Source organism: Boleophthalmus pectinirostris, unplaced genomic scaffold, assembly GCF_026225935.1.
Source record: "Boleophthalmus pectinirostris isolate CB_2022bp ecotype Guang Dong unplaced genomic scaffold, ASM2622593v1 HiC_scaffold_1, whole genome shotgun sequence".
NCBI lineage: Eukaryota > Metazoa > Chordata > Actinopteri > Gobiiformes > Gobiidae > Boleophthalmus > Boleophthalmus pectinirostris.
This window is the reverse complement of record NW_026570970.1, coordinates 18787991-18928185: the sequence shown is the minus strand read 5'-3', so window position 1 is coordinate 18928185 and position 140195 is coordinate 18787991. Positions and strand designations below refer to the sequence as shown.

Below are 140195 nucleotides of genomic sequence, written 5' to 3'. Positions count from 1 at the left end.
TTATAAGGACAGTTACATTCGTCCTTAAGATTAGTTGCGCCATAATTTCATTATTTATTTTTTTACAGTTTTATGAATATCTATAATCTATAATTCAAAGAGATCTTTGGTTTAAATTATAATGTCAGTTAACATTTTCTACATTTTCAGTGTGTAAATTATTTATATTTAATGAAAATGTCAGTGGTGAAAATCTAAATCATGGTACACAAACACAAGCTTCAAAAAAATCGAATCAATCTAACAGCAATAGCAGAAGAAAAAGAAAGAAAAGTGATATTTACCTGTTGGGAGAAAGAATTAAGCAAGGCCAAAATCACTGATATAAAATATAGAGTTCCATGAAGCCAAATGTCTGTATTTTTGATATAGGCCACTTGTAGGCTATAGACAGACACAAATTGAGAGCATGTTGTGGGCTACATTCTTGGCATGTTCCTCTTTAAAATGAATCTTCTCTATTGTTTCTTCACAGACAATGGCAGCCTCAGCAGCAGCAGCAAAGGGGAAGAAGATTCACACTTTAGTGACAGGCACAGACACGAGCCCCCATCATTTCCTGAGGTGTTTCCACGGTGACCTCTGCTTCCTGCTCTTTGTTTCCAAGAATCCACATATCAGCCAATAACATCAAGAAAAAACAGTCTACCAGTCTACATTCCTGCCCTCATCTATGTTCATGAGCTTTGGGTAATAACCGAAAGGACAAAACTGAGGATGCTAGCGGCCTAAATGAATTTCCTCCGCAGGGTGGCTGGGCACTCCTTTAGAGATAAAGTAAGGAGGTCAGCCACACGGGAGGTGCTTGGAGTAGAGCTGCTGCTCCTCCACCTTGAGGAGTCAGCTGAGGCTAGGGCATCTATTCTGGACCAGGACAGGCTGTGGACTATGTCACTTGGCTGGATTGGAAACGCCTTGGAGTTCCCCCTAGAGAAGCTGTGAGAAGTCCGGACCCAGGGTGAAGGAAGTTTAGGAGTCCCTGCTCAACTTGGCCCCAGATAAGCAGAAGAACATGAATGGATGGCATTTTGTTACTGCACCTATGTAAAAAAAAAACAAAAAAAAAAGCCGGGAGAACATAATGCCAACACTGAATGTATTTGATGGAGGATTTCTGTGGTACAGGTGTTAGACTAACAAATTTCACATGAAGACACTAGGCGTGTCACCTTACTCTATTTATAGACATTGTTGATAGAATGATTTAATCCTTTCACCGGAAATGTTATCATTCAAAACTGCAATTACCCGCCCATAAAACTAAGGTAAAGGACAGCTAAATAATAGGTGTTAACTCATAACTCAAATGCAATCAAACACTACATCATCAAAAATGTTTCTGTCATTAGACCAATTGCAATGATTACTGCAACTACAAGCAGTCTTTCTGCAATTGTAATGACGGCAGTTAATTATATTGTTACACTAACCTTTTATGAAGTCTGGATAAAGTGTTGTAAACCGTAAACAGATGTGGACAGGCGGATGTAGCTCTGACAGGTATAGCTCTGACGGTTGCTGCTGCTCACCGACCTGGATTAAAAATAAACAAACAAATGGCACCATGCAGCCACTTCTATGTCGCACAAGTACATCAGCTTAAGCCATTTCACCCATGATAAAGTGCAACTAGAATGAGCATTTTCAGAATAATAACCCTCCTCTTTTGTATGCATGAGAGAAGTTTTCAGCAGTCTATCGGGAGACTGTGGTCGCACTATCCCCTGTCACTTGCAGCTGTACTCATTTGTGCCTCTTTCTCTGAGCACTATAAGACCCCAGGAGGTTTGTTTGCGATTTCCCAGCTCTAAATGTGTCACTGCTTGGGCTATGGCAGTGCTATGCTTTTCTCACAGTCCACCATCATCTCCTTTCAGTTGCCTGGATTGTTTTTCTTGCTATTTCCTGCTCAGTCTTTGCACTTTTCAGAACTAGTAATTAGTCTCCCCTCTGCTTGTTTGACAGTGTCAGAGCCCATTTTCACCCAAGACACACAAGTAAAAATTAGAGTCAGCTGTTGTTGCTTCCAACTTGAGTCCCCAGCATCAAAAGCAGACCAAAGAAAACATGGCATAATAGGTACTCAGTTGGCTGCGATCCAGACTTACGTGATTCATATTGTACGCAACTTTCTTTCCTACCTGTATGCCTGTCAGGATAATAACTATATCTACTTATCATTCAGTAGCTTGAACTATATATTTTTGTGGTCAGTGCTTATCGTGTGTACATTTTCTTAGTATCACTGGGAAATTTTGGATTATTTTTAGCTACATGATAAGATCTGAGCTGTAAATGGTTATATGAATCACTCAGTAGAAATGCAAACTAAAAACTAACCCAGCTCATGTTTTTTTAACAATACTGCAGATTTAGAATATTTTTTTGTGGTTTAAATCTTCTTAAATTGGCATAAATTTGTTTCAGTGTTATTGTTTATCGTTTATATTTACTTCAGCAATATATCTCACTTGAAAAAGTATTATCATGACAGCCCTACTTGCCAATATTTTTTATTTTTTATTAGTCTCACTAGTTCTAATAGTTGTAGTTGCAGAATGTTTTGTTTGTTGTGTTTTGTTTCATCTACACATGTTTCAATAATCCTTTATTATCAGTCTGTCTACATTTCTAAAGCTCAAAATGCTCTGATCCACCTTGTTATGTCATGAAGCAGTGGTTTTAAAGTTAACAGCTACCTTTTACCTTTTGTTGGATAGAGATGGGCAATTCCAGGGCTGAAATCATCCAAATGATTCTAATGAAGTTGCATGGAGTATTAAAACACAATGGAGCACCGCATGATGTCACAAAATGGAACAGGGTGTTTTCTGTTTGAGAAAAGAACCTAAATATGCAGGATTTGTGTGTTAAACATGTGTGAATGAAACAAAACACAACTCCAGGGATGTTTGTGACACAGAAACAACATAACAACATAGATCAGAAAGTAGCTTATGAACCCTTTAATGAAACTGATCAGATATATGTTGGCCTCAAACCAACAAACATAAGCATTAAATGGATAAGTAATAATAATCAAACGTTATTTTGTAAAACTTGTACCAGTTTTCTGAACACTAGCTGGACACTGTGCTCTTTAGAAACTGCTGGCACAAAATTGTCATGTTCCATTCTAACAATCGTCATTCTAACGTTGCCAGATAGGGTCGGTGCCTTGGCAGACGTCTCTCACTGCTTGGTAATCCTTTCTTTATCAAGGTCATGCAGACTTTTTGGAATGACATCGCTCATCACCAGCTTTTCTTATCCAAAAATCTCTGACACCTGGGTTTGTCCTGATCTGAGCATGTCTAGAGATGGCTAATGTTTAGTCAGACCTCTATAGTGTTAGTAATACAGCCTATGAAAACACAACACATCTGTAATTTCGTAAGAGATTCTATCAATCACAATTTTGCCCTTTTAACACCTTTTCATTTGAAGCTCTAAGAAAGTATCCTCTGTCTGCCTCCTCTTTTGATCCTGCTTTTTAACTTTCTGCTCAGTCTTCTCTTTGTAATCTCTCAGTATCTGACTGATGTAAGCCGGATGTAATACCTTTAATCATTACGTTCACGTCGATAAGATAAGCCCTCTCTTCCAGCATCGCCTGAGAATCATTGTTCTAAGTATTGTTGTGAGACTGTGGGAACTAATATTTGCTTCAATTAACTCTCAAAGCACACAGGCAGTTTGCTCTATCTTCTTTTTTACTTAACAGTGCATTGTGTAACTTTTCTGGTGGATGGGGCTGTCAAATGTTTTTCTCTATGGAAATGTTAATAGTTTCTCTGGAAGGTTGCACGGTATGGTATTAGATCAGATCTATGGAGAGGCAATCCAGCACAATGTCACAATGCCTGTTGTTCTAGGTGTTTTTGAGCGATAAATCTGCCTTTAATTTAATAAATGTAAAGTACAGCTGTTTAACATTCCAAACAGGCCAAAACAAGCAAGGACAGACCCAAACAAAAAAAGTTACATAGTGCACCTTTAAAATGAGCAGTTCATCTGAGACGCTAGAACAGACATACGTACATATATAGACTAGTATAAATACACCTCTAAGCGGGCATCCTCTGTGTCTGCTTGTCCATTATATCACATAGCATCTGCCTTGGAACTGGGTTGTTTCCATGGCGACTGTGTATTTGACGGACAGATCTGTGTGTGATGACCGGAGTCTCTGGCGCCTGCTGTCATGCTCGGAAACAAGCAGCTAATCATCGTGGAGTGTGTCTATGTACATCTATGCTCTTTTGTCCATGTACAGACTGAAATGCAAGTGGGAAGGTCTTATTCCAGACGCACAGAAACAACCAGTCTTCGCACCCCACATTGGAGAGGACTACTTTTAGACGCACACCTACATCACAATGTTACAGCCAAATTCTGCCCACCCACAGCACACACAGGCACAACACTGGAAATGGAACTCGCATGAGCAACCTGGCATGCCTCGGGAGATAGAAAACAAACAAACAAAATCAAATAAATGGCAGAAAGATGACAGTCCGAATGCAGCACAAGCAAGATTTTTGTTATTTTCCACATTATAGCTACAGGACAGCTGTACTGACCTTGGAGTTACTCAGTGTCAAAAGTACATTTTGCTAGAAAGCCATGGTCTGAGTCAACAAAAATTCTAACATCTTCTATATCAGTACTGCTGTACTGAGGATAGAGCATTTTAAAATGCAGTCTTATTTTCTATTCTAACTCAAAAGAGATGCATTAATATATAAAGTGTTCTCTAAATAACACTGTGCTAGAGTCACTTTGTTTTCTTTAAATTGCAGCTGATATAAAGGAGTTGTTTGTTTATCCATAGCCGAAATACATGAGTTAAGGCATTCAATAGAATATATAATGCATAAAAACAAATATGCACATTGGTCACAAATAAAAGATTTAAGAAAGGGTGATCTTTGCATAGACAAATGAGCCTCCAAGATGTTTTGATTGTCAAGCATCAAGTGCTGATTCAAAGGACGCAAAAGGCAAATGACCTGTATCGTCCTGCATTTACTGTAAACACAAGTGTCAGTAAACAAGAGCAGCTTCACCATAGGGCAACTGTTGGCAGGATTGTGGTTTCAGACCATGCTGTGTAATTTTACTTGAGCTTGCTTGGGCTTTGAACGCCTCTTTCCCAAACTGGCCAGACTCCACATCAGATATAATGAGGGAACATGGAAGCCAAACTAAAGGTTTGAAATGGTAATGAGAAAGGCTCCCTGCGACTCAGACAGAAGGACTGATTTAGCACAGAGCAATTAAACATTGGACGACAGTCCACGTTTGGAGATGTCTTATATTTAGCTCTAGTGCCCAGCAGAAAGAATGAGGCGCATGCGATACAGCTTTAGTCATTATTTCCACATAATATGTAGAACTGCTGTGTATAAAATGGTGTTCACTTGAAAGTGACTACTGCTCTGGATTACTGTATGAAAATGGCCTTTTACTTCTTATGTAGAACAATGGAGGTTCATTATGCATCTGATCACAAATTCAACTCAGAAATGTGGAAAAATGGGGCCATCCACATGAATGTAAAGGATGCATTTTTCCTTCTCACTGATCAAAATGCTTATTGTGCTGCCATTTTGTCACATATATTTCTTACTTTGTGGAACACACAGTGTTTCTGTCCTTCAGCAAACTCTTGAGCTGTGAAGTCTCGTCTCTAAGCAAAGTCCTGTGGATCAATACCCATCAGGGCCAGGCCTCCCTTTAACACCAGTCCAAGAATCCTTCACTAACTCCAAAAGGGTCATTCACACCATTCACTCTCAACTGTGAACCATTCATTTCAAAGCTTTTCTAATTGAGATTCTCAGAACTAATGGAGCACATTAAAGTGGAAATCCTGCACAGATGATTAGCACACACACTATTATTGCTCATAAGTATTGATGCATTGTCTTAGCCAAGTGACTCATTGTCTGACTGTGGAGACTGGGGGCAAATCAGTTCAGCAAGTAAACTTTTTTTGTATATTTCATCCACTTTTGTTTATTTATTTATTTTTTTATTATTATTTATTTGTTTTTGCCTGGGATGTTCCATGCATGATATGGTATTAAACCTATCAATCTCCATGGAGACAAGCAAGTGACCAAGTTACAGGCCAGATCTATAGAGAGGCAATCTCACTCACAGTTTGGTTTTCTATTATTTTTAATTGCATAGCCACCTGTACTGACTATTTGACATAGATTTAAATATTTTTTTTTAAAGTTAAATTTACCGTTTACCATAGTGCACCTTTAAAAACTGGTGAAAAGGTAGCAAATGCTAAACATGAAAGAAGTTAGAAGTAGCTTGTCCTGTCCTGTTTTTCCCCATATGACCTCTTGTATATAGCTAAGATATATTTGTATTTCTCTATTTCTCTATTTTACTTTTACCTGTACATATTATATAATTATATAATTATATAATTATGCCTTATTTGACACCAGTCTTTTGCAATTTTTGCTACATATTTCGAAAGTATTACCTTTTATATTTTTGCTTGTTGTTATTATAATATATCATGATATGTGAGCCACTGTGTCCAAATAATTTCCCTTGTAGATCAATAAAGTTTATCTACGTCTTAGAAAGGAGCAAGAGAGGCAATAGAATCATAGCACAATTACTTTTGGTCCTGAACAACACTGAAATGCATTAATCCTCCTCCTAATTAATCCTATGTCTTTTGGATGCTGTCTTGAAAGATAAAAAAAAATATATACAAGCATAAAACAATTTGTACTTGCCATATGGTTTTGCATTATTCAACCCCCTTTAGCTGCAGTCTAGAGCCTTAAAATATTAATCCTTTTGCATTCCTGACTAAAGAAGTGGCTCCACACTTTTTCAACTTCAGATCCTCGGGCAAATCTACTTCATCCTGATTTAATTTCAGTCTTTGGTGTAAAAAAGTACTGACATTTGAAGATACTCCCCCCCAAACCCCAAAAAGCTGTGAATCGGCATGACTGAGCTGTTTATTCCCGACATCCCTTGGGCTTCCCGTGGTTGGCCCCGAGGGTACCATTAGAGACAGTAAATAAGGAAGTCTTTCTGCGTACTCATCCAACTGTGACAACTAGTTAGAGTAGAGGGGGGTGCACTGGTCATCACAGCCCATTCACTGCTTTGTACATTTGGTGTAGACTTGGCACAAAGCTTCTAAAAGGTCACCACAACGCTAGATAACATTTATACAGCTATCTCATGCTCGGCTGGACCACTTTAGCTCCACAGAGAAGATCGCGGTCATAAATTAGATCTGGTCTGAAAAGAGCCAGCAGGGAAAGACAAAAGCAATGGACACGAGGAAGCTTTAAACTGCCAGATGTTGTTTCTCACTGTTTGTTTTGAACTTTTGTGGATCATTTAGGATCTTTAGTAGATTAGTTTTACTGTTAATGTTAATAAGATGTTTGTTTTAGATTAGGTATAATTAAGCACTAACCTTTTCAAACTGATTTTATGTATGATTTTCAAAGGTCCTGTTTGGCAGTGGCACAAGCTCTTTCTATTTACTTTCTCATAGCATCTACAAAGAAATAATTTGAACTAGGCTAACATCCTGCTTACTTCTGGGTATCTCTGCTGTCAAATAGCCCAAACAAACATAAAAGTCTACCCAACATAAACAAAGAAATTAATTTACCTCCTCCATGAAGTACAGAAACTAAAGAAACATCACGTTGCATTTGTAGGTTATCTGGAGTCAGGCTGGTGAGTCAGATAAGAGATAGACATGTTTTATGCCACACAGTGCAGCAGCTCAGACAATCCATCCAAGGTGATGTGTCTACCACCAGGCCAATTCTGAGTCAGGTCTGTGGATGTTAGAAGGGGCATAAAGTGGTCACTACCACCCTAGTACCTGACATTGTTATATTCTTAGTAGTGTAAATGATTCATGCTCTGTGTTTTTGGAGGGGACATAAGGACGGAGGTTAGACTTAAATGGGCAGCAGAGTGGTCTGTGTGTGAGCTGAAGAAAGAGCAGTGAGGGGGCTCTAACATGACCGCCTTTTAAACGTAAACAGACTCAAAAGCCCAGGACATAAGAGCAGGAGCTACACTAGTTCAGAAAAGCATTATTGTGTAAAAGCCATTTGCAATATAACTACACTGTAAAATTGAAAATGTTTCTGATCTCATCGTTTTTCGATGCATGTTTTCTGTGTTTTTTGCAGTGGCGGAATAAATACAAAATTTTGTCAGTTAAGTAAAAGCACATATACCAGAGCAAAAATATTTATGTAACAGTAAAGTAAAGTAAAAGTATTAAAGAATCCTTTTAAAAAATGTACTTTAAAGTAAAAAGTAAAAATATTTCAGGCAGATTTTAAGATCTAAACTTCAAATATAGTGTTTGAAGTGACTGAAATGATCCAAATTATTCTAGAGAAGGTGTACTGAGTTTAAAAACACAGTGGAGCAATTTATGGCAAGCCGTTTTAACATTTAAACGCTAAGTCTGACTATCAGCAATTAAGGTTCTAGATATCAACAACAAAATTATGCCTAGTCGGAAGACTAGGCATATTTTGACTAGATGAAAGGATTTGACTAGGCAAAATGGAATTACAGATATCTGCAATTACGTCATTGGAAATGATATTCAACTTGTCACACATCATAAGTATAGATATCTGACTAGGCAGATTGAAAGTTAAACATATCTCATATGTCATTATGACATCGTGACACAGAAAGCACCATGTTGTCTCAAGTTATTAGCAGTGCACAATACATCCAAAAAGCCATTTGTCTCTAAAGCTTAACAAGTGTTAAAATTAGTTTTTGTTGTTCATATAATTTTCAACAAACGTTTCAGTAGAGTCCATTAACAAAAATACCCTAAGATGCATTTTGGCGATCTTACTGATAAATTAACTTTCCGTTAACAGCTACAGGTGCCATGTGGAAATGCTCAGCTTCCACCTAAAGTGGGATCATTTGCATACAGATATCTGCAATGTCATTTCACCTAGTCAAAACTCCAATTCAGGATGTCTGTAATTATGTTTTAACTAGGCACAATCAAATTTACGGATATCTCCAATTTCAGATATCTCTAATCAAAATTCATTACAATATATCTAAAACTTGATAAGAGATATCTACAACTAAATTATGACTAGTTGTAATTCTAGTTAGAGATATCTACAATGTCATTTTGCAGAGTCAAAACTTAATTTAAGCTATCTGAAATGGAGCATGTAGATATCTTCAACTGAAGTGAAATAAAGATATCTTGAACTTCAGTTATTTCTAGTCAAAATCAAATTGTAGATATCTCAGACTGGAACTGTAGATATCTCTAATTCAGTTGCAGATATCTGTAACTTACAATGTGGATATTCATAACTGAATTGTGGATAGCCGTAATTATGAAACCCATACAAATGAACGGCAAAGGTGACATCATTTACCCTGGGAAGAATGTCATTGTGGAAATCTAAAATGGCAATTACAGATAGAAAGAATGACTTTGCTGATATCCCAAACTTTCTTTTTGTCTCGGCAAAACTAAGTTAGAGATATCTGCAATACATATCCAATTTAGTGTTTAAATATTAAAACAGCTTGCCATAAGCACTTCCTGTATTACCACATGACATCACAAGGTGGAATAGAGTGTTTTCTGTATGAGAGAAAAACTGCATAAATATACAGGATTTATGCAATACCTCCAAGGACCCGAACTCTTGCATGGCATGTTTTATTGATTTCTCTTTGTCATTTTGGCTGAGATGGACCTGACAAGGGCAAAAACAAATAATTATATTTTTATATGATGTAGTTTCTCAAAAAAAAAAAAAGTCCACATATGATATATAAAACTGCAATTTTATGTTTTAATCATTTTGATGGAACACAATAAAATCATAATTAAATAATGATCTGCAAAAACTATTTATCAAGTGCCTGAACAACCCAAAATGTGTTGGACGTGTATGTACACATATGTGAACACCAGGTCTTAGGATGTGTGTGAATGAAACAAAACACAACTCCAGGTATGTTTGTGATGAGTGAAAAATCATTATAACATAGACATAGCTTAATATGGGCCCTTTAAGATGCCAGTGTTATGTCAGTCCCTCAGTTGACCAGGAAGGGTGCATTGACAGAATTAAACCTTTTGCAATGGGACCTATAAATAATTGCTCATGAAGTTGAACTGCTCAGAGAATAGTTGAGGTGTTTGCAGAATCATTAGAACAAAGACATTTGCTGGCACTTTGATCTCACTCTCTCCTCATATCACAGGAGGCACGAACTGTAAAGGTGGAGCTGTGTAAATGAGGAGCTCCAGGCTTTGGTTAAATGCTGTTCAGAGGCGTCCCTTAACATTTCAGTATAGCTCCTCCAGTTTAGCACGCTAGCATCGATCAGACGCACAGCTCAAAGGATCCCCAGGGCTTCCTCTGAGGTTGATGTATGCTGGGTAGAGACAGACACATGAGACTAGAATACTGCACTGTGCTAGCTTCCTTTGCGTTAACCTAATAAAAACAGTGAGAGTCGTGGGATTCGGCAGAGTTCAGACACTTGAAAGAGAAAGTGGATGAAATGAGCGTTCCCCCAAGACTCTTCCCCTCCCTGCCCCTGCTTCTCATGCTCCTGCAGTCAGTGGCAGCACAGAAAATCTCTGGGTAAGCATTATACAGGATTGGAAAACAAGACCTTACGGACAGAGTATCGGCTTTACTGACCCCAGTGAGACGGACAAGTCAATCCAGGGCTGATTTGCATGTCTGTAAAGAAATCATCTGAGCTGGAGAAGAATATTGCGTGACACATTAGGTAATATTAAACTGGCCTCTCATAGATGCAATCGACCCAGTAGGTTTCATAAGAAGAGATAGGAAGCTTCCTGTAGAAAGGATGCAAATCAGCAGAAACTTTGCTTAGTTTTCAAATGCAGAGGAAAGTATCACAAGAACTCACTAAAGTACTAGCATTACACGACTAACATAAACAAATACACTTAAAATTAGGTCACCTTTATACAACAGTCAATAGGCTAATAATAAATACAGACAGGGCAGCTAAAATGTATATAATTAAAGAGGCAAATTTTTGTTGTAATACAGTGAGTTCTTGGGTCTAGTCACTAATAGAAATGATCAGGTTCAGTATTTGTGAAATTACCTTTTAGATCTGGGAGTCTGACATTATTACATTTTAAAGGGACAGTCTGGAATTTTGGACATAAAACCTCATTTCCTAGTGAGCCAGAGTGTTGGAGACGTGTGGAGACACTTTTTTAAATATTCCATCCAGTCCTTGTATTTGCAGAGGTCACTGTTGCTAGGTTAGTGCATGTCAATCAAGCCCTGGGGTTTCAAAATGGCAGCCCATTCAAGTCAATGGGCCGAGCTAAGTGGCACATGAGAAAAAGTTTATGATCTAAAAATCGCCACAAAATCTTTGTGGCATTTTTGAAAGTCATAGGTCCCTGTCAGCCGAACACGAGCTGTTTGTGACTACATTGTGCTCTATGAGAAAAATTCTTTTTCAGCCCAGGGGATTTTTTCTACTGAAGTTCCAGTGAGTGGTCATTATGTCAACTGGAGGGAGCTACAGGCAGCGATAACCTATTAAGTTATTTTAATAGATCCATGATGTCAATGGCCATAGTTATCCTTCCACTAAAAACAGTATTATCCACTCCACAAAGCACCCAAGGCAAATCTATTATTACACCAGACTGTTGATGTAAATGTCTGTGTCGATAGAATAATGTTTGAAGTTTGAAATAAAACTAACCTTACATTGCATAAATTGTCGCATGTTGAAGGACTATTTTCTCAGCAGAAGGGGAATTTTACTTTGCAGGTGCTAGGTGATATCAGTCCACCGCTGCCAAGCTTTCTATCAGAAAATACAACTCGCTGCTGCTGCTCAGACATAAATCCTACAAAATGCAAGGTTGGTTTTACTTCAAATTATTTCATCAACACAGACATTTACATCTACAGTCTGACTTGCTAGATTTGCTTCTGGTGCTTTGTGGAGTGGGTAAGACTGTTTTTAGTGGCAGGATAACTATGGCCATTGACATGCACTAGTCTAGAACCAGCGACCTCTGCAAATACAAGGACTGGATGAAATATTTTAAAAAGTGTCTCCACACATCTCCAACACTCTGGCTAACTAGGAAATGAGGTCCTATGTCCAAAAAAACATGAATACTGATAGGTAAGCCTAAGCGTGTCCCATGCATGGACACAATGGTTATATGTTACTTTGGGTAACATGAAACAGCTTTTATCTTTGGTCACACAAAAGCTTTTCATTGTTACATTTAATAAGTGGTATGGATTTAGTAAGCAGGTAATCTTGCTCTTATATAATTTTTTGCACCATGTACTTTTACTAATTCTTTAATTTTTATTTTGTTCTTATCTCAATAAATAAGTGAGTATATTAGCTGTACTTCTACTGCTGATGTGGTAAAAAAGTGACAAGAATATTCAATGTTGTATTTACATTTTTCAGGCTTATGTGACACTTCTTGGATTTTCCATTTGAAACAACTGCACAGTCTCTTCCTCTGTGACTTCCTGTCTCAAGAGGAACACTGGTATGCTACTTCTATTTTATTTTTCTTTTTTTTCTTTTCAGGCCCCGGAGGTGGTTCAGGGGGCAGATGTGGGAAGTAGAAAGTGGCAAATGTCCAGCGGAGAGAGAGCTGTGATGTATGGGATGATGGGACCAGAGCATGGGGACAAAACAACAGTGATATGAGCAGAGGGGAGGAGGTGACAGACTGAGAGACAGAAGAGGGATGGTGCCATGTGGGGCCCATGTGAAAATGAGAAGTCTGAGTGTGGAAAACAAGTGGTTCTTTTATTGCTTTTACATGTGGTAATACAGTCCCATCATGCATTACCACACATTTGTTAGAGAAGATGTGTTCACTGTCCAGTCAGTTTGAGGCATTGGTGGCGTATACTGCAAATACTACAAATACTGCAAGAAAGAATATTAACGAGCCTATATTGCTGTATTTCCTGAGCTGTTCTGTAATGTTTCCTCATCACAAACAGACCTGGAGTTGTGTTTTGTTTCATTCACACATGTTTAACACACAAACCCTGTTCCTTGTGATGTTCTATGGTAATACAGGAAGTGCTCCACTGTGTTTTTAAACTCCATACACCTTCACAAGAATCATCTGGATGATTTGCGCTCTGGAATTGCCAATCTCGACTGGACTAAAGGTAAAAGGAAGCTGTTAACTTGAAAACTAGCACTACATGACGTCACAAGGTGGAACTGATAATTTTGAGCTTTGGAGATGTAGACAGACTAATAATAAAGATTTACTCAAACATGTGCATGAGACAAAACATAAGACCGGGTCTGTTTTTGAGGAAGTAACATTATAACATGGCTTAAAGATCAGGCTCTACCAACTCAGCTATATTCTCAAATGTCCCATACTCATGAGTTATTGATTCTTTTACAATAGCAACAATACAAAACTAAATATTAGATCCTTTGAATGGTGAAATGTCCTCAAAATGTCACAGATCAACGATGACATAAACTTGTGTGTTTGTGATATACAAACACACTCTGTACTAACCAGTAATATAACCACATGACGGTGCTCTGAAAATCACATGACTTTTTATCAACACTTGCACCAATGAGTTAAAAAATAAATAAATAATAATAATAATAACAAAGCAAATGAATTACAAAGTGATTTGTTCTATAAATGACCAAACTAAAATATAATAGTATGATACTTTACAGCTGGGGATGTGATGCTAACTGTAAGCACTACTCCGTCAGATGTTGTGTTACTCAGGCTGGACTGAATCTGAAAAAGCTGTTTCAGTGGGAACTAAAACAGGTGAGCTCATTTGTGTTGCTCAAAACATTAACTTACAATTACAGTCACAAGCTCAGACTGTCTTAAAAAGTTTTGTGAGTGTTTGCGGATGTGTACATTGTATCACCATGGTAACTGATAAACATTCCATCAATAGAGATAAATGTAGAACACCCTCACTTTTTTGGGTTTTCTCTGTACTAGAGTAAGATTTGGGCTGTTGAAGGTTGAATTCATAACTTAGATGAAAGAGAGAGATACCTTTTTTTTTTGTATTTGTATTGTATATTAATTGTATATTTTTGTATTTGTATTGTATATTGTTTATTGTGAATATGTTTTGGGATGATCCTGCTTTGAGATCATTGTGGCATATTGTCTCAATATTATTAACTTAAAAATTTGTAATTTGTCATGATAGACTTATTTCTGTATTAATCTGAAATGTGCACTGTGGAACTTTTCGCTGTAGAGTTCGTCACCTTCTTGTTTCCATGGATATTTCATTGCTGTGCTTCAAATGTTCCACAGCATGACATTAAACAGATCTACCTTACATTTATTGAATTATGAGTTGGTTTTACAGCACAAAAATATTTACAAAAACAGGCATTCTGAATGGTGCTGGGTCGCCTCTCCACAGATCTGACCAGTAAATTAACCTGGTTCGGTCCCCATAATGATAGAAAAGTTTAATACATATTGTGAAACATCTCAGACAAAACAATAACATCTCCATGGAGAACAGCAGGTGGCAGACCCCCACTAGAAAAGTTACACAATGCACCTTTAATGTGACCTTTGTGATAAAATGAATAAACCAACAGCAACGCCCTTGTTAAAAGCATACACCTAAAAGCAGACTTGTGAGCCCGCTGAGGTTATAATATGGAGGTGTAAAAACGCCTGGGCGAGGCCTGGCAGGAGGCAGTGGCAGTTACATGTGGCAGGTGACAGTGAGTGATGGAGCCAGTCGTGTAGATATGACAGATGAAAAAAGGAGAAGAAGGGGAACGTTTGATAACTTATGACCATCTGCAACCAAGGCGTGATAAATGTCTCCCATTTACAGCGGGAGAGAGAGACTTCCTTCACAAGGGCCTCCCCATGGGCCTGAACCGCCAACGCCATCTTTTGTGTCCTTCTCTCACCTCTGCCTGTCACTGTATCAATCCTAAATCCAACACATTTCACTTTAAGGGCACTTTCATAGCTTTATTGTCCAGGCTCAAATACTGCATAAACTGCCAAACTGACACTTTCATGCAGCTTGGAGGAAGAGCATTCATCAAGTTTTTCTGTAACTCATTCACGGGGGCATCAGTTTTCATATAAAGAACATGTATGGACCGACCAAGATGATTTGTATTCAGGGCCCAAAATTTTGTACCACACCCTTTGTCAATGTGCTTTGTGTTTACAGTATTGTGGACAGGTTTTAGTGGAAAATCAGAGATAGGGGTTGGTATTAGCACGATCCTTTCTTGTATATTCAAACATGTTATGTGCGGGTGGATGTGTGGGTGTGGGTGTGTGTCTGTGTAGTGGTATGATTGTGTGTTAGTTGTTATGGCATTCAGTGAGAAGAAAAACAAAAAGGATTCAAACAAATTGAAAGAAAAACTTATAAAACAACTCACGAGTTACCCTCCTTTGAGAGAAAAATAATAATAGCTGCCTTAGCTTATGTATCACGGCCAAAAAGTTACACTTTCCAGAGTTCAAAAGTTGTTTCTCAGAGTTGCAGATTTTCTTTTCAATCATGGCATAATAAATCCAAGTGATCGCATTTCGTAATCACAGATATAAAAAGCAGTGATCAAGTAAATAAAAGTACTAATAGACTCTAAATTTAGCTGAGAAGTGAGCGTAGCGAAGCGTTGTCTTGAGAATGAGCTGACAATAATAAAAGATGACTTTATAAAGCAGCATACATACACACATTATTAACAGATTGTAATCTTACGGTATCATCTGTGCTTGTCACTGCCTGATCTCGTCATCGTCAAAATAACAGGGCTGGGCCTGGTTAGTACTTGGATGGAAGACTACTCCTGCTCTCTCACCTGTGCTCATGTAACCTGGTTTACCAGAATGAAAAGTGCAGCACTCTTAATCCAGTTGTACACATCAGACTAGAACGACTCTTGCTGAAGGTGATTGGGAAAACACAGAACATTATGACTAATATTTTAATTTGATTGATAATTTGAAGTAGTCAGGCTGGCACCACCTAGTGCCTCCCCTCAATTTCATTTCTCTCCAGCGACTAGGTCAGGAATCAGAATACACTTGACGGTTTGCAAGAACCCCAGAAGTGCGAGTCCGGGCACCAGCCAATCAGCAAAGAGCCATATATTCTGTGATTCCCGAGATCAAGGATTTAAAGCCGCATCAAAAAGAATATTTGATTAATTTTATCAAGGTGAAAGATGTTATTTTCCCCTACAGGATTTGAGAAAAGCTTAATATACCAGTTAGCCCCGTTAGCAGTGCAATACATATGTCACGACCAAATAGCAGCGATTGGTTAAATAAAAAAAGTACCCGCCTACCATCGATCGAACAAATCCTAATGCTCCGAGGTCAGACAGTTTCCATGAAATGAAACCAGCTGATGAATCAGGCTAAATTTGAAGTGGACAAGCCGAAAAATGTAACTTTAGTCAAATCCAGTTGAGAGAAAAAACATAGATATGTCCACAATGCTTCTGCACATTTTTCATAAACAAACTGTCCTTATTTTTGTTTAAAGAGGTTTAAGTACATCTGTTGGCCATGTTTGTTTTGATTAGCTTGGGAGCTTCACATTTGGCTTCCACACAAACCTCAGTGCTGCTCTATGATTGGTTGACCTGCTGCTGGGTGAATTTCAACCTTACAGCAGAAGTATCTCTAAGATGGATTCATTTAAGGGTGCTTGAAACTCACAGAAAATTCTAATTCTTCAAGCTCTCAAATGTGATGTCTTCAAGTGTTCATGAGACACACATGAACACTTGAAAATGCTGAACTAAGCCTAGACGAGCAGAGACAGAATGATGAACTCACTGAAGCCAAAATCCCTTTGAATGAGCTTGGAGTAGAGCCACTGCTCCTGTGCACTGAAAGGATCTAGGAAGTGTGGATGCAAAAGGAGGTTTGGGTATTAGACATTTAGCCCTGTGACTCAGCCTTGGATAGCGCGGCAGAGGATGGATGGACTAAAGTGTTCAACTGTGTGAAACACAAAACAGCTTCTTAAAGTTCTATTTTTCAGAAAGCAGTTTTGCGAACTGCTCACAAAAATCAATACGCAGAGAAAAAGTAGCATCTTTGTTCTTACATCTAATCCAAAAAGCTTTCCTCCACACGAACTGGCAGCTCATTGTCTTGCGTTGTGCTTGTATAATATATTTCCTTGTACATTATTAGTGGCTGCTGTTTGAATAAAATACAACATCAGATAACGTCAAGCGTGCAGTGACTCATCCCGGTGGTTTTTCTGGATGAACGGGTGGCAAGATCTGACAATATATTCCACCGGGCACACATTAATTTTCTCCTCACATGGCCGCCCACTGTAATACAGGTTTGTCGATGTAATACACAGGCCCCATATTGTCCTTGCTGAGATGGATTTGTGCTGAGAATCATAAGTTTGAGTGCAATTGGTGAGAGAGGCAGTAGAGAGGCAGCAGTGGTCCCAAATCAGCTGGATACGCTCCGTGACACTGCCAAATACTTTGTTCAAGGACTACCCACACATTCTCCTCACATGTGTATTATTATGAGGCTATTCATGATCAGTGCTGGAATGTAATGAAGTAAAAGTAGTGATGTACTGTACTACTGTGAAAAATGAAATAGTATCTGTACTTTACTTAAAGGTGCACTGTGAAACATTTATGGTAGAGGGTCCATTACCTGCTGGTCTCCATGTTGTTTTTTTCCTGAATGTTCTACTGTACAGCAGGGGTGTAAAACTCCAATTTATAGAGGGTCAAAATTAAAAACTGGGACTAAATTGTGGGCCAAACGAAATATTTATTGACAAATTTTAACAACACCTACATGTTTACTCTTTTTCGAGATATGCAATGTTAAACCTTTTCTTATTAACATAAATGTTTAATAATAGTTTTCTAAAACACTGAGTCCAGAACAAGCATAATATAAAATAATAACAAAATATTAAATAAATAATGTCTCTGTAGCCTATCTGTAGCCGGCAGGCCAGCTCTAATACATATTTGATATGATCTTGCAGGCCAAATATAATTGTATCAAGGGCCAAATTTGGTCCCGAGCCGGAGTCTGATATGTCTGTTCCACAGTATGGCATTTCATTTAACTAATCTCTATGGAGACAAGCCGGCCAAGTTACAGGTCAGATCTGTGGAACAGTGGGCCCACTCAAAGTAAGAATTCATGTTTTGCAGCAGTTTTGAGAAATAGAAACACTTGTAAATGAATAAAAAGAAAATATATATTTGTTTAAGGCCATACTGTAAAATAAAGTTTGCTCATCAAAAACATACTTGGAGTTGTGTTTTGTTTAACACACAAACCCTGCATACTTAGGCTGAGTTGTTCTCTCAAACAGATAACATTCTGTTCCACTTTGTGATGTCATGTGGTAATACATTAAGTGCTCTACTGCATTTTTAAACCCCATACACCTTCCCTAGAATCATTTGGATAGCTTCAGATCTGCAATTGTCATCTCTACTGAACTAAGGATAAAAATAAAAGTAAATTGAAATCTACCGCTTCATGACATCTCAAGGTGGAACAGAGCATTTTGAGCTTTGGAGATGTAGGCAGCTTTGTAACTGAATATGGAAAGTAGTAACATATTCAGAGTTATTTAACATTTTTGGAGTATGCTGCTATCTACAATGTGTAAAGCAGGAAACAAATAAAATGAAAATGTGTGTCCAAGGCTTTGACTAACAGTATGCAAACAAGACAGGTGCTTTACTTGATTTTCATAGTCTTTCCTGGTGCATTCCGAGTGTAATTATTCACAAGAGTGATTTTAAAAGCACTATTCACATCTTTCAGAGACCAGGGTCGAGTTTGATGGTTAAACTAACAACAGCTAGCATGATAATATAAACTTTCTAATTATTGGACAATAAAATGCCTTCTAATTAGATAGTAGTAAGAACACATGTTTTGCAGTAGTTTTGAGAAACAGAAACACCTGTAAAAGAATAAAAACAAGATATATTTGTTTAATGCCGTACTGTGGAACATCCCAGGCAAAGCAATAAGATCACCACGAAACAAGAAGAGGGCAAGAACAGTTACAGAGTGCATGCACAAGTACAAAAGTGAGTACTTTTTACTTCACTACATTTGAGAATAGGTATCTGTAAGCTGAGTGATTAGATTTTAACATGTTCATAGTTTGAGCAAACAAAACTATAAGCAATAAATAACAATACTTTTACTTTTTACTTTTTAAGCTGTACTTTAATACTTTTACTTGAGTAGATTTTTTCATGTGATATTTTTACTTGTGTGTTTTTTGCTACGGTATCTGCACTTTTACTTCAGTAACACTACAATAAGATAATTAATACAGACAAACAATTTTCAACTTTGAAGTACTTTTGAAGTTGAAGGGTAGACGGTCAAATTTACTAATCGTACTTGTGTAAAGTTTCTTTTGTTCAAAAACAAATCATTTAAAACCAGAGTGTTAATGGCCACTCTAAAAGGCTGTCTCATTAAGAAACGTTTGCCTTGTTTTTCATGAGGGATTACAAAGGAAACTATAGAAATTTAACTGTAGATTTATAACTGTAGGTTTATACTACAGTAACAAAGGCTTATATCATAGTTAATCAGTAACAAGGTCTTAGCGCTTATTTATATTGCACTAAAAAAGCAGGTTACTTTTTTTTTTTTTTTGTGGTAGAATTTCCTGGTGATGGCCACACTTTTATTCACAGTAAATACAATTAGTCTATTTTCTGATGTTATAATGTTGTTCCTTCATCAAAAACATACCTGGAGTTGTGTTTTGTTTCATTCACACATGAACACACAAAACTATTGCTTCACGGAGCATTTTGAACTTGGAGATGTAGACAAACTAATAATGCAGGAGTTTTCAAACATGTGTAGATGAAACAAAACACAACTCCAGGTATGTTTTTGAGGAGGTAACAGCATTATAACATGTCTAAAAGCTCATTAGAGTCAATTCTGTGTAAGATAGGACCTTTAAATACAGAGTTTTTCCCCACCCTGAGGACATCTCTGTTTTTCTCACACACTGATAAGACTTTGTTGGATTTGTGTCTCTCCTCAACTCCCTCTCTCTGCCAAGGTCACAGCAGCTGATGGGGAGGGAGACAACAGCACTCACAGAGACAAGAGGCTGTAATCAGGGAGACACTGAAGCTATAATCAAACGCACCTCCGGCTGGAAACCCAACAAGCAAGAGGAGCGAGCGAACTAGACACATGGAACAGGCTAATGAAAGGCATGATCAGGGCCTTTTTAACAAGCTCTGTTTTCTCACGTGGAGGAGGAAGAGGATGTGAAGTTATGTGTTTACATGTTACATATTTGTTAGATGTTATACATGTGCAAAATAAATAAATGCATAAACAAAAAGTACAAGATAGCAAGTTAAAGCTCCTATATCCTCCTGGGACCCGAAGAAAAAAGTGTATTGCAATATTTATATTTTTTGTGATTTTCTCTCTATTTGGAGGTAAATGAACATCTTAGCATTTAGATTTTGTTCATTTTATTTTTATTTATAATTTATAACATATTAATAACATGTTCTCTGTAAACATGTTGGTGTTAAATCTGTGTGAAGTTAACCAACACAAACTTTTTTTTTTTTTTTTGATGACCAACATCTCTGACAAGCTTCCACAGTCACCTCAAAAATCTTTTAGACTCCCTTTTTTTTTTTTTTTATCATATTGCAGCCTCAAACTATCTCCTTTTGACTTCATTTTTTATCCTGAACATGATATTACCCCACAATCCCCCAGCCCTATTTAAGCAGAAGAAATGAGTCCTCGAAAAAACACTTTGTTCCACTGTTATGATGTCATGTGGTAATACAGGAAGTGCTCCACTGTGTTTTTAAACTTCATACACCTTCAATAAAATGATTTCAGACCTGGATTTGCCAACCTCTACTGAACAAAATGTAAAAGGCAACTTAAAAACTACCACTTCTTGACATCACAAGGTGGAACAGAGCATTTTGAGCTTTGAAGATGTAGAAAAACTAATAATAAAGGATGTGTGAATGAAACAAAACACAACTTGGGGTATATTTGAGAAGAGGTAACATTACACATGAGCATTCTAATTGCATATGGAAAGTAGTAACATATTTAGAGGTATTTAACATTTTTGGAGTATGCTGCTATCTACAATGTGTAAACCCCGAAACATAGACAAACAAATAAATGAAAATGTGCGTCCAAGGTTTTGACTGATACTATGCAAACAAGGCGCTGTACCTCATTTTCAGTATTCCAAGTGTAATTAGTCACAAGAATGATTTTAAAAGCACTATTCACATCTTTCAGAGACCAGGGTGGAGTTTGATGGCAAAATTAACAGCAAGCATGATAATATAACCTTTCTAATTATTGGACAATAAAATGCCTTCTAATTAGACAGCAATTTTAATCAAGCACGGGGAAAATCCGGTATAGGACCTTTAACAGCTTTAACTGAAGATTTTTACTGCTGTGGCTACTACAACTGCTACAATTGCCTACTAGATATTTTCCATATTAAGCATTACTTTAACGAGGGTTCATGTTTTCTTTAATTACTGGATTTCAGATGGCATCACAGCACTCTATAGACCAATATAATCTAATACAGATGGGGAGAGTTAAAATAAATATTGTTAAATGCACAGTGAGATCTCAGTCAGTAACAGAAATGATCAATTCCTACATTTTTACATTTACAAGTTGGATATTTTGTGGCAAAGTGCAATGTAATCAATATGAAAAACTATCTTTTGCAGCTCATCTGGGAGTACGACATAATCACTTTAGAAAAACAGCAATCATAAAATCTGTTCCCTCACATTTCTTGGAGCATTTGCACTGTCACACCTGCATCTCTCTTCTTCCTCACCTAATAATCCGCGTGAATGTGACTTTTGTAAACCACTTTAATTAGTCTCTGCAGATTATAGACGACAGTCATTATAATCCACTCAGTCGGCCATTTTAATTCACCACTCGACTGAAAATGTATCCAAAGGGCTGCAGAGTCCACAGTCCTCGTCACAGTGTTGAAATGACAGAGCTGTTTCCCAAAGCAGGACAAATCGTACGTTTGTGACGGAATTGTTTTCCATGTTCCTGATAAATATTCATTTTGCTGATGCAGTGTGAACAAGCCGAGCTGGAGGAGATGGAGGAAAGAGTGAGAGGATGCTCAGATCTGAGTGCAATCACAGCCTCATCAGGACTCGTATAGACTCAGGACTAACAGAGAATTGCAAATGTCCTTGAATGTTTGATGCAGTGTACTTTAAACAAAAGAAAGCCGCTGTTTGGTGACAATAGTATGAGTGGGTTATACTCAAAAATAAAAAAAACTGTATTTGTCTTCTTTAAAGGGCCTATATTATGTTTTTTATCTGGTGTTATAATGTTGTTTTCTCATTTCAAACCTGCCTGGAGTTGTGTTTTGTTGCATCCACGCATGTTTAACACACAATCCCTGCATATTCACAGTGTATACCACCTTTAAAAACACAGTGGGGCACTTACTGTATTACGACATGACATCACAAGGTGGAACAGAGTGTTTTCTGTTTGAGAGAAGAACTCAGCCTAAACATGCAGGGTTTGTGTGTTATGTTTGTATGTTTTTAATGAGGGAACAACATTATAACAGATCAGAAAATAGCGGAATATGGACCATTAAAGCATGTGGGCTTATTTCATCACCGTCAAATGTTTTCTCCTTACACTGACCAATCGCAGGGCATTAGTTACACTGAAAAATAAAAAGTCATGAGTAGAAATAGAAGGTATAGGCAGCTCTGAGGTTTATTAGCAACACCACTCATTTTGGGCTGTAAATGAGGTCAACTGAAAAGCTCATTTGAAAAGGTGCCTTAAGCCAACTAAATGGTGATGTGTAATACAGTAAGTGCCCACTTCCTCTCAAACGATGACTGCACCAACTGAACTCAGGAGGGAGCAGCTCTGTGAACCGTCAAATGTGTCCTGGGGGCTGCATGGTGGACGTTATTATCCACATAATCATGACAGGAATTCAATAAGAAGCTTTAGTCCTGTGAAATCTCTCTCTCTCCAGAAAGATGCTTGTGTTACAGCTTCCCTTTTCCTCGTCCTGCCTCCTTGCCTGGTTCCTCTGGGGAAACCAGTTAAAAGCATAATACTGGGAGCACTCGAGAGCCAGGCTGCCCTCCTGAATGTTAAACAGTCTTATCAAATAGCACGCTGCAGCAGAGATGGGCACTGAGAGGAGGAGAGGACGTATGCTTCCAAACTTTCAGTATAAGTCTGTAGTTTTGGACCTAGAATGAGATTTATATATAACAGTTATATGGGTTACTTTACTGTGTGTCTTAATTGCATTTGGATTGTAGAAATAATGGTTAGACATTAATATAAATAACATAAAATGCAGGGGAGGAATTGCACCATCAAATGTTGACAAATTTTTTGATTTTTTATCATGTTGGAATAATGTTCTTACTTCAAAACATCTCAAACTCAGCATTTTCATCAAATCAAAACAGAAAATAGTCTGTCATTGAGAACATTGTTGATTCAGATAAAAAAATGCAAGTGTAGAGATTTCTAACCTCCACCAGCTTTAAAAAAAATATATAATTCTTCAGTTCTTCATACAGGAGAAAGCTCAAGGTTCTATGTCGATGAAAACAAAGATACATTTAAAAGAAATCAAGAGTCTTTCAATTTGTTGAGGTCACACAAGTTGTTTTGTACCTGCAAACTACTACAAATTAGAGAACCACATTATTTAATCAGTGGATTTTTAGAGTAACTCTTGCATTTCAAAGATAAAACATAATGGATTTTAACATACTTACTGCTTAATACTTATAATAAATATTGTATTTATTACTCACAGATGTAATATGACATTTCAGTAATCGGGTAACTGATCAGATTTTTGTTGTGCAAATAAATTGTGTTTGTGGAGCATGTCCATTATCACATGAACTGGTTCTCTCTGTGAGCTAAAATCATAAAATCATAAAACCATAAAACCATAAAATCCACAATATGTTAATGATTAAATGTCTGAACGCAAATTACCTCAGCATTGACCTTGTGTAACTGCGATCCACTGTTTGAACACACACAGTTATAGGATGTTTCCAGTGCATCTGGCAGCTGACATCACTTCAGACAAACATCGTCCGTGTGGTTTTCCTTCATTCATTTTGCTGCCACACCAATCCAAAACACACACCACAGGTACAATTCTCCAGCTAAGATACACCTGACTAAGAATGAGTTAAATGCAGAAGACAAATTTCCTACGGGAACAATAAAATGTAACCTTAAAGGTGCATTATGTAACTTTTTGGTTTGGAGTCCATTGTATGCTTCTTTCTATGGATATGTCATTGCTCTGCACGGAATGTTCCACAGTATGACATTAAATGGCCCCGCTTTACATTTATTAAATTACAGGTGGTTTATTGCTCAAAAATACTATACCTACAAAAACATACATTCTGACTCTCTACACAGAGAGAAATTAAATTAAGTGGAGGCACTAAGTGGTGTCAGCTTGGCTAACACAATGCACCTTTAAGTCTAAATCTTGACTTGACTTGAGTACTAGATTTTTTTTCCGCTGTTCAACCTGGACCGTCAGCATTGTACATGAACTTTGGTATAAAGATTTAATGAGCCTGTAGGGGACATCGTCTGCTGGGTTGTAAATGATTTAAATGTTGCTATTTCGACGCATCAGGAAAAGAGAGCTTCCGGTGGTAATTCCTGTTTGTGGTCTCCCATTTGCTCCCACTGCCACAGCCATCTCCCCAAAGGCAAATAAGAACATCAGCATGTGCATGATGTAAGCTGTGCCTAACCCGAAAGCTGATCGCAGGATTACAGGGGCTGGAACTGTGCTGTTGGAGGAGCTGCAAAGAGGAAACCAAGCTAACACACAAAATGGACAAATAATGACAGAAAATTGTGATGATGGATAGTGTGATTTTCTTCAGAGCAGTAATCACAGTCATATTGATGCTCCCCAGTGACAGGATATTTTATCCTGGGCAAGACTTTGGTAATAATCTAGTACTGGGCTGTATCAAAGCCACATAGGAGGGCATTATGTTTCATTACAGGAGTTGTCAATCCTCTGAAGAGTTTAGATTTGGATTAAACTTAAACAATGAAATTCTTTATTGTTTGGTTCAATCAGTGAAGTATCTATGCTTTGTGCACTAAACAGCTTCATTAGAACAACCCAGAACCTAAAGGGACAGTAACATTTTCATTCTGTGTTTTTACTGATAACAATTGTAACTCTGATTTATTCGTCGTTACAAAAACATTGGATATGATGGATAAGTTGTTGTTGTTTGATGTTTTAGTTCTCAAGATTAACCAGTCTGAAAGCAGAATGAGCTCGAGGCATCATTCTCCCTTTTGGGTTGCCAGTTTCAGTGCTGAAATACAATTTTTTTAAACCTAAAATGCCTCTCTCTGATCTGAATCTTACCTAAACTCCAGCACCAGCCAGTCATTAATCAGTGAGCGAATTCTGAAGGTTCTGAGTTTTCACAGGAGACATGGTCTTTCGGTATTTATGGAGAATGAGGAAAACCTATGTGTCCTCTACATGCAGGTCAGTGTCCACAGAAGTACAGTACCCTTTTTAAACTATAAAAGCACATGCTAAAAACTCTTTAAGTGAGCTGAGATATCCCTGGTTTAATTTGAGCTCTGACTGTATCTTTCCCATTGCAAGAGATGTGATCAGTGCGTTCTGTTTAAACATACATTTCCCTATTTTTGACTTCCTTAAATCTTTTTTTGCTCTTTTTTGACACAGTGCATCATGGGTAAAGCTCCAGAAACAGGAACTAGATGTCTTGAAGTTAACCCTGGCTGGAGGATTCATTTTGCGTTGAATAGAAACGCAGTACACTGACACAAATTTAGTTTGACAGCCATCGCCCACTTCTCCACCAGCCCCTCCTCCTCCTCTCACTGTTGTATTTTCACAATCCTTGCCTTGTCACTAACTGACACACTTTTAACAAAATGTGATGAAACATTCACACGAGTAGCAGGGTGAGCATCTATTAAGGAAGACTCTTAAGAAAAGACAGAGAAATAAAAAAAAACGCTTTAGATCTGAAAATTAGGTTGTCACTTGTCCATTTGCAGTGACAGATGGAGGAGATGTTCATTTGACAGTTAAAGGTGCTATATTACACCAAACTGACTCTTGTGAGCTTTAAGCCATGTTAAAATATTGTTGCCTCCTCAAAAACATACCTAGATTTGTATTTTGTTTCATTCACACATGCTTGAGTATCCCTTTATTATTAGTTTGTCTACATCTCCAAAACTCATAATGCTCTGGTCCACCTTGTGATGTCATGTAGTGGTAGTTTTCAAGTGAACAGCTACCTTTTACCTTTGGTTTAGTAGAGATTGGCAACTCCAGAGCTGACATTATCCATACGATTCTTGTGAAGGTGTGTGGAGTTTAAAAACACAGTGGAGCACTTCCTGTATTATCACATATCATCACAAGGTGGAGCAGAGTGTTTTGAGAGAAGAGCTCAGCCTAATTTGCAGGATTTGTGTGTTAAACATATGTGAATGAAACAAAACAACTCTGAGTACAGAGATATATCTTAATAGGGGCTCTATAAGTCTAAATGCCAGTTCCAAACTACAGCACAGTGAAGTCTGTAGAGGTGGATACTGCACTATACATTATTCATATCTTCACACAGTAATAACTTCCTATTTGCAGTGGAGGCAAAGACATCCATCCAAGATAAGAGCTCATAAATCAGTGAGCAAGGACGTCTGATCATTTCACATCAGATTTGGACTCTTAGATTTTAGAGGCAGATCAAGAAATATGCTGCAGCAAAGCAAACAAAAACAAAGCTGACAAAAGCCGATGCACAGTAGTCTCTCTCATACACTTCACGTCTTTGGTATCATTTGGGTGGATGTTAAAAATGACTATTAAAACAGTGATCTACTATAGGGCTAATTTATTTATCTCACAGCTGAATACAAGAAAACACTAAAACTATTTGCTCATGGTGGAGTTTTATCTAAATATTTTACATTAGACAGTGGATATTACACTGTTTAGAAATAAGCTTTAATGTGGATCTATTAAAAATCAGATATGTTCATAAATTATGATTGTGTGTAAGAATTATACCTTATCTAATGCTATAGGTCCCTTACAAAGAGTTTATACAAAACTAACAAACATCTCTTTGTGAGAAAAGAGCAGGAAATGTACAAGTTAAAACAGTATAACTTACGGCCATCACAACAGGCAGAATGGGGACAAAAGGCACTAACAATAGCGTTACTGTTCAGACAAATAATAGAGAAATCTGCAGCAATCTGTGTTTTATGGACAGGGAAATAACCTGTGATGACACGCCATCTAGTGGTAGACATTGGCTGTTTCAGAAAAAAACTGTGTGTGTGTTTGTGCGCGCTTGTGTTTGTTCATGTGTGTTTACTCGTGTGTGTGTGTGTGCTTTGCCACAATTGAGTATTTTATTTTATTACCAAACTATACTCATTAGGATTAAAATTCTGCCTCCTATTAATATTTGCCTATATGAATAAAATAAATCATATTATTTATGGTTACTGGGAATGTATTCATATAAATTCATGGCAAACTGAAAGTGCAAGTTGATATAATTTGTATTAATTTGTTTACGCTGGGAAACAAATTTTAAAAATTTATGTAAAGTATGTAGAGCTGTTTAAATCTAACTCTCACAAACCTTTCGGTACAACACTAGCATTCTTATGCAAAGATAATTTAGCCAGCTTTAGAACAGCTTTTTCATACAGACAGGTGAGGCAGGGGGAGACCACCAGCTCTCATCCCAAAGAGAGAGCCATCTCAGTCCCAAAGTGTCATATAGTGACTCATGGCCTTTTCTCAAGTTTGCACTAAAACATTTTATATTAACAGATGAAGACAGCATCTCCTTATCTAATCTTGGTCTCAAAGTTTTGCTTTTATGATATACTTTTGGGGGGAAACAGACTCATAAGACTATAAATACTAAAGCAAAAGTATATCCTTTTATTAAAGTTTTGGCTCAGCAACATTCAGTGTGCAGACACCTGTTCATTTTGATTCAAATTTACATAATCCAAGATTGTTGTGTCCAAAACAAAGCAAGAGCAAGAGTGTAAAAATATATAAAATGTTAACAGCATACCATAAAATGTCTTATCCACTGTTAGGTGGAGACTACTAACTGTCCTAACTTGAAATGACCTTTTACAGATACATGATAATAATAAAAAGTTTGTTCTTCATAGCTAAAGAATGGAATAAGAATGTAAAAAATCCTAATTATAAAATCAGAATGTTCCAATAGTAAGGGCAGTAACAGCTGATGGTCTGAAGAGAACAGTAAAGAGCTTAAAAACACCACAATCAAGTATAAGGAAATAACTGGAAAATAGATATATACAGACACTTAACAAAGCAGTAGAGTCAACACATACAGTATAAGCACTCATACATTGTAAAATACAGTTTAAAAGTCTTCCTTTCCAATCCAGCAGTCCACTCTTATGAGACATAGTTTCAGTGCGGCGCTCACAAAGTGTTCATCTGACATCCAGTGGTTGTTTTTCAAATCATAAAAGACTGAGTTGGCTTGTACGTCTTCAGCTGTGAGGGGAGGAAAGAAAACTCTATGAACTACTTCCTGCAATTACCAACTGGAGTTATCAAGGGCTTATCAACACAAGCTAATGGTGAGACAGTTTCATAGCAGCAATCATAACAAGGTCAACATGATAAGAGTGGCTTTGATCACTCACGTTACGGCTGGGAGGAGGAGGGGGGCTGTACGGAGATGGGCTGAAAGACAAAATCTGTTCAGATGGAGCATAAAAATAAAGCAATAAACAATATGACACTCACCTTTTTGGTTTCTTGTTTTCTGTGGGGGAGAGGAACAGACAAAAAAACAGGAAAAACATTAAAACAGTAATAAAGTTAAGACAATTAACAAATACTTAAACAGATGCAAAGACTTATAACGCAATAACATTTTGGATTGTCTTATCATATTTCATCTTTGCACCTTTACGACCTCTTGTACATAGCTGAGATATATTTGTATTACTATATTTCTATATTTTTTATTTTTATATATGAATGCCTTATTTGACACAAGTCTGTTGATATTTTTGCTACTTGCTTAGAATTTATTACTAACATTTGTTAAGTTCTGTGATCAATGTACAGAAGCAACCACATAAATTTTGAAACTATGTCATGAATAGGGGTGGGTTCATGTAAGTTTTTCTTTTTGCCATTCCTTTTCGAGAAATGTGCTTTTCTGTTGTTTACAATGTATATGTAGTATACATGATTATTGTTTCTCTCTTGGCATAAACTCGAAATAAAACGAATCAAACAATCAATCAAACATTTATATTTTTGCTCTTTGTTATTATAATATACTGTGATGTATGAGCTGCTGTGTCCAAATAAATTCCCTTCTGGATCAATAAAGTTTGTCTAAGTCAAAGTCTGTTATGTAAAATATTGATACTGACTGTTGAATGTAATAGAAATGCTGGAATTATAATTAAATATGTTACCTTGTAGGTTCTTAAAAATACATGACTATTAGTTTGAGTCGGTGCAGTAATAACTCACTTCCACAGCATCCTTTGCGTCGACACAGGCACACACAGACACAGCAGAAGAGGAGGAACGCCACGAGGCCGGCAGCCCCTGCGATCAGGATGGTCAGGTTCAGCGGATCTGCACAGAAACATAAAGGAACGCGTGAGGTTAAAGGTGACAGCGTCAGAATGCACCCAGGCCTAAAGACTTACAGTCAATAATTTTGAGTTGTTGAGCCACACAGCTCTTAGGCGCCCCCGCATTGTTGGAGGACTCGCAGCGATACATCCCAGCGTCAAGTTTGGAGACACTCTTAAACTTCTGCTCCAAACAAAAAAATAGGTCAGTGGGTACAAAACTAAAGAAGTGTATGTGTTAGTGTTTCACTGACCAGTGTGCCTTTGCTGGGGTCTATGTTGTAAGGTGTGTCCTGTGTAGCTGTCAGGCCCTTGTTGTCCTTGTACCAACGGTAAGTGGCAGGAGGCACACTCAGCTTGTCTTTACAGAGGAGCTCCAGGCTGGAGCCCACAAACACTGGACTTGGCACTTCACAGGATGGGATATGAGGAGGCACTGTTAACAGAGCCACAAAGATTAAGGGTGAATGTGCACAATGTGTGATTTGAGGCAGTTGAATACAGTTGAATACACTGGAAAGAAATGCCAGTAATAATGCACATACACAATATCAATTTATGTAAAATGACTATACCTAAAACATTGAGGTTGACTGTAGCCTCCCCGAGGTTAACATGGTCCTCACTGGCAGTCACCTCACAGCGGTAGTCCCCTGAGTCCTTCTGAGTCACAGAGTGGATGGTGAGAGTGGCGCCCTCGATCTTAGCCCGTGATGTGTAAGAGCCTTAAGGAGAAAGTTAAAATAAATCTGACATTATTTCAAATTTCTGCACTGATAAAATCATACAAAATGTCTTACTTGTAAATTTATTGTTGAAGTACACAAATGTCACTCCCTTTCCTTTTTTCTTCCACTCAATCCGAGGGTTTTGGTCCTTCTCTGTTCTGAACTCACAGGACAACACAGCATCTATAAAGCAGCGATTTCAGCTTTGAGTGTTACATTTAGAGCAGTGTGTGAGCTGTATCAGCGGCTGTATCTCACCAGTGTGCTCATGCACCTCAACATGAGGTTTACTGCTGCTGACCGTCACTGACAAACAAGCAGGACCTGAAGGAAAGACAAAAATACAACATTAAAATGTCTTGACCAGCCGCTAATGATGAGAAAAAGGACAGTTCTTCTCCCTTCTTTTACAGTAACATGGAGCCTACAACATGGACCCTGGTGGTGCCAAGCACAGGGAGGAATGTGGGGAAGACGGATGACGCTCTGACAAGGAGTTCAACTCCGACCAGATAACCTCCTACAAGGGTCTGTCCATCGCTCAGTCACAGACACACAACAGAACAATGCCAAGTCGTAAAGCACAGAATGCTGTATTTTTATCAAAGTTACAAGATCCAAAATATACAATAATACACATGTACTTTTTAAAAATACCAATTTTTTGTGTCAGTTCTTTGCAGATGTAGTCTGTGTGACTGTAGTAACCTTATCCTTCTCAGTTGGCACCACTGTCAATGGTGATGAACACACTAAAGCATACAATAAATGAATTCAACAAATATAATTCTTCAAACTAAAGACCTCCATCTGTGGGATCCACAGTTCAGATGTTCTGAGTCAAAACCAAGACAGCATGAATTAATTAGCCTATGTTGTTGGAAAACATATATATATATATATATATATATATATATATATATATATATATATATATATATATATATATATATATATATATATATATATAGCATTAGCTGTATCAATAAAATGTGGTACAATATCATGGTTAGAAAAAAATATTGATACTGACTGTGCCCTGGGTGTACTACTGGGGCAGTGTCACTACAAATTAATGACAAAACCTAAGTTTTCTTCAAGAAATAGTAATGAAGGAATATTTCCTTAGTGTTATATGCAGTAATAATATTATACAATGTTCCATCCGAAAAGACTGAACTATCACAATAATTTCCACGTATTTGCTGTAATATAAGACAATCAAGGCTGTAGATAGAGATAACACAGTGGTTCTCTGCAGACGTGCAAACGGAACAAATATCAAAACATTAGGATGCAGTGACGGAACTACACAAGTTTGTTTGGAAAATAAACTTATCATCAAATGCGTGTTGCAGAGATAAAAAGTGGCCTTTAAATCTGCGTCTAATTACCACAGGGGTCAGCAGGGGGCTATCTACAAAATGAAACGCTGGATCTCGCAGAATCTGCGGTGGTCCCGCTCTATCTCCGGTTCAAACGCGCTCAGAGCGGCCTCAATATAAACACCGCATTTGCCACGCCAATCAATTACAAACCTGCCCAAACCTGGTGCAGCCATCACCTCACACGGAATAGGATAAAGCGATCAAATCATTTGTCAATATTATAAAGTCTTCTATTTACAACACGTGCTTCGGCAAAATCAAGTCAGGCCACTTCTGCAGCTTTTACTAGCCTACATAAGCCGAACATAAGCCGAACATTGCTTTAACTCTATTCTAACAGAAAATAACCCAAACAGCTAAAATCAATTATAATAGCACATGATTTTGAAGTCTGGAACATACACCAAGTTTGATGAAAAAATAAATAAATACCCCAACTACACGTTATTATTTTAATAAGTTAAGTAGCTACAGTATTTCTACTAATTACATTTAGGCCAATTAGGCAAAAGAGAAGATAAGTCTTACAAAACAGCAGGGTGACGAAAAAAGGCAGTGGCAGCATTTCCATAGTGGACAGATTTGAGTCCCGGGACAGCGGTGCACTTCGCTCTGAGGAGTTCGTAAAGTCTGGATGAAGGAGTTCTCCAAACTTTGCAGGGTCTTCACGTTACATCTGCCGCGGGGACGCGCGCGCGCGTGCACTGGATACAGCGCTGAGAAGGAGCTTTGGCAGAAAAACTGACAGCAAAATTGACAACACTTAAAAATCATAACCGATGGGCTAAAGTATATTTGTTATCTCTGTGCATTATTCTATACTTGCACCAACACATTTAAGCCATGCGTCTTAAGATAAACACACACACACATTGCATGTTACATTACATGAAATAAAAAGCACAATAACTACTAGCCTAAACCAGAATTCAGTTTGTTTCGAGACAAAAATTTTGCAAACATGGTTATTTTTTAAATACAAAACGGAGCTGGGTTAAAGTTCACGGTGGACAGTTGTAATCAGAGGTGCAGAGATGGGACAGCTGCGGCCCCGCTACTGTGTCCTTGGATATTGGGTTTCTGGGCACCAGAGCAGCACACAACAGCACATTGTCAGTGCGTGGTCCTGTGCACACGTGCTCACAGTTGGTGCACAGAAAGAGCTGCAGACGGGCTCTTCTCTCGGACACGTGCACGAGAGCACACACAGGCTCTGTAACCCTCTGCACCACCTGTTCCCCATCCACTACCTCAGCTGCTGCGCTCGTGTGGGCCTAATGTCATCTAACATACACTTTATACGTCAGTCACAGCGCAACTGGGCCACAATACAAACGACACACACAACACTATAACCCCAACAGTCAAGGAGCTGTTTGACTGTTTTGGAGTTCAAATCACTCAATGGATAAGTTTAAATTAAGGTCCAGGGTGCGTATATTTTGTGCCCACACATACACTGAAAAAAGCACACAAAAAAAAAAGGACTTAAATTAAGAACATTTGACTTTATTTGAATAGATTCAACTTGACGAGTAAAATTGTTTTCCATTTGAATAAGTGTGTTTTTCTTTAATTCAGGCAACATTAGATTTCATCTCTTATTTAAAGTGCAAAGAGTTGTTTTTCTTATCTTAAGTGTAGCAAGATGTGTTTTCATATTTTAACGACAACAAGTTCCACTGGTAGATAATTTTACTTGTCAAGTGAAGTTTGCTCACATCATGATAAAACTTTCTGAATTCAAGTCATCTTAACTTGGCTGGATTTTAGTTTTTGCAGTATAGAGATTTGTCCTCTTAATTTAATCTCCTTCAATGCCGACCTGGAGCACTGAAGGATCCAGGTCAGGAGAAAGACTGCGGAAAATGTCTTGACTGTGGAAAACATGTTTTGAACTGCTCCTATCAGTGCTAACGGGAAGGAGGAAATATGTTTCACTGGTAGATCTGATAAACATTAACTAATAAGGAATTAAACCAGCCCCCGGACTGAGATAGTAAAGATAAGTCAAATGAACACCAACACATAAAACTGTGGCACATGCAACATTGTGTTAAATGTGACTTTAGTGACCGGTGCAATACAAACCACAGCTCTTGTGTTTTTCATAGAAGCCAAAATGAGGACACTTGCTTTGCTTTCTATAGTTCTGGCAGGTAAGACATATTCATTATTGATTATTGATTACTATAGAATTCTACTGAAATTATATTACACACCATCTGAAAAGAGTCAATATATTAGTTACATGTGTATATTATTGTATTATTGACATTATTGACTCTTCATAATTTAGACTTGAATTCAGGCCTCAGTGGTGTGTTTTGTAAAAAGTATGGGATATGCTTATACATTACAATTCTGTAGGCCTAATTGGTTTGGATTAACCTTCATTTAATATAAAAAAGATTCAGGCAGTTAAATGACTACTTAAACATTGCTGACTGTCACTTTCTCTTTGCAGTTGTTTTGGGATTGCCATTTGAGAAAAAAGAGGCACAGGAACCTCTTCCAAAAGCAAACCAGCGCCCTCTGGTGGGTGATCATGTGCCAGTGCAGGGCCATGTGGTGGTGGAAAACCCTGCCCCACAGCTTCCACCAAGCAAAGTACTCCAAGTGTCTGACTCACATCCAGAGAAAAAGGGACAAGACCAGAACGAGTATGCAGAAGTCCAGATTGAATCTGTCGAGAAACCACTAATTAAAACAGATTTAATTGGAGACAACAGCGAAACAGAACCAGAGAAAAATGATACACCAGTTGAAGAAGTCAGTTTAGAGTCTGGTTTTAGTGGATCTTCAGATAAGGAGAGTGTGAGGGACAGTCTGGAAGGAGAGATTGTTGAGACTGTGGTCGAACAAGATGAAGATAAACCCAACCAAGAGTTGAATGAAGAGGCAAAATATGACTTTGAGCAGCCAATTATGGAGCTGGAGCCGATGAGTGATGAGGAAATGCAAGAGGACGAGCTATTACAACCTTATAATATGGACAATGGTGTGTATGAAGAACCGTCAATGTTCTTGGAGCCTGAAGACACTGGTGATCAGTTTATGGAAGAGCAAAATGTACCACAAGCTGTAGCCATGGAAGACGAAGGCCCAATGTTGAATGCACTGGGAGAGCCTTTCTCCAATGAAGAGGAAATTATGAGTCTGGAGAACGTGGAAGAGTCAGAAATGCTGCCCCCTGTGGACCAAGATGTGAATGGTAATATCATCAAACTCAAATCTTCATGAATGAGTCTTACAATAAAGAATAGGCACCTGAGTCCTACTTTGTTTTTGTTATGTTTTTTTAACCTTGGTACCAATTAAAAATCTTATGGGGCAAGCAGGTGATGGACTCTTTTGCCTCTTCAGGGGTTAATAGTGTAACCTCACCTTTTCTCCACAGAGCGGTGCTATTGCTCTGGTGTTGTGCTTGAAGGGAAGTGTTACCAGTTTTTCACAAGTCCTAGAAAAGCAGCAGACGCAGAGGTAATATTATTAGGATTTATAGACTCAGATTTAAAGTACCTACGACAGATTAGAGTACAGATTTTGTCTTAAAATGTTACTTCCTTCCATAACTGTTATTTAACAAAACTCCTCTAATGTTCACAGAAATTCTTATCTGTATCTATATCTATAATCTATAAATACAAATATATGAAAGCACCTTTTTTTTTAGTTTAATTAATATTTAAAGTATCAGAAAAAAGATGTTTCTTAGATCTGAATTTACTTTAATTTGAATTTATTTGTTTGGAGGATAAGCCCCTTGAGATGTGTCACCATCTCGTTTTCAAGGAGGTCATCTACTTCTTCCTGTCATTTTCAACACATTTTTCTTTTTTTCACAAATTGCTTCTTGTTCAGTGTTAAATTACACTTACATTATCCCACCAAATTAAGTCAAAATTAGAGAATCATAAAAATCTGTTATACACACACTTACAAAACACACACTTTATTCATTTTCACTGTATTTTCACAGTATTTTTGTCAAGACAATTTCTCTGGTGGCCACTTAGCTGCTATCACAAACTCAAATATCCACAATGAGATGATGAACCTGATGAGGCAAAATGGAGGCACTCGGAGGACCTGGGTTGGAGGGATTCGCTTCCTGGATGTAAGTCAGACTCTCAATAACAAGCACAGACTGTATATTAATTTAAAGATCCTATATTACACAAAATTGACTCTTGTGAGGTTTAAGCCATGTTATAATATCGTTACCTCCTCAGACACAGACCTGGACTTGTGTTTTGCTTTATTCACACATGTTTGAATAACACTTTATTATTAGTCTGTCTACATCTCCAAAGCTCAAAATGCTCTGTTCCACTGTGTGATGTCATGTAGTGGTAGTTTTCAAGTTAACAGTTGCCTTTTGTTCAGTAAAGATTGGCAATTCCACTGTTTAAATAATCCAAATGAGACAAGTAAAACCACTGTGGAGCACTTCCTGCAATACCACATGACATCACAAAGTGTTTTCTGTTTGAGAGAGGAACTCATCTGAAATATGGAGAATTTGTGTGTTAAATATGTGTAAAAAGAAACAAAACACAACACCATGTTTGTGATGAGGAAACAACATTATAAGTAGTGTAATATGGGTCCTTTACACATACAAATTTAAAACAATAGTAAAGAAAACATGAATATACTTGAGACACCCCTTCCTAATTCTGTATTCTGAGTCAGACTGGGCGTTTTGTGTGGTTGGATGGGTCTCGCTGGGTCTTTGCTGATTGGCTGTCGGGTGAGCCAAACAATACAGCTGATTTAGAGGACTGCATTGAAGTGCTGGCATCAGGTAGGTCTCATCAAACATTATTATTATTACAAACACTGAAATATGGAAATCTGTTGTTTACGTTTTGTGTTTTTCAGGAGAGTTCAATGATTTCACATGTTGGGAACCCCAGGCCTTTATCTGCTCTTTCCCTGTACACTGCTAAATGTGTATAGGCTGCCATAAATATATTTGTAGATTAGTCCACAGTTGTTTGCAGTGGTGGAAGAAGTACTTAACTAAAAGTATTAAAGTGTCTGTTTAAAAATGTACATAATGAGTAAAAATTCAAAGTATTTCATGCAGTTTTTTTTAGATCTATAAAGTTTAAAATGTTGTGATTTTAATAAAGATTTGTGCCGAAATTTGTTCTACAGAATTCATTGTTTTTTTCCTTGCCGTTTTTAGTTGTATATTTTGGTTTACTCAAACTACAAAAGTATTAAACGTAAACACCTCGGCCTATTCAGTCGGTCTCAAACAATAATAAAAATACTTTTACTTTTCAGTCCTGTTCAAAAATGTAGTGGAGTAGAAAGTACAGATAAGTAAAAGTAAAATGTATCAATTTTAAAATGTATACTACGGATACCTAAAATATATACTTAAGGACAGTACTCAGGGCAGTTGACAGGGGGTGGGACAAAGGGGTCTGTTGTTCCGGGCCCCTAAGACCCAGAATTGTAACCTCTGCCTATTAATTAAGATTAGAGGAGGGCCTGTATGAGTCTTCTTGTTCCGGGCCCCCAAATTTCTGTTGACTGGCCTGATAGTAGTTCAATACATTTATTTCATGTTCTACCATTTTTGTCATATTTATTGATGACAACAGGTAAATTTATTACAAGCTAATTAAAATACATGCTTTAATTCTAATAAGTTTGATGTGTTATTTTTTGCTTTTGGTTTACACATCTGTTTTATAGGCCCTTTATTGTCCCTGTAAATTTTTTGTTTGTTTGTTTGTTTTAATCTCTGTGGTTCTTTTACCTCATGAAGAAGATCAATGCACAGACCCGCATGGAGCTGTGCTTCTAGTAGTAGTTCATATCAGTCTCTCTTTTGTGGCACAAATTTATAGTATCACCCAGAGGTCCATTCACAGTATATCCTAACCTCCACTTCATTATGGGAACATTTGATTGATATCTTTTGGTCTTGTAGCAGCTGGGCCCATTGTATACCAGTTTACACCTTGCAAACTAATAGCAGGGGCTTAACACTTAATAATGGCTCCAGTGACACACTGGTACTACACATGCCACTACTGTAAATCCTTATGGGACTCATGTTGGAGGGAATTACATTTTCCACTGGCACACACAGCCTTTCCATGACCTCTGGACTTGGAGGTGAGGATTATCAACTCAGTAGTGACAACTAGTAGCTCTTTATCCCCCTATTATCATTTCTGTTGTTCCATATACACAGAACACCACACATGCAAATTCAATTCAGCCACAACAAACACACAGTCACAGCATGTAACCAGTGAGCTCGTGCTTTTAAAACATACCCTGGGCTTGTGTGAGCCTATAAGACTGACTATTGTTCTTTTACCCGGAAAGGTGACTTCAACTGGATTTAGGAGGTCAGGCTCCAATGTGCATTTGCAGTCTATTTATAATATAGTTCCAAATGCTTTGGAGTAACAGTAGAGGTAACAAATGTTATATTTAGACCTTAAATCAGATTGAAGAATTTTTAAGATATGCTGTGTTTAGTGACAGGAGATATTGAAAATGTTATCATCACATGTTTATGTTCCCAAACAAACCAGTTTAAATTACATTATTCTAGTGAAGGGAGCATGAATATCTAAGGAACTTGAAATGACTGAAATCCCATTCTGTTTTGCCACTTTAGTACAATGTTTACTGGCATGATTTCACAGCACCCATCTGTCCTCAGTCATTACATATTATTTGCTGTTTCCATTTGTAGATCTGAATTCTCCAGGCCCAGCTCTGGAGGCATGTCTGTATAATCCTAGGACCATCATGCCTCTGTCTCCATGGCCTGCCATAAAACGTTTGCATTGCACATGGCCTGCTGGGCAAAACAGAATTTCACATATGTCTACTATCCTTTTATAGGACACACAAATGTAGCAGTGCTAATCTTTGTACTCTTTGTTATGTCACTAAAACGTGATAGTTCTGTCAAGACCAAAAATTGTTAAATGAGACTGAATTCAGCAAAGAAAAAAATGTCCAGATGGTAAAGATATTCAGTTATTATTCTCCAAAAACCAAAGCCTTGAATTACTATTAGATCCAGGAGTGTAGTACAAAATTCTGGGCCTTGAGACCAATATACTGTCATACGGATACCATATGGATATGGAAGAGACCTGATGATAAGAAACAAAATAAGATGTATATCTGCCAGACAATAGACAACAACAAATAGAAAACAAATCAAGATTAAAAAAAAAAAAAAATAAAAAAAAAGCAAAGTCGAAAAGTACAGTAGTCCAAGAACACCACTCTGTCCCATACCAACAGTGTTATATTATTAGATGAATTCTATACATTACTGCACACAGTGACATGCATAGGCCTAATTGAGTTAGGGTATTTCTGTTTGGACATGGGGCCCCAAGGGGTGTGTCATGATCAACACAGCATCTATAAACATGACCACATACCAGTGAATGGCACATACAAGAGGAAAGCAAGCAAAACTTAACAATATTACAGGTATGTAACTATTTATGTTTCTTAAATACATCCGTTGTTTGGTAGAACTGACTGTGCTCCTGTACTCTAGGTTTACATTTAGTAATGAACAAACCAACCCCAGTTGTAAGGCTGCTTGCTATAGAATAAACACTCTCAAAGTTGTACTAATCTTGAGCTCAGTATTTTTAATCAAGTTATAACAATCTGTGTTTTATAATTACATCCTTAATATTGTTAATAGATGATGGAGACACTATCAAAAAAACAGACCTCACAGGACAGAAAGCATCAAGTGGAGCAGAAGATGACTGATGAGGGTATGCAGTCTCAGTTTGTAGTATTTCTTTTAATGGACATATAGTATTGTAAGAGGTCATGTGTGTTGATCAGACCAAAAGCTCATGGCTGTAGAGGCTCTGGACCGCAGGAACAACTGGGAGCCCAGTGTGTTCTACTCACTGGGGAAAGAGTCCTTCTGCTTTGTGGGACACGACATCAGTATCAGAGAATCTATAGATACATATGGTGCCCTGATATGGCCTGGGGTAAGTGTAAGTGTGGATAGTAATAGTGACAAGTAAAACAGTTGCTCCTTTGTTGGTATTTTAACTGGAATTTGTGTACAGTGTGTTGCGTTGTGCCATTTTTTGGTGAATAACCAACAACAAATCAACTTTATGGATAAAGCAGTGCTGGAGATTGGTGCAGGGACGGGGTTGCTTTCCATTGTGGCCAGTCTGTTAGGTAAGCTATGTATTATCATTTTACTGTATATGCATGATTTAGGCAGTGGCCTAAACATTTTAGCTAGGTATTATGTTAATAGACAAAAGATAAAATAACTTGCATTAAGCTGTTTTATTACTTTAGGTGCCTGGGTGACTGCAACTGACAAGCCCGACATTTTGTCCAATCTCACCTTTAACCTTCTACGAAACACAAAGGGACGCTCGCGCTACACTCCTCAGGTGGCTCCTCTGACCTGGGGTCTTGACCTGGACAGAGACTTTCCCCATCCACCCTTCCACTACGACTATGTGCTGGCTGCAGATGTGGTTTATCACCATGAATGCTTGGAGGAACTGTTGAAAACCATGCACCATTTCTGCAGACCAGGCAGCACCACCACTCTACTTTGGGCCAATAAGATCCGTTTTCAGTCTGACCTGAAGTTCACCGAGCGCTTCAAGGGGAATTTTCACACCACACTGCTGTCCGAGCTCCCACAGCAGGAAATCAGGATATATATGGCCACAGCAAAGTGACATTTGGTGTAGTGACATAATTTATCTGCGGTTTAAACTGCTAACATGTTTAAAATAAGTAGTAATAATTAGTAATTAGAAACATTAAGGCAGTCGCAATTTGTATTATTCTTTATTATTCTGACATTCCAAAAGTGTTTGATAATATGGTATGATAGTGTACTTTGTACATCTTTCTCTAACTTTTGTTTATCCTCAACAAATAAAATGAATAATGTGTTTTCTATAAACTGTATTGACAAGTACATTGAAAGGTAATGCTGGGAAAGGTTTTGAGTATGTATAAGAGGACGAGTTTCCAAACAAATTAAAGACTGCAGTAAACCAACAACAAAATGTTTAAAAAATGAATTGAAGAACAAAGCTTAAAGGTGCACAATGTAACTTTTCTGAAAGGGGCTTCATCACCTAGTTATTTATTTCCAAAGAGCTGCTTTGCATGGAATGTCCAACAGCATTAAACCTATCCATCTTTCACTTATTCAATTACAGGAGTTTTTACTGCTAGAAAAAAATACATTCTCATCTGCTTGAAAAAGAGTTAAATGCTAAATTGTGGAACATTCCAGGCAAAGCAATAACTCAATGCAATGGAGACAGGCAGGTGGTGTTCTTGTCACCAGAGGTGTTACTTAATGCACCTTTAACACTAAATAATAAAGAAGGCTTATAAAATAAGTCACAGGGACCCATGACTCAGTATCTTTATATTGTGTAACTTTTTGTGTGTCAAAATTAGTTTAGGACACACAGCATGTGGAGGACTTTGGCTGCTCTAAAATGGACTCTCTGCGGAGGTCATTAGGGACTGTTCCATCTGGACCCCAAACATTCAGCTCTCCGTAAATACCCATTTCAATCATCTCTTCCTGCCATGGAATTGATATGTTGCCTGTTGAAAATTCATCAAAAAAGGTCTTGTCAAGGTCTTCCAGAGCAACTCCTTTCACAGAGGAAAAGGCCCCGACGTCATCCAGACTTTTGGCATACACCACTCTGGGGTCCGGTACAAAAGGAGGAGGCAGGATACCTGAAGAGGAAGAGTAAATGTTTTAATAAAGCACCACCACACAAATAATTATGTATTGCCTTTTTAACTGTGCAGTAAGCTACCTGCATTCAGCTTCCTCCAATTAATATTTTTAAAAAATGGATGTGCCCGGAGTTCATCACAGTTTCCATTTTTGAAGCCCATTCTCTTACTAGCTTCTTTTGCCAACAAACCATCACAGAGAGCTTTAGCATCATCACTGAATATGTCACAGTAGGTAACTTCCAATGTTAGCATACGCTCCTTCATCTCCTCTTTTTCAACCTAAACAAACAAGTTTGTTTTTTTTTACTTAGCAGGTGCATTTTGGCAGAAAGCTGTGGAAATACTGACCTTCTCACCCCTGTTTCTAAATGGGTTTTTAGCAGCAATAAACTCGTACAGAGTTACACCCAGAGAAAAGTAGTCACAAGAGTTGTCATACTTCTCTCCTTTCAGCATTTCTGGAGGCATATACCCTGTACAAACACAAAAATCATATGAGATGTGTGCAAATAATTGAACTACATCTCAATGTAAAACCTACCTGGTGTGCCAGCATAACCCTTTGTCAAGGTCTTCCCCTCTTTCAGTTCTACTGCTAGACCTAAATCAGATATACGCACATTTCCTGAAATAAAATAGTTTAAGTTAAAATACAAACATTTTCAGACAGAAATTCTTGAAAATGACAGTTACCATCATTGTCTAAGAGCACATTTTCGGGTTTGAGATCTCTGTATATGATTTGTTTCTGGTGTAAATGCTCTAAACCCTGGATTATCTGAGCAGTGTAAAAACAGGCTCTAGGTTCATCAAACCCTGGGTTGTTCTCATCCACCAGGTAGATATGGTACCTTTAAATTCAAACACATAGTAATTGATGAGTAAAAAGTACAATAAAATACAATTCAATTCAATGTAATAAATACAATGTAATTATTGCAAATTGTTGGTCTTAAGTTAAGACACAGGCCTGCATAAAGCAATAGGTTAAAAGAAAAATGTGAACTGCGAAAGTACTGAGAGTAGCACAATAAATGTAGTATTTCCATGCAAGAAAGAAGGTCAAGTTACTTTAGATCTCCACCATTCATGATCGTCATCACCAGACAAAGTTCCTCTTTAGTCTGAAAGGCATATGCCAGTGACACAATAAAGCGACTGTGAACCCTCTCAAGAATGCGCTTCTCCACCATCGCCCCCTGTTGGACATAAAAAAATACAAGGGCATTACAAAATTAGGTGCAATTTCAGCTATGTCAGTTGCATGAATGGCCAAAAATAGTTGTAATCAAATTTGGAGGGGGTAATGTTGAGTTACTATACTCAAGATTACAGCAATACTTTCTCCATATTGTGTTCTTCTGTGTGTTTGTTGTTGGTTGGGGTCCCTCACCTGCTTTTTTCTGTGGATATGTGATTGCTCTGCCTTGAATGTTCCACAGTATGACATTAACCAGCTCTACCTAATATTTATTGAATTACATGTGGTTTTATAACTCAAAAATACCTTGAAAACATGCACTCTGACTGTGAGCAGGGCAGCTTCTCCACAGATCTGACCTTTAACTGGGTCTGGATTAGTCTTCATGAAGATTTTAATACCATATTGTGAAACATAGACAGAGCAACAGCATCAACACATTTGATGGACCCTCCACCAGAAAAGTTACATAATGTTCCTTTAACTATATGGAACATTGTGCATCTCAGTGAAGCAAGTGTTGCTCACCTCATATCCTTTCCTCTTCTTCAGTCTCTTCTTGTTCAATTTTTTACAGGCATACAGTTTCCCTGTAGCTTTCATTTGACATGCTGATACCTCCCCAAACCCTCCTTTGCCCAGCACTCTGAAATCTAGGAACCAGTCTGCATCCATGGGCTGCATTTCAAGCCACTTCCACTGCAGAAAGCGCTTCAAGTACATACTCTCTAAAAAGAAGGTATAGGGAGCCTCCCGCAGATAGTCCAGTGTTGAAGCCAGTGCAGCAGCAAACAGATCATCACCTGCAGTCTCTTGAGATTCTTTCACTTTGGCTATGATCTCCTCAGAAAGAAATGGGCAGTAATGCTTGGCAGAAGAATCCATGTACCGTTGGACTATCTTTGAGGCTTTTTTGACTCTTTCAGAGTCTTCTGCCATATCATAGTCCTCAAGATCTTTCCAAAACCGACAAGCTCCATGATATTCCTGTTTGGAATCAAGAAATTCTCTAAACAGCCGCTTTCCAATGGGCTGTTCTACACACACAGAATCAAAAGCCAAATCCAGGGTGTCTCTAAGGTCTTCACACACTGTGATGTGGGGTAGTTTGAGGCGGCCATGGTACTTCTTATCCCGCGCTGCTGCTGCATTAGACCCATCAATACTTCCTCGAGCATTAATGTAAGCTGAATTTGCCACCACAGTTGTTAGGCCACCAATATCCATGATTTATGACCAATGGACATCTGGCAAAGAAAGTAGATGAACCCCTTAAAACTAGTGTGTAGACTTTGGAGAAGTTGCAGATCCCTGTAGACACTACGGTCTGAACTAGTCACAAGGTCTGTACCAGGAGGATCCCCACACACACCTGAGTCAACATCTTTCAATAATCCACTAACACCCTAATGCCCCAGACAAAAGACTTCAAGCTCTTATAGGAACAGAACATCACAGAGGTCAAATAGATTTGACCATGTGAACAGTCACTGGAGCTTATATGTAGATTCACTGTACAATTTATTTTCTTGATTATATAATTTGATGTAGATCGTCTCATCTATAAGCCTACCGGTCTAACAGTAGGCCAAGTGCTGTAGAGACATACTGGTCACTGTTAACAGGATACACAAAATTCATACCTATGGAATAATTATAGAAACAAAATTAAAACAATCTATATTTAATTTGCAAACTTATATTAGATTACACAAAAAGTATTTGGAAGAGTCAGTACATGTTGCTCAGTTTAAAAGGGATTGTTTGTTACAACAGTTTTGGTAGGTCTATTTTACCACTGGCCTCTACAGGATACTCTACACTACAATTGTCATAGGATTCTTACACGTAATAAACAAAGCTTATTTACCTATCAAAAACCTGTGTTATGAGGGGTTTACCTTGCTGGTGCCATTATTTTGTAAACACTACCAAGGCATTGCAGGACAATGTAGGAAAATTCCTTGACTTAATACAACAAAACATACTTAGCAAACATGAAAGCAGCTGCCTACAGAACAGAAGGAAGCCGGCCCAACACAATCAGGGTTAAGAAATCATTTCTACGTTTTGCAGGAACACAAACAAAAATGTATCAACAAAATGGTGTAGCCACATCCTTGGATGGTACGACAGCTGCAGGCTAACCAGAGTCCTTGGCGTGGCATCATCAGAATGTTAAAGCAGAACATTTGGCCATCCCACAGTTTTGATCAGATCAGCCACATGTTCACTCGCAACACTGAGAAATTCCACGACATACATTATACATTCTCCAACAGCAGTACATTTTACAGGTGGTTCTAGTGGGATGGCTTATAAAGACACAGACTGGACATACAGTTTGTTGAGCAACAGTTCCCTTCTACAACATCTCAACTGGATGGTGCAGGTGCTTGTGATTCAAACGCAGAAGTAAAGGCGCATTACACACCCATTTCTTTTTTTCTTTCTACTGAACCTCACCCCTGAGGAAACCAGAAATGCAGGCATTGAAAACTGGGAAAAGGCGACAAAATTCCCATAGTGAAGGTGATTTTAAGGACTGTGCTTGTTGGAGTTGAGAGGTGTAGATAGGTTAGTCTTCATCGTCATTCTCGTCATACTCATCCTCGTCGTCATCATCCCCCATGTAAGACACTGGAGTCTCCACACGAGAGCCGCTGTAGTGAGAGTCATTGGAACTGGAAGCCATGGTGCCGTCAGTACAGCCATCACTGTTAAAACATTGTATATGACATTACAATGGCATATTTAGATACTGGGAAAAGTAAAGGAAGTGTAAAGGGTTCAAACCTGCTAGCAGGATATCTGGCTCCATTTGCAGAAGATCCACCAGTCATGTAAACATTACTAATAGGACCCTTTGCCATCTCTAAGAAAACACAGTCGAGTAGATTTTAGAGTCACAGAAATTCACTTCAGCACAAACTCAGCATATAACTAATCACTGTAATTCATAAAATCCTTTCAGATAAGACACACACTCCAGACAGTCACATACACATCACTCAAATTATTCCACTGGGTTTGATGTCAAATTTAAGTTGTTTGGCACCATTTATTTTTTGTTAATAATAAGCAGACGTGTGGGGAGTTGTCTGTGCTACCAAATTCAGACATGTAAATAATTTCCAACAGAAATGTACTATGGGTAATTGAGAGGGTAATTAAGGCATATACGCTCTTTTAGTTTTTACAATTGTAATATGTATTTGAAGGAAATGCAATTCAAATCATTTTTCAGAACAGCAGTTGGCATGTGTATGATACTCACCAATAACATAAGGCTCCAGGGCTTTTGGCACCAAGCTGCGTGCAACCTTTAAGTCCTCTGGTGAACATTTTCCCACTTCCAAGCCACAAGCCATACCCATACGTTTTAACACCTCAATATCATCATGGATCTCAAACATGCTATCAAAATTGAACAAATACTCAAACCTGCAAAAAGAAAAGATCAGTTAAATGGTGTTCAGTGATTTGGTAGATCTGCATAACATTGAACATAGCAAATACTTGTCATTGGAAATGCTACAATCAATCACGGTCTTCTTGCTGGTGTTGACAATAATGAATGGAAGATGTATTATTGAATTTGGAGGTGGAGGTCTATTTGCCTGTTGTTCAGTCTGTCTGTTCCGTTGCACCAAGTTTTTGAAAGCTATTTGCTGTACAAAAAGAAATGTTTGTGATTACATCTTCCCTGAGGTAGAAATACATTCTCTTCTGTGATACAAATTCACACCTGTAGAATGAGCTCCTGAAGCTGTGACTGTTTTTGTTTAATCCTTTCCAGCCGCCTTTGTCGTTCCACCTAAATATTTAACATAATATTTTTATAACATCCCTAAAAAAGAAAACACAATTCTGAAAACTATGTCACAATATTAAGTATTCTTACCTCAAGGTTTTGGCACTCCTGAGCTGAGTTAGTGGGCAACCCAATCCACTTGATTTCTTTCTTCTCTTTAGAGATGATGTTCATGGCCATCAGCACATTGAGTGCATCATACACACGCCGCCGAATGTTTTTCTGGTCATACACATGCTACAATACAAGATTGAAATTCCAAGATGTTACTGATGGGCTCTAGTCCAGGTTAAAGTGTAAAAATACACAGAACTTACTGCATCATTGGGTGACATGTGGTTGTCTGCAGCAGAGCTGAATTCTGCAACAAGTTCATCAGCCACTTCATTGTAGGTTGTGACTCCTTTTTTCTGAACTTTTTCACAGACTTTCATAGAGAAGTGCCTCAGGCCTTTGCCATTCTTCTCTCCTTTTTTGCCACGTTTACTAAAGACAAACTTGTTTGTTATTATTTTTACAGCAAGAGGTTTTGCAAGAATTTGGCACAGCAGACACTTACCCAGATGACCAAGGAGAGGCATCTGGTGGTTGGCTCTGTGTAAGAAACTGAGAACTGGGAGTATGTGGACTGTTTACCAATATTGTGTTGGATACAGTTGGCCTCTGTGGTGTTCCAATTACCTAAAATACACAAATAAAAACAAATGTTATAAACATAATGTAGTAACTAAATTTACTGTAAACTGCCGATATATAAAAATCTGTTATGTATACTGTCTATACACATAATCAGATGATGGATATAATCCTGCTGACTGTAGAATTGATAAGCTTAGGATCAAGTGTCTTTATCTTTCCTGTGTCCGGTCATTGCACATGCAAGGTCTATCAACGAGCAATCACAGTGACCTGTAAGAACTCTGATACAGATGTGTGGAACTTACCATGTGTGGAATATGTTGCATATGTGCAGCAATGTTTACATTTGACGGCCCAAGTGTTTTAGGAAGTAATTGCTTGGCCACAGGGGTAGCTGTGGGCTGAACAGTAACCAAGGACAGGACACCTATTTCAGGGAAAAAATAAAGTTTAGTAGTGGAATATCAATTACAATGTATGATTATCATTTTCATTATATGACACACATTTCAGTGTATTGTTCCATTTTATCAGAAGCATAATGTACTTTACCTTTACTAGGACTCAGATTCTGATCAATAAAAACCTTTAGCTCTCCATTTGTTTCAATAAGACCAGCCTAACAAATCAGAAATATGAATGAAAACCAAACAACACACATCTGAGGCAAAGGATGAGTCATTATCATTACTTACATCTTTAGCCATGATCCCAAAGGACCGAGGGAGTTAAGCTTTTGTACAACTGTAAGTTCCTGTTTGTCACTTTTCAAGCCCTTGAAATACACAGTATAAACTGATTATTAGGAAATGCACTTTTCATTTTAGGTGATAAATTTATGCCCTGCAATCAATTAGTTTCATTTTTCCAAATTGCAGTCTTCCAAATAAGCCTATCTAAAAACAAGTAACGTAACCAAATTTGATTGCCAACTTTTGGCAACATCCAAAAACACTAACATTTCAACTTTTTTAATGATTTAAGTGCACTAGGGCCTGTACTAGATATCGATCTCGTCTGGAACTTTTGCTTCATGTCCTGAAGCATGCTTTAAAGAGTCGACATTTAGTGTGGACATAATCAGTGCTACGGAAAATACTGGAGAAAGGTTGAATACCATGCTATCCAAATGGACCTTTACACATATCTAAACATACAATATAGTGTGTTCAATACACAAGGCTAACTGTTCTGCTAGCTGTTAGCTGAGCAAGCTAGCGCATGTTTTGCACGGACTGAAATAATTGCTCGAATTTGACGTTTGGTGCATGGATTAATGTAACTCTACTATTCCACATATTAATTTGCAAAAGACAGAATATTACGTGTTGCAACAAATTAGTATAGCTGTTCTATGCACTTACGAGTGCACTCTTCTGCTTCTTCGACGGCTGTTTTTGTTGGCATTGAGTTTGGAGGAAGAGGAGGTCTAAATCCTCACAGAAACAGGAAACTACAGTAATAGGCTTTAAATGAGTTTGTTAATGCTTTTAGTACAGGGTAACTGTTTTTAATTGTTTACAAAGTCATTTCAACAAATCATTTTTATTGACGTTACAGAAATAAATAAAATGGCACAAGTTATAATACTATTTGGCAGGGACAAGATACTTCTATAAAAATGCAGATATTAGGTCAGAAACATCATACTATTAACTAAAATCCAACCCGGTACATGACAGACTTCATGGGCTTTTAGAGCAGTTTCTGTGTAATTCGCATTCATAGTAATGACGCACATATTACAATAATTGTATTGGTTTATTAATCAATTGTGTGTCGATGTGCAATGTCTTTTGCACCTAATGAAAGTTGAGTGTGTAGTCTGCTAAACCAACACACCGTAATCATTTGTTGTCCGCCTCCGTGTTTTCATGTTTTGATATAATATCGGTATATAACACGCAATTTTTAATTAAACTTTACTTCCGCTTTCCGATCAAAGTTAATGCACTGGTTACCTAATAACCACACAAATAACCATTTGTGGTAAAGTTCATAGACATATTATATAATACAGATCTTCCCGACCGTCAACATTGAGTATCGCAGATGCTCTGGAGTCACGGTCTGTGCGGTTTCTGCTCTACAGCCTGCGCTTTGTTCGCCTCGCGGTGATAATGGGCTAGGAGCAGGCTGGAAGCTAACACAAGCCAGCTGTCACCATTTTGCAGTAAATACAGCGTTGTATGGGCCACGATTAACACAGCCGATTATAACCGCTCTTTAAAAAAAAAAGTGCATAACGATGATTAGCCGGGCTGCATTTTGTGTAAATTAAACTTGACCTGAGGCCATATAAATATATCTTACCGGGGTAGTCAACACACAAGCTAGCGGCTAGTTAGCTTCACTATCCACTCGAGGCTAAGCTACTACAACAGTGCGTCTCTCAATCGGATCTTGGCGGTGCCTCACTGTAGCTTCGTTTGATTGGACAGCGTCAATGAGACGAAAGCAACTGTCTTTTTTTTTTTTTTTTTTTTTTTTTTAAACCAGTGGCTCCTTGAACTGTAGGACAGTGCCCTCTTTCGTTCAGTAGAAAAAGCGTATAAATTGTATAAAAATACAAAAACTTCATTGGGAGATCTGGTAGAAGAAGATACTTCTTTCTGAGGGAGTAAAAAATATAAATTCAATCATTAACTGATTATGTAGAGCAACATGACCGAACGTGTAATCCAATACGTCATTATGGTTATTTTAGGCTTGATTTAATAACAACAACAAACAATGATGACTAAAACTAAAGTAGATTTACAAAAGTAGACTAAAGTAGATTTTGTTTTGTTTTGTTGAGTTAAATTAAACAAAATTAGGAAGAGCTGCATCATCTGGGCTGGCACCTTGGCTTTCCTCCGCTGCTGCAGGAAGTACATTCTCTTTTCATTAGGCTGTAATTTACACTGTAGATCTTCACTGAAGACATTAGAAACTAAACTAACTACTAACTAACTAAAACTAACTAACTAACTAATTAAAAATATCTCAAAACTGTTTTTTAGATGTTAGCTATTTAAAATAGCTTTTATCACTGCTTTTGACCTAGACAAGGTGAAGGCCAAGAGTTAGTAATGCTGTAAAAAAAAAAAAAAAAAAAAAAAAAGATGGCTATTTTAAGGATATTAATATAAAATATGTTATTTCTTATTCCCCCCTTTGCTAGATTCCATATCGTATGTTTCGTGTTTCCAAACTTTTGACTGGTAGTGTAATTATGATATTATACTACCTAATTATTATACTAATTATTATAAATGTATTCACATATTGCCTCTTTAAATGGAAGTTGATTTTCTTTTCTTTTTCTTTTGTTACAGGAATAAGTCAACACATATTTCTAGCCATAATGATAATAATGATATAATTTATTTATTTTATGATGAGGAAAAACACGTTTTATCTAAAGGAAAACTGCGTTATAGTGTGAAATGGCGTAGCCTTCTTGGAATTAAGGAAGTGACTTATTCCATACCCTAAGCAAAATATTGTTTTTCTTGACTTGACCGGTTATTTTAGTATATGTGTTAATGTGAAATAATATGCTGGAGAGTTGGGGACCGAAGCCTGAGAAATAAAGGCATCTCCTCTAATGCCATGGCTGTTCTGGATGAGCACTTCCGCGCATGCGTACCATGAACAATACTTGGGCTCTCAAACTGGTCAAACAGCGGTGCGAAAATGGTAGGTAACCAAAATAAACATTAAGCCAATCGCAGGACTTGGCTCCCTTCCATTTACATATCCAGTGTGGAGATGATACCCAAAATCCACAATGTCTTCCATTTCTTAAGCTTGCCGTGGACAGTTCTTTGGTACACTGCTGTTATAGGGAAGGTCAGTGATATTTTGAGAGCAGCCAAGCTAGCTCCTCGTCCCGTTTTAGTCAATCTAGTAACTTCGTTTATGGCAAGTGTTAAGCATTTATACACTATAGGTTCCGTCACAGTATCCAATATTGCAGAATCATACTGTCAGTTTGTGTCTGTTATTAAGTTATCATACATTTTGCCTGCACGTTCTGGCTAATTTTGCTAACGCTAGCTAGTCAGTTACTAGCACTAGGTGCATGCAGAGGGGTCGCTTAACAACAGTGCCAGTCTAATAAGTGCATTATTACCGACACATCGAGCCATTAAAACTCTGTAAATGAAAGAGAACTACTCAAAGGCAATATAAAAGGCTCTCCAAACAACGAGTTCTACATTGATGCCTATCTCCGATTTCAGGAAACGCAATCCTCAGTTAAGAGTCCTGACAACTCTGATAACACTTAAGTATGGCGTTTCTTTTAATCACATAGTGTGTTTAATGGAGGACAGATCAGTGTGTTTTCTTAAATGTTCGTGGCAGAGATTTGTAGCACTTCACATTCATGATGGCATCTAATTCCCCTACTCATGTTACGTCTAGCTTTAGTGGGAGGGGGTACAGCATGTGCCTTGAGAATCCACAACATATCTTTGGAAATGCCCATGCTGTCTCTGAGTTGGATATAAGCAGTGACACTATATGAGCTGTGAACGTTAGAGGTCATAGAGTGATCTATAGAAGTATGATTTTGAGAGTTGTTTACACAACGTTTTCCTGAATGTACATAGATCTATGTACCTTGTTGTGTGTTTCGTTTTTTGCATTGCTATGTATTTTTCTGCTGCTGGCTCTGATTTCAACCCCGGTGCCTGACAACCCTTGTCCTGTGCTTCTACAGCATAAGCTGAAGTCTTCGCAAAGGGACAAGGTACGGCAGTTCATGTCCTTTACACAGGCTGGGGAGAAGACAGCCGTGTACTGCCTAACACAGAATGACTGGAAACTAGAGGTTGCTACAGACAACTATTTTCAAAATCCAGACCTCTACTGCAAGGAATCTATGAAAACATCAGTAGACCGCAAAAAGCTGGAGCAGCTTTACAATCGCTACAAAGGTACGGTTTGGGGCAGTAATTGACATTAGTCAACAGTTCTGATTTACATCTCTTTTTTTTTTTTTTTTATAGATCCCCAGGATGAAAATAAGATTGGTATAGATGGAATTCAACAGTTTTGCGACGACTTGTCGTTGGATCCCACGAGCATCACTGTACTTGTTGTTGCCTGGAAATTTCGTGCTGCCACTCAGTGTGAATTCACCAAAAAGGAGTTTATAGATGGCATGACTGAGCTGGGGTGAGTGTTACCATTACTAGTTTCTGATATGGCTGCCATCTCATGGACGTAAACAGTGCTCAGGGTATCTTTGGAAGTTCTTTTTAGTGACTGCCTTGGAGGGAGGGCTTCTATTTATAGTTTCACTAAACTGTGGCTGTAATGCTTGGAGTGTTTCAAACGAGGAATTGCAATAGCTGTTGTACATTTGGACATCTCGTTTGTTGATGTATCATGTTTGCTATTTTGCATTGACACATTTGTGGGGCAAATAACAACAACAAACAACTGAGCCTGTTTTATTTTTTGTTAAATCTTTTCCTAGATGTGACAGTCCAGAAAAGTTGAAGGCACTTTTGCCAAGATTAGAGCAAGAACTTAAAGATAGTGGGAAATTTAAGGACTTTTATCAGTTCACCTTTAACTTTGCAAAGAATCCTGGACAAAAAGGCCTAGGTAAGGACTATAACATGGGTGTGATTTCGCCTCTAGAGATATTTCCAATCAACCCAACTTTTTTCTTTTTGCAGATCTGGAGATGGCTGTAGCTTACTGGAAGCTTGTTCTTTCAGAACGATTTAAGTTCCTTGACCTTTGGAATAAATTTCTATTGGTGATTCACAATAAATATTTCCAAAGTCCATGATGTATCTTGATGTTATTTACCGCTTGCACCTAATTGTCTTTTTGACTTTCTCATATTCATTTTAGGAACACCATAAAAGATCCATCCCTAAAGACACATGGAATCTATTGTTGGACTTTGGAAACATGATTGCAGATGACATGTCCAACTATGACGAGGAAGGTGAGTGTCTTTAAAATGCAAATCTCCTTTAAGTAATGTGAAAGTTAATTTTCTGTTACTTCTCTTTTAGGAGCATGGCCTGTCCTTATAGATGATTTTGTGGAATTTGCACGACCTATCGTTACAGGATCAAAACGCAAAACTCTCTAATTTATATACCAACTCTGGGCGCCCAGGTTGTTTTCTTTTACAGTGACTTCATAGTTTTTTAAGACTTGTACAAAAAACAAAACTTGTAAACTTCACCATAAAAACAGAAGCACTTGAAGCTGTCAGGAATCCACCTCAAAGAGAGCTGAAAAAAACTGGCTACATACTTGTCCTTTCAGTCGGAGGTGTGGGTTGGACATCGCCAGTGACACCTTTTTTCTATGGTGGAAGCTCATTATCCTGGAGTACCTTTGCCTCGCCTCTGGATGAGAGTAACATGCCTGCCAGGACTCCGCACGTTAGCTGTGATGACAGCAGCTCTGAAAGGAGGTTACTGGGTCTGCCTGAAAGAAACCAAGGCGAGAAATTGTGTGTTTTAAGATTCTTCTAAGTCAACTTTGTTATGTTTGTAAAGCTCTGGGTGACTGTGCAAAGCTCTGATGTCTTATTGTTGGGACATAGTGCTCACTACACCAGCACAAGGACTGTTGCAGTTTTTACTGTACATACTGTATCTATTGGGACAGTTTACAGAGAGCTATATGAAGAATAATATAATTGTCAATTTATAAATACACAATTCTTTTATGTACAGTAAATGCTGAAATCTCATACAGGATGCCTCAATATTTGTGGATGATGCTGTTATTGTTAGATGGATTTGTCATGTCAAGGAGTTGTGAGCCTCTAAATGAAAGCATGTTTAAATCATTTACATAATTTGGGCAGTTTTCAATAATAGATTTTCACACAAGAAAGTGCTTTAATTTGAATTGTTGGTTTGTGACGCTTATGTGTGCCAGGCTCATCTGGGAACAGGTGTCATGTAGTCAGTCTTACCACATCACAGCCTATTTTTTCTGAATGTAAAGAAGTTATTTTTAATTGTCTAAGTAGATCTGTCAGAGATGTTAATTTAAGCAGGATTGACAAGTTTAATAAATGCAGACCTTTAGGATTGCATGATGCATATCTGTTATGGCATAATGGCAAGACACTAAAGTGGGCATAAACAGGACAGTTTGCCTTAACAACACCTGTCAAATATGTTTTCTGGTTGAGCCCATCTCCAGTGTTACTGAAGGTAGTGAAAATTTGAATATTGTTAATACATCATGTAAGTAGCTAAGTATATTGTTCATTCAAAATGAATAAAGCATGAGTTTTTCATTATCACAAAAGCATTAGGCTTTTTGTTGAAATTATTTCTGTGTCAAAGTATAAACAATATACTCACAAATATAAAGAACATCCCTTTTAATTGGAGTTGAGGGCCAAATGACAACCTCTGGAGCATTGACCTGGTCAGTTGAAGGGATTATTGAAGAGTTTCAGTTTTTGTGTTGTTGAAATAAAACAAAACAGCTTCACTGTGAGTAAATATTAAGACAAACCCTCAAAACAGTAATGGTCTCAGGTGGAACCTGCTTTTTTTTTCACTTCCACTTTTACATAAGTTTTACTTTGCAAAGCACAACCCATCAAGAGGACAGCTATTTTTCTTTGAAGTGACAGCAGCTGCTAAAACCATGCAAAATAAGCTTACCAATGGCATCACTATGCCTCACTAATTTATCAGAAACAGACTTTGCCATAAAACAAGTTGAATCGTCCTTTTCACACCAGGGCCCCATGCTTTTCATGGATTACAGCGGTTCACTCTGAACACGTGACAGGCATGTAAGGGAGGTGGCACACCTGCATGATTCCATGGAAATAGAAAATTTAAACCACCTCCACAGGAGGCATCCAGAAAAGATCCCCTAGCCTCAGCTGGCTTGGGGATCCATTTTGAGTGCCCAACTACCCTGCAGAGAAAACTAATTTCAACTGCCTGTATCCATGATCATGTTCTTTCGGTTATTACCCAAAGCTCATGGCCATAGGTGCGGGTACAAACGAAGACTGACCAATAAATCAAGAGCTTTGCCTTTCGACTCAGCTCCTTCTTTGCTTCAACAGGCCACCTGCCAATCTCATGCTCCATTCTTTCCTCACTTGTGTCATATTAGAATTGCAGTAGGAATAAGAGGCTCAATTGGTATAGTAAATGGTAAAACAGAGGCAACACACCCACAAATATGCATATGCTATTTTTTAGTTTGCACTCTTAATTTAGTACCTGGCTTAGTAAATGTGCCCCTTAGAGCATTAGAATTTTCCACTCCTTCATGCAAATATGCTGTGCTCAGGTGCAGGCCTACTGGGCGTTCCCTACAGAAGCCCTTCCTCTTCTGCACTCAGGTAACATACTCAGTTGACATTTTGTTATTTGCCATGGCTGCAGGCATTTCTCTTCAAGTGGTTGAAATTGTAAACTAATGACCAAGGGATCAGTGCATCTGGAGCAAATAATGGCCAGAGAAATGGAAGGAACTGTTTCTGAGCCTCTTTCAAATGAGTAAGTCTTATTTGTTATAGTTTATTGCTTCAGTTTCTTTGAGCTTGTTGTATAATTGCTTTTTCATGTAAATCCATTAACTATACACCTTTAACTAGGTAAAACATTTTATTTTTTTTACTTTTCTATTTCTATTTGTAATTTAAAACAACACTCACTCCGCTTGGGTATTTGATCTGTCTGTCCTTAGAAACCCTACCCAGCTCAAGCTGCTAGTTTTCCTTCATTAGGGAATAGTGTATGGGGATGAAACACAATCCCACTTTGGTCCTATCAGGCTTCTTTGAGCAGTAATTTCAAAGCTTCTCAATTGTGCAGCAGGACTGACCTGTATGGATTCGAGAGACCTCATGATTTTGAAAGCTACAAAGACATGATGGATACATATGCCACAGTCCTCAGTAGAAGGTCACAAAGATGGTCCCAACTGCTTCAGGAGAAACCAGATGTTGAGAAGAACATGACAGGTATCACAAACAGATAGGGCTGCAAGACTCATCATAACTGAATTGAAATTGTAATTTGAATAGACACAATTAGTAAATTAAGGATGCAATTTTTGAAGTACTGTAAATAACTTCACAAACCACAAAATAACCAGTTTTATTCTGCATAAAAAGTTGCTAAACCTGTTCTGAATTGTGATTCTTGTAGTTTGTCTGTTCATATTTCAGTCTACTTATCAATTCTCCTGGACATGTTCAAAATGTGAACTTTGAACAAAAGGTCAAATCATAGCTCTCACATATATGATATATAAAATGCATGTTTTTTTTCTTGGCAAGTAAAGAGATTTGTGCGGAAAGGTGTGCCCAATGAGCATCGTGCCAGAATCTGGATGGCAGCAAGTGGTGCCCGGGAAAAGCAAGAGAGTAACAATGGGTATTACCAGTCACTACTGGCAGCTGAGCATGACACTAAACTTGAAGAGACTATTTACACAGGTAAGACCTATTGTTTTTATATAAAAAAATATTTGTTCTGAATAAATGTTTGCATTTTACAGACATGCATCGAACGTTCCCTGACAACATCCTATTTCAAACCAAAGCGGAGTCATGCTTGCAAAAAGCTTTGTACAATGTCCTGGTGGCATACGGACACCACAATAAAATTGTAGGATACTGTCAGGTAAAAAAGAAATGCTACTTAACACATTGACATTGACATTTGCTTTAAAACAAGACAATCTAGTTTCCCATATCCCTGAGTAAAATAAGGCTACTGGAGCACAGTCAGTACCAAATCTCAGCAGTCATTTATACTGAGCAGGTGGTCAGTTTGAATTGCCTGTAACGTGTATATCTGTATTTTCTTTATCAGGGAATGAATTTTATTGCTGGATATCTCATTTTAATCACCAAAGATGAAGAGAAATCCTTTTGGCTCTTGGATGCTCTGTTGGACAGAATACTCCCTGGTACTTAAAGGTCCATTTTAAGTAATGCCTAAAATGTTTGAGTTTGCACCAATAGTTTCATTCTAATGAACAATTGTAGACTACTACAGCCTTGATATGCTGGGTCTGAAAACTGACCAGGAAGTTCTAGGTGAACTTGTGAAGGCTAAAGCTCCAGCTGTGGGTCAGCTTATGGACCAGTATCCTGGTATATGGACGCTGGTGGTCTCTCGTTGGTTCATTTGCCTGTACATTGACATTCTTCCCATAGAGGTGGGGAAAACAATCTGTACGCAAATGCTGTTAGCCAACTGTTGACCCAGGGTTGTTTGTTTTACAGACTGTGTTGCGTATTTGGGACTGTCTCTTTTATGAAGGCTCCAAGGTGCTTTTCCGGGTTGCTCTGACTCTGATAATTCACCATCAGTCAGAAATCTTGAGAGCTCGCTCTCTGCCTGATGTGTGCGAGTGTTTTAAACAAATGACCCAGGGAGTATTCACTCTAGACTGCCACACCTTCATGCAGGTGTGTAGTGTTCACATCTTTTACATTGTTTTTTGTATGCAGTTTTATCATAGGCATTACAAATCCTTTACAGAAAATATTTACTGAACCTGGAAGCCTATCCAAAGCAACTATTGAGAAACTACGAGAAAAATGCAGAAAACAAATTACTGGAGAAGAATCTCACCTGCCATAAGGATTTTTTACATTGTATTTTGCGACGGGTATTTTGTACAGGTTTACTTTAACAATTAAATAGAGTTTGACGGAAAAAATACTCTTAAAATAAATTCTGAAATCCACATTTACTCTTTTTATTGACCTCCCTTTTAGATATAACATCAGTCCATTAAAACAATACATGTAAACAAGTGACAAAAAAAATAACATAATATCAAACATTACATGGCAGAAGCAGCGATGCACATGAAAGGTTTACTTTCCTACATGTAACCTTTTCAAAGGCACTGGTATTATGGCTTACTGCACATTTATAAATAACTGTAGTGAAATATAATTTCCCTTTAGCACCCAAAATATCAAGTCTTAATTGATCCTAGCTAATAGCTACACTGTGAAAAATAACATTTTGAAAGATGACAGACATTTCTTTACGTTCCCCTGTTAAAAGTGTAACGAACACAGCAGAAAAAGTCAAGAGATGGTAGGATTTAAATTAGTGTTTTTGAAATGTTAAGATGTTTTGAAGTGATGGTTTGAGACAAATAGCCAACTATCCCTTTTTGCACCTTTTAGAAGACAAACTAACAATTGTATTTAAATCCCTGCATTAAAATGCACACAGATTGAGAACTTTAATGGGAGATTATTAAATCTATGTTGTAACAGCGTAATCATAAGAGACATTTACAGAAACTTGCAAGTGAAAAAGGGCAAGATGGGAAATGGAAAACAAACTAGAAAAAAAAAAATAGTGGTTTTCAGTTTGTGCACACTGGCTTTATAGAAATGAGACTACACTTTAAATGGTCTGATAGCCTACATGACTCCTCTTCCTGCCGATCAGGTAAGCCAACAGCACAATAAGTACAAGTCCTGCCAAAGCTGCCCCAACCACAATAGGAATTATCAAGTCATCTTCATCCAACATGCATTCCAGCACTGAAAAATGTACACCTCATGAGATATTACAAATATGTTTAAGAATAATGGGAAAATAGAGGAATTTACCAGATCCAAACGAATCTCCGGTCAGACCAAAGGGCTGCACATGTAGCAAGTATGTGTTAAGTGAAAAGTCCGATGACACTTTTAGGGTCTGCTCTGAACGACACATGTATGAGAAGCCAAGGCTCCCCTGGAGATAATCCAGGCTGTCATTGTGGGCAGAAAAGCTCTCTATACACAAAAAAAGAAAAGGTGAATTTCCAACATATATTAATGTATATAATATTACTCTTACCTTTCATGTCCGCCCATATTGCCAAAATAGACACACCATTCAAATAGTATTTATTAGATGTAGTATTCTGGGAATAAAACAGATTTAATTTTAATTTAATGAACACAAAAGGAGTGAGGTGATGACATCAGACTGACTTAACAAACTTACTAAGGTGAATGTGAAAGTAAGTTCGGTCTTTAGGCCTGATTTGAGTATCAAAGTGGCACTTTCTTTGCCACATGATCCTGAGCTTGAAGTCTCATTTGGATTAAGGTTGACAATGTTTTGCACAGTCTGTAAAATTGAACAAAGATTAATATGTTAGATGCAAAGCACACAAAAATAAGTATTTACACACCTTGTTTTCAGCAGAATTGAAGCTTATATTGATCTGCAGAGCCATATTTGCTTTCAAACAGACTGTGCCGTTCTCATTTTTGGCTCTATATTGTCCTTGAGCAGGTATGCCAGGGCCCTCCTGAGGTGGAGGAGTCGATGGTGGAGGTACAGGTGTGGAAACAAAGTCAGCAGAACTTTGGTGCAAAATAGTCACTGCAAAAATACAATTGCTGTTTGAGTATTCTAACAACACTACTTTTTGACGGTAGATGGCAATATTGTTATAACAAACAAACAACAATTACACTGTACAAAAGTGATTGAAAAGAGACAACAAACTCTTGAGTGAGTTGTTTAAAAAAAATAAAAAATAAAAACATACCTAGTTTTAGCTGTTTGGGGTTCATAATTTATTTAAGAAATGTAGCTATAACATCAGCTTTCTGGCGTTATTTCGCTTTCAGAGCATCACATTTTGAACAACACAAGCTAGTTTAACTTACCGAAAACTAAAGACACGGTCAACCCCACGTACAATGCCATGCCAATCTGTGCCATTGTACACAGCTTTCTCAAAAGTTTGCTTTCGCAATTGGTGTCACCGCAACAGCGACACAGCAGCAGACAGCCAACTACAGCCAAAAGCGTTGTCCCGCTAAGCTAACTTTGGGTTATCAATAACTCCCCACAAACGATAAGACCTGTGCTTTTCAACGAACTGTTGCTATGATTTAACGCTTCTGGTTTCACGAAGTAAATCAACAAAGTGACGAACAACGCGCGAAAAATGAGATGTGGCGTCGCGAGCTGTTTACCGCCGCAGAGCCTGAGCCCGCGTCACGTGACACGACGCTTAAAACAGCATAGTGTCACGTGACCTTCGAAACTGCAGCTGCCTCATCTGTTTATTACTCAAGTGAGAATAATTAAGTATAATAAATGGTACAACAATTATCACACGCACATAGTTGTAATATTACATACATATATTTTATGCACACTGTATATTCTAGAAAAAACGAACAGATTCAAGAGGAAATCATAAAAGGAGTTATTAGAGTTACACCTGTTAATGGAAGCTAATGGTTTTGTCTTCACTTGTACTGTACGTAGCACTGCACAACTATACTTCTTTTCGATATTTGACAGTGAACTAGCTCTGCTTGAGGAAACATAACCAGAATGACAAATAATTTTTTACCATTATAATGTTATTATATAAAATGTTTTCATAATGAAATAAAAAAGTCTAAATCCAAAAGTTATTATTAAATTATTGCTACTTGTGTTAATGTGCATCATTATACCAAACCGAAAATATTTTACCTGTACTCCATCACTAATGGACTTGTAAAATCACTTCGGCATCATAACATCTCTACTTGGTGCTATGTCACAGTCTAACTGTAGTACAGTCAACATTTAAGCTTGATGAGGAAGTCTATTATGCACTCTTGACTTACAAAAGTAGCCTCTCTGCTTTAATTTGCAATAAAATCCAACAATCAAACATATCTGTCACACTTTGCCTAAAGGACACTGGCATTCTATAAAATTTTAATAGAAATGATAAAAGATCTTTACTACTTTGCCTAAAACAACAGGCTTCTATAGAATGTTGTAGCTCACTGAAGAATATCAACTTTGTCTGTAACATATCCATTAAGGACAATTTAATATTTTTATATAATTCCTGTGAAGTTGGCTAATGCATGCCACTGTTAAGAACCACACAATGTTTGTTTTTGCACATCACAAATATATGTGATTCTATAACCAAAAGACCATTACCTCTCTTAAGAACACACACCAAAAGATTTTACATGAATTTGTACATGTGGCTCATGTCCTAAAGGTTCTCTTCAATTATTTATACTGGTCACACAAAATAGCAACTACTAACTAGACTCACTTTACTTAATTTTGCTTCAACATGGTGTGTAAAATGTCTCTAAATTAGGGATATTGTAATTTCAAATTTCATTCCAACATCACAATTTTATGATTTTTTTTCACAATTAGTGACACAATGACCACAATCAACAGTGATTGTGCCATTTTCATCACACATGGCTTTGTTTACATAATGATTACATTAGTTTCTTCTCTTTGAATCTTAGACATCTAAAGGCTGACTTCATCTATGTCCACAAACTAATTATGTCAAATATTAGGCTACTGCATCCCTAAACATGAGAATTACAGGTCACAAAACTTTGTAGAATCTTCTCTTGTGGCTACCTGTCTACGCCCTCAGCAGTTTCTGAAACCAACTAAGAAGTGCGGCTTGTGCAATTCAATAGATACAAGTGAGGCACTGCTGGATTGTATGAAAAAAAAAAGTTGTTTGTATTTCCTGTATCCATGGAGACGATGCAGGAGCCTGGCTAATGAGCTAGCTATAGAGCTCTGTGATGCTTTTTAAAGATGTGATGACCCTACCTGGCCTGTCCTCCTGTTAAACTGCACTGAGACCTTTAATGGAGACACAAAGGCGACTGAGAAGAGCAGTACGCTGCTGCAGCTAAAACTGAATTTCCCTCAAGCTCTGTAAAGTATCTCTCTTTCTCTCTCTCTTTCTTTACTTACTTTACAACTTAGAATTAAGGTTGATTAACAGAAAAAAAATAATAACACACTGTACATTTTTTTTTACAGTAGATAAATAGGTGGCAGCAACAATAGGCTTCACAGGCCTAATGTAATTTTAAAAAAAAATTATAATGGTCCATACAAAATTTCAAATTGATGAAAAAATTAAATATAAAGAAGTGTTGTAAAAGGAACAAACAAGAGTTAAGAGGAATTACCTAAATTAACTACTGACCGGTTTATCTTAACATTGTATCTTTAAATAATGTAAAAGATGGAGGAAACGGTTTGAACATCTTGTCTTGTATACTAACCAGGGTGAAGCTTTGATGAAGTACTTGCGCAGCGATGGGCAGGTAGTCAGTTCAGCCACTTCCTGTGCTGAGGTAATCTATAGCAGCAGAGACACTAAAAGTCAACACAGAGCAGAGGAAACTTGTACGATGGGATGTATTAAGATTGTGGTGTCTGTTCTACTTGTCCTGTTGAACCCAACTTCATGCAACGGTAAGGTCAACTTCTGTGACTATTTAGTATCTTTATTATCTAAACATGATACAACCGTAAACATTAAATGATTATTATCTGTAGCTCTGAAACAGGCACACAAAAAAGATATTCTGACATAATAGGCAGAAGCAAGTGTTTTAAGTTTAAGATAGTTATCTTGGTAGCATACAAGCATAATGTCAATGTCCAAAATTATAAGTCTGCTTTTTGTGGATCAGAAAAGATTACTATTTGCATTGAGGGCTTAAATTGTTAGAAATAAATATAAATTAAACCCCTGGTCGTACTAATAATTATAGTCATTAAAACAGCATGCGATTTTAAATTAAAACATAGATGCTATATATTTTAAAATAAAATCATAAGAGGTCAACATGAATTGAGGCTCATAAAAAGTGAGTTAGAAAGTTGGCACTGTACCTGCATCATGCTAAAAATGTTGAGAACAAAGCAAAATCGTTAAATTGTGCGTTTTCTTTTCATAAGACCTGAGCTAAACTTGGCTACTGTTCCAACCACAGAAAGATAAAGGGCCTTACAAACCTCAGAAGCAATGCAACTATCAATGACAGGAAGACATGATGAGCGCCCTGAGCCCACTCAAACAAGCTCACGCACTTTAACCTCTTTTCCGCTGTTGAATAATGTCAAAATCGACCTAAATCATGCTGTTAGTGCTTTTTTGTTCAAAATCCGCTAACTCTCTGAATGTGCTAAACAATTTTAATAAATTACTGTGTTTCCGTCACATGACTCGATTAATATTAGGCCTACAAAAAAAAAAAAAAAAAAAAAGATAAAAGATAGAAGATAGAAGATAAAAAATGTTGTGCAGTTCTCTGTGCATTGTGTAACTTTTCTGGTGAAGGCTCCATCAAATGCTTTTCTCCATGGGGTTGATATTGCTTTGTCTGAAATGTTTCACTGTCTGGCATTAAACCTTTCTAACTTCATGGAGACCAAATCAGACTAAGTTATAGGTCAGATCTGTGGAGTGGCAATCCCTCTCTCATTTCTCATAATCAGAATGCTTGTTTTTCTAGGTATTTTTGAGCTATAAAAACACCTGTAATTTAAAGCTGTTTAATGTCATACTGTGGAACATTCCAGACAGAGCAGTGACATATCCTAGAAAGCAGGTGACGGACCCCCGACCCAAAAGTTACATAGTGCATCTCTAAAATAGGCTACTTACTTACTTTTTTCACTTGCTTCACACATTTCTTACTTTGCGTTTTTAAAATGTCATTTGGCGTGTTAATATAATTTTAATATCTGTGTCTTTTATTTATTTTTAATGTATTTATTTGTAATGGCTTTATTTATTTATTGCTGTTTTATGATTTTGCTCTTTTTTTATTTTACTGGTTTTATTATTTTAAGACTAATGATGACTAAATATGAGTGTTTATTTTATCATTTTATTATTGCTGTTGTTATTATTCTGTATTTGTGCAGCACTTTTTTTTCACAAACTGTTTGTTTGTGAAATGTGCTATATTAATAAAGTCAATTGGATTGGATTAATACAGCTGTCACTCTTTTGTGATGTCCTACAGCTTTGTCTTACATAGACCCAATGATTTGCTACATCCTGGATGGGGTCCTCATCTTTTACTGCATTGTAGCAACAGCCTTGTTCTTCAGAGAAAAGGTTAGCCTATTTATAGAAGATATTATTCTTTGTTAGTCTCTGGGTTAACTATTGTTGTTATTTCTTTATTATTATTTTTAAGCTTTCACACCAAGTTCCAAAAGCTGTGCCTGTGAGTAATATCAGTTTTTGTTTGTGTTTGTTTATACTCTTCACAAAATTTACACTTGATTGACTGTAGACTAAACAAATATTTTTCTCCTTACCCAAATAATCAGGACTCCAGTGGTGGAATTTACCAGGTGAGAAATTACTCACTAAAAAATCACCAACAACATGTCATAGCTATAAATATTTACAATTTATAACACCTTTTTACAATTTATAACACCTTTATAGGAGCTTGGGGAGTCAAGAAATGCAGACCCGTACGAAGTGCTTGACACATTCCAGGTAAGTGTCAAAATGTATGCTTTAAAATATTTGCCCACTTCTAAGTAACTGATTGTGTGTTTTCTTCAGAAGAAAAAAAAGAAAAAGAAATCCAAGGTACAATGACATATAATCCAGAGTCTTAAAATCAAGTTACCAGAATCATAATTTTTACAACTCTCCCCCATCACAGGGCCCACAGTCTGCCGGAGGGGCAGGGGCCGAGCCTGTTCCTGGGACCTCGTCTGCTTGAAATTCTTAACGATCACTGATCACACACAAAAAAAACATACCCATATTTGTGAATGTGTCTGAAATGTCTTACCAATGGTGGAAAAAGTATTAAATTTTGTTACGTAAAACTAGAGCCAATGGATGGGAGAAAAAAAAAAACTCAAGTAAAAGTATCACATGAAAAATCTACTCAAGTAAAAGTATTAAAGTACCTCTTTAAAAAAACTTGAGTACTTAAGGAATAAAAAGTAAATTAATTTTGCAGTTTTTGTGATAATAATATAGTAAAGCTTCAAATGTAATGATTTTGATGAATAATTTTGCTCAACAAAAACAGATATTTTGATTTGCTCAAACTGCTAAATTCAGCAAGGCTCATACAATAAAAAGTACTTTAACTTTACTTTTACTGTTCAAAAATGCAGCAGAAAAAGTAGATATCATCTCTGAAATGTAGTAAAGAAAAAGTAAAAATATCCACTTTACTTTGTTTTTTTTTTACTTGTTATGTTCCATCACTGGTCCTTACGTTTATAGTTTAGGTGATGTTCTGTGCTTTAAAAAGTCTATGCCACTTACACCATCTTAAATAAAAAGAAACCATGTCAAAAACACTTGGAAAATGGTTTAATGATGTTTACAACAAAAGATAACTGTACAGTTACAGTAAAAGATTATGTGTATAAAAACAAAAATACAGCAGACAAATGCATCAAAACCTACTATATATCCTGATTCACATACTTAAAACTACACAATCTTTCAGTTTTACGCCACCACAGTTGGAGGCAGGCTTTTTTATAAGTTTGCCCATTTTTTTTTTGGTCTTTTTTATGTTCATGTAGGATCAATGTTCCTCTGAATGATGGAAACCAGAACTCTTTACAATTAAGTCCTGGTAAGTCACTCATTATTAACTGCAGAGTTCAAAAGTGGGGGCAGGAAATATGAACACATTCGTTACAAACAGCCTGAACTTTGAGAAGTTAACAAGAAAGCATTCATGGAGATACATAGTCAGTATGTACATAGTTGGCATTTAATTTTGTTAAAAGCAATGGTCACTTGGATTGAACTGATATTACACACGACACCCCAAACATACAAAAATACAAATATCTTCAAACCTACCAAGAGTAAGACAGTTCTGATATTAGTTCCATGCTGTGACAGAAAAGGATAACAATAAAGTTCAACAGACAGTCTCACACAAGTTATTTTCTCAGAAATATACCAAAATATACATCTAAGCTTTGGAATTACTGAGGCTAGGACTAAAGCCAGTGCTGGGTTTGTCTCTTAATACACATGCTGCAGGGCAGAAAGGAAGAGACAGACAGACAGGAAAGAGATTTCTTTGGTATCTGCATTTGTCAAAAGTTAAATATTTGGATTTTTGCTTTGGGATAGCGCTCATGAGATCATATAACCTCACTTGAAATAAAGCATTAAACAAAGTGTCACTGAAGCCCATTGGCCGTTGCCATAGGGACACGGTCCAAACAGAGAAGGACCGTGATGCATAGTGTCACAGCTGATCCGTCTGTCGTGAGATGTCAAAACAAAGAGTGGAGACAGCGATGGGACAGTTATGTACCTGGAAACAACAACTATGTCTATGTTGTATGGGAACTACAGTGTACATATGTAAAAGAAGTAACCACACAACATAAAAAAAAGGTCCAGAATTATGGGCAAAAAAGTGGATCCTACAGCGTTAAAGACAGACAAAGACATCGAGTCCTGAGCATTACAATGTGCACAGGAAAAAACCCTCAGTGTGTATTAGCAAACATCACCCAGCTACTATCAAACTGGTTCAAATACATGTGTGTCTCACCAGCCCCCTCTGCTCTGTCTGACTTCCCCCAACCCCACCACAGGCACTGAAACCACTGCTAGCAACACCACAGAGCATTTGGCCCAATGTTGATGTCATTTTTACTTCTAATTTTTTTGGACATTCACATGCACAAGGAGCAGACATTAATGAAAAACTGTGGTGAGCGAAGGCAGCTGGAATTTGATGCAGAGCAGTGTTTGGGGATGGGCAAGACAGTGTCACTCTTATACAATCAAGTTAGTAATCTTTGGTTAAAATGTTGTTATCGCAATGGAACAAGAGCAGGCTGAGACACTCATGTTAAGTCACAAACCTACCTGTACTTTGTCGCTAAAACAATAATAAAAAGATTGTCAAACTCAAATAGACCTCTAAACATATAATAGAGCACATAATCTGTCAAGAGAAATTAAAAAGAAAATAAATAATGATGCAGTACAGTAATAAGGCAAAAGGAACAAAAGGCAGGATCTCATCGATATCCAGTTTGTGTATCCTGTCTCCCTCTTGTGGCCTTTTGAGAACAAGACAAAGTACAGGTGGGAATGGAACATTATACTTGTATTATTTGTGTATATTTGTTGTGTACTTAGAGTTTTTAAAACGTGTTTTTTGTATTTTATACATATTAAAGCAGGTTTCACTCAATCTTGAGCTAAAAAATGAGGTATACAACAGATCCTTTGCCTTACTGGCGCACTACACTACAAACCCCAAACCAGCGTGGTCGATTACCAAACTGGTACTTACTTACATGTCTGTGTATTTTACCCAAAAACTAGCAACAAACTAAAGCAGAAAAGGCATTAAAGCTAGTTCAGGGCCAATCAGCTTCAGGACTCATCAAATCATTCGGTCACCGTTCAGGGTTCAATGAAACAGCCTCTTTATACAAAACGTTGTTTTGCCACTTTCTACTGAAACCTGCTGGAAGATGCAGATTTATAGCTTGCACTTCCTAAACACGCAAAGACACAGACAGACACACACGCACACGCACACTTGCTGGAATTTTTAGTAAAGCTTTTCTCACAGAATTTCTTTCTGTTACATCAAAAAACATAGTTAGCCACATCATCACAAAATCGAAAATGCCCAGTACACTGTAGTGTTTCAGTGATAACGCACAAGCAGAGTTCAATGAAGACTCCTGCCTGCCCACTCTCTCACACACACACTCATAACTCATACAACAATGCTACAATGCTCATGTCTCTGTAACAATAAGGCATAAATGATAAGGTTTAATCTTTGAACTAAGAAAGCCAGTGATCTTGTCCTTTTACAAAACAAAAAAGGCATATTTAAAATTACTGGTAAAGAAAACTAAATCAACATCAACTCAAATTATTTACTTGATCTGTTGCTGAAACGGAGCCTACCTTTCAGACTAAACTCAAGATCTGTGCCGAGTGATGGGCAGAGAAGCTTTCTCCATACAACACAAGGAAGTCAAAAGCTCAAAGCACTTAAAGTCTGACGTTTCGTAACATTTTTGGTCTCAAGAAATTTCATGAAAAAACAAATGCCATTGCAAAAAAGAGGGTGATTTTAGGGATCTAAATATGTTAACACTACATTCAGTCTTGATAACACACTGGTTAGAGTATAAATATGAATATCTTACAAGCGCGTATATAGAATTATATGTATAGAATTAAGAAAAGGTTATCAATTCTAATTCCACAGATAAATATTTCAGTAACATCCTATGATGGTAATGGCAACTCAACTTGTGAGGATACGTCACACACACACAAAAAAACAGAAGCCTAAAAAGAAAAACCAGCAACAAGAACAACTAGACACCTGCCTAACTGCAAAGAGAAAGGCTATAACTTTGGCAAGAAGGATAAAAAACAACAATTAGTCCTGCAAATATCTCATAAATAGTAGTATTAGAAATAGCAGTAGTCGATAATCATACAGTTCCTATGGTTCATGTGTGGTTTATCAGTATAGGCCTTTAACGGCAAGTCTGCACTGATACATTCTACATGATTCGATACACAGAATTCTGAAGGTGATCCTTATATTTAAGTGCTGCTGAGGTATATTCAGTCAAGAAGTAGTACATAAAAAAATTAAGATTTTTTTTTTTTTTTTTTTTTTTTACAGGCATAAGGTTAGACCCACCGCGGTTTACCTTTGGAACAGAGAAATGCTACTTTAGAGTGGGCTTCCGCTCAGAGATCATTTGGCAGGTGTTACAGATTAGTTAAATAAAAACATGTTTGGGTTACATGCTGGTATTCAATGGTGGTGTGGTAGTAAATGAGTGGTAAATATGGATTTACAAATTTGAGTCTCTCAAAGAGGAGGATCTGAACCACCAAACCTGATGTACAGGATGTAGTCATAAAGCTATCAGAAAGCATGCAGGCTTCTAAACTGTGTGAGGAGCTCCAGCAGCATGTTGGTAAAGCTAAGTTTCTGTGACCTTTATCCAGCAGCACCTACTGAGGAAAATGGAAACAAACAGCTCCTGTGTGCTTGGACAGGCACGACAACTACTGAGGAAAACCACTTTGGTTTAAGCTATTGTTTATGGCTGAACAGTAGAAAACTTAATCAGAACCACCTTTTTTTTCAGTCAAAACGGCAAAAGTCAATTAAAAGAACAAGCAGTCAACAACAGGCTGTAGGGAAAAGAAACAAAGACTCAGGTTTTTGAGTTCAGGATCAAGATTAAATAAAAAAAAATTAAAAAAAAAAAAAAAAAAGGTCAGTTCACCAACATCCCAGTTTTTGGTCATTGGGCTGCCAATTAGGTCATGCTCAGAGACACTCAATAAAAAAAAAAAAAATCTTTGGAAAATCGTCATAAAAATATTGCATTTCTATTTTCAATTGACAAGGAAAGATTTTGTACTCATAAATAGACAAGACTAAGCTACCCCAACAACAAACAGCGAATATCTGAACAAATATTTTTGGTATATCTTAAAAGCACATAAGCCAGTCATATGACTGTAGACAAGAGTTTCTTTCCACGCAACAGACTGCAGCTCATCAATCCAGTTTTTTGGTACAGATACTGTGCACAAGTAGATAGAACAGTACTACTATCACAAAGTAAATACAATACATTACCTCTATCAAGCCAATACACACCCTTGTGGTATGATAAAATCATCCACAAGCCCTACATCAGTTATTGGACTTTCAGCGCTGGTCCAAGTTGAAGACAGCACTACAGACGTTCAGGTTGAATCTTAAAATAATCTACATCTTGGCAAATGGCCACCAGTCACCCAGTATAAAACAGACTGCTTGTTGCAGTTTCTCCTAAAGCTCTTAAGCATTTTATCAGAGTCCAGGGCCTGCACCTACATCTGGATTTTACAAGGCTTAGTGGCAACTCGACCACCAAGGCAGCGTAAAACTCAATGTTTCCAGACGAGCAGATCTGGTCCCTCTGACCTTTAAAGCAATGATAACCTTTATAATCGGCCACTTATTACTGTTTTTAAAGCCTTATAACCACATTTGAAATAATAGATTATAGTTAACTTAAATTGCGACTTAAAATGTTATGTAGTAGAACTACTATGATAAGGTTTAAAATGATGCCTGTCGAAAAATAGTGATGCGAGAAACTCAGCTGAAGATATTAAAAAAATGATTTGCTTTTGGGTTAGACTGTCAGGAGAGATCAGAGCTCTGTCCATACTCAACAGCCTGATGACAATGACTTGTTTCTACCTGAACATTTGTCATGATTCATATAAAACAAGACAGTAACTGCATGGTTACCGTTGGGGAAAAATGAATAATAAAAATAGAAAATATATTAAAAAAAGATTTACAAAACAAAAAATTCCAACCCTAATATCAATTGAGGTTGTTTTTGGTGGCAGCAAAAAAGTTAAATAGAAAGAATAAAAGAATGTACGGTGGTTAGTGAAGCACATTTCGTTAAGGACCTCCCTATTGCCTACAAAGTGAGATAGAAGTAGTGCACGATATATGTAATAGGGTGTGGTTTGTGATGCAGCTTGGCCGGCTTCACTGAGCTTTGGAGGCAGTAGTAATAGTTGAGGCTTGCACAGGCACAGCTCCAGTTGTGTCAGTGGTGACCTGCAGCCCCCCTGTCCCCGCCGACACTAAACTCACTGGATTAGCCTGAGTGAGCAGTGACAGGTTTTGGGGCAGGAACAGGTTTGTCACCAAGTTGGGCGTGTTACCGGCACTGGTGTTGGCGAACAACAAGTTGCTACCATCCAGAGAAGTGATGGGGATTGTGCTGGAGGCCAGAGCTGCTGAATAAAAAAAGGAACTTTCAAATAGCTGCAAATGTGTGTTTAAAAGTAATATCACTGATTACTTTAAAGATACCCTATAACTTTTTAGTTGGGGGTCCGTCAGCTGCTTGTTTTTATGGATATGTTATTGCTCTGTCTGGAATGTTCTACAGTATAGCATTAAACAGCTCAAAAAATGCCAAGGCAAACAGGCATTCATACTGTGAGCAGGGTAACCTCACCATAGATCTGACCTGTAACCTGGTCTGGTTTGGTCTCCATGAAGATAAAACATGTTTAATGCCAGATGTGGAACAATCCAGACAAAGGAATAACATCTCCATGAAGAAAAGCATTTGACAAGCCCTCCACCATAAAATTCACATTTAAGTTTAGAGTTACCTTGTATTGTTGCTAGTGTACTGTTGTTCATGAGTGCACCACCAAGGCCACCAGGAGCCAGACTGAGGAGAGCCCCCCTATTAAAAAAAAACCAAAAAAACTCAGATTAATACTTAGAATGATTTGAGACTTCAGAATAAGCCTGACATAGAACAAAACTGACCCTGGTGCAAACTGTGAAGATGCCATCAGACCAGGGTTGAATCCAGCCGCTGCAGCCATGGCGGCAAAGCTAGCGCTGGTGGGTAACTGAGTGGCACCCTGCAGAGCGGACAGCCCCGGGGCAGACACCATCACCTGGCCCGCCTCCAGAGAAGTGGCAATGGAAGACGCAGTGTGGGCAGGCGTGGTGTGAGCCTGGGAGACTGGTTTGCTCTCTGCGGTGGTGGCCTGTATGGTTGGGGAAGGACTGAGGGATGGAGAGCTGGTTGCCGTGGTTACAACAGGTGCAGTGGAGATGACGGATGCAGTGTTTGTGACTCCAACTGTAGTGGCTAAAAATGATTTAAGGCAACAGACATTAGTTACAGCAAGGGATACTTGTTTTGTTTGTTTGTTTGTTTGTTTCAGCCTAAAATACAGACCTGTGAAAGGCAAAGAGGAGACACTGGTGCTGGTGAGTGGGATCACAGGGTTTACTGTCAGAGTGGTGGGTGTGCTAATAGTTGGGCTGCTAACAAGACTCGCTGTACTAGCCACCTTAAAAGACAAAACAGCTTCAATAAACAGCAGCAATTAAAAGTGAATAAATGAAGTATCTGTGATGATACTTACCAGGGGGCTGTTGGGTGTGAAAATGGTTTTGATGGGGGTGCTGCCTCCACTATTTCCACTGCTTGGGGGGTTAATCCTCTTCTCTTTCTGTCTACGATTGCAGAACCAAACTCTGACGACCTCCTTCTCCATGTTCAGCTGGTCAGCAATCATGGTGATCTCTTCAGAGGTAGGTTTTTGGTTCTGCTTGAATAGGCCAAGAAGCCAGAGATTTCCAGTCAGTACAAAGTCAAACACAATGTTGTACAGAAGCATGTTGTAAAACTATGTAACTCACCTCTAGAAAGCTCTTTTCTAAGGCCACTCGGATGTGGTTCTCAATACTGGTCCTCTTCTTGCGCCTGCGGTTGATGCCTTCTATGCCCATGCCTGGGGAGCCCAGCGCACTGGGGCTGGATAGCGCCTGGTCGGACGTCAGATTCTCTGCACAAACAGCAGTGATACAAAGCAAAGGGATCGAGGTAAAGAAAAGGGCTTTTAAGTTAACAGTCGTCCATTTGTACCAAACAAGGAGGCTTAGAGGCAAACCTGCATCATTCAACCACTTTTCCAGCAGTGGCTTAAGTTTGCACATGTTCTTAAAGCTTAGATTCAAGGCCTCAAAACGTGAGATGGTAGTTTGGCTGAAATCATTTCCATACAGCTTCCCCATTGCCAGGCCCACGTCACCCTGAGAAAAATGAGAAATGAATTGTACAAACAGACAAAGGGTATACACAAGACATAACAGCATATGGGTTTAAGAAAACGTAGTAACTGTAGTCGCTCTGAGTGCACTCCACATTTAACAGGTCAACCCGATTAACACTCAGGTCAAACAGCACTCACGGGTGTTTGTATAAATGCTAATAAACATGTATGTACCTCTGTCCTGATATTTTTTATTAATTGAAGATGTGTAACCATTTAAACATTTTAATAATATTCAGGTTCAATAAATCAAACTTTATTTATAGAGAGCTTGTTATACAAAAAGGCAACACAAAGTACTTAGGTTTAGCCCTCATGTATTGGTGACACGCAACGTTCACCTTTTGTCAAACAGAAATCACATTTTTACAACTATGGCAAAAACAGATCTGCTTTGGGCAACTCATTTTGGACAAATTGGGAGATATGGAGCCGACAAGTTATTTCCCTCTCCGGCAAGCTCCAGTAGTTCGCACTTAAGACTTTTTAACATAGTGGATCAAAACAACAAATTGATTGCATAAAATTGCACTGAATCAAATTGTGAGCTGGCTACAAAATACTAAAAAGATTAAGTCCAATCCAATAAAAAAGACATTAAACTAAAAGCAGATCATATATTAAAGAAGAAAAGAAAATTGTGGTTGAATGAAATAACTGAGACGCAGGTGAAGATAAGACATTTACAAAGTAAATTTCATACTGAATGCAGTTGCGGGTTTGTAAGATTGTTAAGAATTTTGGTATCAGAGACATACACACCTGTGTGAAACCAAGTTTTATACGTCGTTGTTTGAAGGTCTTGGCAAACAGTTCCAGCTCCTCCAGATCACTGGGTTCCTCTAGGGTGGGGGTATCCAAGCGCTTTGGGGGGGTTTGGCTGTGGACAATATTGGGAGTAGCTGTGGTTGTGCGGGTTGGGGTTGCAGGCTGTAGAATAAAGTATAAAACAATAACCAACGACTGCACAGGAAACAAAGGAAAAAAATATGTGATACAAGAGAAAAGTTTCCAAACCTGAGTTGCAAGGGAGATGTTTGCTTGAGTAGACAGGAGGTTAGCTTGGCTATGAGGTAGTTGAGTTAAAAGACTTTGGGCTTGCAATATGCCTATAAGGGAACAATACAACAGGTTAAAAATAAGCTTGAGCATTCATTATGGATCATATTAGAGATCAACCGATATGTTTTTTTTTTTCATGGCTGATGCAGATTGTTTAGATAAACTCTGCTGATATTTTTAGCCCAATATGTAGGGCTGATTTAGATTCCTTTCCCCAAATTATGTCAATTAAATTTACTACAAACTCACAGTCCATTTTTTAAAATCATAAACCCAAAGCAGTTTAGTCAAGTTATGTTTTTGGTCTATCTCTAAATCATACACTCGTCATACAGACCCTGCTGACCCGGCTGTGTTGGAGAGATGATGAGCTGGGTGGACAGAGGCGTAGTGATGTGGTGGCCGGGCTGGACCAAAACAAATTGGGGCAAAGTTTGTAGCTGCTGTAAGAATAAATGATTACACATTTAATAACACCACCACAGGAAGGAACACATGTGAGTAATGCTAAACTTGAGGCTTACAGGGGTGATCTGGATGGGCTGAGATAAGGGCAGTTGTGTGATGGGAGTGGCAGCAGAAGCGGAGATGCTGGCCCCTGTGGTGCTGTTCTGCTGGCTGGCTGAGTGCTGTCCTGCCAGTCCTGCCAGGAGCTGGGCCTGCACCTGGGCCTGCTGGATCAACAGCTGCTGCTGAGCTGGAGTCAGGGTCAACTGTAGAGTCCACAGGAAAACCACACAATCAGACCATAGATCTCACACAGACTATTCATATCCACATTTAATCATTACATGACCTCATGTTGCCACAATACACAACACGTAAAGGCATTTAATTATATAAAGCTTTAATTTATATTTTTGCCATCTGTTTATGAGATCCTTGGACACAGTAACAAGTAAATGTATATAACCTAAATGGAGTGCACACTACAACTTTTAGACTTGAGTTGTTTTGTGGCAACACTATGAATGAAGATGGTTCCTGACAAGCAAATAGACAAAGGGCTCGTGCAGCTGAGACATGAGGGGAACGGTTATGCTGCTATATGAATGCCATGTACAAACGCAGTACACATGCAGGACACACACACTGACTTGGTAGAGTCTGAGCAGTTTCACCGACACTTGCATAGTTCTGATTCTGAACATGAGGTCTGAGCCATGATGGTACCACAAAAATGCTCATGTAAGAATGAACAGGCATGGTAAGTTATATTTGGTTTCTCTTTTGGTACAATTTTGGCTGCGTTGACTCAAAGCCACTTACTCCAGCTATCTGTCCTCCGGCCAACATTAGCTGAGTTTGAGGCAAGACACTCTGCTGGACGGAGGTCGGAAGAGCACTCGAATCTTCCGACTTAGACTAACAGAGATAAAAGATGGAATTGTACATAGAAATATTTAACCAGAGAACCATAACCATATTAGATGTGTAGAAAACTCAACTACAAAGAAAAGTTACCTGCTGCGCGTTTCTCAGGAATTAATATGTAGAATATTTTAATTAAAAGGCAAAGGAACACCCTGCAGCCTTCAGAGAGAAGGGAAGTGCAGGCCAAGTTGAGAGTAGCTAATTAAAATAACTGTTATGCAGTGCATGTAAATTCTGCATAGATTTGCATATTCTCTGCCATCTGTTTCCGAGCAACCGCAGAGCGCTAATTAGCATACAGGGTTGATTAATCTGCCTTGTTGCCAAGCGACACAGAGAGCCTGGCTAATTTAAATGAACTTGTTCTGCTTGTGCGCGTGTCTATGTGAAGTGGGGCATATGTCACTTAAACTTCACTGAATTCTTTTTAATACTTTGACTGACCTTTGTAGATAATGTGAGTTTCAGAAAAAAAAGGACGCTAACCTGTTGCAGGAGGGCTTGTGCGTGTGCATTTGTGAGTGCACTGGTATTTGGCATCGTCTGCCTTTGAAAGTCCAATCCATTGCTGTGGATTCCTACAGACAAAAGTCAAACAAATATAAGATATCTCATGTTAAAATCACAGTCCGTTTAACATGTAGGTAAATTTAAACACTTTGGGGTTGTTAATAAACCCTATTGAAAAGATAATGATAAAAGAACATATTTACTTGCTTATTACATTTGTTTAAATTAATTGCAATAGCCTATCTCAAATTATGTTATGGCAAAAAGACAGACAGAAATAAAACCATAAGAAGACGTTACAAAACAAAGCTTAAATTCTCTTACCGGTGTTGTCACTGCTGTCCATTGCACATTTAGTAGTTCCTGACTGATTATTCACTTTAACATCTATAAAAAAACACAGAGGAGACATGCAGGAAGTTATAATAATGGCCTGTCATAATAAAGAATAAAAAATGTATACTTAAATTAATTATTAATAAATGTAAATCCAATGCAATGAACTCACAGTCGACACCCTGCCTGAACACTAATAAAAACAACTCACCCATTCTAGTTCCACCTGTGTTTTCCAGCATGACTGAGGAGCCCTGAAAGTTAGCCGGGCGAGCCTGCCAACAGGCTGTCCAAGCACAGTTCCTCCTCCCACTGCTCCTGCCTTCACTCTCCACTGGTCAGCGAGCAGACTTCAACACAAGCGGTGCTATACAGACACAGTGGCACTGTCCAGCTCACGCTTCACTGAGCAGCACTGGGAAACGCACACTGAGAAAGCCAACAAGGTTTTAGGCAAACAGCGCGCCTTCTCTCTCCATTTCCTTTTCTTATAGCTCGCCCTCCTCTACACTGGCGCTTTCTCTCTCTCTCTGGCATGCCAAGATTGTCAGTACTTCTGAAAAGTTCACCCTCTCCCTCTCTTGCTGGAATGAAACAAACGACAAGAGCAGCTGGCGGCCTCCACCATCTCCACCTCCCCTCCCCAAACTCCATAATGAAGCATAATCAGTATTCAACTGATTAAAGTCCTATGCAAATCTGCCTCTGCCTCGTTAGCAATGCAAGGCTTTGAAGTCCTGCGAGCAACGCATTTCACACCGAGCTCTGAAAGCTTTCTGCATAATTTAAACCCCTATAAATATTTATCAGCTCATTAGCATATTAATTGGATGGCTTTTGGAGGACGATAAAAAACAGGGGAATAAGAACGACACAGAAGGAAAAAGTGCTCAAACTCAGCAAAGGCATAGGGAGGGGAGGCAGCAGCACAGGGCCAATTATTCGAAAAGTGCACAGCTAAAAAGTAATTAACCAAGAGCAAGGAGAGGGACGCCGATAGCCCAGAATGCTGTGTGGGGACTGATGGTAGTGGTCTTGGAATGTTAGCAAGGCTGACTCCATTAATAAAATGTCTAAGATTGCTCATTAGAAGTATAGCAGGGAGTCAGACGACGCCTAACTTGTGTGGTGAGTGTGGGTCCGGAGTTGGGGTGAGGGGGTAGGGGGGTGTCGCTCAATCGCAAATAAATAAACAACATTAATCCCACACAAGGCCGTCATTACTGGACCCCTGTGGTCACAACATTCCTCCGTGAGCAGCTAAAGAGTGGGTGGAGGCTGTTGCTGTCAATGTTTATGAAGTGTTGGGGGATTAGCATATTTAGATTAGCTTTACATTCCATTAGTATTTCATTTCAGAGAGCTTTTAAAGTCATTTCTCCCCTTGCTCAGAAGGTTAATATAACAAACCAGTCCTGCTGGTGCAGCACAGGTGTCTACAGAATTTAAATGTCTGGTGGCGCTACAAAGGACAAGCTTAGGACTTACTCGAAAGCTTTCCAAGTTAGGTTTTGTGATGTTGAGGACTTGCAGCCTACACCAACCAGTTTCTGTTGGACTTAAGCGTAAAATCTGATCCTTCTCCTCATTTTAGATCTAAACCCTCATCTGCCAATATATTACACAGGGAGTGAGAGTGTCCCTGTCAGATATTTTGGACTGAGAAGTTAAATATCAAATAAGTTTCTGAAGATAGTTCTGAAACATTTAAATGCAACAACACGCCACATAGTCAACCGTGTTAAGTTAACATGGTTCACTGGTTTGCAAATATCGTGCTATGGAACAATGCTTGATCTTGTGCAGTGAATTTTAAATATGTATCTCATTAACAGCATAATACAGGCGCTCTGACTGAATTCAGAGAGTTAATGTGAGCTGGGACATCCGACAAACTTAATTAGCACATCTACATTCTGCACCAGCTATGCTAAAGACTCATCAGTCTTATCGAATTGTAAGTGGTGTGTCCCTTTGTACTCAACAGGAAATTGTGTTTTGACTTTCTTTTATAACACAAGAATCTGGAATTACTGTTGCATTTTAAAAATGCAAAAAATATGCAGTTTTATAATTCTAATATTTTACAGGTAAAACACCAAACTCTTGGGAGCCATGATTTTTTTTTCTCACCATTTTGGGCTGGAGATCTTTCACATTTTTCACTACTAGTACTTTAACAATACCAAGTTTACAATACCAGAATGGTGTTTTTTTGGCACATATTCCTGTATTACTAATTACTTTGCACTGGCTTAAGAAAAAGGACTGTAGTTTTTGTCATTAGTTTGGGGACACTGCCTAATAACTTGGAACTCCAGAGTCCCGCCCACGTCAAAGCCTGCTTGGGTTCTTCTCATACACTTTTTATTTCAAGAAATATATTAAGCTTTTTTTTATTTCTGAATGATAGTTAAATTAAATAATGTGTCTTAAGCTCATTAGTTACTTCTGAAATGAGAGCAGGCTTGTGGGCGATCACTGTTGAGCTCCACAATGTTTTTCCATGACCCACAAGGTATTAAAAACTGCTATCAAAAAGGAAAGTTACCTTTTTCCCCCCCAGTACCATAAGTAGTTTCAGTACCTTTAATGGTACTCTGTCCTATTGCTGTAAACTTGAATAACCAGAGAGTAAGGTCTTACAAATCAAACTAAAATGGATATTTCTGTATTAAAAATGACTAGCAAAGTAAGAAATAATAATAAAACTCTGGTCTGACTGGAGCCTTCATGCAGGAAGCCTTCTCAGTACGCAGAGATGGCATGTCTTGAATTTATTACTGCAATGATGCATTATTCATAGCAACTGTGTTTACATTAATGAATATTCATGATGGAAGTACAAGGCTGGAAAGAGGGAGGAACTGTAAAACTGATTAAATGAGAAGCAATAAAGTGCAGAAGACTGAAAGATTAGGACATAACATGGGTTTCTGTTCCAAAATAAATTGTGAAATGTATAGGACTCACTCCATATACATAAAGTACTCATTTGTTACAGGTATGTGTGAATATAGTGTTGTGTTTTACTATTACTTCAAAGTATTATTCAAAATGCAGGACACTTGAACCACTAATAACCAGTTTCTTTGCCTTATTTTACTTTGTTCAGAGAACCTCCTGGAATTTGCAGCTTCCTTCACAGTTTTAACTGAAAAGAGCGCATTCAAGTTGAGTCTTGCCCGGCCTTGGATCCAGCACAGAATATGCCCTGCCTGTTATTGTGGCTCTCCGGAAGTGGGCCTCTAGACCCCTCCCTGCGCCTGGGGGAATCACAGGTACAATCAGTGCGAAAACTTTGGTAGATTATGTTCCCGTGGGGAGCCAACATTAAAGATGTAGGCTATTAAACCACTATATTGTGTAGTTAAACAATACCACGCAACTTCTGGTTTGCTCATTAATCAACTTATGTTTATATTATATATCATATTTTAATCTAAACTAATTATCAGAAAAAAAAAAGTCCAAGTTAACCTCACTTTTAAAAACGCCCTGGGTTATCCCTATGAACTTGACAAAAAGACACGGCAAGCATTTAGTTATCACATCATCAAGTGAGTGTTGGCATGGCGTTAATACCCCGCCACAAATGTCTGGTCGGGTCGGTAAAAGGCTTTATTCTGTGCTTTATTCTGTGCACGGTACAAATGCGCTGTTGTCCTGCCGCTGCCACACCGATAAGCTTCAGCGGACACAGGGAATATGCTGAACTCCGCACTCTCCTTCAGCGGGGCCCGCATGAATAACACAACAGGCTGCTCTAGCACAAAAGACACGGGCAAAATGCTATGCCATAAAATCACCGAGAACAAATCAAGACGCATCTAAATGGCATTAAACATTACGTCTTCTTCACGTGTACACAGAATCAAATATCTTCTTAACAAACAAGCTCATCCACTGCGCTGCTCTCAAAAATGAATATGCAAAGCCGTTTCAAAAGCTTCATGCCTGTGAGTGCATCAACACAAAGCCCAGTGTTAGCAGGCGAGCTAATGCTAACGGGCTAGCATCTTCATATCAGTCAAATTGCGTTACCGAAACATCTAAATATGACATGTATGGATCCCAGTCACGTCGACGATTACTAATAAAATATGCTAAACTGTATTTGTCGACAGAGGTATGAATATGCAGCGGCGTACAGCCATCTAATCACACAAAGGGGGAGGCATGATTCCATGTAATTTGCCATCGGACTGCAATAGCTCGTTTCCTCCTCTGTCAATTTACAACTGGCTAGCTCCGTCTACACAAGAAGTGCAACGTTTAACATTAAGTCCAACAATGCAATCTTCGTTTCATCTGCATCCCGCTAAAGCTAAATTGTACGCAACACAGTTTGAATATGAGTATGAATATGTAAAATGCTGTAATCATTACCTGGTCCTGAACTCTCATCTTGACTCGCTGCTCCTCCGTCCGCCATTTTGAATATTTAAGCCGAAATCCCAGCCCTGAGCCGAGCACCTCCACACACTCACAAACAGTGTGCACACAGAAGAGGGCTCGCTTATTTACATACTGTCGCGCTGTTTTTCACCAGCACACAAATTGGAGATTAGACTTTCATTCAATGTAAGACACAAATATCATTACTTCATATGTTTTGCTCGAGTTGTTTGACCCCCATAATGAAGCTTAATTAAGACTTAATAAGTAAATTAATAGTACTCTGTTTTAGGCCCAATAACCTTAATTGAGAAGCTGTTGACCGCTTGGTAAGCAGATGGTGACCTAATGATGGGCGGTATAGGACTCTTAAAATAAATGAAAATAACTAGGCTGCACAGGCCTACCGTACGTATTTTTGTACTCATTTTGGGCATATTAGCTGGTCCCCAATAGTTTATACACAACAGGGTATACAGTATATGCATAGATCTGTTTATTTAGACAACTTCAATTTTCCGAAACTTGGAAGGCCAATACTGCACTCTGCAGGTCATTGTTTGCACAGCATCAACTTCGAGAAAAGGGCATAATCATAGACTAATGATGAAACTATGGACTGCATATGGATAGAATCAAATTATACTACCTAGTAGCCTAATCACAATTCAACCAAACATTAATATATATAATTATATTTCATTTCATTTTCGTATTCATTTTTATTGGTCTTCATTATGGAGACCTGAAACTACAGTCATTGGTCATCTAGTAACATGTGACCAATACCTGTGGACTTTTATTCCTTGACTGCCTCACCTCTTCCTTATCAGGGAGTTCACTGTGAAGGTTAGAAGCCGCTCCTTTAGGTCTTAAAGCATCCGTCAAAATTGTGTTTAATTAAAAAAAAAAAAAAACATGACTTTTGAGATGCTTGGATGTTTGAAGCTGTTCTTGATCCTGTCAGGTAAGCTCATGGTTATTGACTGCTTTTTCTATGAGGACAGCCACACCTTAAAGTGTAACTTACTGGCGTTAATCATTAAGCTGTTTCCGCACTCTCACACAAGAAATATGGTGAAGGACAGATTTTGGCTTTTGAATTAATGTATTTTTTTATTACAGCTTTTTCCCACTGCAGATGTATACAAGTTTCTATTCCACAGTCACAGTATGAAGTTGCAAGAGGGGGCGATATAACTTTACCTTGTTCATTTTCTCCGGCTAGACCAAACTATGAATTGTTTATTCTGAAATGGGAAGTGGTTCGAGATAACAAAGCGGTAAGTGAGCTACCCTAAATTTGTTCATAACTAAATTAAGTGTTGATAAATTAATGCTAACAAGTATTTTAAAATTTGATCTTCCTTAGACTATCGTGGCAACTTTTTATTCAAATTTAAATCGAGTCGACGTAACACCTAGTTATGAGGGCAGGACTTCTCTAGATGTTGATCCTTCTACACGAACGGGTGCACTGCACTTGACAAAGGTGACAATGGAGGACAATGGAAACTTCCAGTGTAATGTCCTTATTCCTGGAGATGATGAGGGAACACCATCTGCCATAACTTTTCTTTTGGTCCTAGGTACATTTGTCCTTTGCCATCACACTTTTTTCCCTAAGAAGTATTACAATTCAACATGATTTTTTTTTCAGTTGCCCCCTCATCACCAATATGCAGAATTCAGGGAACAGCTGAATACTGGCATAATATTACCCTGACCTGCCTGTCTGAGGAGGGATCTCCTGAGCCACTTTATAACTGGAAGAGCTACAGTGTTGACAACACCCCAAGATCATTTCCACCAAAGACAACTGAAAGTAAGAGCCCTGACCATTTATCCTCCCCAAATGCATATTCATAGGTCCGGTAAATGCAGTGTGTGCTATTGTTTTTGCAGAGGATGGAGCATTATCACTCTTCAACATTTCTAGAGAAATGTCTGGGTTCTATGTTTGCACATCAACCAATCGTATTGGTTCAGCTAGCTGTAACCTCACTTTAGCTGTGATGCCTGGTAAGTTAAATCCTAATGCGACATTGTATTTACTTTGATACAATTAATAATCACTTAATTAGAGTGTGTTGGTGAGTAAGAATTTCAACTTTTTTTTTGTTTTTTGTAGGTGGATCAATGAGTGGTGCTACTGCAGGTATAATTGGAGGAGTTGTTGCAGCTGTTTTGCTCCTAGCATTAGTTATCTTCTGTTGCTGCAGACAGAAGAAGAAGAAGCTCAAGTATACAGAAGGGTATGAAGTACATGTGTAGCATTTGCCAATAGTATTTTTTGTGTCAGTGTATACTGTACAAAGCTACATTTATTTGTTTTGCAGGTCTCCTGCAGAAATGGAGTTTCATGACAGGGATGACATAGAGAGATCAGATGGATACCAAGAAAACAAGATTCCAAATAGTCATGACATCGACATTGTTGAACAAATCCAACACAGTGAAAAGACAGGAATCGATAAGCTAAATGATGATGTGGAAAGTACTGCTGACAGTCACAAAAGTCGTAGCAACAAGGATCGTATTGATGACAAACATGATAACTATCGTGGCAGTCGAGATCGCCTTGACGATTACCGTGACAGTGGAGATCGTCAAGGCGACTATCGTGGCAGTCGAGATCGCCTCGATGACTACCGTGACAGTGGAGATCGTCAAGGCGACTATCGTGGCAGTCGAGATCGCCTCGATGACTACCGTGACAGTCGTAATCGTCAAGGCGACTATCGTGGCAGTAGGGATCGCCTTGATGATTACCATGGCGGTCAAGATCGTCAAGGTGACTATCGTGGCAGTCGGGATCGCCTTGATGACTATCGTGGCAGTCGAGATCGCCTTGATGATTACCATGGCGGTCGAGATCGTCAAGGTGACTATCGTGGCAGTCGAGATCGCCTTGATGAGGGTAGTTATCATTACTCAGAAAGAGGCCGGTATGAATAGTTGTTACTGGACAACCTGTAGAAAACAGAATATAGATATTGAGAAATGCAATAAATATTTTGTCAAGGAGTCATTTTTTTATCCTATAATTTCATTAGCATTATGCGCTTTTTTATGTGTGCACTCTTATTTTTTACCTGTTCTTTTTTATGCAGACAGTAAAGAAATTCTGAAGATAATACAGTTGTTCATGTTGTGATCCTTTTTTTTTTTTTTTTTTTTTTTTTTTAACTTCCACTGTGAGTAACATAAGTGCTATTTATGTTTGCAGTAACGTAACTTTTACTTGAGTACAATTAAAGCACTAAGGCCAGGGATGCTTGGGCTGTAACTTCTTGCACTGTGAGATAAAGTCATAATGGCTGCTGTGCTCAGTGCTGCCGCCATGTGGTGTCCGCGGCTACTGCAGAGGCGCACGCGCTCATTGGCTGTAGTACTCTGGCCTCACCTCGGGGCGAAGTGGTACGGTCCCGTTACTTACAGGCTTCAGTCCCGTTTGCAGCGCAGCCGAGTAACAACAGCGACATGATCGTCCACCGGATAAAGAGCACCTTACACTGAAAGAGAATGAACATTTTCCAGCTGATGGTTTTATTGGGAGTATCAGGTTAGTCTCATTTTACAGTTTTGTGAGAGTTCCTTTGTCGTGACAAAGATTGAGTTAATCCCCGCAGGTTCCATCGAAGTAGCCATCGGTGTATATCTTTGTTAATGATTAAATAAAATATCTTTTGTACTCTTTTATTGCTAACTGTTAAGTCACACGCGGGGTATTGTATATAATAAAAACTTTAACTTAAAAAGGCCTGCTTTGTACATACTATATAGTTATCTTAGTTTATTGAAGTTTGAGAAAATATGCTTATGAGACTTTGGTTAACAGTGAAGAGGACGGTAAAATATGAAGACTACTCTTATCTGCGTTTTGATTGAGTCAATGTGAAGGAATGCATGACAAAGTAAAGGCAGGAAAATGAGGAGGAAAGCTGTGCCTGTTTCAGGAAATATCCTGCGTCCAGGAGCTGACCTGAATATATCTGAGTGTTGACTGCTTTCCCGTAATATGAGGTTAGATGAGGTGTTGAAAGTGAACCCAACCTGCTCATTACCCTACTGTGATGTGGGAATAATGGCCACTGTGGCACTTGTTGTCGGTGCATACAGTCCTCTCATCACCATTAAACTAAACAAGTAACGGTCTGAAATCTCTGTCTGGTAATTGGTCTATTTACACCCAGCTGGACTAGGACTAAAATTCCCATTGGCCAAAAGTTGTGACCCCCCCTTACGCCCTCCATCCTCATTCCTCAAGTGGGACAGAGGGAGGAGGTTCTCAGCACAGCCTAAACAATAGACCAGCCCCAAAGAAAGACTGCCCAGTGAAGGTCAGAGTGGGAGGAATGTAGGAGTTTTAGTGTCTCATTTTTATCGGTTAACAAATACTAAGCTGGAACGTAATAGGACATATTTATCTAATATTCAAGAATGCTCATAGATGAAGGAAATGCTGTTCCTAGGAGACTGGGGCTTTTCTTTAAACTTCCTGACTGAGGGGGATGTTTGTTCCTGCCCCACCTAGATTGGGTAAACTATCAGAACATCATCAGAAAGCACCCTCTGTAGCTGCTACTACGCTACAGAATTGCCTCTCTCTTGATGATAACCCCCTGCCTGTGCACAATCTTTTGGCAACCCCCCCAAAGATACAGAGCCTAGACAGGAATTTGGCCTTTCTGACCCCAGTACAGAGCCAAAAAGGAACCCCCAGCTCACCTAAATCTGCTTCTGTTTTAATAATAAGCAGACTCCAGCCGCAGGTAGCGACTCCTCAAACCTTACTGCACTGGAAGTTACTGTTTTAGCGGTGGCACAACTGACGACAAATGCCTTAAAGCCCTGTATTATGCAAAATTGACTCTTGTGAGCTTTAAGCCATGTTAGAATGTCGTTACCCTCAAAAACAGCCCTCATGTCATCCCTCTTTTTTTTCATTCCCATATGTTTGAGTAATCCTGTGTTATTATTCTATCTATGTCAGCAAAGCTCAAAATGCTCTGTTCCACCTTGTGATGTCATGAAGCAGTAGTTTTCAAGTTAACAGCTACCTTGCACCTTTAGTTCATTAGAGATTGGGAATTCCAGGGCTGAAATTATCCAAATGATGTTAGTGAAGTGTATGGACTTTAAAAACACAGTGGAGCACTTCATGTATTACAACATGACATCATAAAATGGAATAGCCTGTTTTCCAAAGAAAGAGAACTCAGCCTAAATATGCAGAGTTTGTGTGTTAAACATGTGTGAATGAAACAAAACACAACTCCAGGTATGTTTTTGATGAGGAAACAACATTATAACATGTATCAGAAAATAACATAATATGGATCCTGTAATTACACAAAGGGAAAACAAGCAGCCATAGAACTATCGTACCGAACGAACTCCACAGATGAGTCAGACAAACCAACTAAATGTGTCATTACAGCAGGAAGGAACCAGGATCTGTTTCTCATCCTGTCCACAACATCAAGTGGAATACAGTCCCATAAGAAATGAACGGATTTTACACTATGCTATAGTTTTCTGTCTTAGCATGTCTACTAGTATATAGATAATAAATTATAATATCATTTTTATAGTCCATGAGTCAAACTATTATTTTTGGGGTTTTTTTTGTGATATTTTCCTTAATCTTAAATTGCACTAAGTGAAGTGAATCGCAAAGTACCATATTTTCCTCAACAAACACCAGAATACCTTCTGTTATCTTGTAATATCAGAAAACTACTAACTCTGAAAACTTTTCCAAATCCCCTCTGTTACTTTTCAAACTACTGTCTTATAAGGAAAGTGACGACTGTTTCATGGTTAATAGAGGTGTTATAAATCAGTAACCATGAAACACTTTAGCAATTATTATAATTCAAGTACCGGTAGTCTAGTGTGGACATTTTTAAGAGATCCTTGGGATACATTTGAGTCTGCCCCCCTATGTTGGAATTTTTGAAAATTGTCTTTTGCAACAAGAGGGTTTGGTTTGGAGGGTTAACTTTCATGATCCCTGCAACAATGGGTGGGGTCTCCTCAATAATGTTGTGTGGTATTTCTCAAGAAAGAATATGATAAAAATTTAGTTTAGTTTATCTCTGAACGACTCCTTTTCTGTAGTTTTACAACTGAGGACGAGGAACATTTCTGTTTATTTATTCAAATGACGGTGTGTAAAATGTTGTGTCACGTGACTCAAAGGGCTCATTATGCTTTTTTCTGATTTATGTTATGTTGTTTCCTCATCAGAAACATCCTGCATATTTATGCTGAGTTCTTCTCTCAAACAGAAAACACTCTGTTCCACTTTGTGATGTGGTGTGATAACACAGGAAGTGCTCCACTGTGTTTTTAAGCTCCATACACCTTCACTAGAATCAATTGAATCATTTTAGTCCTGGAATTTCTGATCTCTACCTAACAAAGCTGATCTCTACCACTTTGTGACATCTCAAGGTGGAGCAGAGCATTTTGAACTTTGGACATACAGACAGATAAATAATGCAGAATTATTCAAATATGTGTAGATGAAACAAAAAACAACTCCTGGACCTGGTATGTTTTTGAAGAAATAACAACATTGTAGGCTAAAAGCTCACAAGAGTCAGTTTGGAGTAATAAGTCCTTTATGTAATAAGTCATTTATTAGTAGTAACTAAGGATGTAACAATAACCAAAATATCATTAAAAGCCTCACAATAATACCGTGGGCTGTCACAATATATCAAATGACAGAATCCTTTGCTTAAATGCATGGTTTTATAGTAGCAATGGCTAATAAACATCGGGAACCACATATCCCATGATTCATCTCAGTGCAGACAACATGAAGAAATATGTTTTTACTTGAATTTTTGGGATTATGACAGTAATAATTCACACCAAAATCTCGTCAAGGTATTTTAAAAGCATAAAAGTGTCCTGTCTACAATTATATTAGCCTCTCTAAAATATCGCAATAAATATTGTACCGAGAGATTTGAATGTCATTACATTGTTACAACCCTAGTAATAACCCTTTCCCTGTGCTTGTGTTGCCAGCCTGCAGGAGTGATGGCGTCCATGTCTCTGTGCGGGAGAAGCGCCAGTATGCCATGCTCTTCCAGGCTGTGGTCCTGCCCTGTCAGTTCCAGACCTCCTCCACACAGACCCCCGTGGTGCAGTGGTGGTACAAGTCCTTTTGTCGCGACCGCACTCAAGACTCCTTCTCTCTGCCCGAGACTCTGGGGAAGACCACCTCTGACCTTGGGACCAAAGCCCACCTGGAGTGCTCGGACAGCAGTCGCACCAGCCGCATCGTAGCGTCTGCACAGGGCGCCTCTATGACACTAGCAGAGCACTATAAAGGAAGGGACATCTCCATAGTTAACAGTAAGGCAGAATTTGGTTTGAATGAGTGATAAATTTAGCTGCAGATGACCTTTGACCCCATAGATCTGTCACTCTGAGCTGGCTGTGCTTTGTTTCCTGTCCTCCCTATTGTCTTTGTTTCACACACAATCACAAAAGCCTCTGACTCCTTCAACAGGGCCTTATCTTGGGAAAACACCTGCTCTATATAACCAATTTAATCCACAAATACACGCGTTACATGCTGAGTGGGTAGTACAATACTTTCTGTTGTAGTGTTTGTACAGTTTCTAATCTCCAATTGAAGGAGACTAAAATAAATTTGCTTACGTTGGCAGCTCATAGTAGATACAAAATAACTACTGAAGTGTTCTGCTTAATTTATTTATTGCAGTTTGTATTTGTTTAGTTTTTTTGTTTTGTTTAGGGGGATAATTCTACTTTAGGGTTATTGTGTCAGTGTCATAATTTAGTTTCAATATTATCTAAGTGCTTTTAGTCCATTGTAAGGAAGAAGTTGTTTTTATGTTATTGTATATTTGGGTTAAATGATTATGTCTTGTTACAGAGGCAGACCTGCGCATTGGGGAGCTGCAGTGGGGAGACAGTGGCGTGTATTTCTGTAAAGTGATCATCGCTGATGACGTGGAGGGGAAAAACGAGGCTCAGCTGGAGTTACTTGTACTGGGTAAGGCTCAGAACAGCTGTAAATGTGTAAGATTTGTGTGTATTGTGGTACTGGTGCTCCAAAATGTGTCACATCAAGAGCTCAGTTTTGATGTAAAGTGTGGAGCCAGTTTTCACATCTGGCTCATGATGGCAGTGTTTGATATTTCACGGCAATATTTAATAATAATTCAATTGTGGGATGTTTCATTGTATTTTAATCCATGTTTGAATCAACTTTATTTAATCTAAGGTGTGTAAATGTATTTTTTTTTAAGTAATGCACAGCTATAATGCATTCATAAATAATCTTGAATATAAGCACTTTTGGGTTCTTCCTGCACCTACTTTTTTATCAAGTGTGCCATTTTTATTGTTATATGTTGCATTATAAGTGCAAAATAAATACATAAATACATAAATAATGGGACATCTTTAGTTGTGTACGATGGTTGCGATGGAAACAGCCAGGTCCTGTTTGCCTCTTTACGGCCTCTTAACTTGAGCCTTGACAGACTATTGTTTGGTCAGCGCTACACTGGAAGAGAGCAGACGCTGACTCATTTGAACTGTATTAGAGTATGGCTTATGGTATAACGCTTTTTAGCTGCTAATTACATGGTTGCCCAAGTACTGTGTAAATTTACTAAACCCACTGTCCTAATTCCAATTGTTTCCTGTCAGTACAGTATTGGTGGTACACTCACATTTGAGGACCTTTGTTGTCACGTGGTGCATAAGCCAAACTTTAAGCCGTTGCCATAGCGCCACGTCGACTTGTTCGAAAGACTTGTTAAGAAAAAGGAAGAAATTAGGAAGAACCACGCTGAACTTTGACCTCAGAGATTAACTGTAGCATTGCTCTTCACTGAACTGACTTATTATAGTTTCCCCCAACTGGCAGCTATCCTCAGCAGTGCATTAATCTGATTATGAATGGCTCACTGGAGAGAAGAGGAAGAGGGGGGTTGCAAAGTGTAAAGAAAAAATACTTGTTAATATTAAATAAGTCTGTTACTATATTAAAGATTACAGGCTAACTCAAATTACATTAAAAGGCGGAGAACTGTTATTGACACATCTACATGTTTAATTTTCTTTCATTTCCTTTCCAAGCTTTTTTGGAGCTTTGTTTTCTGTGATAATACATTTACTGCTTACTTTGGTGCTTCCTCTTCATTTCACAAGGCCTCCCTGTTGTACGCTGCATAGCTGCATGGATCTCTCTGGTTACTCACTGTTACTAACCCTATGGCATGTACTGTAGAGGTGCCAGGTCCAAAATATATGAGTTTTTATCAGAGGCCTAGACTGTGAACTTTACAAAGCCATCACTGCACACTCAGCAAATGTTGGCAATGTTCCCCAGGATTTCATCCCTATAGTTAGAGGCATCTGGGAGTGGTTATTATAATAATCATAGTCTTACAGATAATATGGCCCAAAGGCAGTCTGGTTGCTTTTCAATGAACACATTTGCCTTGTTCTATAGAATACACACTACCACATGACTCTCATTCAATGTTTTTTCTATATTTTTACTACTTTCTACTTTTGATATACATATAGAAGGCATCAAATATATGAAGTAAGATATATGGAATTATACAGCAAAGAAAAAAAAACATGAAAGATGCACTATGTAACTTTTTGGTTAGGGGTCCATCACCTTCTTGTTTCTGTGGATATATCATTGCTCTGCTTTGAATGTTTCACAATGGCATTAAACAGGTCTACCTTACATTTATTAAATTACAGGTGGTATTGCTTAAAAATTCCTACAAAACAACTGACTGTATATATCGGGGTTGCCTCTCCACAGATCTGACTAGTAACATGGCCTGTTTGGTCTCCATGATAAAAGTAAGGTTTAATGCCATGCTGTGAAACATTTCAAACAAAATTATAAAGGTCCGCACACTGTTTCAACGCTCCCAGCGTGAAATTTAATAGCTCTATTGTGCTATAATGCTATTAAATTTCACTTTGGGAGTGTTGAAACAATGTGCGGACCTTTATTATTTCTATTTTATCTAATCTTTTTGGTCCTGCACCTGCACTCGGCTGCTGATATGCGCGCATTCTTTCTTCTTTTAACATTTCAAACAAAGCAATAACATCTACATAGAGAAAAGCAGATGGCAGACCCTCCGCCAGAAACGTTACACAATGCATGTTAAAAAGAAACCATTTTTATAAGAATATTTTATAACCAAATCTTCAAATTACTCACATTTTGCTTTGTTCAAAATATTTTGTAGTTTGTTGTTTACTTTTTACTAAATAATTCCATAAAGCTTCTCTATGTAGATCAAATGTAGAAAGTAGTAAGTATATAGAAAAAAACATTGAATGAGAGGGTGAGTGAGAATTTGACTTGTACTGCACATTTTCTGAGTTAAACTGACACATTTCATTCAGTTATTTTTGTATAAAAGATCCATTGTTTTATAATTGTATGACTTCTATGGCATAATAGATGAGGCCTTTTTGTAGCCACCCCAGATCAGTTGTCCTAGTTTCTGAAGTTCTCTCTTTGTTTTCACATGCATGCCCCTTTATGCACATTTTGTCTTGTGTGCTTTGCTATGTGAACTTAAAGGTGCATTGTGTAACTTTTCTGGTCAGTCAAATGCTTTTCTCGATGGAGTTCTTATTGCCTTGTCTGGAAGTTTTCACAGTATGATATTAAACCTTTCTATCTTCATGGAAACAAACCAGACCAAGTTACAGGTCAGATCTGTGAAGAGGCCTGTTTTTTTCTAAGTATTTTTGAACTATAATACCATACATATAATTGAGTAAATGTAAGGTGGATCTGTTTAATGTCATACTGTGGAACATTCCAGGCAGAGCAATGACATATCCATTAACGTGAATCATTTGCCCCAGTGTCAGAAATTCAACTTGTACCCAATTTTAAAATGTGACAGTACCAATTAAAAGAAAATCTATGGCATATTAGCTCAACTGAATAATATCTACTGGGTCCTCCAAGCCTCTTAAGTTCCATCCTAACGGTGTCCACAAGGCTCTGGCAGAAAAAACTGTTTTTCTCAAATAACTTTAAAAATAATGCATTTAGGGCTATGGTGCCATTGAAAGTTGAATATAAATGTTGCTATTGCACATCTTTTGGTACCAATTTTATATCTTTGCCTTCATAACGTTCTAAGATATGACAATTTTGTCAAGACTTTGAGTGTTTTTATCATAATTATCCAATATCCACATCAGCCAAAGATGAAATGAGAGACATAAAGTTTGTACTTTACACAGACGACATTGGCTCTGCTAGAGGAAAAGAACATTATCAGAATGTTCTGCAGGTGGTTGAAGCATACAGAAACGAAACACCAAACCTGAGAAAGAGAAAGATTAAGATTTGTTAAATAGTTTTTTATTGATGCTTTGACAAGTAGGTTACAGTGCACATGTCTGATAATGGACAGTCATAATATAAGAAATACTTTTCACAGTTTCAAGTCTTTGAATTCTAAATTTATTAATTTCAAGTTACATAATGTGTTGTAGGCCCTACATTTGTTACAATTCAGGACCTATTGCTTATTCAAGATCCTTGAAATCCCAAAGAAATGACACTTTTGCCATATCTCAGAATCTAATAATGACAGAGACATAACTGGTACCAAATGATACGCAATGTTCATATTTATATTCAACTTCCATTGATACTATAAAGCTAAATTAATTATTTTTGATGTTATTAAAGAAAAACAGATTTTTCATCTCTAAACTTCAGAAGCTTGGTGGGCCATCAATTGATTTTCAACATTTCTCATGGAAGTTTACTTTGGCAAGTGAAAACAAAAAAGATACTAGATACAGATTGATATTCAATTTTTTTTTTCAAAAAGTTGGGCAAATGATGCACCCTAATATCCACTGAAAGAAGCAGGTGATAGACCACCAACCAAAAAGTTACATAGTGCACCGTTAACTGTATCGAGTTTTGTGTAGGAGTAAAAATAAAATATTATTGAACCACTGATATGATTAGTGTGCTTTTGATCTCATAAGTAGGTAATAATGATAGCTAGAAACCATTATTACACAGCTTATTATTTTGCTTTCAACACATAACCCACTGAAATGCATGGAATCTAACAGTCTCTCAAACAGCTTTATTTCCTGCTTCCTCTGCCCGCCCTCACCTGTGCTCTACCTCTCTCTCTCCAGGCAGGACAGGTGAGCAGAACGATCTCCTACCTGAGTTTGATCTGGAGATTATGCCAGGTACGCCACCTCACCTGCACTGTTGTCTTGCATGTAGCTTTATTAATCTTGCCATTGTAATAAAGAAAATTACCAAACAGCACTAACGCAAACTAGCTCTGTTTGATTAAATGAACAAATATTAAATTACTTTTGGTTCAAAGTAAAGATCAATACTTAAACTTGTTTTTTAATGGTGATGATGATATTCTTTAATCTAGAGCAGCTGATGGTGATAAGATCTGTCAATATTTTTAGGGTGATATACGTAGAGCTGAATATGATATTTCCCCCAAATTATATGATATAATAACTATAAACTCAACAGGGTGCTGCTCTACAAAGAAAGGTGCAATAATAATTAGGGCTGGTCGACGTGACATAAAACAAATCCTCAAATTAAGGGACTTTCTTCATGCTCTGCTCCTATTGAGTACTCTCTGTAAGGTTCTGAGTGAGTGACAGATGAAATTAACCAAGAGGTGAACTCTCAGGAGAAGTAGCTGACTCTGTCTCAAAAGTGTACATGAATAAAATCAAAATCGTGCCTTGACTCCAAGAAAATTGTGATATTCATTTTTTCCTACCCTTTTTTTCTAATAATAGAAAATTTGTTCTATAGGGATGTTTTTTTTACACCCCCAGTCCTGCCTCAGTGCAAACCTGTAACAGAGCAGTGCAGTGTTATCTTAATGGGCTGAAGTTAATGCTGCACTAAAGTATTCTAATAAAGCACCATGTATCTCCTTTAGTCAGGTCTTTGGCTCAAACTAAATGTCAAACTAAATAGATACAGAAGACATCAAATATATGACACAAGTTGTATGGAATGATGTAGCCAAGACAAAAAAGTTAAATAAGTCAACTAAATGTTTTTTTATATTTTAGGTTCAAATCCTCAAAGTAGCCACCCTTTGCTTTGTTGACAGTGCTGCAAACCTTTGACCTTCTTTCAATGATCTTCACGATGAAGGCTATTGAAATGGTACAAACCAGGAAAAGGGTTTAAAACAAGTTTTAACTATTTTTAATATATTTTTTGTTTACTACATTCCATATGTGTTCATTCATAGTTTTGATGTCTTCAGTGAGAATCATAAATAAATAAATAATCCTGGAAAAAAGAAGAAAAATTAATGAAGTGTGTCTAAACTTTTGACTGGTACTTGACATGTTTAAAGTTACAGAAAGCTGTTACCCTCACAGTTATAGTTTGTATATTTTTCTCTTTGACTGTTATTTTTGTTTTGTGTCTTGCAGAGTGGGCATTCGTGGGCTCCGTGGTCTTGGGGAGTGTTTTATTCTTGTTGCTTTTGGGGATCTGCTGGTGCCAGTGCTGCCCTCACTCCTGCTGCTGTTACCTGAGCTGCTGCTGCTGCCCTGACACGTGCTGCTGTCCACGTCACTGTGAGTACATACAGGGTACTAACCAGGACTGTTGGACTGGGAAGGTAAAGGGTATTGTTTACCCAGGGCCCAATGCAACGAGTCTTCTAATATGCATTTTTTCATTAGAGAACATGTAGAGTGGGCCCACCAAGATGATTTGTACCTAGGGCCTAGAATTTTACATCCCTGGTACTAACTCCACACTATTGTAACTTCAGTCTATCATCGTTTATTTATAGAGCCCTTAACAACACTCTTAAACTTAGACAAACTTTATTGATCCACAAGGGAAATTATTTGGACACAGTAGCTCACACATCACAATATATTATAATAACAAAGAGCAAACATATACATTGTAATAATAAATTCAAAATAAGTAGCAAAAATATCAAGGGACTGGTGTCAAATAAGGCATAATTATACAAAGGTATATGTACAAGTAAAAATTATAGAAAAATATAGTAATACAAATATGTCTGGGCTATATACAAGAGGTCGTAAGGAGAAACAGTTCAAAGATGAAATAGTGATTGAAATGACAGAGGGTTATCTAATACATAAGGATGAATTGTTGTACGGTCAAGTAATTTTCCAATGAAATCAAAACCTAAAAGCATAAAACCATAATCTAATACATTGTGCAGACAAACTGTATAAAATAAAGTGGATTACTGAGTGTTAAAAGCCAGTCTGAGTAATTGTATTAGTGTTTAATTGATTGTTTTGTCTGTAAATATTGCCACAATTCATAATTTGAGAGGCGTCTTTTCAGCACTATGGCCCTTGTCTATGGAACTGCCTGCCGGAGGAGCTCAGGGCTACAGAGAACGTTCATGTTTTTAAGAGTAGGCTCAAGACCCACCTTTTTAGCTTAGCTTTTGATTGAAATCTTATACTTTTACTTGTTTTTATTGTACACATTTTATTATATTTATCTTAGGCATATTTTTTAGGATTTCCAGTGTCTCCTCTGTAGGAGCCCTCTGCATCGGGAGTGGAGGTCAGCTGTGGCTGCTGGGTCTGTCATGTGGGCTCCTGGTGGAGGGATGGTGCTTGGGCCTCAGGTGCCTGGGCTTCATCTCTCCCCTGGACCCTGTGGTGGTTCCTGGTGGTGGTGGACGTCTCTCTGCTCCTGGTGCAATCGGCTCCTCTGATGGTGCTTTCTCAACTGGTTCGCCTGTATTCAGCCTCACATTTTATTGTGTCCGGTTATGTATTTTAGCGTGTGAGTGTGAGTGTGTGTGTGTGTGTGTGTGTGCATGTTTGTGTGTATGTGAGTGTGTGTTTGGGTTGTTTGACTATGTGGGGTTGGGGGTGCGGGGGTTGGGTTGGTGGGTGGGTGGTTGGGTGGTTGGAAATGCGGGACTGTTTTTAATCACTGTAAAGCACTTTGTGTTGCATTTTGTATGAAAAGTGCTTTATAAATAAAGTTTGATTTGATTTGATTTTGATTTGATGATAATTTGTACTCTTCAAATTTGTATTTTCTTTTAATTGTGATTCTATAAATAGTTAAAGGTCCTATATTACACAAAATTGTCTCTTTAGTCATGTTAAAATGTTGTTGTCTCCTCAAAAATATACCTGGAGTGGTGTTTTGTTTCATTTACACGTTTGAGTCACCTTTTATTATCAGCCTATATCTCCAATGTTCAAAATGCACTGTTCCACCTTGTGATGTCATGCAGTGGTAGTTTTCAATTTAACAGTTACCTTTTGCCTTTTGTTCAGTACAGAGTGGCAATTCCAGGGCTGAAATTAACCAAATGATTCTAATGAAGGTGTATGACATTTAAAAACACAGTGCAGCACTTCTTGTATTACCACATGACATCACAAGGTGGAAGAGTGTGAGAGATGGTGTGAATGAAACAAAACAAAACCCCTGGTATGTTTCTGATGAGGAATATAGATCAGAAATAGCATAATAATGTATTGCTGTTTTCTTAATATTAATATACAGTATTTATAATTGTGTTTTATATTTCCATCAGTATATGAAGCTGGAAAGATGGCAAAGTCGGCAAAGTCTGCTCAAATACCTATGTATCCCTATTACATTCCTGGAGTTCCTTCTGTGGCCCCAACTGTGGTGCCACTTGCCCCATCTTCTCACCTGGAGCCCAAAATGGTTTCTCTTCCTTCAGTAGAGAATAATTTGGCCGGAGGTTGGTGTCTTGTCTTTGAAATGTGTCTTCTGACTTTCATCTAACTCTCATCTGTGTTCATCTCTAACATCATCAGCCTTTGTCTGTCTGGTCATCCATGTTGTTTTGTCCCTGCATGTTTATGTGCTTGTGTGTATTTGTTGGCCACATCCACAGTGCGCAGTGGTTACCGACTGAAAGCCACTCCACACCAGGACTCAATGAAAGTCTTGTACTACATAGAAAAGGAGCTGGCTGATTTTCCCTCTACCAAGATGGCTTCACTACAATGTAAGCCAGTAGAGTAGGTGGCTTCATGTCATTTGTGCTTGTGCCCCTGTTTTGTGCTTGTTTTGTGTGTCTCCTTTTCATAACTAAGTGTTGCTATGCTAGCTATGTGATCCTTTAGCAGTTCCTCTGTATGCGAGTTACTTAATATGTGTCCTCTAATTTTCTCAGCCACCAGCCTCTCTGAGCTGAGCTCTCTTCATGAAGGGGGAAACCATGACTTCAGAAATACTTATCAGAAGGTCCAGATGAAGGCGCTCCCTCCCATAGCAGACCTGGATGACCAGTCTGTGTCCAGGGTGGCTCATACTGCACAGAGTCATAGACACAAGTGGGACAAAGCCAGCCACTCTGATGATGAACTAGATAACAGGTATGTTTCACACACACACACACTATAATCTTACCCTCCTGTAGTTACTCAGAATCCTAACTGTATTTATTATTACTGTAGGTGGAATCCTCGCTCGGAGCACATGCAGAGAAAAACTTTAGGCAGAAGGGGGCGCACGGGTTCCCTGGATGAGTTGGAGGAATTTGCCCGTTCGTACAGCACCCGCTGTAATAGAGATCGAACTTATGAGCGTGACTATAGCCCACCTCGACGTAGCTACAGAGACGAAGAGGAAGGCTGGAGACGGCACAGCCCCCCACCTGTACCACGAAAACGATCGGACACATGGGACAGTGATCGTCCAAGTCGCCCATATCAAAACAGAGACTATGACGATGCCTACCTCACCAGCGTGCTGGAGAAGAAGGCCAGGGGTCGAGGAGGAGACAGAGGAGCGGCGAGAGCAGATGAGGACAGTGACACTCCCTCCAAAGGCAGCTCCAGAGGCAAAGGCAGTGACAGCTACTACAGCAGGTCACCTAGCAACCGTCCAGAGGAGGACGACCCCTTACCTCCGTACTCAGAGTGGGAAGCGGAGCGTTACCGCAGGACTGGTCCCACCACAGACCGCTATCGGACTGTACAGCCTCCAGTGACGGAGAGCTATAGAGCCTCTGAGGCAGCCTCAAGGCCTTTCAGTTACACCAGGCCTCCTCCTTCGATGTCCCACACGCTACAGGGCAGCCGAGAGGACAGGGACAGAAACCGGAACCTGGTGAGTTACTTATAGCAAAAACATGCTTAATATCAAAACTACTTGGACACAAGCCTGTTATCTTCAGCCAGATGCATTACCTTATTTAATATTTGTCCAGTGTTAAAGAGGCACTGGGGCAGGATTATGAGCATTAGTTTTTCTTAGTCTTCACCAAGTCAAATGTTTGAGAAGTTTATAGACTAGCAGAGCATGTGCACTGTCAATAGTTTTAACAGTGAGTTTATGATGTGCCTGTACAGAATTGTAAATTAGACCATTTGCACAAACCTCACTTGAGACACATGATTTTTCTGTAATTTAGTGCCACTCATCTGCAGATGAAAAATGCACAGACTCTAATGTGGTCTCACTGTGTCCTTAACAGAGCGCTGCACTGAGCAGGGACTCTCTCTTAGTGTGACCAGCCTCGGCCTCCAGACAGCTCTGCAGTCCATCCACTTAAACCGTCCTGTTACTGCCAATGAGCCACTTGAATTCACTGAAAAAGTTTAGCATAAACACTTACACTGAACAACCTTGAGTAGTATGTGCTTTAAGTATCATGTTTGTGGTTGGGTGGTTGTGAATGCCACCATTGTTTGAGTGCCAATCTCAACAAAGCCTTTTTTTATTGTCCTTATACTTTCTTTGAGTATCTCAGGATTTACATATATTGTTTTTTATGTCGATAAAAATAAAATTGCATTTTCATTATCTGTTGCTTATAATTGCACTGTTTTTTAAAATAAAGAACCATTGTTAAAGGTTGAATGTAGTTGTTTTTCTTCAGAAATATGTTTTTTATTAATAGATTATAAAGATAATTTAAGGGGGTGACTGTATATATCAGTTAAATTATATTGCTATCATGTGCAAATATCTGATTACTTGTGTGTGTATTGTCTTAAATATGTTTTCAGATTATATTAATACATAACTAAATAAACATTATGAATTTACTCTGTGAACCCTGCACTCTATCAGTACAGAGTCACTATTTGCACAGGGAGAGGGCAGATATGGCTTTGTATTATTCAAATCTAATCTGCAGGAATGACAGAAGTGGTAACTGTGAAGAGCTCTTGAAGTAAAAAAAAAAAAAAAATCTGTTCAGCTCTTGTTTTGAGGCAAAAGACACTCAGAGCAGAGGGGAGATGCAAACACAGCCACAAAAAGGCCAAACATGAGTCAACAAAAGAGCTCACTCCCCTCATGAAGCAACCTTTACCCACAGAGACAGGGGAAACATTCAGTGGTGATGAAGTACTAATTTTGTTACTTAAGTAAAAGTACAAACACAGAGGGGAAATGTTACTCAAGTAAAAGTATCACATGAAAAAAACTCTACTTTAGTAAAAGTAATGAAGTACCCATTTAAAAATGTACATGTAGTCAGATTTTGGTCAACAGCTGCAATAGGAATTCATATCTTAATTTTTCTAATTAATTTGTCTGTTTATTTTGGTTTGCTGAAAGCTGAAACTTGAACTCAAAGCCCTTAGTAAGGATGTTACCACGAACATGTTTAAAAAAATTTACCCTGACAATCTAATGAAAAATACTTCTTACTTTTCAGTCTAGATAAAAAATATACTGGAGTAGAAAGTACAATACCTATTCTCAAATGTAAGTAAAAGTCAAAACTATCCACTTTAAAATTGACTTCAGTCAAGCACAGATACCTAAAAAATCTACTTAAATATAGCAGCCTACTTCACTACTTGTACTTCGTTGTCTTACACCACTGGAGACATTACAAGGAAAATGATTTGCAAAAAGGGGAAGTGTCTAGGCTTCTACGAGTACTTTAACACTAATGACGAAAAACATTATAGGCCTATTAGATTCCGCCGTACTCGAGGATCAACACAGCAGCACGCACAGCCCTCGGTACAAGCCTATTGATCCTCCCTCGAGCAAACAGCCAGCAGCGCTTCCTCCTCCTCCTCTTCCTCCATGTTTCTCCGTGTTTCTCCATGTTGCACCTGTCTCTGGGCGGGGCCAGTGATGTCACCTGAAGCCGGAGGGGGAAGGGTACGGCACAACTTCCCTCGAGAGAGTTATTGTTTTTTCTGCGTCTGTGAATAACAAGTTTAATCAAAGGGAAAGTATTCACGGAGTAGGCACATGTGTATGATGCAGAGGGGAGGTATACGGCGAATGTCTAAAACTGTAAGCTTTTTGGACTTTGTTGCACTCACGGGATAAAAGAGTCGTCCGCGACAGAAGATAGACCTGTGCGACGCTATGGGAAATTTGATGCTGTTGGCCCTGCTGCTGCTTCACCTTCCAACAGGTGAGGATTCAGTTTATTTAATGTGGGAATTTAGTTTTATCTTCAGTTTACGGTTGTCTTTTAGGTAAAGACTTTGCTTTTTGTGAATCCAAGTCGAAACCGTCTTTAGTTAATTATCAACAAGTGTAAATAGCTCAAGGCCGCGCTGGTCACGTGACAGCCCCTATAACAGTTTTGCTGTAATAACTGTATTACACTGGGCGTGAGATTGGGCATCACATTGACTATACCCCTTCTGTAATACACATACAGTCTGTGGTAATACCGCATTCTGAGTTTTACGATAATCAAAATATTTTAATTAGGTCAGGATTAATAGGCCTTCATCACCTCTCTCTTCAGCATACACAACGTATAACGCATTTCCACAAGTTTAATGCAGCTGTGAATTAAATATTACTTTCCACCATGTTCAGCAGATTTATCTAGAAATATGAGCTAATACAACACGCTTTCCCTATTAAAAGTGAAACGATCCTTTCACAGCCTAATACGTATTTATCAATTAAATTTGGTGTTGCTGTTGTCAGTATGCCTACTATGTAGTTAAAGACTTTAAACCGTTAACCAGTCTAGTCACATTCTTTTCCCACACTTACAAAGCTTTGACAAACACACAGATGATTTCTTATTGAAATATGCTCTATTGTCTGTGTTTGACCTGTATTTTCTTGGGTTAGGTGTCTGGTCCATTCAGGTGATAGTTCCAGAAACAGAGAGGAGAACAACTCTGTTTGGGTCTGTGGTTCTGCGCTGTGACTACAGTACCTCCGCAAACCCTCAGGATGTTCTCGTATCCTGGAAGTTCAAGTCCTTCTGCAAAGACCCAGTGCTTGAGTACTACTCCACAGGTTTGTTTGCACATAACATTACATGTTATGTAATACATAACATATTACGCTTATTTATTATAATAAATATGATTTAGTAACAACTCAAACACAATTAACATTGGAACATTTTCCTCATAGCGTATCAGGCAGCACTACAGCTTGGTCAGGACCCTTCCAATGATTGCCCTGACCGCCAGCGCACTGTCCGCACTGTGATCCAAAAGAGAGGTTTAAATGAGCCCATTTTGGGGGCAGAATACAGAGAACGAAAAATAACTATACGAAACAGTGAGTAGTGATATGTTCTTATTGCCATTATGTTATGTTAGTTTTATAGCATTATTATTTGTTCAATCTTTTAAATTGACATATTATAATATATTATTATTCCTGTGGTTTTTAAGTGTTTAAAATATGTTTAAAATATGAATCACTGTCTGTGTTGCAGAGGCTGACCTAGTAATAACAGAGGTAATGTGGTGGGATAATGGGGTGTATTTCTGCACTATTGATGCGGCTGGAGACACTTCAGGGGACTCTGATCGTGAAGTCAAACTCATTGTGTATCGTAAGTTACTGAGCTGCTTTGAAACTTTGGAAATATATATAAATATAGTAAAACTGAATATTGTTATTAAATATTGATATTAAAATATCCACATATGCGACTTTTTCAGACTGGCTGACAGTGCTGTTCATCATTATCGGTGCAATCCTGCTGATCATGCTTTTCTGCATCTGCTGCTGCCAGTGCTGCCCTCAAAGGTGCTGCTGTTATGTGCGCTGCCCATGCTGTCCAAAAACATGCTGCTGTCCCGAAAAAGGTACAGAAGTATACAGTAATAATCAAAAAATATACACAAATGTAATATTTTAATTCACATTTCAGCTGTGATGCAGCACAGAATGATACGAGAAGCTCAAAAGGCCATGGTTCCCTGGTTGCAGGGACAGCCCATTTATGCTCCTATCAGCTCCAATGCTTCCACACAGGGGGTCCCAATATTATACTCAGGTCAGTCACATTGTCAGTGAACTTCATCACACACTTGCATTAAACTACATAATGGCTAAACAAGGTGATATTAATGAGCATTAAAATACCTGGGCTTGGTGAATTCATCTTTAAATTCAGATAATTTTCTTTTTATTTTAGGGTCCTACTCAGATTACCCAAAAAAACAGAACCTGGCTATGGCTCCCATGCCACTTTCACCAATGGCCCTCCAAAACCATGCCCCTCCTCCGCCCCTGGTCAATGGCAGCCTGCAGGGCAGTGTGCATGGGACCAATCAGGTGCTGGACTACTTGGAAAACCAGGTCCGAGGACTCGACGTGTCTCCACTGCCTCAGAATATGGCACCATTGCAGTCTCCACCTGGCCCTCCTCCTGTCCCCTACACATATGGCCCTCCTCCTGTCCCCTACACACCTGGACCTCCGAGCATGCTGTCTGCACTAGACGAGATGGGTGTTAGGGGCATGGAGAGACGGGTGATCACTCTGCCTCCTATTATCCAGCGCCAGCCCAGCTTTAATTCCCACAGGGGGGTGGGTGCAGCCGAGGGAGGCCGGGCTGGACCCAGACTTTCCAGTCAGTCCAGTGGGAGCACTAATCGCTCAGGTGCCCGTGGATACAGAGACACGTCTACATCTCACCGTGGGATTTTAAGGGACTATAATGAAGACTCTGACTGGGACAACAGGCGCAGCCGAGCTCCACACAGGAGGGAGGAGAGAGGGGCGTCCTCTGGGCGGAGGAGTGGAGGGTCCAGACCCCGTGCTCGGAGTCGAGATGACCTGATGGAGGAGCAGCAGAGTCGAGGGCGGCGGCGTGAGCGGAGCTACTCTCCTCCTCAAAGACACAAAGGGGGGTCCTGGAGCTCAGAAGAGGACAACAGGAGGAGGAAGGGTGGCAAAGAGAAGGACTGGCCCGAAAACCCTCCAAGTTACTTCTCCATCGAGATGCAGCCCGGACACAGCAGAAGGAACTATGACCGTCTCTCTGTAAGCAAACTAACTTAACTTCACTAGTGTCTTTGCCTGCTTTCGTTGTGTGTACTGTGTGTGGCATGTCTACAGTACGAACATTTACCGGTCGTTTAAGTGGCTTCATTCTGTCCTGTCATAACCAGTATTCATTCTTTATGTTTCTTCTTTCTGCTCTTTCGCTTTTGCCTGGTTTGGCTGTGGTGATTTGTTAAATCATTGTTGCTGTCTTTAACTCCACTTTCTCTTGTAGGATAGAAGCTCCCGTAGCGGCACCAGTGTAGTCATCTGAAACATTTCTCTCTTGTTTTTTATTGTAAACATTTCATCATGTAATAGTTGTTGATGTATTAATGAATACTAATGAAGTTGACTGTATTTTTTGGCATTGTTTTTTTTCATTTTGTGAATGTAGATTGTATTTTTGTTTTGTTTGGATGAAGTTGAAAACGAAGTATACAAATATGTAAATATCTTTCATTTTGGAAGAACTCTGGCTTGTTATTTCTAGTATTTATTTTGTTAATGTGAAAAACAATATGGTGCCTGTGTACATCTCAAATTACATTTTTACATACCTAATGGTTTAACTGAAATGTTGTAAATGTTTCAATAAACATTTTTTACACAGTTTCATTACTTATTTATGACATAATAACTACTATATAGATAAAAATATACCTTCAAAAATCCATCTATGGAACTGTTAAATGATGATATCTTTGTCTCTCCTTTCTACATCATTCTTTAAAATGGCGAGTTGGCAAAGTTTAACCTGCTCCAGGTCTGTGTACCATGTGGTTTTAAACATTTTAAACTGCACAAAAACAATGCTTTAAAAACAATGATACAAGTAGAAGTTGTTTTAAATCCTGTGTTGCGTCTTTACCCTATAATTTAAATGCAACTTGGTGTAAAAGTATTCTGAGTATTCAGAATACAGTGCTCTGATTGGACAATGTAACAGAATATGTTATAAAATACATTTCAATTTGAGTATCCATTATTCTGAAACTAAATACATTTTTAAAGTATTCTTCTCATAACTGCATGGGCTACATGGTCTAAAAAGGTGTTGGTGCTCAAATAGGCAAAATGCTCTGGCGTCTTATTTCCTGCAGATGGCGCCACGTTACAGTTATAGGCCTATCTAGAAGTCACTGCTGCCAGTCGTCGTCGCCGGAATCTACATCAGTAATTTGGCAACAATCCTGGACTGGCCTAAACATTTACAAAGTCAAAAACTGTAAATAACATTCGATAAAAAATAATCAATGCCAAGAATCAGTTTGTTGGGATCTTTTTGGGAGGTCTTTTTGCCGGTTCTTTATTTTTTAATATCTGCGTGGTTATACTTGAAATTCCGTCTGGGGGCTGGTGTACTTGACTGTACTTGACGGCTTAGATCCATGGTGGGCTTACCTTGCAGACTGTGTTCTGGGGGCTGAGGGCTGGACCATAGACGGACTGATGATGGATGGTCTGGATGGGGGTTGGACTCTCCTCCGGCCCGCCCTGGTCTTATGTGATTGGTCTCTCTGAAGGAGTAACTGGGAAGTGAAACTGCCAATGTCAAATAACGCCTGGATCAGCTGTCGATCCAACATCCTCTGTAAACATTTTTTCCGAGTGCCTCAAGTGCACTTTTGCCCCTCGTAATTTCCAGGTAAGGTCATAGTCAAGCATCGGACAACGCGATAGTCGCAGCGCAGTTCGCATGTGGAAGATACTATGTAGCCTTCAGTGTGCTGTGCTTGGAGCTGCTAAATCATTGGCTAGCTCTTGTACAATTGTTTGAACACAGCACAGCTCAGCTATAGTACTCGCATGAAAATGGTGGCATCCTCTTCAGTAGTGTATGCGTGTGATATTTGCTATTACAAGCCTATTATTACTGCTAACCCAAAGTGAGAGAGAGAGGTGTGAGTCTGCAGCTCTACTCCTTGTTTACTCGAGATGTCTGCTGCTGAGGTGAGAGAGGCGCGTCTGGGGTTTCCAGTGTGGGTTTTTTTTGCACTGTGTTGACCCGGGCATGGCTCCCAGATCAGCTGTTTTACTCCTGTGTGTGTATGTGCAGGCACCATGAACTCCTTCACATGCCCAGCCAGAGCTGCCCTGTCGCTGTGTCGTCGGCCTACAGGGGGCTTGAAGGTGTTTGGGGGGTCGTCAGGTTCCTCTGCTGGACTTGACAAAGCCTGTGTTCAGGCTGTGAGGGTGTGCCACTCTGGGACCAACCGAAATGGCAGTGTTTTCACCAAGAAGAGGGGCTACGACATCACAAGAAATCCTCACCTGAATAAGGTGTGTGTAGTTTCTTCCCACAATGTCCAGAGAATACATATTTCTATTCCCCTATTCTTGAACTGTGCATTGCAACACTGGAATTTCCTCACTGTGGGACAAATAGAAGTTCTCTTATCTTATCTACAGCATTGGACTAGTGTCATCGTTTTCACATGTGTGATAATATTTGATTATAAACCAAAGGCTTATCTATGGAATACAAAAGAGACCTTTCATATGTGTTGACTGTCATCAGCCAAAACAATGTCCCACATGCTGCCTTTACGAAACAAAAATGCCAGAGAGCTACTCATTTTATCGGTTGCAAGAAACATTGTAAATATAAGCCTCAGCCTTAGATGGGTACAGTTAGATGCCTATAAAACATAAATCATTATCCATTTATTAATAATTTTATTTATTCAGCACAATATGTATACAAGCAGTTCAGAAATGCCTTGGCAAGCTACTTGAAGGGGGTGGAAAACTACTGGTAGCACCCAAACTAGTGGTTGGAGACCCCTGGTCAAGTGTATCTGTTTACATATGAGTGTCACAGTAATGCCTTGGCTCCTAACTGCTGAATTGAAGACAACACTTCCCATTGAATCTTTGAAGTAAATTACACTATCTACTTAATTCTCAGACAATGACCTGAGTTAAGTTTTATTAGATAATCACACAGAAGCACTTAATTTGCTCTTTGCTGATTGGTTTGTGACTGGATTCTCGTAATCTGAGATTCTTTTCATCATAGACATAATGGACATACTGTATATCTAAGTTTAAATTATTAAATACATCTTATACAGTCATAGGGCAGGCCTGAGTGGTCATTCCTACATTCACTAAGTAAAACTCATGCCAATGCATAACATATCTATTTAGAGGAAAAATATGTACAATTTAATATAGTCTGATCTTGAGTTGTGTTTATTTTAAATTTGATTATATTTTGGAGATGTAACAAATTACTAATAACCGTTTTACATACATCTGCATTATTCCACATTTAATGCTGAATATGGGGTTTGTGTTGAGAGGTTTTGAAAGGATGTGCAGCCCTTCTCATAAAGTTGCCCTGTCATCAATCTCTGGCTCAGGAAATCTTTTCAGGAAGGACCTCAGATAAAACTCACTGAGATAACACCATGGACTGTATAGTCATGGAAAGTACATTTGCATTTGTCCTCTACTATGTGCAATTATGCTCAATTAAATTATGTTTTATTAGTTTAAGTTTATTCACGTGTTGGGTTATAGTTTTAATTTAATGCCAAAATGCTAATATTAATAAGGAGTATAGTCTATAATTAAAATTGCTATGTCTATAATGTCAAAATACTTGTATTCTTTATCAGGACTCTTAATAGGCCAACTAGCTGACAAAAAATATGTATAAAGCTTAATCTGAACACTTAAGTGTGAAGAGGATACTGCAAGTGACTACACAGCTCTCTCAGTAAAAGAGTTAAAGTTTCTCTGGATTCTAAACAGTTTGTATCACTATAGAAAAAAAACATATCGCTTCAGTGACATTCCTCTATTTTCCCGTTTCCAAAGTTTCCTCATAATTAATGTCTTGCTTCAGGCATTAATATTGTATAAAGCAAACTAAAGTTACATATTACAGTTTATGTTCCATTGTTCCTTTCACCAGTTTTACTCTGCAACAAAAGGAGAAGTACAGTATTTAGGAGGAGGGCTGAGGAGGGGTGTGGGTCTGCACTGCTACACCATTGGACAGAATAAATAGATTAAACAACTCAGTCTTTGGGATCACAGCCAGCGTCACAGATGTTACTCACAAGAACCAGGCGACTGTAAGGGATACAAGAACATAGCATAACAAAGACAAAATAAGACTTGCTTAGAAAAGTTAGTTCATTCAAATGCAGAATTATGTTGAGACAGTTTTTCCACTAACAACCAATCACATGACCTACCGATGAGTCATATAATCAGTGTGGTTTCTTATTCAGGCCACACATGGTAAACTGTATTTGGTGCCCATATGTTATTATTGCCTGTCCTCATTTCACAGGGTATGGCTTTCACACTGGAGGAGCGTCAGCAGTTGGGTATCCACGGGCTGCTGCCTCCCTGCTTTCTGTCCCAGGATGTTCAAGTCCTTCGTGTCATGAAGAGCTACGAACTGCGCTCAGATCCACTCGACAAGTAACAAAGCAATGTCTTAATATAGTATACAGTGGTGGAATGTAATGAAGTAAAAGTAGTAAAGCACTGTACTTAAAGGTGCATTCTGTAACTTTTCTGGTGGAGGGTCCGTCACTTGCTTGTTTCTGGATATGTCATTGCTCTGCCTGGAGTGTTCCACAGTATGACATTAAGCAGATCTACCGTACAGTTATTCAATTACAGGTGGTTTTATTGTGCAAAAATACCCAGAAAAACAGACATTCTAACTGTGAGCAGGGTTGCCTCTCCACAGATCCGACCTTTACCTTGGTCTAGTTTGGTCTCCATAATGATAGAAATGTTTAATACCATACTGTAAAACATTCCAGACAAAGCAATAACATCTCCATGGAGAAAAATTGACAATTGACAGACCCTCCACCAGAAAAGTTACACAATGCACCTTTTAAGTAAAAAAAGGTATCTGTACTTTACTCTCGCACATTTTTCTTCACTGCATTTGAGAGCAGATATCTGTGCTTTCTACATCTCTACATTTTTTAACTTGACTGAAAAGTAAAAGTATTTTTTATTAATGTATTGACTTTTACTTAAGTAGATTTTTTCATGTGATACTTTTACTTGAGTATTTTTTTGCTCCAGTATGTGTACTTTTACTTAAGTAACAAAATGAAGTACTTCTTCACCATTGATTATATCTATTTTATTTTTCCAGGTACATTTTGCTCATGACGTTGCAGGACAGAAATGAGAAGCTCTTCTATCGTCTCTTGACTTCTGACATAGAGGAGTTCATGCCCATTGTTTACACTCCTACAGTCGGCTTGGCCTGCCAGCAGTACGGACTTGCCTTCAGGAGGCCAAGGTAAGGACTGTGCATTTATACCTGAAAGTCTGCAAAAACTACAAAAAATCAGGTTGTTTTTATTTCTTCTCTTGGGTAAATTTGGTTTGCAGTGGTTAAGAGGCCTCCAACATATAACTGCATGTGCACAAAATCAACAGGCAAAATATATAAATTATTAAAAACTATGGGCCCTATCTTGATTGATCAAAAACTGCAGACATTACCCATGCTGGCAGTGAATTTAAATGCTACAGTGGTCACCAGATTCCATCACCATATACAGTACGTACCTGTACCATCCCACTCTGGCCCCCAGCGGCCAAGTACAGCCCGATCTGAACACGCCCCCTCGTTAACACTAGCACTGTGATCGGGAGGAAGATAGGGCCCTATAAGTTGTGCAGAGTTACCTCATTCAAAAATACAATGACTCTTGCGCTTTGGCATAACAACACAACCAGTTTTTGACCCGATGGCAGGTTTTGAAACAGACCATTGTTGATCCTGCATAATACTGGAGCTGTCTCTTTGTAGCTGGCAGGTGGTTAAAGACTCCGTACTTTCAATCAGCTTCTCTGCCCATTTCATAATCTGCTGAAGTGCTTTTTTTTCTTAACTGGCACACCTCCAAACCAGGATGACAAACAGAAGGCTAAAACTGATTCAGTAAAAGCAGAGTAAAACAATGGCTTTAGAGTCTTCTTCACATTAGAAGGAGCAAGTTTCACAGCTGGCATCAAACTTTAGGGCAATGTCAATATCTGTGCCCAGATTTGGGTCAGTGGGTCACCTGCTCCAGTTTATCCTTTGATTGTTATTGTGTCATGACTGTGACTGCCTTTTCTAAAATCACTCACCATATTAATCTTCTTGACAACATTTTACTGGAGGAAAGACCCCTCACTCATCATCAATTATTAATTATCAAACATTTTACAAAATAGCTAATTTTCTCCAATATGATGAATACTTGGTTTTGTTTTTATTTACAGAGGGCTCTTCATCACTGTCCATGACAAAGGGCACATTGCTACTATGCTCAACTCCTGGCCTGAAGAAAACATAAAGGTATTCTTCTGCCTATTGTGATATATTAGAGGGCCCATATTACACCATTTTGTGATCCATGTTATAATTTCCTCATCAAAAACATACCTGGAGTGTTTTTTTGTTTTGTTTCATTCACACCTGTTTAACGCACAAATGCTGCATATTCAGCCTGAGTTAAGAAAACACCACGTTCCACCTTGTGATGTCATATGGTAATACAAGAAATGCTCCACTGTGTTTTTAAACTCCACACAACTTCACTAGAATCCTTTGGATAATTTCAGCCGTGGAATTGCCAGTCTTTACTGAATAAAAGATAAAATGTAGCTGTTAATTTCAAAACTACCACTTCATGACAACATAAGGTGGCAAAGAGCATTTTGAGCTGTGGAGATGTAGACAGACTAATAATAAAGGGTTACTCAAACATGCGTGAATGAACCAAAACACAGCTGTTTTTGAGGAGGTAACAACATTAGAACATGGCTTAAACCCAAGTTAATTTTGCGTAATAAGGAACTTTTCATAGTAATAATACATAAATATAATCCCCCTCATCACATTATTATTATGTTCTTCTAGGCCATTGTGGTGACAGACGGCGAGCGTATCCTGGGCCTGGGGGACTTGGGCAGTTATGGTATGGGCATCCCTGTGGGTAAACTGGCCCTGTACACTGCCTGTGGAGGGGTACCACCTCAGCAGTGCCTCCCTGTGCTGCTGGACGTTGGCACAGACAACCAGGTTAAAATCATTTCACAGCTGCCAACTTCACAATATAATTTTATGACTTATTACAGTAGAGCCACTTATCTCCTGCTACGTGAGAAGGGACAGATCGCTGCATGGAGTACAGAACATTGCTGATACAGTTTCTTTCTGTTTTCTTTGGCACTTAGACACTTCTCAATGACCCTTTGTACATTGGACTAAAACACAAGAGAATCAGAGGCAAAGAGTATGATGAGTTGATTGAAGAGTTCATGCAGGCTGTGACAGATAAGTACGTGCAACCTTTAAGATGCAATATTCAACCAATCTATGCATTTACTGTAACAATATGTATAATATGAATTCACACTATGATGAACAAAAGTTTTCCACCTTCTCTTCAGATATGGAATGAACTGTCTAATTCAGTTTGAGGACTTTGCCAATAGCAATGCCTTTCGCATCCTCAACAAATACAGGAATAGATACTGTACCTTCAATGATGACATTCAAGGTTGCTTGAGAAAATTACTTCATACATCTGAGCCTTTATCCCTTTCATAAGGGCTGATTTACAGTTTTATATTTTATAGGCACTGCCTCTGTGGCTGTGGCTGGGGTTCTGGCAGCACTAAGGATTACAAAAAACAAGCTTTCAGATCACACTTTTGTGTTCCAGGGAGCCGGGGAGGTGAGGAGACAAAATGTTTCATACAGATAATGCTGCTGCATCTTATCCTTCATCATTAAGTCTGTGCTGCTCTAAATATTACACAGGCTGCTATGGGCATTGCCCACCTGCTCATCATGGCCATGTCGAAGGAGGGACTGAGCAGAGCAGAGGCTGCCAGGAGAATATGGATGGTGGACTCCAGAGGTCTTATTGTTAAGGTAGAGGGTGATTAATATGATCAATGTCTAGTGAAATGGAGATCAATCCGGAATGAATGTTTTCTACAAAAACAGGGCAGAGGTAACCTTAACCATGAAAAGGAGGAGTTTGCCCATGACCACCCACACTTGAAGACCCTAGAGGAGGTGGTAGAGACCATCAAACCCACTGCCATCATAGGTCTGTGACTGCATGTTATATAGTTTGGCAGGTTACATTGGAGCACATAGAAAGCATTATTAAAAATATACATATGTTCTTGTTCAGTGGGGGAAAAACAACAAAACCTTTAAAGGTGATATATTTTTCTTTCTCCTTTAGGAGGGAAATAACCTTTTTATAATTTTTCTAAATTTAACTAATTCTCTCATACTTTAGTCAAACAAACTGCCAGTAATTTAATTTGTACAACTGAACATAAATTATGACTTATGTATTTTAACCATATTTGAATCAGATATTTTCTAATGACTTCTTTCTTAGATTAGAAATCTAACTGAAACACTATAATTGTCGCTCTTGGCAATAATTAATCATTTTAACTTTGTAACAGATCATTGATATGGATATCATGGCAGGTGACATGTGAGTAATTATTGTTTTGATTTGTGTGTTTTTAACAATGGTCTTTGCAGGAGTTGCAGCTATTGCAGGAGCATTCACTGAGAAGATTATCAAGAACATGGCATCTTTCAATGAGAGGCCGATCATCTTTGCTCTGAGTAATCCCACCAGTAAAGCCGAGTGCACAGCTGAGCAGTGCTACACACTCACTGAGGTACACAGGGATGGAATATTGCAAATAGGAAGTGAAAATGGGAGCACTTCCGGGTCCATCAACTCTGGTTGCAGTTAACTTAATATATTGAAAAATGGTCACTCCTCTATCTGTAACTGCTGTTAATAAATTCCTATTCCTAATATGGAACTCTCCAAAATTAATTCCTATAATTGCCAGCCCTGTGAGCTTCATTTGACTGGAATTGAACACTATGGGTGATGTCACACTCCCTTAGTCCACTTCTTTATACAGTCTATGTGTAAAGGCAAACTTTTAACTTGACCTCACCTCCTCTGTGTTTAGGGTCGGGGCATTTTTGCTAGTGGAAGTCCTTTCAATAAGGTGACTCTGGCAGATGGACGCACCTTCTACCCTGGGCAGGGTAACAATGCGTATGTCTTTCCTGGAGTTGCCCTGGGTGTTATTGCCTGTGGGGTGCGCCACATAAGTGAGGATGTGTTCCTCACAACAGCAGAGGTTCATCAATGTTTTGTTTAAATGATCAGAGGTCATAGTAGTGTCAAGATGTTGCTCAATATTAGTTTTTTCTAAATGCAGGCCATCGCTGACATGGTAACAGAGGAGAACTTAGCTGAAGGCCGGCTGTATCCACCTCTGAACACCATCAGAGAGGTTTCTTTTAAGATTGCAGTTAAGGTAATAATATATATATTTTTTAAAGTTACCCTGTAAATATAAGAGTCATAAAGCATTTTCTACCAAGATTCTTTTGCTTCTAGCCACAGGTTTAAAACTTTTCCCTGTTTCTATTTTTTTCTGTTTGATGTTTTTTCTGTTTTTGTAGTTTATTAATCCTTTTGTTTCTTCCACAGCTCGTAAACTATGCATACCAACACAACATGGCATCCGTGTACCCTGAGCCGAAGGACAAGGAGGCATTCGTGTTGTCCCACATCTACAGCCCTGATTATGACTCCTTCACTCTGGATACATATCCCTGGCCTCAGGAGGCTATGAATGTCCAGGATGTCTGATCCTTGCAACTTATGTTTGTTATGTTTTTTTTTTTATTATTGTCATGCCATGTGTTTCTCCTACAGCAATTATGCATAAGAATGTGTTGAAGGTTTAGGTGTGGAATCAGTTTTATTTCGTTGTATGATTTTTAAGTAACTGCATATCAAATCATTGTATGAATCTCATTCTTTTAGACTATTAATTTTAAGATGGGAGACTCTGTATGGTTCTCTATAGTCTATTTTTAAAGGATTTTACAGCTATTACAGTGCCTCTTTAAGACTGACATCACTGCCCCCAGTCCTTGGAGGTTTAAGCAAAAACTGTCTTGCACATCCTTTATTAATTTAATATGGCAATTGAACTGAGACACTCCAGGAACTATCTGTTGACTTGACCCTGTATGTTGTTTATTTGAATGCTTAATGCTACTTTATTGTACGCCTTTATGTGGTATGCCCATGAAGAAGGTTTATACTCTGTTCATTTTGTACCCAATTCTGTCAGTGGTGTTTAGCCAAGCTACTCATGCATAAAATGAAAAAAAAATCTACAGTATAGTTATAGACTTTTTTCATAGAAATGTTACTTTCAAAGGGAACACAAGGCTTTTGAATAAAGATTTTAAAATACAAATGTTGAACTTTAATTGTAGGAAGAAACTCATGACTCATGATGCTGATTGAATTAATCTGCCGTCGTGTGGCTTTCCAGTGAATTGCATCCTATGAAAAACAACAGTTTGAAAAAAAAAAAAGACTTCAGTGCACTGGAAAAGTTACACGCACACACAATATAAAAATAAAAAAATATGTCTTGCAGTTTTTCAATGTTTTTAAAACAGTAACTCTAACCCTAACCTATAAACTAATAATCAGGACCACGCCTCAAACTCCCTCTGCTCCTTTTCAGCAAATCACAGTTCACCTCAACCTCACCTTCAATTACCCAGAAGCCCTCTTTATTCAGGTCTGTCCTGACAACACCGTCTGTTTCCGCTCTCTTGACCCCCTCCCTCCCACACTGGACTGACCACCTGAGACAGAGCCCCCTCCAGAGTCTTTACCCAGCCACCACATCTATCTATATCATTAATAAATATCTTAATCATATACCATTGTTGTGCGGTGATCCTTGCTGCTGTCTGTCCATTTACAAAAATAACCCAATTAATCACACACATGTTTTTATTGAGAAGCGTATTTTTCTTACTATAAGTCGCTCCAAAGTATAAGTCGCCAAAAATGCATAATGAAGAAGAAAAAAACATATATAAGTTGCACTGGACTATAAGTCTCACTTTTTGGGGGAAATGTATTTTATAAGACCAAGAACTGACATTTCATGTTGAAAGGGAAGTTATAGTAATATAACAATAGAACAGACAACAACAGGCAGAATAGGCGTCTGGTATGTTAAAGTAACATATGAACAGTTATTCAGATATCTATGGCATAAACAACATAACATAACAAGTTTACCAAACTCTCAATTTCACCCGAAATCACTAAATCCATTGAATTCTTCATCCTTGGTGTCATTTCTGAGCAACTCCTCCAGCTCTATGGTTTACCTCCGGACCTCTGGAGGTAAACCATAGATCCATGAGGTAAACGGAGCGCCGTTTCCTCTTCTACATGTTTCTCATCAGTCAGCTTCAGTTCCAGTTAGAATTTCGGCCTTTCTGAATCCCCGACAGGATGGTTTCTGTTGTCACTGAAGTCCAGGCTTTGTCGATTCATCCAGTGACTTCCAGGAAAGTTGCATGGCGCACACTCCCTGTTGTGGTGAAGCTGTGTTCTCCATCCCCGTTTTCCACCAATCCGTCACAATTTTCTCGCTCACTCCAAACTTTCTTTCTGCTGCTCGATTACCGTTTTCCGCTGCATATTTCACTACCTGCAGCAGGACAGCAGCTTTTGCTGCAGCACACATGCGCAGTAGGGCGCAAAGTGACCGTGGTACAGGAGTAGAAGATACTGACACACAAGCAGGGCGCCCTCTTGCAGCTGTCAGTGTGAATATTTTAATATATAAGTCGCACCGGACTATAAATCGCAGGACCACACAAACCATGAAGAAAGTGCAAGTTATAGTCCAAAAAATACAGTATATATTTTTATAGTCCTACACAGATTAGGCCTAGGCATGTACATGACAAAACTACAAGTTTAGTTTGACAAAGTCCCTTCTTTGCCACTCCAATGGCTCTAACGTATGAAGGTAAATATGTTGCAAAATGAGAGAGCATGTAAACTTGATTTGAGAACTTGTAGAATATAATGTGAGAATGTGTAGAACAAAACTTTGAACTTGTAATTACCTATTTTCATATATGTGTGTGTTGAATTTGTAGTCACGGTGAAAAGACACATGTGTGCACTTGCGGACTGAAATTTTCACTTGTGAAAAATATTTACACACATGGGAGAAAAATATGAATAAATGTGTATATTGATATTTGCATGAACAGAGTGACATCTGCATCCATTATGACAGATATGTGATGTATTATTAGTACGGCATCCGTAGAATTACGTTATTACATATATGTGTGATGTGAGCGGGGAGTTGTGTAGTTGTGTAGTTGTTCCTGACGTATGACATAAAGCCTTTTGTTAAAATGATCTGTCTTTATGCGTCTTAAATATAACATGGTGTCAGAAGATAACGCGAAAATAGAAAATGGCACAGTTTCAACCACCACAGAACCTGAGTTTGCATGGCAACCTAGCGGAAAATTGGAGATACTGGATTCAACGCTTCGAACTTTTCTGCACTGCTAGCGGCATTGCCGAGAAGTCAGAAAAAGTGCAATGCGCCACATTTCTACATGTCGGAGGAGAGGAGACGATAAAAGTAAGCAACACGTTTCACTTCGCAGAAGATGAAGAAGGCAAAATAGCGGCACTCAAGAAGAAGTTTCAAGACTATTGTGAGCCACGAAAAAACTTACCTTACATACGGCACATGTTCTTCACCAGAGCCCAGAAACAAGGTGAGAACATTGATGCATATGTCACGGATTTAAAAAACAAAGCCAAAGACTGTGAATTCGGAGCTTTACATGATTCGCTGGTGCGTGACAGAATAGTGTGCGGCATAATAAATGATCAAGTGAGAGGCAGACTGTTTTGTGAAGCAGATCTGACACTGGACAAAGCTCTGGATATATGCCGGGCCAGTGAGCTCACAAGCAGCCAAGTTAAAGCACTAACTGAAGAAGTGGAAATGAACAAGTTGAGAACAGTCAGGATTAGGGATGGGCATGATTAATCGATAATTGATCATTAAGAAATGCATCGATTACGTTCATTTTAATCGACAAACCGAATGTAGGTTGATGTGCGTAGCGTGACCAAACGGGTCCGTACAAGTAGCTCTCTGCACTAGGAAGGAGCGAGCAAACACAAACAGTCGGTCAGTCTGCAACACAAATGTGTATTTAACGATGAGTTGTACAAGAAATTCCACGCTTTCCGTTGCGTTCGGGACAAGTGTGAGTCCCTGTGCACAGTGTATAAAGCAGCACATATGTTTCGGTGTCCAGTGGGAAAAAGTTTTACCAGGTGCGAGTCGCCCGTACGGTGTCCCGGTTTTGACAAACGTAAATATGGTCACACTAACTTGTATTCCACTGAATCATGTCTTTTAATCCAACAGAAGTTGACCGCATCAGCGCACAAGAGCTGTAGTTTTATCTTCGCTGAGTGTATGCAAATAGCGATGCGTTCTTAAGTTTCGTTTCTGTGAGAGTTGCGCAAAACTGCATTAAACACATTATAATCTCAAACGGGCTGATGTGGCTCTAAAGTCGTTACGGTTTATATGTCGTAAAGTTGAATTTATTTATGTAGATTAGTAGTGCAGATAGTAATAATAATGATGATCATTTTAATATAAACACGTTAATGATTAATCGATAATCGATCGTTAATTCTTCCGACGATCGATTAAGAAAATTTCATCGAATGCCCATCCCTAGTCAGGACAAAAGAATTCAAGAGTACACAAAAACTGAGCAAAAAGAGACCAGTTGCAACAGATGTGGATTTAAACATGGAAAAAACTGTCCTGCGTATGGTCAGACGTGCAGTGTATGCCATAAGAAAAATCACTTTGCCAAGATGTGCAGAACGCAGGGACAACGTAAACAGAATGGAAAGAAAGTTCATGCGGTGGAGCAAACTGAAAATGAAACGGAGATGTTCTTGGGGACACTCGAAGTGGAGCACAACATAAATGTTTCTGAAATGGAGTCTACAAAGACTAACCAAGCAAAAGACATATGGACTGAGAGATTTAAAATAAAGAATAAAGTTGTGACATTCAAGTTAGACACAGGCGCAGATTGCAATGTCAATCAAGACACTGGATGCGCTTGGGGCCGGTGACAAAATTCAGACGAGCAAGACAAAACCCATTCCATTTTTTGGTCTCAAGGTGGCAGTGTTGTACATGTGTACATAAAGGTCAAAAGCACAAAATTGAGTTTGAAATCACACAAGAGGATGTTTCAATTATTCTAGGAGGGGCTACCTGCTTAAAGCTAGGCTTAGTGTAAAGACTGTATGAAGTTACAAAAGATCACAACATTTCAAAAGACTATAATGATCTGTTTGATGGGCTGGGTTGTTTACCTGGTCAGCACCACATACAGATAAACCACACAGTCACACCTGTGGTACACGCCCCTAGGAAAATACCAGTTGCACTGAGAGAAAGAGTAGTACAGGAACTACAGCGCATGGAGAAGATGGGAGTGATAGCAAGGCAGACAGAGCCAACCGAGTGGGTCAACAGTATGGTCACTGTGGTCACACCAAAGAAGATACGCATATGTATGGACCCCAAAGATTTGAATCAAGCTATCAAACTTGAACACCACCCATTACTCACAGTTGAAGAAGTTGTCTCTCGCATTCTGAATGCCAAATATTTCTCAGTGCTAGATGCAAATCAAGGATTTTGGCAGATCAGACTTGATGAAGAAAGTTCCAAGCTCTGTACTTTCAATACCCCCATTGGCAAATACAGGTTCTTGCGTTTAACTTTTGGTATTTCATCAGCACCAGAGGTGTTCCAAAGAGCCATAGCACAGATGATTGAGGACTTGGATGGTGTTGTCAACATCATTGATGACTTGTTGGTGTGGGGAGACTCTAAACAAGAGCATGATCACAGACTGATAAAACTGTTAGACAGAGCAAGAGAATACAACTTGAAACTCAACAAAAACAAGTGTTTCATAAGGACAAATGAGATCAAGTATATAGGACATACACTCAGACAATGGCTTGAAACCAGATGAAGAAAAAGTGAGAGCGGTGACACAGCTACCTCCTCCAAAGGAAAAACAAGAACTGTTAAGATTCATGGGTATGATTCAGTATCTTGCCAAGTTCATACCAAACCTGTCAGATATCAGTGCACCTCTGAGAAAGCGACTTGAAGGAAATGTAGAGTGGCACTGGGAAGAACAACAGCAAAAAAGTTTTGAACTATTAAAACAGCTTGTCACCAACGCACCAACACCAACAAATATTATGATGTCAATAAACCAGTCATGCTGTCAGTGGATGCGAGTTCTGACGGAATAGGAGCAGTCCTGCTGCAGGATGGACAGCCTGTAGTATACGGGTCAAGAGCACTTACGGACTGTCAGCAAAGGTACGCTGAGATTGAAAAAGAGCTCCTTGCCATAGTGTACGGCTGTGAAAAGTTACATCAGTACGTTTATGGAAAAGACATTCAAGTGGAAAGTGACCACAAACCGTTGGAGAGCATCTTTAATAAATAATATCTGCACCAAACTCCCATGAGGCTACAACGAATGCTTCTAAGGCTCCAGAGGTACAGCTTAAAAGTAAAGTACAAACCTGGTAAAGAGCTTTACATTGCAGACACATTGAGTCGAGCTTTTCTCATGGAACAAAAAGAGGAGCTACTGGGAAAAGAGCTAGGTGAACATGATCACACAGCAGCTACCAATGTCTGAGGAAAAACTACACAAGTTTCAAAAAGCTACAGCAGAAGACACAGAAATGCAGTTGCTCAAGGACATGACACTGAAAGGTTGGCCAAATGAAAGGCATTCAGTACCAAAAGACATTTTGCCATATTGGACATTTAGGGATGAGATCACATACACATTAGGACTGATGTTCAAAGCCGCAAAGATTATTGTCCCTTCTCAGCTCAGACAAGAAATGCTTGAGAAAATACATGAGTCACACCTAGGAGTAGTGAAATATAAAGAAAGAGCTAGAGACATTTTGTATTGGCCAAACATGTCATCACACACTGAGCAAATGATTTTGGCATGTGCAGTGTGTAACCAGCATAGAAATAGTAATCCAAGAGAGCCACTACTTTCATATCCGATACCCAGCAGGCCATGGGCGAAAGTAGGCACTGATCTCTTCGACTACAGTGGGTCTGAATTTCTTTTGTGTGGGGACTACTTTTCAAAGTTTCCAGAACTCATGAAGCTGAAGGACACTCCAGTGTTATAGTGGTTATAAAGTCAGTGTTGGCCAGGCATGGTATACCTGATGTGCTTATATCAGATAATGGTCTTCAGTATGCCAGTGCTGAGTTTAAAGAGTTCGCAGAAAACTGGGAGTTCAGACACATCACTTCCAGTCCCACACACGCTCAATCCAATGGACAGGCCGAAAGGACTGTACAGACTATAAAGAACCTCCTGAAGAAAACAGAGTGCAGCAGAGGCGACCCCTACATTTCACTTTTGGAGTACAGGAATACACCGCTGGAAAATGTAGGACTATCCCCAGCACAGTTACTAATGGGACGTAGGCTGAAAGGAAAACTGCCAACTGCAACATCTCTGCTCACTCCAGATGGATCTGACAAGGCTCATCAGCAGCTGAAAGAAAAGCAGGTAAAACAGAAACTATATTTTGACAGACAAGCAAGGACACTGCCTGACTTGCAAAATGGAGAAAATGTTCGCATGCAACGAGGAGAATCATGGCAGCCAGCAGTGGTCCTGCACAAACACGAGCAGCCACATTCATTTGTTGTTCGTAAACATCTACGTAAAACAGAGAAGACATTCACAACAACCGGACAAGACACTAATCGGGAAATGGACTCTCAAATACAAAGAAGCGATTCTGAGACTTTCCAAACTGATTCACCTGATCAACATGTTGATGCACATGATTCACAGTTAAATGTTAAAGGTTGTATGCGGGATTTTTTTTATTTGTTTCAAATTGTCAGTAAAAGTTTAAAACACCATTACAGAGATGCAGCAGCCTTGTAATTATGAAGACCAAAAAAAAAAAAGAATGAAAATCCATCAACTGTGGATGTGTTAAGGCCAGATAAACATCAGCCAATAGGAAACAAGGCTACCTCATTTTCTATTGGCTGTTGGGTTGTTAATCAAACTCCCTACGTTTCTAGCGTCACTGACTCGCCGGTGCGCTGGGATTAAGAGGTTTACGTTCGCCTCTCACGCACTGATGCCGTTTACTCGACCAATACAGCGGTTCTTGGGGTCTTTTTCGAAACTGTAGCTTCCTCTCAGTTTGCACAAAGTTTGTTGTAACGGCGGACAAGAATTCATGACCAGTTCATCGCAAACGAAAGTCCGTTTTTGATGTCGTGGAAAGAAGAAGAGAAGGGGAAAAGGAGCAAAGCACAACAGTTGAAAAAGGACAAACAGTCGCTGCATTTCTCTTTCCTTGGAAAATCTTCTATACAACCTTTAATGCTCATGCAGTTTCATACATAACAAGATCTGGCAGAGCAGTAAAACTACCAGTGAGATACAAAGAGTAATGTGAATGTATTAATGTGCTTAAGTTTGATTTCAGATGGTTAATATTAAGGAGGTTCTGAGTTATAGGCAATATTCCATCATTATATTTTGTTAATATGAAAAAAAAAAGTTTTGTACTGTTGGTTATAAGGGTACCTTGATGGAAAGAAGTTATACTGTAATAATTATATTTGAACATATAACTTGTTAAAAAGGAGGATGTGATCCGTAGGATTACGTTATTACGTATATGCGTGATGTGAGTGGGGAGTTGTGTAGTTGTTCCTGACGTATGACATAAAGCCTTTTGTTAAAATGATCTGTCTTTATGCGTCCTAAATATTACAAGATACAACCACAATTCAGCAACTGCAACTTCTCAAATGTGTCCCAGCAGGTTCAAATCTGCATGCCTTGACTTTTGCAACACATTTTGCAATGTGCATGTGGCAAAACGGATTTGCACTTGTAGAGAGCTGGGGGGAGGAGGAGTTGACCAGTCAGAAATCTGGAAAATGAAGAATCCGCGCATCATTCGTTTTTCAAAATAAAATCAAATAACAAAACGAAAAAACTATTTTCTTCATTATTTGTCTCCAAAACCAAAATAAAAAAAAACAAAACAAACAAAAAAAAAAAAAACGAATAACGGCCAAAATTTCCCGTTTACGTTACTTATACTGCGATGCCGTACTTTTGCACCTCATACGACTGAACCAAAGATCCAAAACGTGTCCTGGGCGGTTCCGTGAGATGCTTTACAGAGCATTATTCATTCTATACCCTGGTGGTGGTAAGCTACTATTGTACCAGACACGGGGAGAAACATGCAAACTCTACACAAAAAGGCCCAGGCGACCTGGGGATCAAACCCAGAACCTTCTTGCTGTGAGGCATGAGTGTTAGCCACTCAGCCACCATGTTGGGATGCAGATGTCACTCTGTTCATGCAAATATCAATCTACACATTTATCCATATTTTTCTCCCGTGTGTAAATATTTTCCACAAGTGAATATTTCAGTCCGCAAGTACACACATTTTTTTTTCAAGCACTCGTGTGTGTTTTTTCACCGTGACTACAAATTCAACACACACATATATGAAAATAGGTAATTACAAGTTCAAAGTTTTGTTCTACACATTCTCACATTATATTCTGCAAGTTCTCAAATCAAGTTTACACGCTCTCTCATTTTGCAACATATTTACCTTCATACTAACGTTGACAGCAACTGGATTGGCCTATATTGTCCTTGGGTGTTCTGTAGGTCACAAGGTTTATTTTCCATGTAACATTAAACCCAGCCTCTGCAACTCACTCAGTCAAAACACATCATGTTATATTAGTTTACAGTTGTCCCTCGCTATATAGCAGTTCACCTTTCGCAATCTCACTGTTTCGCAGATTTTTTTTTTTTTAACAGGCGCATTGTTTTTTTCAAGACTTCAAATTTGCAGCAAAGATCCGAGATACCAAGGCAGAAACATCGATCATGTGTGAGTGAGGAGGACAGAGGCGGTTTCCTATCGGCCGTTCTCATCTGTGAGCAGGGTTTGAGGTTTTGATGAGGCTAATTCTGAACAATCACATCACTTCACTACACCATTTCCTGTTACTAAATTAAATCAGATCACTTTGGATCAGTTGCTTCTGCCTTGGCACCTTGGATCTTTGCTGCAAATTTTTTTCACTGTGAATTTTACACTCTGAATTTTGTCTGTTGAATTTGAGGCTTGAAAATATTTGTGCAGAATACTTAAAAAGGTGTTATTTTTATATATTGATCTTTAAACAGTATGAATATATACACTTACATTTTCAGTAACAAAAATTCTGAAAAAAAAAACTATTCAAGCATGTTTTTTCAGAGTTTAAAAATTCTAAGTGAGAAATTCAGCGGTATTTAAAATTAAAAATGTACTGTAAATTCTGGACTATTGAGCGCACCTGAATATAAGCCGCATCAACAAAATTTTAACAAGATTTTAAAATTTTAAATAAATAGGCCGCACCTGAATATAAGCCACTGGTGTCCACATCTTCAAGAAAGTTTTCAAGTTTGGGCTGTCTGCTTTTATCGCCTCTGAAAGCTTTTGTCGTCTTTTTGCATTGAGCCAGTTCGTCACGCTGTTGCCAAAATCTCACCATCAGCTCACTGATGCAGAGCTCACGTGCAGAAGCTCTGTTTCCTTCTTCCACAGCCACATCAGTCACCATTAAATTAAAAGCTGCATCATCTGCATTTCTTTGTGTGTTTATGAAAAAACTATTCAAAACACAATCAAACGAGCATCTTCCTCGGTGCATCACCCCTGTCTCTCCCCGCACTCTTCTGCGCATGTCTCCTGCAGAAGCCACTCTCCTGTCTGTATCATGTCAGTAGCGTGGTAGCCAGGTTGGTGCCACCTAGTGCCTCTGCTCAATTTCATTTCTCTCCAGCAACTAGGTCAGGAATCAGAATATACTAGACCAGGGGTGGCGAACAAGTTTGACACAAAGAGCCGAAATTTTTTACTGTGAGAGGCAAAGAGCCACACCACGCACTGACCTGCCAAGACAGACAGACACACACAAACACACGCAATTAAAAACATATTGTTTCTTATAACACACTCCTCTCCTTACAATAATACAACAAGTATTGTTCTTTTGTTCATTTCATGGAAAGTGTCCACCCTCAATACACACATCAAATGCACCTTAGCCAGAGTTAACACAGCAACTACCCTGGAGGTCAGATACCCCCTCCACACACACAGGCACCTCTCTCTCATCTCATCACACACACACACACACACACACACACACACACACACACACACACACACACACACACACACACACACACACACACACACTTTTTCTCACTATCTAATTCTCTGCCTCTCTCTGACACACACAACTACTGAACACACTTCAGATGCACAGATAGAACCTGTATAATGTAAATTGATGGAATATTAAAATATTCACACAAGCATGTTCAGTCAGGTGTTTTTTCCAAACTACACTAAATGTCGCGTAAAAAAGGGTTCAAAGAAATTTTATTCAATGTGAAACACAAAAAAAATCTATTTGAATGTATAAACTAATGTCAGGATTTTTTATCATTAAATTTTGATACTTAATAAAAAATAAACAATAAAATGTTTATACTAAGTTTTTAATTAGTATTGCTGGAGTGATGGGATGATATTCTCAGTGGGATTTCTGGCATCTCTTGTTTCCAGTAATCCTCTGCAAATCAGGTTTGTATTCAGTTGTAGCCACTCGGAGCAGTTCCTTTACGTGAGTGTCAGTCAGAACGGACCGATGCCTTGATTTCACGTGTTTCAAGGAAGAAAACAGGGACTCGCAGACATATGTTGACGAGAACATCGACAGCAGCTTGAGAGCGGCTCTTTTTACACACGGGTATTTTTCAGTTGGCACAGTTCTCCAAAACGTAACAGGGCCTTCTTTCAAAAAAGATTTCAGTCTGTTATCTTCGCGTAGCTCAAACATCTCCAGTTCAGTAGCTGCCTCATCAGTGACAAGCGGGGATTTCAGGCAGTCAGTCTCTGCATTAAAAGGGTCGATGAGAAAAGTGATCTGTGGTCGTTTCTGCTGCAGGTCATCAAACCGCGAAGTAAAGTTCCTGTGCAGCTGCGCAAGCAGTGTCACATACTGCGCTGTATTCATTTTAATGGCAGCCTTCTGCTGTGCGCTACGCAAAGAAGGAAAGTGGGATAAATTGCCGTTTTGAATGTGCACTTTGAAAAGCTTCAACTTGTTAATAAAAGAGAATACACTTTGTGCCAGATCAGGAAGAGTTTTTAATTTCCCCTGCAGATCCAGGTTTAGTTTATCCAAGTGTGAAAGCATGTCCACTAAAAAAGCCAAATCCATAAGCCAGTTGGGGTCTGAAATCAAGGGGTAAGTTTTGTTCTTTTCTGCCATAAACAATTTTACTGCTTCCAAAAGTTCCAAAAAGCACGAAACCACTTTACCTCTTGAGAGCCTCTTGAGAGCCATCTCACAACGCAGTGCAGTGGCAGGTCACCAGGCAAGTCTGCGTCAAGTTCAGCAATGAGATTTTTGAACTGCCGGTGATTAAGAGCGTGCGTACGGATGTAGTTCACAATCTCCATCACAGGTTTCATGACGTGGTCTAAATTCAGTGTTTTGCCATTTTGACCATGAGGGTAACAGTCTGCAGCTCATGAAATGTTTCCTTCATTTCCCGGCATTAGACGTAACCCGCGAAGATGATTGGCAGTCACTTACGTGTCCGGAGCAGCAGAAAAACACCCAATCTGCCAAATTAATTTTAAAATATTATTTATTATTTGTTTTTAATACTCTCTGATGGATTCGAGTGTGGTTTAAGAGGAAAAAAAACTAAACATGAAACGAGGCAAAGAGCCACAGTATATAGAAAATATGATGAGGCAAAGAGCCGCATGCTTATTGGCCGAGAGCCGCATGCGGCTCAAGAGCCGCGTGTTCGCCACCCCTGTACTAGACGGTTCGCAAAAACCACGGAAGTGCAAGTTCGGGTACCAGCCATTCAGCGAAGAGACATATATTCTGTTTTGTCAATGATTCCTGAGATCTAGGATTTAAATCTGGAATATAAAGAATGTTTGGTGAATTTAATCAAGAGGAAAGACGTTACTGCCCTTCTTCCTACAGGATTTGGGAAAAGCTTAATATGCCAGTTAGCACCGTTAGTGGTGCATTACATACGTCACGACCAAATAGCAGCGATTGGTGAAATGAAAAAAGTACCTGGCTAGCATCAAGCGAACAAAATCTAACACTGGGAGGTCAGACGGTTTCTACAAAGTGAAGCAGTGGGTAGCAGTCACCTCCCACTGAGAGGAGATGAGGGTCCCTTCACAGGAATGGTTGTAGCCGTACTTTCCAGACTGAAGACACCTGCACACACGCACGCACGCACACACACGTACAAAATATAAAAATAAAAAAAATACATCTTGCAGTTTTTCATGTTTTTAAGACAGTAATACAAACCCTAACCTTAGCCTATAAACTAATAATGATTTGTTCCTATGTTTCCATGCTTTGTGAGGACATTACATTGACTTTTCATTGACTTGACTTTTCCTGGAGACTGATACTTTTAACCATTATTACTCATTTTAGTGTCTGGATGGGTTTTCTCAGGGCACTCCGCTTTCCTCCATCAACCCAAAACATGCCCCATAGGTACAATCCAGCATATTCAGACTGAATTCATTTCTCAAACAGAAAACACTCTGTTCCACTTTATGATGTCATGTGGTAATAAATGAAGTGCTAAGCTGTGTTTTTAAACTCCATACACCTTCACTAGAATCATTTGGATAGTTTCAACCTTGGAATTGCCAGTCTTTACTGAAACTAAAGCTAAAAGGTAGCTGATAACTTGACAACTACCGCTTCATGACATCACAAGGTCTAGCAGAGCATTTTGAGCTATGGAGACATTTAGACAGACTAATAATGCAGGATTACTCAAACATGTATGAATGAAAAAAAACACAACTCCAGGTATGCCTTTGATGAGGTAACAGCATCTTATCATCCTAAAAGCTCACAAGAATGAATGTTGTGTTATATAGGACATTTAAAATATAAACTTTAAGTGATCAGACACAAACCAAATCTTTACAGACCCCCCTTGGCATGGTTGATGTGGGAGTCACCGTTGAGCATCTTGGGCTTGTAGCAGTACCAGGGCTCTCCAGTGTGTAAGTTGGGGGTAGTTACACAGAGGCTGCTGGTCAGGGGGCAGGCACAGGTTGCACAAAGTGGTCACAGTGATACGGTGATCTGTTTCAGTGTAAATGTAGCCATAGTCAGATATCACATCAGGGTTAAACTTCCAAATTGCACTTGTTTTTGCTCACTGGCAACACAAGCTGTACACGGCCTACATGCAGATGAGACATGAGCTGCTCAAATCAAAGGATTTATACAACGTGTGTCAATCAAATGGTTCAGCTTCATAGCTACAAAGGAAAATGGAGCATGCTAATAACAGCATCTACAAACAAGATAGCTGCGTACTAAAGCTTACTCAAGTTACATAACTATAACAGTGATAGGAGCAATGCATATGAAATTTGCGTGTTCAGCAACAATATCGGCAGATCTGCGGTGCTCCTTCTCCTTCCTAGAGCTCTGTTGTTTCTCAAACACATTGCTCACATTGACTCCGTGTGAGCACGGGCTTTGTCCGATTCACGTTTTCTTTTCCTTGCATCCTTGGACAAAGGCTTCCGCTGTCTTTTAGGGTGTGCCATGGCTGACACATCACAAATAAACACCAGATACTTATACTTGCAGTGATCTGCGAATAGCACCTGTAAGGGGCGTGTCGCTAACTTGGGTACCTGTGTGTATTTTGAAGTGCTGTAAAGCAATGTGGCTTTCGCGAGAACAAAAACAGAGTCCTGAGAGCTGACCCCGGGTCGGTGGCAACGAAGTTACATGTCTGGTATTTCCGCCCAAAAACAGCTGGGGGTGACAGTGTACCCTTCAAACACGCCAAAATGTCATTATGTAACCATTAGAGGGACTTTGAAAGACATTAATTAAGGGAAAAATGTTACTTAGTTCTGCTTTAACTGCACATCCCCAAATATGACAAAAACATAGACTTCTCTTACAAGAGGCAGTGGGCAGCAGTCACCATACAGACTGAAGAGACACCTGCACCGACACGCACGCACGCACACACACATTTAACAAACTGCGCAAGTCTTGACTCTTACACACATGGACTTTAACTTCTGAAAGTTGTAACATCAGTTACTTTTTAACTTAATTCTTTCAATTTGATAGTTTGATACAAAACTTTCGATAAAAATAGTAGACAATGAGTGGTTAACAAATTTCTTTGAATTTTGCGAGACCAACTTCATCAATAAATACTCTACAACATTTTAGAATTTTAAAAATTTTAGAATTTTCAGCATGATTAACTGTATAATTTGTAATGTAAAAACAGTACTTCAAAGTGTTTTACAGTAAAATAGCAGTGTATTAAGACCATTAAGTCTATGTCATATGGCTTTTCTTTTCAGGGCAGATGTAAGACAAAAGCATGTTTATCATGTTTTTCACAATAGCAGGAGGAGGGTGGAGTGCATGAGGCAGTGGGTGAGCCTGTGTCATCTGCCAGGCATCGATCACGTGCACGTTCATACCCTTAAACATGGCTCTGAGCACTTGGTCCAGCTGCACAGAGAACCAGTCACTGTTGTACAGGCTCACCTCCTGGTCCAGTGCTTGAAGATTAGCAGTCCGGACTACCACCATCGTCCCAGGGGCCCGGTCCATAAGTCTGAGCACGGCCCCCCGGATGTGACGCAGACGCCTGATGTAGACCTCCACAGGGAACGTGCTAAAGTGCGCCCAGATACTCAAGACCACCACTGTGTTGGGGCCTCCCGAGAGCCCGTCCAGCTCGTTGGAAATGTACCGTAACTCACTGGACAACACTGTGGAGAAGCGGATGGGAGGGCCGTGACACCGATACTTCAGCAGAATGTTATGGTCACTGTCCACTGCCATGAAAGGTCCTACATTCTTAGGACTGTTGAGGTTGAACTCCTTTAAATCTAAACAACATCAAATGGATCCAAATCAAAATAAGTTATACATTATCAAAACTTAAAGGTGCAATGTGTAACTTTTCTGGTGGAGGGTCTGTCAAATGCTTTTCTGCATGGAGATGTTATTGCTTTGTCTGGAATGTTTCACAGTATTAAACATTTCTATCTTCAAGGAGACCAAACTACCAAGTTACAGGTCAGATCTGTGGAGACGCAAGAATGCCTGTTAGGGTGGTCCAGAAAAACATGTAAAAAAATAAAAGTTTTAAATTTCTCGATTTGAACCCAGCAAACATTGACCATAAATACAAAAGCAACAGGGTTAAAATTTCAGTGAAATCCAACATGATTTAGAGGTTGCACAAGCCTTTTTAAGTTTCAAGAATTCTCTCTCAAATAACAAAAGTGTGTCTGTTTGTCACACTGCTTTGTGTCTGATGAGTTGGCAGGATTACATACTCTACATTTTGCCACTTTTCATTAACTAATCCATTATATTCTTTCAATAAGCAATAATCTCTGCAACAGTCATACCAATTTAGCAGAGACAGAATAGTTGTCATATGAGATCAACACTGACAATCAGTTTACAGTCATGTATACTGTATAGCATGACTGCTGAAGACAAACTTTAGAAAAAGGCTATGAGGAAAGATTTGTCAGCTTAACATTGCTGATAGTGTTGGTAAGTAAATTTCTGTTTTCTATATACAAAACCTATGCAATAGTTTGTCAAATTTAATATGAACAGTGCTAATATTAATTAAACACTGACTGATTTTTTTAAAGTTTGTACTAAATTTAGTGGATTATTTTGCTGCTGTAGTAGCCTCTTTGGATGACTGGAATATTTCCAGATATGTCAAAGGTCTCTGCTTTGACACAACAGAAAGCAACACAGGCCGTTTCAATGGTGCTTGCATCCTCATCGAAAGGGCTATTGGACGAAATCTTCAACACTTTGCATGCCGCCACCATATCTTGGAAATTGTCCTGGACAAAGTTTTTCATGCACTGCATATAACAACCTCTTCTGGACCAGATATTGCCATATTTAAACGTTTTAAAGAGAAGTGATCTTCACTTGACACTGCCTCATTCTCTACAGCTGCTGAAATGCCAGATGTAACCCCTTTCAAAGATGAGATATTGCTGTTTGCAAAGGAACATCTTGAAAAAAAACAGCAAAGAGATGACTACAAAGAATTCTTAGAGCTTGCTGTTATCTTTCTTGGTGAATCTCCAGCAAGAGGAGTGCATATTCAGGCCCCTAGTACATAGTACATAGAGCACGCTGGATGGCAAAAGTTCTTTATCCAATTGTTAAGGAAGCAGGACTGACTGCATTCAAGCGACACCTTTGGTACTTGACTGAAGTAATGATGGGGCTTGCTTTCTTTGATCACAATGTCAACACACATCAAAAGGTACAGATGGTTAGGGACACGCAAGAAAGAGAGGGATCACCCCACGTTCCCCACCGTCTTGATGCAAATGGAAGCTATGAACAGAAGACTCTCAGCAATTTTGTGACAAAGAATACAAATGCATTCTTTACTATTCTTGGTCTGCCACAGTCATTTCTGCAAATGCCACCTGAAACATGGAAGGAAAATGAGGAGTTCACTTATGCAGAGAAGGTAGTCCGATCCCTGAAAGTTGTGAACGACACAGCAGAACGGGGAGTGAAGTTGATCCAGGACTTCAATGCTATATTAACCAAATCAGAAGAACAGAAACAATTCCTACTACAGCTGGTTCAAAATCACAGAAAAAGCTACCCTGACTCAAAGAAAGACACAGTTGTCAAAGGTCTTGCCACTTCTTCAAGTGAGCAGGCAGTTTGAACTGACTTGGTTATCGGGTTAGTCATTTTCATCAAATGATATTTTTTTTATATAAGTTTCATTATATTATGTTACAACATGTGCTTTATGCATATATATTATATAAATATATATATTAAACCTATAGCATATAAGGAATAAATACTTTGAAAATTGATATTTCTGCTGATTTATACTATTTGGCTAATAAAGAGAGATAAAAAGGTGATTTTTCTATGGTGTTGTGCAACCTCTAAATGTCATTTAATGTAGCTCAAATTTTTATTTGTTAACTTTAACTGGTAGTAGGCCAAAATGCACGGTTCAAATTAGAAGAAAAAAGAAAAAAGTTTTTTTGGGTCACCCTAATGCCTGTTTTTCAAGCTATTTTGGAGTTATAAAACCACCTGTAACTTAATAAATGTAAAGTAGAGCTGTTGTCACATGTCACACAGTTGAACATTCCAGGCAGAGTAATGACATATTATCCAAACAAACAAGCAGGTGGTGGACCCCCAACCAAAAAGTTACATAGTGCACTTTTAAAATTTGTAATAATAATGTTACCTGGTACTAAAGCAATTAGGTATTCAAAATACTGGCGTACTGTTGAGTCCCCGTACAAGTAGATCATTTTGTTCGTCAGACACTGAGTGGCGACGGTGGAATCATTGAATTCTCTTATTTTAAACCCATTTAGTGGCTTCCAGTTGTCGTCATAGTAATAACCAGAAGGGCCTGTTGTTGTTGGCTCTGGATTTAGAGTGTCACTTTCAATCACAGTTTTGTCTGTAACAAAGATGTGAAAGTGTTATAGTAAGCATTTTAGCATAAATTGGGAAATGAAACTATATCAGCTGCTGTACCTTTGAGTGGAGGCAGGACATTGATTTTGTCTGGGCCTGAAGCATGAATGTGAACTTTGAGATTAACTCCACTAAAACAGAAGTATTAAACATGAATTAATATCCAGTGTTGGGGAGTAATGGATTACATGTACCGGAGTTACGTAATCAGAGTACAAATTATAAGTAACTATATTCAGTTACAGTTACTGTTTCAGTGAGTGGTAACTGGATTACAGTTACTTTGTTCAAATAAATGGATTACATGGCGGTATTTTTCTGTTTTCACATTTTGGGCTAAATCCCCCCCTTTTTTTTTTTTTTCTTTTTTCCCGTAATTCCACTCATTGCCGGAAACTAAACCAGGTCTAAACTAGATCTAAACCAGGTCTGAACCAGGACTAAACGAGGACTAAAACCAGGTCTCAACTAGATCTAACGCAGGTCTAAACCAGGACTAAAACCAGGTCTAAACTAGATCTAAACCAGGTCTAAAACCAGGACTAAACCAGGACTAAAACAGGATTTAACAGGACTAAACCATGCTTCACGGATGTGTCTCCTCCTCTTCTATCAATAATATTTTTAATACGGTTAAGTAAAGACTGGGCTTTTATTGTCTTTTAGCAGACAAAACATCTTATGTTACAATATCCTAGTCTTTGCTACTCTACAGCAAATCAAGTAATCCAGAGTATTCAGATTACATTACTCACCTTAAATAACTTAATGGGTTCTGTTACAAACTACATTTTGGGGTATGTAATCTGTAATCTGTAGGGGAATACATTTTAAAAGTAACCTTCCCAACAACGTTACTATCTGAACATCAGATACAGTCGTAGACAAAATTGTTGGTACCCCTGTGGTAATGAAAGAAAAATCTACAATTTTCACTGAAATAACTTGAAAATAAGAAAAGCAGTAATAATGCTTTTGAATTGTTGTTCAACAGAATTATTTAAAAAAACTAACTAATGAAACTGACCTGGACAAAAGTAATGGTACCCCTAGAGTAAGTAAGATTGTAAATAATTGGATAATAGGGACATGTTAAACTTAGGTGTGTCCTCTAATTGGCCTCACAGGTGTCTTCAAACTTGTTCTCAGTCAGTCTGCGTGTTTAAAGGGGGACATGTTGTCATTGTGCTGTTTGGAGACATGATGGAGACAACACTGAACAAGGACCAGAGAAAGAAGAAGAGAACTGTGTCAGGAAACTAGAAAGAAAATGATAGATAAGCAGGTTAAAGATAAAGGCCATAAGACCATCTCCAATCAGCTTGATGTTCCTGTGATTACAGCTGCACGTTATTCAGAAGTTTCAGAAACCAACCTCCCTGGATGTGGCTGCAAGAAGAAAATTAACGACAAATTGAAGAGATGGATCATATGAATGGTAACCAAAGAGCTCAAAACAACCTCCAAACAAATTAAATGTGAACTTGAAGAGCAAGGTACATCAGTGTAAGATCGCACCATCAGTCACTGTTTGAGCCAAAGTGGACTTCATGTGAGGACACCACTGCTGAGCTTCTGGGAGAATGTGTGTTGGACAGATGAGACAAAACTAGAGCTCTTTGGCAAGACAAATCAGCTCTATGTTCACAGAAAAAATAAACAAAAATAAAGCACACCAAGAAAAGAACACTGTCCCTACTGTGAAGCCTGGAAGAGGCTTATGTTCTGGGGCTGTTTTGCTGCATCCGGCACAGGGTGTCTTGAATCTGTGCAAAATACAACAGAATCTCAAAACTATCAAGGTATTTTAGAACGAAATGTGGCGCCTAGTGTCAGAAAGCTTGGTGTCAGTCATAGGTCATGGGTCTTCCAACAGGATAATGACCCAAAACACACAAGAACGGCTAAGAACAAAACATTGGACTGTTCTGCAGTGGTCTGTAAGCCCAGATCTCAGTTTTATTGAACATCTGTGAAAGAAGCTGAAAGATGCAGTCTGGAGAAGGCATCCTTCAAATCTGAGACAACTAGAGCAGTTGACTCAGAAATGGGTCAAAATAATCAGTGCAGAAGTCTCATTGACAGTTACAGAAAACGTTTGATTGCAGAGTTTGCCTCAAAAGGCTGTGCAACAAAACTTTAAGTTAAGGGTACCATCATTTTTGTCCAGGCCAGTTTAATTATTTTGTTTTTCTAATAATTTTATTGAACCACAGGTGAAAAACAATGTTTGATTTTGTTGGACAATTTTCAGTATTTTATTATTATTTTTTTTATTATTGCTTTTCTCAATTTCAAGTTATTTCAGTGATTACTGTTGATTTTTCTTTCATTGCCTTCCTGTTTATTATGGTGCTATTTTGAGCACATCTTACTTTTTAAAATATAGAATGTTATGTCTGTCATGAATAGTTCACTCCTATGGCATCAGTGCTATTTTTTTCATTACTCAAAGGCATCTGAAAAACATTAACAGCAGTTATCCCTCTCCCAATACTATCACCATCTTTCTTCATATGATTATTTTTGGCTTTATACCACCAACCCAAAACAGTTTGAATTGTGTTTTGTTTCATTCGCAAATGTTTAACACACAGATCCAGCATATTTAGACTGAATTCACACCTTCCATACACCTTCACTAGAATCATTTGGATAGTTTCAACCTTGGAATTGCCAGTCTTTACTGAACTAAAGCTAAATGGTAGCTGATAACTTGAAACCTACCGCTTCATGACATGACATCACAAGGTAGAACAGAGAATTTTGAGCTCTGTAGGAGATATATAGACAGCCTTATAATGCAGGATTACTTAAACATGTGTGAATGAAACAAAACACAACTCCAGGTATGCCTTTGATGAGGTAACAGCATCTCATCCTAAAAGCTCACAAGATTCAATTTTGCATGATACAGGACCTTTAAAATATAAACTTTAAGTGATCAGACATAAACCAAATCTTTACAGACCTCTGGAATAGCAGTGCCTCATTATTAGTGATGATATGCTTCACGTAGCCCCCCTTGGCATGGTTGACGCGGGAGTCACAGTTGAGCATTTTGGGCTTGTAGCAGTACCAGGGCTCTCCAGTGTGTAGGTCAGTGTAGTTACACAGAGGCTGCTGGTCAGGGGGCAGGCACAGGTTGCACAAAGTGGTCTCAGACAGAAATCCAAGGCGAAATAAGCTTTTAAAAAACACTCTGTCAGAACGCTCCTCTCTTAGTCGCTTCAGCACGGAAATGGCCTCACTCGGATGGACCAGTGTTACTTCAACCTGCACATAGACATAGGACCATAAAATATTTAGAAATTTGGTGTCTCCATCATGGACACTCACCCACTGCATCAAACTGTAGAGGGACAGATAATACTCCCTACAACTGTACAACAACTCACCCTTATGTAACAGATAATACTCCCTACAACTGTACAACAACACTCCCTTATGGAACAGATAATATTCCCTACAACTGTACAATAACTCACTGTTATGGAACAGATAATACTTCCTTCAACTGTACAACAACTCACTCTTATGTAACAGATAATACTCCTTACAATTGTACGGACCTCTTGTATATAGCTGAGATATATATTTTTACTTATTTTCTTATGTTTACTTGTATGTACATAATACATTTACATAATTATGCCTTATTTGACACAAGTCTCTTATTTATATTTTTATTTCTACTTATTTAGAATTTATTATTACCATTTATATTTTTTACTCTTTGTTATTAGAATATATTGTGATGCGTGAGCTACTGTGCCCAAGTAATTTCCCTTGTGGATCAATACACTTTGTCTAAGTGTAAGCTGCTGACAGTTTAAAAATATTATGGATATGAATCATGATAATTTGAATATTATGAATAGGTTCCATATTTAAGTGGAGTTAATATGACTGACTGAGATTCAGGAGCAGGAACAGGACCACGCCTCCCCCTCCTCCTCTCCAGCCAACCACACCTACAGTTACCCAGAAGCCCTATTTATACAGGCCTGTCCAGACAACACCATCTGTCTCCGCTCTCTCGACCCCCTCTCTGCCACCCCGTATCGCTCCTTCTGCCTGAATACATCATCTACAAGGGGAACGGGGGTCCTGAATCGATTGGGTTGACCACCATTCAGAGTCTCCTGCCATCACATCTATCCATCGTCAATAAATATCTTTATCATATTACATTGTTGTGGCGTGGTCCTTGCTAGTGAAAAAACTGCTATAGTGTTGTACTTTGTTGGTGAAAGTGAAAATATCTTATATAGAAAAAAACATTAAGCACATTCTGGTGATTTATGGCAATTATCTTTGTTGGCGATACATGATAATGTCCCACGAATGATTATTGTCTACCATTATTATCATGATAAATAATATTATTGTTTATTGACCCATCCCTACCTGCGCAGTGCCAGTCCAGAGGAGTGAAAACAGGGCTGAATAAAAACCATTCTTGTGGTCCAACACTGTTCCCGTTACTGCTGCTCCAAGCTCTGGAGAGTGAAGTCTAGCCAAAATAAAATCTCCCCCGTAGTGCTTGGGTTGTCCCTGGAAGTCATACACTTGGACCAGGATCTCCAGCTGGTCCCCCACATGCCACTCCCGTCCTGTTTTAGGGGGCAGTATGGCAAAGAGGCTCTGGACAGGGTCAGTGGTGAAACGCAGAGAGAAGGACCCAGGCTGATGGGAGTGCTCAGGCCAGGAGATAGAGTTCAGAAGATAGTGCTCTTCCAGCTCATCTTCAGGGGACGGCCTCTGCCCCAGGTGGGAGCAGAAGGTGCGGTTGTGATAGAATGTGGTCAAAGACTCTGGGTTGAAAGATGTCTGGATTCGGCTCTGCAGCTGATAGAGAGCGGAGATGGTGTGGCAGTTCCAGTTCTAAAACAACAAAGGATTCATCTGTGACTGTGGTTAATTGAATAAATAAATAAATAAATACACACTTTTTTCAGGTGACTGGGACCCACTTTCATATAGCAAGAATTATAACCATTTTGAAGGTATTAGCTGGCTTCATACTCTAATATTCCACTATACTTATCCAGAACTACTTATTGACAATAATTTTACCTGCCTCATTAAACACCACAGACCAACTTGTATGTAAGATGTAAAACCCAGCAGTTTCCATGTACAGTAGAACTATGTTATGAGGAGGACTGGCTCAGTTCAAGAAACAGTTGTTGCCACAAGCACAGGAACTATCAAATAGTTACTATTTTTATCCTCAATCTGTTAAACAAAATTAGCAACTCTAACTCTGTTACAACTCACCTCGACAGTATGAATGTTACGGAGTAGAAAAATTAGACCAGACAGCGCTATGAACAGGAAGATGAGTGCATATTTTGACAGATTGCGACACATGGTGACTTCTCTTTGGCCATGATTGAGCCCCATTGCACCCCCAGTTTCCGTGTCCATTAGTAAGCAGGGCAGAACACTGAAAACACATGCAGTGAATTAATAAATACATTCTGTTTGCAGAATCATTGATGACTGAACAGCCACGTGTTCAAAGGTCAAGGCACTTATCTAACTTTAATGTACCAGAGCTTGTGACAGTAGGATATTATAATCAGAGCTGGGCAGTAGTTACAAAGTAAAGGATTAATGTAATCAGAATATATATATTTTTTAGTAATGCAGAAATGTAACTAGTTACATTTGAAAATTGAGTAATTAGATTAAAGTTACTTTTTCCCTGCCAAAATGCATGTTACCCATTAGAACAGTAAAAAGATAAACAGAGAAATTTTAAATTAGACTGAAGAATTCATGCTTTTTATAAATTGGTTCCTGACCTGTATGTTTCCTTTATTTCAAAGTAACTGATAGTAATCAGTAATTTAATTAAGACCACTTTCGAAATAAAGTATTCAGACTAAGAAAGAAGGTGAAGGTGTTTTCCGGTTATGTCTTAGCAGTTTATCTCGTGGTCCACGGCGCTTACATGAACTTCTAGCGTTATTTTGGCTAAAGGATGGTCATAATGCATGCTCATAATGCATGCTCATAATGCATGGTCATAATGCATGGTCATAATGCATGCTCATAATGCATGTCAGAAAAAAAGGCGGATTTCCATGAAAACGGTCATTTTTTCACGTTCATGTGATTGTGTTTTCAAGCATCTGGCTTTTATCAAACAGTGAACCAGGGTGACATTACCAGTAAATGCAGGATTTCTACACATTATTTGCTTTATTTGAAGAAGCGATCGCATGCTCATCTCTAAACGCGATTAACCTGTAAATCTGTGTAAATCTGCCGTATCGTGCCATCATCTGCAAGACTCGAGAGGATGATGCTATGCTGCTGTAAGCACAGTAGTAGGATCGAATGGGGGAGGGTCGCTCAAAATATATATTTAAAAAAGCCTTTTACGAGAAACATAATGATCTACTTACCCCCGTTACACTAAGATATAAGTGTAACACCAACTCGTAGGAATGGGAAATAAGGATGATGTGGCAACATCTTCACTGGACATGGAGGAATAACACAATGATATAGCGTCACACACAGCCGCCCTGCAGACCATCAATTTAAGCACCCCCTAGTGGACAGCAATGGGTAGGATAAGGGATAACCCGCACAGACGGGTGAAGACCTCAAAACTACTACTGGTAGTAGAGGATTAGTACCATTCTCAGCTTTCGTGATCAGTGACCAAAGCTGAAAATGGTTTATTTCATACTCCCATATGAAGGCCCTAAGTCAGTTTTCCTATCAGTTACATTTTAAAAGGCACATAGTAATGAAATAATTTAACATCTCTGGAAGCGCACAGCCAATTATTATTGGCTATGCAAAAAGACAAAAAAGACAGAATGTAATTTAAACCTTTAATATTAATTATGCCTGTACCCTATGTGAACTACAGTGTACTCAGCTCAGCAGCAATTCAAACATTGTTTTATTTTCTTAAGCAAATAAATATGTACATATATTGAAATGAATTATATAGTAACTAAAAAATTAGGGATGGGCATGATCGATAATTGATCATTAAGAAATTCATCGATTACGTTCATTTTAATCGACAAACCGAATGTAGGTTGATGTGCGTAGCGTGACCAAACAGGGGTCCGTACATGTAGCTCTCTGCACTCAGAAGGAGCGAGCAAACACAGTCGGTCAGTCTGCAACGCAAATGTGTATTTAACGATGACTTGTACAAGAAATTCCACGCTTTCCGTTGCGTTCGGGACAAGTGTGAGTCCATGTGCACAGTGTACAAAGCAGCACATATGTTTCGGTGTCCAGTGGGAAAAAGTTTTACCAGGTGGGAGTCGCGCGATGACGAGGACCCACGTCCCACCCCCCGTACGGTGTCCGATCGTTAATTCTTCCGACGATCGATTAAGAAAATTTCATCGAATGCCCATCCCTATAAAAAATAAATACTACATTAAACTGAGCTTGCTTAAATTGGCTTTTGCTATCCACGCAAAACATTTAGGTATTTTAAGTGCACTGTTATTTGAGATCTGGGTCAGCAATCGTCGGAACATCTTGTGTTGGAGTAACGGTGACTTCATCCAGTCCTATTTAAGAATCCCTTCTGTGCATGCAGTTTTTTCCTCCTCTGGTTGGTCTTTCTCAGTTACTTTTGTATTGTGAGACAGAGGTGACGATGATTGAGGCGTTTCAGACCTGTCACTGAGCACCTCCTCTGCCTCTTCTTCTCTCTGCTGAACTGAAGACAGATACTGCTCCAAGAGGCTGCAGTCTGGGCTGTCATCTCCTGCATTTGTACAAACTAAACCAGGACTCAAAGCTCGCACAGTTTTCAGAGAGTCTGTGGTGCCACTACTCAAGAAGCTGTCCTCTGGAGCAGCCTGTGGTCCATTACTTGTTGACTGAAATCCAGAGTCTGGGAAGGACACATCAGTGCTGGGAGGGTTTTTAGTGCTAGAAGCGACAGGTGTAGCAGATTCACAGGGTCTCAGAAGTGGGCTCTGGTTTATCTGAGTAATGCTAGCAAGCTGGTGTTCCACAGACCGCTTCCACTCCTGCATAGACTGAAGCTATGGGGGAAAAAAAGCATTTAATCAAGAGTAGGCAGCCGTTTTACAATAATTGAAAATGAAAAATGACATACTTCTTTCCACAAAAACTTCACAGTTTCTTCCTGTACCATCCTTTGTAGTTTTTCATCTTCATACTGCTGTTGCAATCTGCAAAACATTAAAATGTTAGTGTATGGTAATTTTGTAGTTCACTTTAAAAGATTATTATAATGAAAGTAGAGTCAAAATGCTGGCAAATGTTACCCGTCTAATTTCTCTGAAAGAAACAGGATATGGTCTTGCAGCCGCCTCAGTCGAATTTCATTTCGCACTTCTTTGGCTTTCAGGTTTGAAAAACGTGTGAACTGGCCCCTCCACCAAGACTGTATTTTAATAGCAGCCTTCACAGCCTCCACTGAATCAGAGTGGAGTTTGTGTTCTTCTGCATGTTCACCTGCATCAACCCTTAGACATTTCTCATAAGAAGGTTTTGCCATAATTTGTGGAAAGTCATTGTTATTAGAATTGCTTTTAAGAAGAGCAGTAGTTGCACTAGCCTCTTGGTTTGTGGTCAAAGGAGAGGGATGCTCTCTCTTCGAGTTGTTTCTTTTGGGCTCAGAGATTTTCGGAGCCAGAGAGTCAGGTTCAAATGTTTCTGTTTCATCCTCACTGTCAGAGGGACCAGTGTGGAGTTCAAGTTCACATTTGAATGGGATAAACGTGGACTCAGATGATAGCATACTACTGTTGAGTTTGTCCTCATCTGGTTGCACATCTTCCAAATAGACTGGCTCATCAAGTCTTGGGTTGCGATTCACGGGTAGGGACGCATGGGCAGCATCACAGCTCACCCAGGTATTAATCTGCAACACTGGCTCTAAAGAGGGTTTAAAGGGAGAGAAGAAAATCACAAAGGCCCTGAACACATAAAACCCTGAGGCATAAACTTAATTGTTACATACTGGTCTCTTGGGGTGGGTTGACAGTAGATGCTGTGTTCATCAACTCTCTGGTTCCCTCTTGTGACAGAGATGTACTGTGCTTGTCCACGTCCAATTGTGTGGGACGAGGAGGGCTGGGACAACCTACACGACTTTCCTCCAAGAGCTGCTTTTGGTGCAGTCTGAGGGGAAAACAAGAAGGTGATGACTATAAGTTTATAAAAAGTGAAATAAAAAAAAAATGTTTGGAACAATCCGTGTAAATCCGTGTATCATTCGTTCATTTGTTTTTCAATATAAAACCAAAGATAAGAAAATGAAAAACAACGGTTTTCTTCATTATTTGTCTCCAAAACCAAAATGAAAAAAATGGATAACGATTAGTTTTTTCAGTTTTCGATTTTGCGTTTAAATGAATAATAGAAAAAAACGGATAACGTCCATTTTCCGTTTACGTGACATCCGTGACTGCAATGCCGATTCTTATTTTTGGTTTTATATTGAAAAACTAATAAACGAATGATACACGGATTTGGAACCTTTGCTTCCTCAAGATCTTCTCCAGCTTTGCATCTTCTGCTGTTTCCAGAGCTGGTGAGGAGGTCAGAGGA

General features: G+C 38.7%; 16 protein-coding genes across 26 annotated transcripts in view; 9 read left to right on the top strand and 7 right to left on the bottom strand.

Annotated features, from left to right (window-relative positions):
- Positions 1-28579: 28579 nt before the first annotated feature.
- Positions 28580-32188, bottom strand: jam2b (junctional adhesion molecule 2b). Its single transcript, XM_055155437.1, has 10 exons — positions 32176-32188; positions 30886-30951; positions 30700-30810; positions 30475-30624; positions 30154-30335; positions 29975-30083; positions 29793-29900; positions 29049-29067; positions 28946-28985; positions 28580-28793 (listed from the first exon to the last, which is right to left on the bottom strand). The coding sequence occupies exons 1-10, from the start codon at positions 32186-32188 to the stop codon at positions 28755-28757; spliced, it is 837 nt and encodes a 278-aa protein (XP_055011412.1). The 3' UTR covers positions 28580-28754.
- Positions 32189-34050: 1862 nt separating this feature from the next.
- On the top strand, positions 34051-37161 carry si:ch211-160b11.4 (proteoglycan 3). Its single transcript, XM_020939108.2, has 6 exons — positions 34051-34174; positions 34483-35229; positions 35416-35498; positions 35998-36135; positions 36714-36825; positions 36903-37161. Exons 1-6 carry the CDS (start codon positions 34138-34140, stop codon positions 36968-36970), a joined length of 1185 nt encoding a protein of 394 aa, XP_020794767.2. The 5' UTR covers positions 34051-34137; the 3' UTR covers positions 36971-37161.
- Positions 37162-39732: 2571 nt separating this feature from the next.
- On the top strand, positions 39733-40753 carry mettl21cb (methyltransferase 21C, AARS1 lysine b). Its single transcript, XM_055154799.1, has 4 exons — positions 39733-39805; positions 39879-40033; positions 40115-40232; positions 40359-40753. The coding sequence occupies exons 1-4, from the start codon at positions 39733-39735 to the stop codon at positions 40751-40753; spliced, it is 741 nt and encodes a 246-aa protein (XP_055010774.1).
- A 96-nt stretch (positions 40754-40849) lies between these two features.
- LOC110173179 (rhodopsin kinase GRK1-like) lies at positions 40850-44525 on the bottom strand. Its single transcript, XM_020939167.2, has 7 exons — positions 43519-44525; positions 42861-42988; positions 42483-42640; positions 42331-42414; positions 42138-42262; positions 41867-42068; positions 40850-41783 (listed from the first exon to the last, which is right to left on the bottom strand). The coding sequence occupies exons 1-7, from the start codon at positions 44215-44217 to the stop codon at positions 41494-41496; spliced, it is 1686 nt and encodes a 561-aa protein (XP_020794826.1). The 5' UTR covers positions 44218-44525; the 3' UTR covers positions 40850-41493.
- A 133-nt stretch (positions 44526-44658) lies between these two features.
- On the bottom strand, positions 44659-49888 carry tfdp1a (transcription factor Dp-1, a). Of its 2 annotated transcripts, none has more exons than XM_055151496.1 (12): positions 49757-49888; positions 48139-48218; positions 47996-48062; positions 47749-47870; positions 47364-47485; positions 47122-47290; positions 46895-47041; positions 46739-46807; positions 46510-46661; positions 46268-46434; positions 45787-45865; positions 44659-45707 (listed from the first exon to the last, which is right to left on the bottom strand). In XM_055151496.1, exons 2-12 carry the CDS (start codon positions 48148-48150, stop codon positions 45569-45571), a joined length of 1245 nt encoding a protein of 414 aa, XP_055007471.1. In that variant the 5' UTR covers positions 48151-48218; positions 49757-49888; the 3' UTR covers positions 44659-45568. The 2 variants fall into 2 exon arrangements, with proteins under 2 accessions (XP_055007471.1, XP_020794805.1); XM_020939146.2 differs by lacking the exon at positions 49757-49888 and adding an exon at positions 48808-48903.
- A 1163-nt stretch (positions 49889-51051) lies between these two features.
- On the top strand, positions 51052-54733 carry dcun1d2a (DCN1, defective in cullin neddylation 1, domain containing 2a). Of its 2 annotated transcripts, none has more exons than XM_020939162.2 (7): positions 51052-51127; positions 52155-52371; positions 52444-52612; positions 52917-53047; positions 53122-53204; positions 53303-53399; positions 53470-54733. In XM_020939162.2, exons 1-7 carry the CDS (start codon positions 51125-51127, stop codon positions 53547-53549), a joined length of 780 nt encoding a protein of 259 aa, XP_020794821.1. In that variant the 5' UTR covers positions 51052-51124; the 3' UTR covers positions 53550-54733. The 2 variants fall into 2 exon arrangements, with proteins under 2 accessions (XP_020794821.1, XP_055007360.1); XM_055151385.1 differs by lacking the exon at positions 51052-51127 and adding an exon at positions 51171-51280.
- A 104-nt stretch (positions 54734-54837) lies between these two features.
- LOC110173214 (growth hormone-regulated TBC protein 1-A-like) lies at positions 54838-58158 on the top strand. Its single transcript, XM_055151375.1, has 8 exons — positions 54838-55950; positions 56269-56417; positions 56736-56894; positions 56957-57081; positions 57274-57370; positions 57450-57622; positions 57690-57875; positions 57949-58158. Exons 1-8 carry the CDS (start codon positions 55871-55873, stop codon positions 58048-58050), a joined length of 1071 nt encoding a protein of 356 aa, XP_055007350.1. The 5' UTR covers positions 54838-55870; the 3' UTR covers positions 58051-58158.
- Positions 58141-60450, bottom strand: lamp1b (lysosomal associated membrane protein 1b). The gene is made up of 6 exons (XM_020939198.2): positions 60102-60450; positions 59618-59811; positions 59428-59553; positions 59278-59344; positions 59046-59213; positions 58141-58976 (listed from the first exon to the last, which is right to left on the bottom strand). Exons 1-6 carry the CDS (start codon positions 60154-60156, stop codon positions 58837-58839), a joined length of 750 nt encoding a protein of 249 aa, XP_020794857.1. The 5' UTR covers positions 60157-60450; the 3' UTR covers positions 58141-58836.
- A 2107-nt stretch (positions 60451-62557) lies between these two features.
- LOC110173225 (high affinity immunoglobulin epsilon receptor subunit gamma) lies at positions 62558-65574 on the top strand. Of its 2 annotated transcripts, none has more exons than XM_055165675.1 (7): positions 62558-62697; positions 64260-64354; positions 64437-64466; positions 64573-64596; positions 64694-64747; positions 64820-64843; positions 64920-65574. In XM_055165675.1, the coding sequence occupies exons 1-7, from the start codon at positions 62634-62636 to the stop codon at positions 64977-64979; spliced, it is 351 nt and encodes a 116-aa protein (XP_055021650.1). In that variant the 5' UTR covers positions 62558-62633; the 3' UTR covers positions 64980-65574. The 2 variants fall into 2 exon arrangements, with proteins under 2 accessions (XP_055021650.1, XP_020794877.1); XM_020939218.2 differs by having other exon boundaries at positions 64817-64843.
- A 3925-nt stretch (positions 65575-69499) lies between these two features.
- pou2f1b (POU class 2 homeobox 1b) lies at positions 69500-80699 on the bottom strand. Of its 4 annotated transcripts, none has more exons than XM_055165469.1 (14): positions 80585-80699; positions 76184-76246; positions 75836-75927; positions 74500-74688; positions 74313-74418; positions 73931-74022; positions 73676-73843; positions 72753-72893; positions 72501-72659; positions 72224-72409; positions 72034-72148; positions 71613-71943; positions 71450-71526; positions 69500-71062 (listed from the first exon to the last, which is right to left on the bottom strand). In XM_055165469.1, the coding sequence occupies exons 1-14, from the start codon at positions 80628-80630 to the stop codon at positions 70812-70814; spliced, it is 2016 nt and encodes a 671-aa protein (XP_055021444.1). In that variant the 5' UTR covers positions 80631-80699; the 3' UTR covers positions 69500-70811. The 4 variants fall into 4 exon arrangements, with proteins under 4 accessions (XP_055021444.1, XP_055021361.1, XP_055021395.1 ...); XM_055165386.1 differs by having other exon boundaries at positions 69500-71065; positions 74322-74418; XM_055165420.1 differs by having other exon boundaries at positions 69500-71065; positions 72501-72646; positions 72752-72893; positions 80585-80698.
- Positions 79073-83730, top strand: LOC129412258 (cell surface A33 antigen-like). The gene is made up of 8 exons (XM_055165523.1): positions 79073-79199; positions 79311-81560; positions 81719-81876; positions 81966-82182; positions 82254-82418; positions 82499-82615; positions 82725-82848; positions 82933-83730. Exons 2-8 carry the CDS (start codon positions 81512-81514, stop codon positions 83549-83551), a joined length of 1449 nt encoding a protein of 482 aa, XP_055021498.1. The 5' UTR covers positions 79073-79199; positions 79311-81511; the 3' UTR covers positions 83552-83730.
- Positions 83731-84047: 317 nt separating this feature from the next.
- Positions 84048-98506, top strand: LOC110173183 (immunoglobulin-like domain containing receptor 2). Of its 3 annotated transcripts, XM_020939170.2 has the most exons (10): positions 84048-84158; positions 87641-87970; positions 88518-88637; positions 92816-92872; positions 94112-94258; positions 96238-96411; positions 96568-96681; positions 96850-97051; positions 97133-97787; positions 98155-98506. In XM_020939170.2, exons 1-10 carry the CDS (start codon positions 84119-84121, stop codon positions 98188-98190), a joined length of 1875 nt encoding a protein of 624 aa, XP_020794829.2. In that variant the 5' UTR covers positions 84048-84118; the 3' UTR covers positions 98191-98506. The 3 variants fall into 3 exon arrangements, with proteins under 3 accessions (XP_020794829.2, XP_020794830.2, XP_020794831.2); XM_020939171.2 differs by lacking the exon at positions 92816-92872; XM_020939172.2 differs by lacking the exon at positions 96568-96681.
- A 1301-nt stretch (positions 98507-99807) lies between these two features.
- On the top strand, positions 99808-103403 carry LOC110173193 (immunoglobulin-like domain-containing receptor 1). Its single transcript, XM_020939182.2, has 8 exons — positions 99808-100065; positions 100746-100916; positions 101037-101186; positions 101347-101466; positions 101576-101722; positions 101788-101913; positions 102055-102905; positions 103141-103403. The coding sequence occupies exons 1-8, from the start codon at positions 100017-100019 to the stop codon at positions 103177-103179; spliced, it is 1653 nt and encodes a 550-aa protein (XP_020794841.1). The 5' UTR covers positions 99808-100016; the 3' UTR covers positions 103180-103403.
- A 1020-nt stretch (positions 103404-104423) lies between these two features.
- Positions 104424-113225, top strand: me3 (malic enzyme 3, NADP(+)-dependent, mitochondrial). Of its 2 annotated transcripts, none has more exons than XM_020939102.2 (15): positions 104424-104553; positions 104965-105188; positions 107215-107348; positions 108046-108195; positions 109170-109245; positions 109810-109971; positions 110127-110230; positions 110343-110452; positions 110532-110629; positions 110716-110829; positions 110905-111010; positions 111466-111608; positions 111915-112088; positions 112170-112268; positions 112445-113225. In XM_020939102.2, the coding sequence occupies exons 2-15, from the start codon at positions 104970-104972 to the stop codon at positions 112604-112606; spliced, it is 1851 nt and encodes a 616-aa protein (XP_020794761.1). In that variant the 5' UTR covers positions 104424-104553; positions 104965-104969; the 3' UTR covers positions 112607-113225. The 2 variants fall into 2 exon arrangements, with proteins under 2 accessions (XP_020794761.1, XP_020794762.1); XM_020939103.2 differs by lacking the exon at positions 104424-104553 and adding an exon at positions 104575-104858.
- A 14162-nt stretch (positions 113226-127387) lies between these two features.
- Positions 127388-137154, bottom strand: nxpe3 (neurexophilin and PC-esterase domain family, member 3). Its single transcript, XM_020939202.2, has 7 exons — positions 137039-137154; positions 135903-136071; positions 135030-135506; positions 133591-133895; positions 130680-130750; positions 130381-130602; positions 127388-127993 (listed from the first exon to the last, which is right to left on the bottom strand). The coding sequence occupies exons 2-7, from the start codon at positions 136050-136052 to the stop codon at positions 127431-127433; spliced, it is 1788 nt and encodes a 595-aa protein (XP_020794861.1). The 5' UTR covers positions 136053-136071; positions 137039-137154; the 3' UTR covers positions 127388-127430.
- Positions 137155-137451: 297 nt separating this feature from the next.
- Positions 137452-140195, bottom strand: part of cep97 (centrosomal protein 97) — a 5122-nt gene continuing 2378 nt past the window's right edge. Inside the window, exons 7-11 of one of the 2 annotated variants that reach the window (XM_055150115.1) lie at positions 140124-140195; positions 139606-139766; positions 138908-139520; positions 138736-138811; positions 137452-138661 (exon numbers count right to left, since the gene is read on the bottom strand). The exon at positions 140124-140195 is cut by the window's right edge and continues 93 nt beyond it. In XM_055150115.1, coding sequence (XP_055006090.1) covers positions 138179-138661; positions 138736-138811; positions 138908-139520; positions 139606-139766; positions 140124-140195 — 1405 coding nt within the window. In that variant the 3' untranslated portion in view covers positions 137452-138178. The remainder of the gene's footprint in view (positions 138662-138735; positions 138812-138907; positions 139521-139605; positions 139767-140123) is intronic. The other variant, XM_055150109.1, reaches the window with a different exon arrangement.

Coding starts and splice junctions, on each gene's coding strand:
- jam2b (XM_055155437.1), bottom strand. Junction 30,811..30,885: donor TGAGGTGCATGAGCACACTG/GTGAGATACAGC, acceptor GCTGCTTTATAG/ATGCTGTGTTGTCCTGTGAG. Junction 28,794..28,945: donor CTCCTCCTCCCAGCCGTAAC/GTGAGTGATCAA, acceptor CTCCCCTCACAG/CTGAAGACGTACAAGCCAAC.
- si:ch211-160b11.4 (XM_020939108.2), top strand. CDS start 34,138: ATGAGGACACTTGCTTTGCTTTCTATAGTTCTGGCAG. Junction 35,230..35,415: donor TGTGGACCAAGATGTGAATG/GTAATATCATCA, acceptor TTTTCTCCACAG/AGCGGTGCTATTGCTCTGGT. Junction 36,826..36,902: donor CATTGAAGTGCTGGCATCAG/GTAGGTCTCATC, acceptor TGTGTTTTTCAG/GAGAGTTCAATGATTTCACA.
- mettl21cb (XM_055154799.1), top strand. CDS start 39,733: ATGGAGACACTATCAAAAAAACAGACCTCACAGGACAGAAAGCATCAA. Junction 40,034..40,114: donor GTGCCCTGATATGGCCTGGG/GTAAGTGTAAGT, acceptor ATTTGTGTACAG/TGTGTTGCGTTGTGCCATTT. Junction 40,233..40,358: donor CATTGTGGCCAGTCTGTTAG/GTAAGCTATGTA, acceptor TTATTACTTTAG/GTGCCTGGGTGACTGCAACT.
- LOC110173179 (XM_020939167.2), bottom strand. CDS start 44,217: ATGGATATTGGTGGCCTAACAACTGTGGTGGCAAATTCAGCTTACATT. Junction 42,415..42,482: donor TGTGCTCTTAGACAATGATG/GTAACTGTCATT, acceptor ATTTTATTTCAG/GAAATGTGCGTATATCTGAT. Junction 42,263..42,330: donor GGGTTATGCTGGCACACCAG/GTAGGTTTTACA, acceptor GTGTTTGTACAG/GGTATATGCCTCCAGAAATG.
- tfdp1a (XM_055151496.1), bottom strand. Junction 47,291..47,363: donor GCCTCTCCTTGGTCATCTGG/GTAAGTGTCTGC, acceptor GTTTGTCTTTAG/TAAACGTGGCAAAAAAGGAG. Junction 45,866..46,267: donor CCTGGAGCCTTATGTTATTG/GTGAGTATCATA, acceptor GTGTTTTCTTAG/AGATGGCAAAGGGTCCTATT.
- dcun1d2a (XM_055151385.1), top strand. CDS start 51,200: ATGATACCCAAAATCCACAATGTCTTCCATTTCTTAAGCTTGCCGTGG. Junction 52,372..52,443: donor GCTTTACAATCGCTACAAAG/GTACGGTTTGGG, acceptor TTTTTTTTATAG/ATCCCCAGGATGAAAATAAG. Junction 52,613..52,916: donor GATGGCATGACTGAGCTGGG/GTGAGTGTTACC, acceptor ATCTTTTCCTAG/ATGTGACAGTCCAGAAAAGT.
- LOC110173214 (XM_055151375.1), top strand. CDS start 55,871: ATGACCAAGGGATCAGTGCATCTGGAGCAAATAATGGCCAGAGAAATG. Junction 56,895..56,956: donor TGAAGAGACTATTTACACAG/GTAAGACCTATT, acceptor TGCATTTTACAG/ACATGCATCGAACGTTCCCT. Junction 57,876..57,948: donor ACTGCCACACCTTCATGCAG/GTGTGTAGTGTT, acceptor AATCCTTTACAG/AAAATATTTACTGAACCTGG.
- lamp1b (XM_020939198.2), bottom strand. CDS start 60,156: ATGGCACAGATTGGCATGGCATTGTACGTGGGGTTGACCGTGTCTTTA. Junction 59,812..60,101: donor GACCGTGTCTTTAGTTTTCG/GTAAGTTAAACT, acceptor GTATTTTTGCAG/TGACTATTTTGCACCAAAGT. Junction 58,977..59,045: donor CGGAGATTCGTTTGGATCTG/GTAAATTCCTCT, acceptor TACATTTTTCAG/TGCTGGAATGCATGTTGGAT.
- LOC110173225 (XM_020939218.2), top strand. CDS start 62,634: ATGGGATGTATTAAGATTGTGGTGTCTGTTCTACTTGTCCTGTTGAAC. Junction 64,748..64,816: donor AAGTGCTTGACACATTCCAG/GTAAGTGTCAAA, acceptor TGTTTTCTTCAG/AAGAAAAAAAAGAAAAAGAA. Junction 64,844..64,919: donor AAAAGAAAAAGAAATCCAAG/GTACAATGACAT, acceptor CCCCCATCACAG/GGCCCACAGTCTGCCGGAGG.
- pou2f1b (XM_055165365.1), bottom strand. CDS start 80,630: ATGGCGGACGGAGGAGCAGCGAGTCAAGATGAGAGTTCAGGACCAG. Junction 74,419..74,499: donor AGCCCATCCAGATCACCCCT/GTAAGCCTCAAG, acceptor TTATTCTTACAG/CAGCTACAAACTTTGCCCCA. Junction 72,660..72,752: donor AAAAGTGGTTGAATGATGCA/GGTTTGCCTCTA, acceptor CTTTGTATCACT/GCTGTTTGTGCAGAGAATCT.
- LOC129412258 (XM_055165523.1), top strand. CDS start 81,512: ATGACTTTTGAGATGCTTGGATGTTTGAAGCTGTTCTTGATCCTGTCA. Junction 82,183..82,253: donor AACTTTTCTTTTGGTCCTAG/GTACATTTGTCC, acceptor TTTTTTTTTCAG/TTGCCCCCTCATCACCAATA. Junction 82,849..82,932: donor AAGCTCAAGTATACAGAAGG/GTATGAAGTACA, acceptor TTTGTTTTGCAG/GTCTCCTGCAGAAATGGAGT.
- LOC110173183 (XM_020939170.2), top strand. CDS start 84,119: ATGAACATTTTCCAGCTGATGGTTTTATTGGGAGTATCAG. Junction 96,412..96,567: donor AGAGAATAATTTGGCCGGAG/GTTGGTGTCTTG, acceptor CCACATCCACAG/TGCGCAGTGGTTACCGACTG. Junction 97,788..98,154: donor GGGACAGAAACCGGAACCTG/GTGAGTTACTTA, acceptor TGTCCTTAACAG/AGCGCTGCACTGAGCAGGGA.
- LOC110173193 (XM_020939182.2), top strand. CDS start 100,017: ATGGGAAATTTGATGCTGTTGGCCCTGCTGCTGCTTCACCTTCCAACA. Junction 100,917..101,036: donor GCTTGAGTACTACTCCACAG/GTTTGTTTGCAC, acceptor TTTTCCTCATAG/CGTATCAGGCAGCACTACAG. Junction 102,906..103,140: donor GGAACTATGACCGTCTCTCT/GTAAGCAAACTA, acceptor TTTCTCTTGTAG/GATAGAAGCTCCCGTAGCGG.
- me3 (XM_020939102.2), top strand. CDS start 104,970: ATGAACTCCTTCACATGCCCAGCCAGAGCTGCCCTGTCGCTGTGTCGT. Junction 107,349..108,045: donor CGCTCAGATCCACTCGACAA/GTAACAAAGCAA, acceptor TTATTTTTCCAG/GTACATTTTGCTCATGACGT. Junction 111,609..111,914: donor AGTGCTACACACTCACTGAG/GTACACAGGGAT, acceptor CTCTGTGTTTAG/GGTCGGGGCATTTTTGCTAG.
- nxpe3 (XM_020939202.2), bottom strand. CDS start 136,052: ATGGACACGGAAACTGGGGGTGCAATGGGGCTCAATCATGGCCAAAGA. Junction 135,507..135,902: donor GTAACATTCATACTGTCGAG/GTGAGTTGTAAC, acceptor TTGTTGTTTTAG/AACTGGAACTGCCACACCAT. Junction 127,994..130,380: donor CCTAATTGCTTTAGTACCAG/GTAACATTATTA, acceptor GATGTTGTTTAG/ATTTAAAGGAGTTCAACCTC.